Source organism: Amblyomma maculatum, chromosome 8, assembly GCF_055883805.1.
Source record: "Amblyomma maculatum isolate TAMU_Amacu chromosome 8, ASM5588380v1, whole genome shotgun sequence".
Taxonomy (NCBI): Eukaryota; Metazoa; Arthropoda; class Arachnida; order Ixodida; family Ixodidae; genus Amblyomma; species Amblyomma maculatum.
In genome coordinates this window covers 38,478,963-38,623,141 of record NC_139351.1, presented here as the reverse complement: position 1 = coordinate 38,623,141, position 144,179 = coordinate 38,478,963, and the positions used below count along the sequence as shown (strand labels likewise).

The 144,179-nt window shown below is 45.5% G+C and overlaps 1 protein-coding gene and 1 long non-coding RNA gene across 2 annotated transcripts; both read right to left on the bottom strand.

Annotated features, from left to right (window-relative positions):
- Positions 1-58,832: 58,832 nt before the first annotated feature.
- Positions 58,833-116,511, bottom strand: LOC146181016 (uncharacterized). The gene is made up of 3 exons (XR_014700403.1): positions 116,450-116,511; positions 69,742-69,905; positions 58,833-58,935 (listed from the first exon to the last, which is right to left on the bottom strand). It is a non-coding gene; the product is annotated as an uncharacterized LOC146181016 (long non-coding RNA).
- Positions 116,512-133,421: 16,910 nt separating this feature from the next.
- Positions 133,422-135,841, bottom strand: LOC146181015 (uncharacterized). Its single transcript, XM_084577840.1, has one exon. It carries the CDS (start codon positions 135,458-135,460, stop codon positions 134,114-134,116), a length of 1,347 nt encoding a protein of 448 aa, XP_084433966.1. The 5' UTR covers positions 135,461-135,841; the 3' UTR covers positions 133,422-134,113.
- Positions 135,842-144,179: the final 8,338 nt, after the last annotated feature.

Sequence of the window (144,179 nt, the reverse complement as noted above, 5' to 3'; positions counted from 1 at the left end):
ACTGTCTTTGTTACCTGGACGATGTTGTCGTGTTTTCAAAAGATTTTACGTCGCATTTGGACCGTCTCGAGCGTGTGCTAAAGTGTGTGACTGATGCCGGCCTGCAACTAAATTTGAAAAAGTGCTGCTTCGGGGCTCGCCAGCTCCCTTCGAAAGACGGTGTTCGTCCTGATCCTGCGAAACTCCGTGCAGTAGCTGAGTTTCCACGCCCAACTTCTCTAAAGGAGCTGCGTAGTTTTATCGGGCTGTGCTCGTATTTTCGTCGCTTCGTCCGCAATTTCGTTTCAATCATCTCGCCGCTGACTGTTCTCCTTGCCGGTGACGCCATTATTTCGTCTTGGACATCCGACTGTGATGAGGCCTTTTCGACACTTCGGCGCCTTCTAGTGTCGCCTCCAATTCTCCGCCATTTGGACCCTACGGCGCCTACCGAAATTCACACTGATGACAGCGGTGTAGGTCTCGGCGCTGTCCTTGCACAACGAAAGCCCGGCAACCCAGAGTACGTTGTTTCTTATGCCAGCCGTACCTTATCAAAGGCCTAAAAGAATTATTCTGTAACCGAAAAGGAGTGCTTGGCCATCATTTGGGCCATTGGGAAGTTCCGCCCATATCTCTACGGTCGTCCCTTTTCTGTTGTTACGGACCATCACGCACTCTGCTGGTTGTCCACCCTTAAAGACCCATCCGCCCGTTTTGCTCGTTGGGCCCTCCGCTTACAAGAGTACGACATTCAGGTCACCTACCGGTCTGGCAGTAAGTATTCTGATGCCGACGCCCTGTCTAGGTCACCTCTTCAATGTGGCTCTGACTCGACAGCTATCACCATAAGTGACTCATTTTCGCTAGAAATTGCCGACATGCCCAATGAACAAAGGCAAGACCCTTGGATCGCTTCTCTTCTCACGCTTTTATCTACACCTTCTCTGCGCCCAGCTTCACGAACGCTTCACCGCCAAGCTCGTCATTTTTCCATCCGCGACGGCATGCTTTACCGCCGAAATTACCTCTCCGACGGACGCAAGTGGCTCCTTGCCATTCCTCGGCATCTCCGTTCGGAAATATGCGCCGCTTTTCACGCCGATCCTCAGTGTGCCCACGCCGGAGTGTTGAAAACTTACACTCGTCTTCGCCTCCGCTATTACTGGCAAGGTATGTACCGCTTCGTGCGTCATTACGTTCGCTCATGCCAGGAATGCCGACGCCGCAGAAACCCTCCACACCACTCCACCGTTCCGATACAGCCCTTGCCCTGCCCCAGCCGACCATTCGATCGTGTTGGTATTGATCTTTACGGGCCACTACCAGTCACTCCAGCTGGTAACCGTCAGGTCATCGTGGCTGTTGACCACCTTACCCGCTACGCAGAAACATCTTCCTTACCTTCTGCGTCGGCGCCAGACGTTGCGTCTTTCGTCCTGCACCATCTCGTTCTGCGCCACGGTTCACCTAAAGAATTGGACCGTGGCCGTGTTTTTCTTTCCGAGACCATTGAAGCCCTTCTTCAGCAGTGCCGCATTGTCCACCGTTCTACCTCGGCCTACTATCCGCAGACAAATGGCATGACGGAACGTTTTAACCGCACCTTAAGTGACATGCTGGCCATGTATGTCGCGTCCGACCGCTCAAACTGGGACCGGCTTCTCCCATTCGTCACGTACGCTTATAAGACTGCCATACAAAGCACGACCGGCTTCTCCCCCTTTTTTCTTTTATACGGCCGTGAACCCACCTCAACTATGGACACGATACTTCCTTATCGCCCTGACACCTCCGAAGCGACCACCGTCTCTCAAGCAGCAGCATATGCAGAAGAATGTCGCCAGTTGGCCCGCTCATTTACAACCCAGAACCAAGGTCACCAGCAGTTCCTTCGCGCACCGTCTTGTCGCGCACCTTCATACAGCAGAGACTCCCTCGTGTGGCTTTGGGTTCCTGCCACCCCTTGCGGCCTCTCTACCAAACTTGCGTCCAAATACCATGGCCCATATCGGGTTATTTGCCAGACCTCTCCGCTGAACTACGTTGTAGAACCTGCTTGTACCGACACCGGATATGCGTCGCCGTGGGCGTGAAACAGTGCACGTTGACCGCCTCAAGCCTTGTTACGACCCACCTGTTGTGTCCACACCATGCGTCGGCAGGATGACTCTTTTTTTCTCCAGGGGATAATTGTAGTGTCACAGCAACGCTCGGTGATTGTCGACGATGACAAAGACGACGAGCGTATGTCGGAAGGCGCGTGCTAAAAAAAGAAGACGGCAGACAAAAGACGAAGACGCAAGAGACTGACGCGCTAGTTAAACAGTCGACCCGAACACCGACCTGAGCTTCAACGCACCCTTACATTACCGATAATAACCAATTGTTTCAAACTGCAAACTATGAATAGTTGTCCTCCAAACGCCTACCAAATAGCGAAGAAATTTTATGACATCCCATCGATATATATTCATGCTGTATGATTAATGAGTCGTTCTTTCATTCTAAGAAGGCGTATTGATAATAGTCTTGAATAGATATAAAAAAACTAATTCTTTCAACAGCAGTCAATACATTTATTATTGCTTTTCACCTACAAATTGAGATGTTTAGTCACAGAGTCAAACGCCGTAAAACCTTTATGAGAAAAGAAACCACATCAGCGCCATTAAAGGTGGTATACCTATCTAGGCGGCCACCCGACATATATAGAACTGCTTCAATGCAGCCTAACAACGTGCCGGTCTAGGCTGGATGCAGCGTGGCCCACTTGGCACCCAAAATTACTGGATATTTTTATTCCGCCTTCCATAGCGCAACCCTTCTTGGCAGCGCTTTCCAACTTTGTGATAGCTTGTTATCTCGTTAAGCTACATAAGCTATAGAATAGCCAGTGATACAATTTCTCGCTCACAACGCCGACGTCGGATTTTATGAGTAACAGAGTCTAAGGCACCCAAACTAAACATAATGTCCTAAGGCTCAGCTCTGCAACAGATGTCGCCACGCTAAAATTGATAAGCGTCGCGTTGTTAATAATCAGGCCTGTGACAAAACAACGCTGATTGTTGTATTGAAAAAAAGAATAGTGGATAAGTACCAAACTAAAATTTTCCAGTGCCTCCGAATTAGTATAATCATCAATGGAAGCTTTCCCGGCCCACCCATCTTGTACTTCAAACCGTCTGGCGCTATGGCATTGCTTAAGCATCGTTGCAATACTGTCGTGCTTCCTATTTCTAGTGAGCACGCAAATACACGCAATCAGAGTAATCACAAACTGCACGTGCCGACAAAACGAAGAGGCGCTCGATTAATCAGCAACCATTTTTAAGCCAATGTGACAAAACGACAAGGCGGATAAACATCGCTATAACTTTTGGAAAAACACTTTTAGCGAGCAAACATTATACTTAGGAAAAATCAATTTATGCTTTTCAGCGAAGAGCTCACTTCCAGTGATTGCTGCATACCTAACTCTGAAAAATCGTGTTTGCCTCTGTGTAAACACAATTTCCACAATTTGTAACATTAAAATAGAGCTCGCTTGTTTATTGGAAAAGCAATACTAGCACCATTATGACAGGAGCCGTCGTTGAGAACATGAATAGTTAACAGGAACGTGCGTCTTGCAGGTCTTTTTTGGTTGGTGACATGGTTTGCACCTGGCTTGGCAGGGGAATGCTTCTGAGACAGTCCTTTTACGTGCTAGCCTGATGTAGGATGAAGTTGGCAGTCGGCATGGCAGAACTCTGAATGGTCTGCAGTTTTTATGACGAGAAGACGCCTCAAACAGTGGAAATATTAATAGGGTTTCCTAACTTCACCAGAACATTTCATATAGAAATTGACAAAGTCCTTGGATGCCGAGCCCGACACTCCACTCCTACGCCACGCCGACACCGGTGTGTTGCATGATTAAAGTCGCAGCTCATAAACGTATCACTCGTTCAACTTCAGCAACATACATCGCCAGCTGGTCGTTGATGACAGGCGAGTTGATCAAGCAGTGATTTGTGCAGCGACGCTACATCCATGGCAAGACATTCGACATTTGAGGTCTGGCCACCAAGACGCCGTACTTTGCTAACAACAATGTATAGTTAACTTAATAGTGGCGAAGGGTGAAACGTGAGTGCTATACAGCTATGTCTCATGGGCTCGGAAGACTGCACAACGCACCATTAGTGATATTGCACTGTTTATTTACAGTTGTCTATTGTAAGGCGCATTTATTCCCGCAAGGGGTGGCCCAGTGATTAGTGCGCTTGACTACTGACCCTAGGATTTGGGAGCCAATCACGGTTGCTGCGGCCGCTTTTCACTGCAGGTGTAATGCAAACGCCTGTGTGCTGTGCAATATCAGAGCACGTTACACTACCCCAGGTGGTCTAAATTTGCGAAGCCCTCAACTACACGGTCGTTTTCAGACATTAAGATCCACAAATCGAAACCAACTGCACTTTAAGGTGTAGGGTATTACAAAGGATGTGCAAAAGCATACTTCATTTTCTAAATTTAACAAATGCTCTTTAAATGCGTTCAGAGTATCACATTGAAGTGTCTCTATAAAAATTTTATTGTACTTAAATCTACTTCTCACCTAAGGAACTAAATAGGCTATTTAAGGTTGAGTCGACGTTCCCTGGATAAACTCTTTAACCGGCACTGAAGAATTAAAAATTAAAATTAATAATTAAATTGGTTCACAGGAAGGGAAAGGCGAAGAATTCTAGACACTATATAAGTATCGCGCATTGTGGAATGTTTATTAGGACACATTTACAAAAATGCATCAAACGCGTCTGGTGTCTACTATCCGCACAAGCAAAATAGAGAAATCGTTTTTAAAAAATCCAGGTAAACGTCTTGATTCAATGCAGAAAGCATTTGAGCAAGAGCAGCGTTTTTGTACGCATAAGATTTTCAAACGTTAGCGTGCCCAGGTTTACGCACTCAACGTGAGAACATTGCGGCGTCCTTTCACGATAACGCTGCCAGCATTAGCCGACCAAGAACCCTTTGTGGTTTCTTGTTGGAATATCTATTTTACTTTTTTTATGATACGCGATGTGCTACTTTCTCTTGACATGGATAACCGGGCTTTGAAGACGAAGTTGAGGCTGTAATTTAGAGCTTCTTTAAGATAGAAGCACGATTCTTAGCAGTCAGAGCCGAATGGCCCATTATCTTCTGGTACATTCTGATCTGCACAATAAAAGGCATATTTTGTGATGACAACTAAAATATTTTTTAAGCTTCGCGATGTTTTTTTTTTCGTAGAAGACCAATATATGACAAATTATAATCAATTTGCGAATCTCTTACTGGCACCTATGACACGGTAGAAAAACGAGTGTTAATTTCCACTGGTTTATACTTCTCATTTTTTACCTAGCTGCTGCAACTTTGTCCGATTCTTTTCTACAGAGTGTTAACTCGAACAATCGCTAGGGCAGTCCGCTAACGAGAATAAATTTTATTGTAATATTTGGCTTGAAAACAATTTCATGTGTATATATACGAAAAATAAGTGAGAATAGCGCTATCGTTGTGAGCGGTGCAGAAGTGCAAGTTTATGCATAATTCTGTATTGCGCTAATACTGTATTTATTTCCAATTATTCTCAACAGGGATGCCATATGGCTAATTACGTTCTTGTTTGGACCAAGATGACGATATGAGATTTAAATGACATAGTCCATCGAATATATATTTTCGAACTTTAGACACAATAAGCTCACCATTTCGCCTATTTATCTCTATGGTTAATTGCCATTTTGCACAAATAACAAAGTAACAACGACCCGGAGGAGGCCGAGTGATGCGTTGGAGCCTAAAACCAATGCGGTGGCCTTAAGGTTGAAAGTCTGCCTGGCGTTCAGGAGGCTCCAAGTCCAACTGCCAGCAAACTATAACGTTTGCTTAATAAAACATCGCTGAGAAATGTAACTTACTTGAGCCCCACCTTCCTTCACAGTGTAGAACTGCGGAGTCAAGGAAAATGGCGAGCAAGAAAAATACTGCTTGCATCTCGCCACTGTCCGTGGGAAACAATTACCTACAAAATACGGTGTAGATTTAACCACGTCGCTTATTTGTACCCTGGGTCTTGAATGACGCATTGGTCGCCATTCAAGCAAGTAAGTTGAAATAAAATAAATATATGCCATGACTGTGCCAGGCTGCAGCACGGAGAATTTGAATCATATTCTATTTGTTGACAACAGAAATGCGCATGGAACTTTGCTCATCAGCCTTTCTAGGAATTTTTGTCATTTCAGTCGCCGTGGAATTGCCAGTGGCATTGAATTGTCGCTTAAACATTTTCCATGACATTGCGAGTTCTCGTTTTACGGTATTTCGTAGCTATAAAGGTACTCTCGCTTTCAAAAGTGTAAATTTGCCCCATAAATTGTCTTGCGTCCCTCTATATTTAGAGATCCCGGCACCAAACAAGAAACCGCACATACAACTGGAGCCTAGGCAGCCCGAAGGTGCTGTTAGAGCATATTTTTTTTCATAGAATTGGAACTAAAAATAAGTTACTCCAGATATGGTGTCAAGAGAAAACGTTTGTTATTCTGGAGTGGATTACTATATTGTTTAGGCGTTTTCTTCACTTCATAATATGTTAGATTTTTATTTCCTCGAAATTGTTTTTTCCTCGTAGGGAAAGCTTGAGCACGAGATAGCCCTCATGTGGCTCTCAATTGGTTTCGGTTCTATTGAGAAATCTGATTACAGTCTTTTATTAGCTGTTTGTTTCATCTCAGGAAATCCAGAACAAATGTCAAATTCAGAGACCAACAATTCGAAAAAAAAAAAATACCTCGCAATACCTCCGCAATGTGAGCTTCTTGCTGCGTGAAGGCTGACGTGCAAGAAGGATCTGCGAGGCTGTTTACTACCTCAATCAGTGTTCCACCGTTTTAACGGCGCCAACCTACAGATTACAGCTTCTGATAGCACAAATGGTTGTATAAGGACACCCAACAAGTACTACACGCTCCTCTTTAATCGACATTGATCAATAACAAATCTGTCTAATGATAAGTGGCTTTCAAAGCAACGAGCCGGCGGTTTTATTAGCAGAAAAAAGAAATGAGTTTTCGCTGCTTTCATGAAAACAGTCGGTATTAGTTTCGAATGTTTCAGGGCCCCAAAATTGTTCGCTGGAGAGATAGGTGCTCTTATGGTTCAGCTTATGTCGTGCTTCAACAAAACGTTGTCCAAATTGTTGCCCAGTTTTGCAAGCTCATAAAACCAAGATCTAAGCTCTTTCAGATGATTTCCTTTCTTCAACTTCGCCAAGTAGATCGCACGGGGCTCCAGCTGTTCACGAAGATGTAAAAAGCCTGACATGCTGGGTTAAGTATTTAAAACATTCAGCCACCTCCGAGAGGCTTTCAAATAGAAGAGCATCAGAAGTTATGTTTGAATGATTAAATTATGTTTTTTTAAATATGACACCGTGTATGAATTGACATATTCTTTATTTGATTTTAGCTCACGTTTAAATACACTCAACTTCTTAAAGCATTAACATTCTCTATCGATAAACATTCGATTATAACAGCTTTATTCATGGTCAAACATCAACACTTATCACTCTTATTACTGTCTTCAACGATTACAACTTCTTAACAACACATCTTTTAACTACTGCAGAGATTGTGTGGTGGTCGGTGAAACTGTTTGTGATAGAGCAAATGTTTTCTATTTTCACACTTCCCCCACGATTAGCAAACTTCCGAAACACTAATTGTAATGTAGTATTGCATCATGAGCACATGGGGTTGGAAGTTGTCCTAAGTCCCAAGAATTTTTCTCAGGCAACCAAATGTGGCTCCGAGGTTTAGAATGGGAGTACCAGGACTCGATCCCAACCGCGGAGGCAGCGTTTCGATAGAGCCAAAACACAAAGGCGTCTGTGTGCTGCACGATGTCATTATAGTATAATATACTTGGTTCACAGGAAAGGAAAGGCGCAGTATCGGTCGCGCTTGTTCTATGAACATCATAATCGCGCCGTAATAGCATGAAGGAAGGTAGGAGTGAAAGTGGAAAGAGAGAAAGAGGAGACAGTGTAGTGCTACGCAGTAACTCCGGCCACCTGGTGATCTTTAATATGTGCTGACATCGCACGGACGCTTCTCCGTTTCGCCTCCATCGAAACGCAGTATGTTAAGCCCTCTCCAGGTGATCGAAATTATCACAATTCCTCCACGATATCACCTTTTGCGCTCTTTCTTCTTTGACTCCACCTTTCCTCTCTTCTCTTGAGGTGCGGTTTAGATGTCCACGTGTGACAGATACATGCGCCTTTACGTTTCTCTAAACCAATTTAACAATTTATTATGACGACGACCGCAGGCTATATCTCATATTCTCTCACACATTTTAAACCTCGAACTGATTACAAATTTTTGTGCGTTAACGCAATGAACCGCTTAACACCGGGGCGAAGATCTGGTGACCAGCGTTTATGCAACAGGTTGGAACCCATGGTCCAGCATTGACTCTCAATCAATTTGTCTCATGCATCCGTTCAAAATTAAAAATTTACCAGCACACCGCCGAATAACCGAGAGAAATCAGCAAACGTGAGAAGTCACAAGACATGCTCTTCAAGCGCATTTTGCAGCCTGAGCTGGATCTCTTCTTCGGGGCATTCCTTGGGAAACAATTACTGCAGCAATAAAGCACCTTTAACGCTAGCCCGTACTGTCCCCCTTCCTCCTTAACTTGTGCCTCTTATCACTCCCGGACGAACTGAACCGTATACACAATCTGTCCCATAAGTTATACGCCAACGACATAACGTTGTGGGTAACATCATGAAATTACGCAGAAATAGAAGAAACTCTACAATTAGCAGTGGACACCAAAATAGGGTGTTTATCAGAGTCAAATGCTTTGTGCATATCAAGGAAGATTTCCACTGTAAATAATTTACGTTCAATGTTTTCTATGGGTCTTTCCTTCACATACAACGGAGCTAGCTCAGTTGAGTTATTTTTCTGAAATCCGTACTGGTACGGTGAAATTAACTTTAATTTATGTAGAAAGTCTGAAAGTCGGCAATAAATAACACGGTCTATAATTTTTGAAAAGGTAAAATGCAGAGATAGCGGTCGATAATTGTTGAAATATTTTTCAAATCTATTCAAATTTGTTGATATGCAGATCTACATAGGCTGTAGGTGATGCATGTAAAGTGTTTTTGCGCTAGCATTCAAACTGATGGCGTAATCGGCGATTAAGGCTCGAACTTCTCCTCACAGCATTAAGGTCTGCGGGGAAGCTCGGGGATGATGTCACGGACAGTAATATTTGTGATGCTCATTGTCTTCGCCCACGTCCTGCTCCGCCTTTTCTGACGGTGCTAGTCAACATTTCTAGGGCTTTGTTTTCGGCAGCCTTGTTTTTATTACTTCAAACCAAGTGCATCTATGCAGGAAACGTACCGGTACCGTCTATGACGTCTCATGCGTCCTCCACTCGTCGCTGTGCAGTGCGGTGAAGCCTGACAGCCGTCGTGGTTTTAATCTCTAATCGCGCCGTTGTTTCAAATGCTAGCGCCAAGATATTGCGCATGATTTAAGTGCTAGCTAAAATCATTCAACCGTTCGAAACTCATCGAAACCAAAACTAGTGCAGTTTCCCTTTAAAGAACCCCAGCTGGTCGAAACTTCCGCAGCTCTCCACTACGACGTCTCTAATAGCCTGAGTTGCTTTGAGACGTAAAACCCCCGAAACGAAACCAAACCAATTTATTGCTGCTAAAATCAGACGACCTCTAGTCTGGGAACTCGAGCACGCTAATATCCTTGAAAACTTCTCATAACCACGAATCGTAGTTTCCGAAGGCAAATAGCTCTGAAATATTTTCACGTAGCGATTTTAGAAACAGCGTGAAACAAAAGGATAAATCAGAGGACATGAAGCCAAGTACTCCTTGTAAATACGGCACAAACAAAATGCGATTATGAAAGGTGCTAGTTGCAGCGAGACTAAAGGTTAGGGAATAAACGTGGTTTAAGAACGTTGAATAGATGATAGAAAACAACAACAGTTGAGAAAAAAGAGCACGAGCGAAATACGATACTGTGGAGACAAGAGGAAAACAAAAGCAATTGTGCGCGGCAACTTTGGTGGCCAGGAATGAATTACACAAAAGGTTAGCGATCACGTCATTGAAAGGGATATAACTGCGTATCTGGAGGTAAGAAAAAGTTCATTTTTCACTGGTCTTCAAACAACACGCCATTTTTATTTAGATAGAAAGTTCAGGCCAGAATGTAGGTAATAGAAGCATTTACAATTATTCAATACATCGACAAAAGCGTCAGCACGTCTTATATCTCAATGTTCCCGAATAAAATATCTTCTCTAAAAGGTCATTTTTAACCTTTCTTTTTTTAATTTTCGAGCTGATTAGGTACCGTGTTAGACCACGACGTTATTCCTACACTTGCATTTACCTTTTAATCTACATTGCATATTTTGTTGCGCACTTTTTACCTTTAATGTCTGTGTCTGCATCAGATGTTTTTATTTCAAACTTTCGCTTTTATTTATTTCTATTTGTGATTCCGCCGTTTATACAGTTCTGTCACCTTATAGTTCCTCACTTCTGAGCTTATTCTTGTTGACATTACCATTATTCATTCCCCCTCCCCTCTTTACTCATAGCGCTCTTTGTAGTTCCCCTGTGTGGCATTTCTTTTTGTTGTACGTTATTAAAACCTTCTCAACTGGGAGCTTTCTTCCAATATGTATTAATAAACCGTCTGATCCTAATATATCACGTTTTGCCCAGTCACGCATTCTGCGTGCGCCAATGATATGTTGTTATATTCCAGTATTATTTGTCTTTGATTATACTTTGCGCTTTTTTTTTTCTTGAAGCAAGAAAGCCAGTGGCTAGCTGTTTATGCGCGATTCAGAAATGAGGTTGCTGCGTCGGGTTACAGCTTTATTTTCCAATTAGCTACTGATAGCATAAACAGAAGCCATCGTCAGTCTATACTGTGCGGTAATCTTACAGATTGTACGATACTTTGCCCAAGTATATACCACGAGGAAATCATTATATCTGGACGAATGTATGATAATTCCGTCTGCGATCTGTTAAACGATTACATTTTCTCATTCTGGCTGTTTGCTTTAATCGATCAACGATACTCCAGAAGGGAATGACCGGAACCCGAAAATGCACGGCACACCTTAAATAAATATCAGGCATTTGTTTATGAGGACAAGTTTCGCTTTCAGCCTCTCCGAGCACGAACGCACCGTCACGTCAAATACGCGAGAACGCCACACGACGCCCCTTATTGGGAAGACCGGTGGTTACGTCGACACAGAATCCAATTACGCATATAGGTAGTGTTCTGTCGTCTACTTGTGATCACACGTGCATGAAAATATCATCAAACAGCGCTTCAGTATAACTTATACTATTACTCCGACGTTATGTCAGCCGTTATCGTGGACGTTACTGACATTGTTGGGCAATATAATTTTGTTCCGCTAGCTAACGTGAGATGCGACGAAGATGGAAGCAGCAGCCACGTAACTTTGGTAGGATGACGTGCTGGTAATATGAACTGATAAGACATCCTGAACACCGTGCAGATGCTGCTCTCTCAGCCCTGTTTGACAGCGCTATCCGCAAAAGCATGAGCAATCAACTAAGGCAAAACGGCGAAAAAATGCCGAGATAATGAAGCATAGGGCATTGTGAGGATACAAGAGGTATCAGGTGTTGAGGGCTATTTGGAAAGGCATTATGGTGCCCGGATTTACTTTCGGAAATGCGGTTTTGCGCCTAAAAGCTAAGGTACAGTAGACATTAGAAATAAATCAGAGAGCTGTCGGAGGATTAGCACTGGGTGCCCAAACTCAGAGCAAAATATTATATCAGGAACCCCTGAGGATATTGAACAGTAATAGGTGGGCAGCTAAAATATTGTTACGAAGATGACGAAGCGGGCATTGGCGCGGGACGGAGCGCTCGCGCCAGGCCCGCTGGCCATTAAATCATATTTAATCGTCATGTCATCATGTCGTTCTGTTTATGTTGTGTAGCCGTGTTCCATCGCTTGTCATGCCACCTCGTAACATTTGGTTGGAGGTACGGTTCATCCCCATCCTCGCCTTGCCCCGTCGAAGCCAACCGTACGCCGGGTCTATCAGTCAAGAGCCCGTGGAGATCGCCGCACAGCTTTACCCCAGCCCTTTGTGCTCAGACCCGACCAGCCGCTCTCCCCAGCCCCGTCCACAGCCTTGACCACAACACATGACGACCAGAAAGAGCCTAAAACCGACCCGACCGACCCCACGACGAAGCGACCTCACGACTACCCGAACGAAGACAGCACCCCTGCCCAAGCCGTTCGGCGTGTCCATGAGCCTTGGCCTTCGGCAAACGGTGAAGATTGGACCTGATGTTCCGGGGCACGCATTCATCCCATCTTCGCAATCAATGTGGTGTCCAAAGTTTCATGTCCTAATCCTGTGTCTGTGTTCATCGTCGCTTCATGCAATGTATTTCTAGCAATCGATCGGGACGATTGCTCGGTGGACCCGGGTAGTGCTACGAAGATGACGAAGCGGGCAGTGGCGCGGGGCAGAGCGCTCGCTCCAGGCCCGCTGGCCATTAAAGCATATTTCATCGTCATGTCATCACGTCGTTCTGTTTTTGTTGTGTCGCCGTGTTCCATCGCTTGTCATGCCACCACCTAACAATATTTAAATACCTATATCTAAAGAGCATTGACTCACAATGGAGGAAAAGGAGTAGGCAACCAACAAGTATGCAAATTGCAAGGACGAAGAAATAAAGAGCTTTAAGCAACAGGTGAAAAACAAAAAAGATGAAATGTGGATAAATTGTATGGAAAAGAAATAGTGTGTGAAACTTTATCTAAAATGGAAAAGGCAGGTCAGGAAGGAAGCTTTCTTTGATAACTCATGAGGCAGTGCCCAACTTTTTGAAGCTAGATCAGGGTGCCTTAGAACACGTAGCTACAAAAAGAAATTTAGCCAAGAAAATGACACGTGCGCAGTAAGCGGTAACCCATAGAAACAACTGAACATCTGATATTCGAATGTGATAGTGTCCACCTAGAAGTCGATGCAGGCGCAGTCCTTCCTGAGGCCCTAGTGTTTAGAGATACTTGTGGCCAGGTGAATGAACCTGCGGTGAATGCTAGCAAAAAATGATTGGAAGTTTGGTGCCTTAGAAGCAGAAAAATAACATAATGTTAGTAATGTAGAAACAACAATTAAATAAATAGAATGTTGGTAAAGTTAACCGATGTAAAACAATAGTTAATATATAAGGAAAAAACGAGCATGATAGTAACTGCTACCACCCCGTTTCAAAGGGGACGCTCCTATATTCCATCCATTCCATAATTCCACCCAGGAGCGCGCTAGCTGCCTGCGGGGCAGGGGAAAACAAGCTGCTTTATATAATAAAAAAGCGCGAGATTTCCTCACAATACATGTAGTATATAGCTTGAGGGGCGAGGACAGATATATATTTCATACCATGCATCGTCACTTCCACTAACGTTTTCCTCAAGAAAATGTTTTTCCTTCAGTGACTGCTGCCAGAAACTAAACCAGAATATAACATAGCATTTTTTTTGCGCTGAATGCAATGCCTCAGATAATGTATTTAAGATGAGGAGTAGGTAATTCACATCTTCCTCAGTTGGCAAAAAAACGATGACGTGCTGAAGAAACTTCGTTTAATGCTATTCAAAAGGCAGAATTACGGAGCATGCAGCTAGGTTTGTTCGGAGTCAGACATTCTGAGGCACTATTTTCTGGATCGAGAAATTAAAAGGACAGCAGATAAATAACAAGGCAATGCAGCTGAACTATTTACAAAGATTTTTCTTCCGGCAATAGGTCGCTGTATATAACAAAGATTGACATACATTGAGAAGAATAAATAAGATTCGTCAAAGGAATTCTTTCGAATGTCTTAGGTTGCTTGACATTATTTTTTCAGTTTCGGAATATTTAGGCACACTAATAATGCGACGGAATCCTCAAAATCGGGCATTAATAGATAGATGTGAAGTGAAAATATGCAATCAATGCTGAGGATATTTTCCAGGGCATCGCGCAGCGCAGGGCATGCTTGGTAGTTTCAGAGCGTTTTTATTCGTTCGTATAAAATTGTGTCGCGTGTGAAGGTAGACTGGAGGCTAGAATTCTTTGCTACTCCATAAATACCACTACTCCACTTTTCCGATCTATCGATGCGGTTTATTACGAACTCATGTCTTTCCATTTTTAACTAATTGACAGGAAGCCACAAGTTAACCTGCAATAAATTATATGATATTCATTTCCATCTGCATCACGTACACTGTTTTCATCAATGTATGAGGCTGGTCCAGCCGCGGCCATTCTGGCGCATGTTGGGGGCCGCATACTTGATCTCTGGCTATTCACGTCGCCTCGCTCTAATTAAGGCATCTGACTCGCTATCCATCTACAAAGTTAAGTGCAGAGCTCGGCTTATTTTTCACAATGGACAACATAATTAATGCCAGATCAGTCATACTATCATCATAGACCGGCAAAAATCTCTGTTGTACCTCGCTGACCTCTATAATAACTGCGACGTCAGCTGTTGGTAAGCCAGAGATGTGGAACTGTGCAACGGAGGCGAGCACATGAGCCCTAATATATTCTAACCCCCTCCCACCGTCCACATTTGGCGTGCTGTTTCCACACACCATATCACTAATCGACCTCCACATCTTTTTCCTTCCTCCCGCTTGTTGTAAAAGGTCATCTTCACAGGGCCAGATGGTGTGACGTACTCTGCGCTTGCCAATCTAGGCCAAGAGGCTCGACAGGCTCTCTTGGAGACATACAACAGGTCATGGAGCGACGGCAAAGTTCCTAGTGAATGGGAGAGAAGTCGTATCATTCCACTTCTAAAACCCGGAAAATCACCGCTCGATATTAATTCATACCGCCCCATTGCGCTCTCCAGCTGCGTCGGCAAAGTAATGGAAAGAATGCTATTAACACGCATTGAGTGGTACTTGGAACGACACGAAAAATATCCAGATTTCATGTCTGGGTTTCGACGCGGCCGCTCCTCTATAGATAATGTCGTAGACCTGGTTACGTCAGTCAATGTCCAAAAGAATCTGAAAAGATTGACTGCGGCATTGTTTTAGACATTAAAGGTGCCTACGACGATGTAACGCATGAAGCCATCCTAGATGCACTGGAAACTGCTGATATCGGAGGACGAACTTATAGCTGGATACGCAGTTATTTGTCAGACAGGTCACTGTTCATTCAGACAGAGGACGGACGAACATCCTCACATAGAACCTCTCGCGGAGTTCCGCAGGGTGGGGTACTGAGCCCCACTCTATTCAATCTTGTGCTCATCGGCCTAGTCGACCTGCCTCAGTCAGCTCAGATCTCCTTATATGCGGATGATATTTGCATTTGGGCCTCAAGCGTGACTCGACCCCAAGTTTGTGCAAGACTACAAAAAGCGGCATCGATTGTGACGTCATATCTTCGTGTACAGGGTCTTACTATCTCAACAGAGAAGTGTTCTGTGGTGGCCTTCACACGAAAATCAATGTCACAATACGCAGTATACATAAATGGCAAAGCTATTCCTTATGAAAAGAGTCATCGCTTCCTTGGAATCGTCATTGATAGGAACCTCTCGTGGAGTCCACATATCAGTGGTATGAAGAAAGGACTGACGGCGATTGTCCATGTTCTCTCTTTTCTAGGAGGCAAGTCCTGGGGTGCGTCAGTGCACTCTATGCTGCAACTATACCGTTCACTTTTCCTGGGTTACATGCGGTACATGCTTTCCAATATTAAATAATATTAGGAAGACGAACATCGAGATCCTCCAAAGCGTGCAAGCTCAAGCTCTCCGCATCTGCCTTGGACTACCAAAATGCACCTCAACGGCAGCAACGGTTCTTCTCTCCCGCAAGCATCCCATAGCTACATATATTGCTGTTGAAACCATGAGGACACATATACGACAGCTCACCAGGGGTTTCCCGTCGCCACCTGGCAACTATCCCAACAATTAGACCACATACTGCATTTGCCAAAACCATAGCAGCTCATCGCACCTACCTTCCTTCACAGTTCACTCCAGCTTCAAGACCGAGTTTACCCATATGGAGCCTACATGAACCGAAAGTTTACCTATCTATTCCGGGAGTAAAAAAGAAAACGGGCGTACCATTGCTTGCCTTGAAGCAAATGACGTTAGGTCACCTGTATTCTATGCACAATAATCGTGAACACGTCTACACCGATAGCTCAGTTGCTTCAACAAGCTCCGTGGGGTCCGTAGTGATACCGTCGAGGTCCATCGTGCTGAGGATTAAGACGACGTACCCCACCTCTTCAACTGGTGCGGAACTGGCTGCCTTACGTGCAGCTATTGAATACATCGGCCAGGATCTAGGTGTCCGGTTCAATTTTACGGACTCGAAAGCAGCGCTTCAAGGCGTTCAAGCTGCGCTACGTCGTGGATCACATGAACAACTAACTGCAGAGATGCGCGTGCTATACCACGACGCTACATCAAAAGGTCATGATATAATTTTCCAGTGGCTACCTGGACATTGCGGTATTGACGGAAACCACCAGGCAGACCAAGCTGCCCGTTCTGCACACAACGACGGAACTACAGTGAACATTCCTATATCTAGAGTTGACGCAGCTTGTCGACTTCGTTCCTTAGCGGCGGAGCTAACGCTTTCAGCCTGGAACAAAGGAGAATTTTCCAATCGACGCCTCAGGGAACTAGACCCTGGGCTGCGCCTCCGTGCTCCCACTAACAAAGGGCGGCGCGAAACAACCCTGATGTGCCGTATGTGGCTCGGTGTTGCATTCACCAAAAAATACGCTTATGTGATGAAAATGGCGGATAGCCCTAACTGTGAAAGATGCGGCTGCGAAGAGACCACACAGCATCTCCTTTGCGAGTGCCCTGCTTTTTCAAGCGAAAGATATGCGCTGCGTTCGGCTCTGGATCATCTTGACAGCCGTCCTTTCACAGAGGAGAAAATCATCGCCCATGGCCACAGAAGGCGTCTAACGGCAAAGCCTTCAAAGCACTTAATGTGTTTTATGAGAGACACAAACTTGATTAAGAAACTGTGACGGTGCTCCTCGCCGCCTTACCTTTCCTATCATTCTCTTCTATCTTTCTCCTTTAAACTCCTCATTCCCCTTCCCCAGTGCAGGGTAGCAAATCGGAAGCTTTCCTGGTTAACCTCTCTGCCTTCTCTCTCTTTCTTTCTTTCTCTCTCTCAGAATAATTTCATAATATTTGTCGTCTCATTTATCATTCGCCTCCTAGTTAAGTTTAAGATGAGTTTTGGATAGGCTTTCGAACCGACTAAGCCTATAGCTCCGATTGTATGCCGTTTATTGTAAGTGTAGGCACCGAGCGAAAATTCCGAGCGATATTATGCCTTTCCTTTACACAAAATACAACGTATAATAACCTTTAACACTTTGCGCGTTCTGTTCCAGTCTCCTACTGCTGAAGCACCGAGCCAATCTTTGCAGGTTTATGTGAAACAGGCCCGTGGCGCGAATTATTCTGTTTAGGCAGAGTTAGAGCGCTCTACGTTCTTCTTTTTTTTATTTTTTCAGACAAAGTGATAAGCGCCGCTCTCGCATATCGTGCCGGAGTAGCGGCTGACTATTGCTGAGCAATAGGAGGGCTGATGAACCGGGAATAATATTCTTAATATCCTTTAAAGTAAAAATCCTGAGCATCGAACAAGCGAGCGAAGAGAGTTTTGTATTCCCTCTGGGCGTTTCAAAATATGTACGTATCCGCGGTAGCTACAACATCGTATAGGTACTCTTTCAACGCGTATTTTATTATTGAACAAAGGAAGATGTGAAAGCGTGAAAGGTCAGCCTGTATGGGGCTGACGAAGGATGATTATGCCTCATCCTGACAAAGCTTCTTTTACAACGAGTGGCATTGTGGCGCAGTGTGTTAGTGGTGCAGAACCCTTGGTGTCGTGATCCAGATGTCTTGGGAATATTTTTTCCCGTACTGTTAGGATTCGCCAATGTTTATAGTACTTTGCTGGCATCACGTTTGCCGAACCTCTACCGCTTCTCCACTTATACTGTCATATACAGCAATCAAATTTCGCTTAAGTGCGTACATATTCAATATTGGTGTCCGTAACCGCGCTGTCGAAGTGCATCCAGAGCGTTGCTCGGTACAGATGTCTTCGCGGCCATCTGTAAATGTTTTCTGCTTTTAGTGCTGCACTATTTCGCGAGGTCCAAGCAGGCGTTCAAGATGTGTGTGACAGATACTTTATTATCTTATTGATAGGGCATGTAAAATTTAGTATAACGTTCAGGTACGTAAAATTAGTAGGGTATGCAAAATGATAGTGATTAAGGCAATTATAACAAACAATGTTCAAAATAATAGTGCATAATGAGCAGTCGGCGAAAAGAATAGGATATAACTGAAATAACAAGAAAACAAATCGAATAAAACCTTGCTGCGCGCCATGGTTACCTGCATTGGCGCGCGCGCAACTGATGCTGCATGAGAATACGCCTGGATGGCGATTGAGCCTGGTCCTTCTAGTGTATAGGCCGAACAGGCGCGCCATATCTGGCGGGATCAGTTTGAACAGGACGAAGGACGCTGTAAACGCAAACATACTGCCTAGTATGTGTATATCCTAGAGCGTAACTATATTGCAGCTTAGAGCAAAAAAGAAAAAAATATATACTGATCAACAGCTAAATCGAATTAAACCGTACTGTCGCATGTCTAACTTGGTTCAACCTTTACCCCTCTAACTTTTTTAACGCTCGCGATCTTCTCAATCTATCTTTGCTGTCTGCGGTCTTAACCATAAAAAAACTGTGTACGCAGAGAGGGTACTTGGTTTAACAAATATCGCTACCGCGTAGCGCTGTCGCAACATTCAATCTTTTTTTTTCTAAACGATGCGACAAAACATGGGTAAATCTTCAAGTATGCGCGCACGCTTCGGTTTTTTCGAAGCCAGCCGAGTTCATCGATTTGTAAAGCCGAAGCTTTCCACGCCTTGCTGCAACACGGGATTTCCAATCAAGCGTATACGTGCGCAACGCAATACTAATCTTCTTATATACAGTAAAGGATCTGCATGTTCTAACACAACGCATGTATGCTTAACGTCGAGGTAGGTATTTATGGTCTATCCTTTTATTTTATAGAAAAGTGAACTTTACAGTCCATTATATGCTACTTTATTTAGAAAAGAGATATTGATTTTAAACAAACTTACTGTCGATGCTCCAGCACTCCCTAAGATATGGATATTAACACACCTTCAATTTCTCCCGAACGGCGCAGCTGGTATCACCAGAGTAGAGATTCTCTGTCTTCATTATTAGTGTTGGGTGCGAACTACGATGATGAGAAGTTAGGCGTTGAAAAATGAAAGCAGGAGGAAAAAATGGCTGCGGTTTAGCTTCAGTTAAACCTAGTGTGAAGCCATAACTGAACCATGGGGACGCAGAAGCGGCAGCGGTGGCTATCCGTGCTGCTCGTAACGTCGGTGGCTAAGCGTGTCTTTCTAGCTGCATCGTTCTTCTTTTCTTTTCGAGCCGTTCCGTACGTTGTTCCTCAGTTTTGTCAGCACGTCATTTCTTTTTTGTTTAGTTCCACCTTCTGAGCCTGGCTTCCTTCATAGATGCAGAACTTGACTCGGTATCTCCATCGGCCGTCCTAGAATCGCTGTCGGATACTAAGTGGCCCCTTTTAGCTGCGTCGTCCTTGGGACGTTCTTCTTTGGTCTCTTCTGCATGTCGCCTGCACCTGGTTTTATTTCAACTGCGGTCTCTGTCTTCCTTCAGCCGAGCCGGCTCGTTCATCTCTAGCCGTGGCTGCATGTCCAAACGCCTCTTTTATACATGGAAATAAGAAAAAAAAACTAAGGAGAGAGTGCCACGTCAAAGTCCATCTCCTGGTCGCGTTACTTGGAACCAAACAGGGACAGAAACCCACTACAAATGACAACAATCTCTTGAAGAACATCTTCAAATGCAGCTGTAAATTTTGGAACTACTGTGAAAAACCAAAACCAAAATAACATCTTTACGTACTTATTTTAGTGAATTTTGGCTTCTAAATTTCTTTAAAAGAACACAGCACAGTTATTGAGCAGTAATTATAGTGCAGCCCAGCGGAACCTTCCACAACGATATGGGCTTGAGTGCGGGAAAGTGGCGGTCCAGCGGTGTCTTCGTTGTATTGTCACACGGATGAAGGAAACGTATCCTCACGTCCTTTTCTTGCCCTTTGGAAGCGGCACACAACATTACCGCAGTTTCTAATGTGTCAGAGGTAGGTGCACGTCGTCGTGTTGGTTGCGGTAAACCTCGTATTCTACAGACCTTTTCGGATGGTGTCGCTTCAGTGTTTAGTTCCGTCGCGACAAGCGGCGACATGCACTGTTCGAACGGCGTCCGAACGCGTCGCTTTGGAAACTTTACTCGAAAGGAAAGCAAGCAAGCATTTATGTTCCTTTCTGGGCGGACGTGGTATACCGCACAGCCTTCCTCTGTTAGTTTTGAAGTTAAGAAGGCATTTAATACTGTACACCACGGCATTATCAGCGACAAAATGTATTGCTATGGGTTTGGTGATACCTTCCAAATGTTACTAAGGCATTATGTGTCTCAACAGATGTTTGGTTTGTGCTAGTTGGTAGCAGTTTCTTGAAGACATAGCGCAAAAAAGACGGGGACAACTAACACAGATGTAGGCAGGACAGGCGCTAACTGACAACGTTATTTTTGAGGAAAACCGCAGCACAATTTATGTCAAAACTCACGTGAAAATCAAGGGGCCTTGTACTACGACCAGATACACTTTAACAAAGGGCGGCCGACAATCTTGACCCGGAAAAACCATAAAAGAAACAAGGGGGACCGGAAAGCATTATCAACCGATCATATAAAACTCATTGTCAACTTAATACAACAGAGGGGGTGCGAACAACATCAGAGTCATGACTCCGTTTTTGCTTCGCACGTTTCATATGTCTTTAGTTTTTGACTCTGCTTTTGCTTAGCGGGGTTGGTCTGTGTTTAGTTCATGACTCTGCTTTTGCCTCGCACGTTTTTTTTTCTGGTTTTGACCTATGACTGCTTTTACTTTTTGGGCCCTTTTAGGCTCGCTCGTTGCTGTGGTTGGGTTCGGCACCGTCCCTTGGCCACGATGTTGTTCGCACCCCCTCTGTTGTATTAAGTTCACAATGAGTTTTATATAATCTGTTGATAATGCTTTCCGGCCTCCCTTGTTTCTTTTATGGTTTTTCCGGGTCAAGATTTTCGGCCGCCCTTTTTTAAAGTGTATCTGGTCGTAGTATAAGGCCCTTTGATTTTCACGTGAGTTTTGACATAAATTGTGCTGCGGTTTTCCTCGAAAATAACGTTGTCAGAGCCTGTCCTGTCTACATCTGTGCTAGTTGTCCCCGTCTTTTTTGCGCTATGTCTTCAAGGTAGATGTGTCTCAGCGATCCCAAATGGTGGAACTTGGACCTGTGCAAAGCATAATTATAGACTTACATAGTGGTGTTCTTCACGGATCCATCTTATCTCCTCTCTTATTTTTTCTCTATGTTAATGACCTTCCCAGTGTTATAACCATCATAGATGTATCCATATCCAGATGACACCCTCATCTCAGCTAATCCAGCATCGTATTCAGATATGTGGCGCAATAAACACAAGAGAAGATACATAACAGACGCGCACACTACCAACTGTAATAAGAATCTGAAAACACTTCCTCTTCACCACTCCTTCTCTTCTCTCTCTCCTCCTCTTGTGTTTGTTGCGCCACAGCACCAACTAGCCCCTCAAGCCGTTATCTTCAGCTAATGCAGATTTTTCGTGCTCATTCCGACAACTTGAAGAGGATGTCACTAAGTTATATGAATGGCTTCAATATATCTTGATTAAAATAAACCACTAAAAAACTCAACTGATATGCTTAACAATGCACACAAACTAATCCCGAAAACCCCAGCGACTGTTTTGCACAGCTCCAGCTGCACTGCATGTTCTTGCTACCCCATTACATGTGTTCCGTCCGTGAAATATCTTGGAATTTACATGGTCAGCAATTTATCCTGGAGCACACACATGGTGCACCTCAGTAGGAAGCATAGAGGCGTCGCATGCTTGATCTATGCTCTAAGGGCCTACCTGCCGTTTGCCATAAGACGTTTAATTGCAAAGTCTTTCAGATATTCTTTGCTGAGATATGGCATGTGCTGTTTCTTTAACTGCTCTACAACATGAAAAAATAGGATAAACTGTATTCTAAAGAATATGGCCAATGTGTCATCTATTCAGCACCCCATAAACTGAGAAGTGTATTCCTTTATTCAGGTCTGTCATCCTTTGACACTGTGTTCAAACAAATCACTGTACTTAGATATTTCTGGAACTCTCAATTTTGGTTGCAAAATGGCAAACCTATACCACTACGGAAAACCCCTCGATTTGTGCGTATACAGTGCGAACTCATTTTGGTATGTCTGTGAGGTCATATTATATACCATGTATATTCAATGAGCTGCCAGGTGACGTTTTCAACTTTAACACTCGCAGGCAGTTACAGGATGATATTGCCGAGCTTGACTATCTGTAGTTCATGCTGCTTTCTTCTACAAAACAAAATAGTGCTGTGATCTGGTAACAGAGGTTATTGCTGCTGCCGGACGGCGCCCTACAAGCCCAATTGTGGCTTTGGCGCGTCCACGTCCTGTATTGTTTTATTGAAGTGAATAAAGGAATATGATTATTATTATTAGTAGTAATGGCAGCCAGCAGTGAGTGCGCAGCCTACGCCGACGCTCGTATTTCAACAAGCAGTGTTCTCCATGCTGTTCTTGTTTGTGCCCCGAAGGCTGCTATCACCTTTATTTGGTGCGCGTGAATGGTGCGCGTGAATGCATTTTTAAGGCGTTTATTGACAGACTTGTGTTTCAAGAAAATATCGGTCAATGTCTTGCTTTGTTCCATTCTTAATGAAAAAGCCGAACATTCATGGCAGTGTAGGAGAAAATGTTTTCTTTCCTCACATGAAATAGGCTTCATTGGCTTGCGCGGCACAGAAAGGCCACGTTTTGTTACGTGGCTGCTCATGTAAAGACAGCAAAAAGGCACAAAGGATATGTTCTAGAATCTATTTTAGATTCCGAAGTTTTATTGTGGTTGTTAGTGAACGGTTGTTTTGTTGCATGCATATATTCCAGTTGGGTAATACTTGGGTTGCTGAGAATCTTACTTTCTAGGCATGATGTGTGCAAGCTGACTGCTATTTGTAGACTGATCATTCCACCAAGTACAATACGCTTTCATGTAATAGTTTATTGGTACAGAGGGCTGTCATTAATATTTGTGGAGACTCCCGCGCGTTGGTTTCAGTGTGGGCTCTCCTTCACTTGTATTCCTTGATTCTGTATGCACAAAGCTTTGCACAATTTATCGCGTAAATAACTATACGTACGAAAAAAGATGTGTTAATAGTACACGCTTTGTTATGTGTCTGGTTCATCTTTAAGCTTGGCTGTACTGCAGATGTGGCATGCTATAATTTGTGTTATACTGGAGCTTTATATTCCCCCTTGTTTCAAGACCTTCAGTTCCATTTACTGCACCATGTTGCTGCTTGATCACGTCCGAGAGCTGACATAAATTTGCTGTTGCTTCTCCCATACTCCATTCTGCCTTTGAGTTTTCTGTGGTGTGCAAGCACTAAAGCGCGTTTGTCACTCATCAGGCCAATGCATGCCCGAGGAATGAATGTTGATGTAACTAGTAGTGCAAAGCTGCTTATTTGTACATCAATCGCACAGAAAGGCAAGGCCAACGACGCAGAAGAATGAACGATGATTGGACAAGTCGGCTAAGAATAGACCCTGTTCAACATCAAGAGCTTCCTTAAATTGGCTGTCAAATTTTCTGCCAAAATAAATTTCCAGTACAGTTATGGGGTAAATTATTTTCCGACTTGGCCGAGCATCGTTCATTCTTCACCGTTGTTGGCCTTGTCTTTCGCGTTACGAGAAACAAAAATCAAAATCCGCACCAAACATACGTCGCTGGGACGTCATGTTTTTTGGTTTTTATTAGCATTAGTACTTAAAACTATTCTCAGGGGGCATCGCAGTGCAAACACACTCGTGCCTCACTCAGTAATTACACGTGGGGTCTATGCAAGTTTCGCTACCATGGAATCTACCTTGGTGTCGTCACGCTGCCAATGTCCTCAAGCCAAGTGCCGTGAAAGCCGTTCCCTCCTGCTTGTTTTGCTCTCCAAGTCGTTTCCTAATGTTTTGATGTTAATATGTTTTAGTGCGCGTGTCTGCCCTGGTGCGGGTATGCGGCTGTCTACAGTGGCGAGCATGGTACCATGACAATTCATCTTATTATTCCCTCTCTTATTTTTTATGACTGGCTTCAAGGGTATTGCCGCGCTATCCCTCCTTAGGTTTTTACTCCATGATTAATACAACCGCCTCACCTCCTCTCCAATCTATTGCGCATGCACAGCTGGCGAAACGACGGTGCCGACATGTCCGCCGCAGCTATAATATAGAGCTTTAGAATATGCAGACGTTGGGTCAGACATTTAAGGTCTATTCTGTTTATTATAGTGACGTAAGCATTACATTCGATTAAATGTTACTTCACCTAGAAAATAGATATTTTGTCTTAAACAAACTTTATGTCGATGCTCTGTGGCTGTGTACAATTTAGATATTAACATCCACCTTCGATTTCTCTCTTAACAGCGCAGCTGGCATTTCCAGAGTAGAGGTTCCCTGTTTCTTATTGTGTTGAGGGCAAAGTATGATCATAAAGAGTGAAGTTTTGAAAGTGACAAAGAGGAATAAACTTTAAATGCCAGCAGAAAACATTCGTAGCTCCTCCACCCTCGGCTTCACTCCTGAGGGGTAATATAGTGACAATCTGCCACGAATGCTGGCCGAAATGCGTTGCTCCTCAGCGTCACCCTCGGCTCAAGATTGGGCCAGGCATTTATGGTCCATCCTATTTTTTTAATGACGTAAACTTGACATTCGAATAAATGTATAATATCTAGAAAAGAGATATAGCGTCTTTAAAAAAACTACATGTCGATGCTCCAGCAATCCGTAAACTGTAAATATTAATACACTTTCAATTTCACTCGAACGGCGCTGCTCGCATCTCGATAGTAGAGGTTCCCCGTTTCTTCGTATTAATGGTGTAGGGGGCTAAGTGGGATGATGAAGAGTCATGCGTTGAATATAGAAAAGGAGAAGGAATAAACTTTTATTGCCAACAAAAATCGTTCGCAGCTAATCCACTCTCGGCTTTACGCCTGTGGGATAATTAGAGTGACGCATCCCCCCGAATGCTGACTGAGATGCGGGTCTCCAGTAGGCCCGCTGTAGCCAAATGGGCCTGGGGCAACCATCATAAACACTGCATCGGTCCCCGATGGGGCAAAATGGGGCATGTCCAGTTTGGGCTTGCCTCTGGTTTTGCTACGCGGGTTCCATAGTGGCGTTGCTCGGGATAACGCAGAGTACATTCCTACATCAAACCACAAGCATTCCTTGTCGGATATTTGAGAGCAATCCAAAATTATTGTGGGCTCTTTATGGGGACCCGCTCATAGGATAGAAATGAGGGCGCCCACATTAGATCTCTTTGGGGCCTACATCAGCCGTACTGAAGCAGGAAAACGGGCATGCCCCCATGCTGCCCCACTCGGCCCCTTGTAGGTTACTTGAGGGCAGATGGAATACAAATAAGAGCTCAATTTGGGCAAGCCCTCGTGAAACCCAAATGAAGCAGCCCTAAATAAACCGCTTTAGGTCCCATATCGGCCTCACTAGGGCTAGAAGGCGGCCGATGTGGGACCGCAGGCCCGCATGGCACTAAAATCGGTACCTTGTGGGGAATTTGAAGGCACCTGCAACAACAGATGGGCTAGGTTCAAAAACAACACCCAGCCCAATTGGGGCTGCCGCACAAAACTTCTTTAGGTTCCACATCGGACGTAATGCGGCTCGAAGGTTGCGCGCTGGTAGGCAGGCGGACCTGCATGATACCAAAACCGATTCCTTGAGTGGAATTTGAGGACATGTACAGCTAGAAGTAATACTAAAGGGAACACGGGAGCGCGTGGCCTTCGTGCTTTGAACATCGCTGCCAAAAACGCAACCCGAGAATGGGCGGCGCCAATGGTATGCTCGGGGAGATCAGCCGGCCAAGCTTACTTTCGATGCGTCTTTACTACTGATTCGTATCCCTTGTCGGCGACAGCGCATTTGAAAGCCTGAGGTCCACGCGCTATCGTGTTTCCTTTCATACTGCTTCTAGCTGTACAAGACAAAGTGGGCTCTAGGTTCAAAAACAACACAAAGTCCAACTGGGGCTGCCCACACGAAACCGCTTTAGGTCCCACAAAGGTTGTAATGGGGTAGGAAGGCGGCCATGGTTGCGTGAAACTTCAATCGGTCCGTTGTGGGGAATTCGAAATCACATTCAGCAACTGATGGGCTCTATGTTAAAAAAAAAAGAGCACCCAGCCGAATTAGGGCTGCCCACACAAAACAGCTTCAAGTCCCATATTTGCCTTGGCGGGCATAGAAACTAGAGCTTCCGTAGGTTCGTCACATTTGTTAAGAATTATATCTGACGGAACGTAAATGCGAGCTCAAGACACAAGAAACAGTGCTAGGCCAAAGGGGCTGCCGAATCAATGCCGCTGTGGGTCCCATATTGGCCGCAGTGGGCCGAAATACTCAGGCGTTTCCGCAAACTACTGTGCAAGCATTCTTTCCATCCTTTATGTGTATAAGATATTGCCCTAAATTACTACTATAGATGATTTGTATAACAGTTAGCATTTTAGCCGGTTTTTAAATAATACATGGCATTAGTTCTCGCGCTCATGCAAATTGCACTAAAATACTTAAACATACTGATCGCAAACTGTTGCTCCTTATGTTATTGCCGTGGACAGCGTGCTACTCTCTGCACAATATTACTGTTCAGAACAAAACTCCACAGCCTGAAAAAGATGAACATGAAGTCATGTAGGCTAGAATAATCATATGAATTATCGTGAAATTTAATATTTTAGCTGTTTAGAAAGGACGGGTAGGTATAAAATAATTGTTTAATTACAGTGGGAGAACTTGGACTAGGGTTTTCCATCAATTATCTGCGTCAGACCCCTATGAGAATAGTGTGGTCAAGCCCAAGTGCGGCCTACGCAATAGAACCCACATCGGTCTATCGGTCTTAGGTCATTATTTGAGGCGGTGAACAACTAGGGGTTCCCTGCGTCGGACCACTATAAGAATAATGTGGGCAAGCCCAAGTGCGGCCTACGCAATAGAACCCACATCGGTCCTATGTTATTATCTGATTGGCTGACCGAAAAAAAATAAACTTTCATCAAGAGCTGCTGCCCAAATCTGTCCAAAGTAGGACCATCGGGGGAAGAAGGTGGAATGTGCACTTTTGGCAATGCGGGAAAAATGTGGTCAGCCCCGCAAAGGCTCCCTGTACAGGTCCAAAGTGGGGCCCATCGGGGTTTTGTCGACAGCCCCCTTCAGTCCTACGTCGGCCCCCTTGCAGCACCCACATTGTTCACATCAAGGCTCTCCTGCATTTTCGACATCGGACCTACCAGGACCCCTGTTCATAGCCCACTTTGTGCTGCCTGGGTTATTTCTCGGTGACATCCTGACTGAACGCTGGGCCAGGCATTTATGGTCTATCCTGTTTTTTTATTGTGACGTAATATTTATATTCGAATAAATGTTTCTTTACCTAGAAAACATTTATTGACACCGCCGGGGTGGCGCAGTGGTTACGGCGCTCGGCTACTGTCTCCAAGGACGCGAGATCGAATCCGGGCCCCGGCGGCAGCTTTTCGATGCAGGTGAAAAGCAAGGCGCCCGCGTACTGTGCGATGTCAGTGCACAATAAAGAACCCCAGGTGGTCGAAATTTCTGGAGTCCTCCACTTCGGCATCTCTCATAGCCTGAGTTGCTTTGGGACGTTAAACCCCACAAACCAAACCAAACCATTTATTGCGCCTCAAACAAACTTGATATCGATGCTTCAGCAGTCCGTAAAATATAAATATTTACACCTTCAATCACTCGGGACGGCGCAGCTGGCATCTCCAGAGTAGAGGTTTGCCTCTTTCAACGCATCAATGGTGTTGGGGGCGAAGTAGGATGAAGAAGCGTCAGGCGTTAAAAATTTGAAAATGAGGAGGAATAAATATTTATTGCCAACATAAACCGTTCGCAGCTCCTCCTCCTCCTCGGCTTTATGCCTGAGGGGTAATTAGAGTGACGTTCTGCCTCGAATGCTGGCCGTGTTGCGTTGCTCTTTGGCATCACCCTTGGCTGGATATTGGGCTAGGCATTTATGGTCTACCCTGTTTTTACAGTGACTTAAACTGTACATAAAAATAAATTTGTCGTTACCTAGGAAAAAGATATTGCACATTTAGCAAACTTTATGCCGATGCTCCAACACTTTGTAAAATATAAATATTAACACACCTCTAATTTCTCTCGAATGGCGAAGCTGCTATCTCCATAGTAGAGGTTCCCTGTTTCTTCTCAATAATGGTGCTGGGCGCGAAGTTGGATGATGAAGAGTCAGGCGTTGAACATTTGAAAATGACGAGGAATAAACATTAATTGCCTGCAGAAATCGCTTCAGGCTCATCAGAACTCGGCTTCATGCCTGAGAGGTTATTATAGTGGCGCGCTGCCTCGAATGTTGGCCGAGATGCTTTGCTCTTTGGTGTCACCCTCGGCTGAACATTGGGCTATGCATTTATGGTCCATCTTGTTCTTCATAGTGACGTAAACTTTACAATCATATAAATGTTACTTTACCTAATAAAGCGATGTAGTGCCTTGAAACAACTCTATGCAGACGCTCCAGCAATCTGTAAAATATAAATATTTACACAGCTTCAATTTATCTCGAAGGGCGCAGCTGGAATCTCCACAGTAGAGGTATCTATTTCTTGTCAATAATGGCATCGGAGGTGAAGTTTGATGACGAAGACCTAGGCGTTGAAAAATCGACAATGAGGAGGAGTAAATATTTATTATCAACAGAAATTGTTCGCAGCTCCTCCCGCCTTGACTATATGCCTGAGGGGTAATTAGAATGAAGCTAATTAGACTCGAATGCTGGCCGAGATGGGTTATTCCTCACCGGCATTCGCGGCTGAACGTTGGGCCAGTAATCTATGGTCTATCCTGTTTTTATAGTGATGTAAGCTTTACATTCTATTGAATGTTTTGGTCGTCGACTGCCTCCTCAGCCATTTCATAGCTACGGGAACGAACATCAACGAGAATCAGGATACGAACATTATCTATCAGAAATCATTCAGCTGGTCAACGACCTGGTCGGTCCTGTCATGAGCAGGCCGTCCCCGGACGCTATGGTAGCCTGCAGCCGCATAGAGTTGCGGGAACAATAATCTTGCAGGATGGCCCATCTGATCCGGTAGCATACAAGGTTAAAACACCGGACTAAATCGCATGTTGACTCTGGTACCAGTTTACCGACAAACGTATTAGTTAGGAAACGGAAAAGTAAATATCGTACCAGCACATATCGCATGTGTCCCATTAAAACACAACGGTTGGAAAGCACGAACTGATCGTACATAACTGTCTAATCTTCGCGCGAGCATACCGAGGTCAAAGTGTACACGTGAAACAGACCAGTCCTCTGCTGTTTTGTTCCCAAGATGAGCTGTGGCCGTCGGAACCAGAAGTGCATTAGCTAGATGATATGCCTCAGCGCCACCAATTAGACTCTATCAGCTAATGCCGATAATGGGGGAAAATATATCGTGCCTGTTCAGCCCATTGGGAATGGCACGTAACAATACAACTGTAAGCCAGAGAGACAAAATAAAAAAAAATTGAATAGTCGCCACTAACAAAATGCGCGGACCGTGTTTTTGGCATCGCTCGCGCGATCATGGGCTGCCTTTTCCCGCCGGCAGCCTCCGCAGAACCTCACTTTTGTCCCCCAAGTGATTTTCATTTTTGCCCAGGAGGTTTAAAAGCACACGTACGAATTTGTTTTTCGCCAGCCCGATGTGGCCTGGTATCCAAACAGAAAGAGGCTGTACGAACAGATGTGTTCGAAAACAACAAAACGAAATGCTCTAAGCGGGAAACAACGTACCAATCATTCTCCGAGGTCTTCTGACATGTGGAAATTCCACAGCAGACTTGTATAAAATTGTCATAATTCGACATCATTCGGTAAAGTTGTTCTCAACACCATTTTTCTACATGCGGATCTCAAAGCTCACCCGTACTGTGGTCATCACTACCGCGACGCAGTCACTCATTTTTTGGACCTCCATGTAATTATCTGAAGGGACAAGTACCAAATGGGCTACGTTTGGATTGTTTCCAGTGCCAACACTATGTCAAAGCAGAAGATTGTTGATAAAGCTGGGTTCCTTGTCAAATGTCTGAAGTTCATGGTGTTTGTTCCTCAAAACAAAAATCTAAGTTAAACTGCGTTAGCTCCCGCAATATATTAAACACAGAGTAATTATAGAGGCTTTGGAGCCATTTGGAGCTTTTCAGACTGTGGTGCGCAAGAAGTAGCTATGTCCTGAGATGGAGCAGATGCAAAACAGCGAGCAGAAACATTTCGCTGATGCTCAAGGACGGAGTCACCAAGAGTGCCATCTCTGATATCTTTATTATCTTTGGAGTATAGACATAAGTTATAATTCCATGAAGATGTCCGGCAAGTCTACGGTGCGAAGGGTTGGGCAAGCGCAAAGCTAGTGCCGCACGCCTCGGTGCACTGAGTTCTTTTGGTTTGGAAATGCAGTGGGAATCTGCGTACTGAGATATGCTGCGAGGTTGCGCAACTTCCAAGGGACTATTGATGATGATGTGTTGTGGGAACTGAATATGGGATTGACGGATGTTGTGGATGATCTTGGTGAGCTGAGCCATGAGTTCCGAACAAATAGAAGAACGAAGTCGTCTCCGCCGAACAGCGATTGACTACCGGCCATGGTTGGTCTCCCGGGTTCAGTATCTGCCGTGTCAAGGCTACTTCACCCAGACCCGGCCCAGCGGGACCGCCCCGGACGTGCGGACCCGCTCCAGAACCGCTGTGTACTACCTCCGTAAAGTGGGAAGCTACAGCCGCTACTCTATCGATGATGCTATTCCTACTCTTTTATTCCTGCTATTTTTTTATGGTCTGCATGCGATTCATGTCTACCACGATGCCACGTAGCATAGACGGTGAAGGGCGACTTATATGCTTTGATCTCGTAATTTCGGATGTTCAGTGCAGAATTATGCGCTCTTACGCACAAGTAAAGCAGCAGGATAGAACGATATTTATCTGTCATTTTTTAACGACTAGTGCGCAAAGTTCAGTTGTGCTCCCAGGGTAAAGACTGAGCAGTGTTAAGTAAGCGTTATGGACCCACTACTGCTTTACTTGCTGATTTAGACTCTGAAGTGAGCCTTGTGGATTTTGGACAAGATAATGGCGACAATATCTATTTTACTCATTTACATTTTTTCTCCAGCGCGCGGCTTCACAGGATTTGTTTCGCTAGGCTGGTTAAGCACCGTTTTTGGTTACTGGACACGGCCGATATTGTTGAGGGATCACTGCATGGTGTCTCTCCAGCTAGAAAAGCACTGTCAGTGCATAATGCATCCTTTTTATAGGTGTGCAAAATGGATCACTGTCTCCTGTCAGTTTGAATCTTCCAGCGCTCTGTATCTACTTTTTGAAAGACACAGGGTCGCTGATGGGTGTCTCTGTTCTACACAAGTAGGACTTAATTAAACAAGAGACAAAAAAGTTGGCTTTTTACCCTTCATCAAAGACCGCTTTTTTGAAGAGACATCCACTTCTCGACGTAGGGCCTACGTTAATTGAGTTACATGAGTTAGAACAAATTGCTCCTGTGCCTATGCAGATGAAATCAATATTGCTAAAGTGGACCTTCAGCCATTTCCAAATGGGAGATATGGGGGAAGTTCAGTAAGGTCTAATTTAGGTAGGGTTTCAGAATAGTCATCTCGACAGGCAATTAGTCATAAAATGTAAACTGGCCTTATAAAATAAACATTGAAAATTCAATGAAGCAGTTTACTTTTACTAACACACCTGGAATCTCTGGTACCTTGACAATTGAAAGCTTTTAGGTAGTTGAGCGGGCCAAAATGGGAGATCAGATTAATCAGATTACACCGGCAGCTCAATGTTTTCCAAACTTGAAGATGAACAGAGTGCTGTACGGGAGGGACCTGCTATGACGCACGAGGACAAATCTTCTATTCATGATCGCCGGCTCACATATCCCCTGGGTTGAATGGTATTACTAGTGAGTTCTATAAAACATTTTCGCCTTGCCTTGCACATGTTTTGCGGAATGTTTCCCAAGCACTTTATTATGCTGTGTTTCTGACTCGCACTTGCTATTATGGGCATAGTGTATTGACACCAAAACGAAGACGCTAATCGCTTGATGTCTGTTGAAGGGTATCGTCAGCTTCCGTCTGCAAGAAGATCATATTGCTAAGGGTCTTCGTGGGCGCATGCAGCTGGCTGTCACAAGCATATGTATTGCCCAAGGCATGTAGCATTAGTGCGCTTAGTGTACAAACGCATATCCATATTTCACATTTGGTATTGGACACAGCATCCCATCAGACTGACCAGGTAGCCTTATTTCAGATTAACCAGGGAAAGCATTTTGCAAAGTTTGACATGATTCCTTGCTTATGAGTTTGCAACAGGCTAATATTGGTATTGCTCAAGCGCGTAAGGCTGTGACACAACGAGTCATAATCAAGGCTTATTGTTAACCAAGGGCCGAGTCGCTCATGGTTTACGGAGAGTGAGGTGGTAAACTTGCCCGCGACGCTTGCATCCCGAGCTGACATGCGACACCTAGGGGCCTTGGACGTTCATACGGCTTCGCTGGACAGAGGATATGTAATTATTTTGATGTTCTTTCAGGTAACTTAGATTAGTTCTGTATGCTGATGTGTGAAAGCACGAAATAACTTAGGCGAAAATTTAAAGAACAAAGATTAAGCGATCATCAAAATAAATATTGTATACTTTAGACCTCCATATTTAGGGCAAGACTTCACAGCGTTAGCGGCTCCTGTTCTTTTTCATCCTCTGCTGATCAAATTTCTTCTATGTGAAGCTTTTATTAACTCATCTCTAATACCTTATCTCTGTCTTTATTATCTTCAACGCCCCTGTCAGCAAAAACCCAAATGTTCAGTATAATATATCATATAACAAAGTATACTGAAAACGTCGCACTATCAAGCAGTAACAAGGCGTACCTGCCTGGCATGGAGTTAGCTCGTCTGATTCCCGTTCTGAGGAACCTTCGTTTGATTCACAAAATGTCTTTTTTTTTACGTAATCAATCCCCCGTTCATTCCGTACCTGGCCATGACATCTAACGCCGGGATACCATTATAAAGACAGCAGATGGGGGCTATAAACTAAATTATGTTTGCTAATAGCACCGCTGTCAAGCAGATATGTATTTCTTTCTAGAAAGAAGTATAAATGACAATCGAGTGGAGAGAATCTCACATACTCATGATGGAGCGAATGTGAGCTGCACCATAATGTAGCCCTAATCGCTGTCCAAACGAATGTCTTATTACATTTTTCTGTGGCCCGATAAACTTTTCGGGTAGCTAGGGACATTGTTCTCAAGTATTTGGCGCATTCAACGGTCTAAGAAGCGTTTATGTGGTTTTTCTTTTGACGTAAATATTTATATTACTCCATTCCTTTGAACAAACTTATAATTCTTATTAGAGAGACGATTGACAGTCACGGAGCTGTAGTTTTCCAGAATACTTATGCCTCTTCGTTAATGACTTCTTATACTTGCTGCAAACCTATATTGAATCTATGCATAATGTAATGTCGGCCTCCTCACCCAAAAAGAAGGCATCTGCATAGAAGCTTGCATAACACCGTTGCTCAGTGACCTGCATCTAGCTATGTACGATAAAAAGTAAAGATTGTCTCTGGGGTTCCAACGTCCGAAAGAGTTTCCGTTTTGTTGATGATTACTTGATTTCAATTGATTGTGACTTTGCAGTTTTTTTACATACAAATGGTTTCGATGTGTTTTGCTCTCACTGAAGTCCTTCAGCCACTTGTCATGGCTCATGAAGTAGCTGCCATTTACTGCGTCAAGGTCCTTCATTTGACTCTTTATTTCACTGCTCAACATATGTGGCGGGCCTTCAAACCTAGGGGAGGAAAGCCTTTACTACCGCACTGTTCCAGCTTCTCCCAACTTGTAAAACGAGGCATTGCTGCGTTCTGCTTTAACAATGCCCTCAAGAAATCTTGTGCACATATGATAACTCACAGTTTTTCAATCCAGGCTGATAGGCTCACTGCTTCTAGTTATCCCATTCATATTCTCGTCTCTGTAGCTGAGGGAATGTTAAAAAAGTTTAAATGTGGCACTACCTCTCCAACTAGTAAAACAAATGTGGAGGGCATTCCGTACCTTCATGCCATGTCTCACAACTTGAAAAGAATTGGCAAAAAGCGGAAGTGGACGTTTATTTTAGGCTCCCAGGGGATTTGGTAGCAAGTGCGCATGTGTACATTACCCGAAAAAGCATAACTGCTACCATCTCCATGAAGAAACTCCGAAACAAGTTTGTACTCTGCAAAAGGCAAGATTGTTTACTCCCTTCGTATTTCCTGTGGAAACTACTATGTTGGTGAAAATAGTCTTTGTCTTAAGCACATATTCTGGAGGCACTGCAATAACGTCGAAATGCTGCTCACAATACTGGGACTCATTGCCGAGATTGTGCTTGCCATGTGATGGACGCGTTTCGATGGAGGCGAAACGACGAGGCGTCCGTGTGCTGTGCGATGTCAGCGCACGTTAAAGATCCCCAGGTGGTCGAAATTACTCCGTAGCCCTCCACTACGGCTCCCCTTTCTCTCTATCGACCTTCACTCCCACCTTCATCCCTTCCTTTACGGTGCGGTTCAGGTGTCCACAGAGCAAGTGTGACAGATACTGCGCCTTTCCCTTCCTATAAACCAACCAACCTACCATGTGATGGACGAGAAGTGTAAAGTTGTAGCCTATCACAAAGATACGGTCACAAGAGAGATCACTGAGGCTTCAAACATTGCGAAGCTAGGTCCAGTGTGCGTTAGCTCTGCGTACATTGGCATATCAAAAAAAGAAATGAGTTTCTTGAATCATCGTAGAATTTATTGTCTTGCGAATGATCAGAGTTGTCATGTTTTCCTGTGTTTTTTTCCTTTATCGTTCTTCAGAAGTAGCCACATGTACTTAAGCAAAGGTGCTCTGAATAAAGCAATAAGTTGCTTCTCAGCAATTTGTCTTATCTCTTCCTCCATCGTATTTGCGCGGCTGCGCTGCTTTTTCCTAGAATGTACCCTTTAGCGAAGAAGTGTTTTAGATATACGGTATTCCCTAGATGATGCGCCGTATCACTCCCGACTACGGAGGTTGAAGGCGGACCTTCAAAACAGTCCAGTGTGCGCCGAAGGCTCCAAAGCGCTTACAAGGTCCGTCGATGCACACCAGCGGGGATGCCGTGAATCAATGCGCGCACCATCTACTACGATAAAAAAATTCAAGTTATGGCTTGTTCTTTATTTTCTTGCTTCTCGCTACAACATCGCTAGCAAATGGGCCCAAAAAAGCATTCGAAACAACCGGATGGCTGTAGTTAGCCAAACTGGTTTTTCTTCGTCAAAGTTGCTGTGGAGTCATGCACCTGATTTTTGATCTCAACGTCGATAACAACAGTGCTATCATCGGATAACCCATGACTAGGAATTTTACCTGCTCGCTTCAGTCCTTGTTTGGTCTTAGAGATTGGTCAGGTTTTTCATTTTCTCGGAGCAGCGCGCTTCTCTCAAGCATATACTCTGGAACATGTTTTCTTAAATATTCAATATATAACACACCATCGTCGTGGTCGCTCAGTTTCTAGGGCGCCCGACTGCAAACCCAAAGACGCTAGACCAAATTTCTGTCATGGCGGCCGTTTTTCATTGGTTACCGAAACGGAAGGTGACCTTGTACTGTGTGAATTGATTGCACCCTTTAGACTTTCAGGTGGTCTAAATTACCTTTCTCCTTTAGTAGGTCGTTTCATATTGTTACGGTGATGTATTTAATGTAGCGTGCGTTGCGATGCGCGAAACTCAGCGCAAAGCCTTCAGGGGCCATACAGTATCCACGCTCTCAGCGTCGTCTTCTAGAACACTTCGTCGACCACGCGCTTCTCGGTCGTCGTCTTCGTCTGTGAACGCACCACTTCATCGGTCACGCGCTTCCCGGTAACACCATCCCCCTCGGCAAAAGGCAACGTCCTAGTGCGTATTAGGCGTGCGATGTAGAGGAGGAATAATTTTTCTTGAGGCGGGCCACATGCACTAATTCGGAAGTGGGTGTAGCGGACGGGGACATTGGGCGGAGCGGTGTAATTGCATATGGTACGTCAGTAAATACACGATAAGGACCTGTGTAGTGGGGCAAACGTTTTTCACACAACCCCACACGTCGGGACGGGAGCCAGAGCAGTGCCTGAAATCCGGAAGGAGGACAATGAACATCACGGTAGCGAGCGGCATAGCGGCGTTTTTGTGCTTCTTAAGAGGCTGAGAGGTTGTGACGAGCAACCTGCCGGGCGGCATCGCCTTAGGCGATGTTATCGAGCGAAAAAGTTGTGACGGAACCAGAGGCGGGAAGCAAAATGTCGAAGCGCAGTAAGGGGTCTCTTCCAAAGAGAAGATGAACGGAGAGTACCCAGAAGTGTCATGGTGCGAACAGTTATATATAAGCGAATATGGCAAATGGCAGACTAATGTCCCAGTCGCGGTGAGTGTCGGGTGCATACATGGCCAGCATGTCGGTGAGTGTGCGGTTAAGACGTTCAGTAAGGCCGTGCGTCTAAGGGTGATACGCCGTGGTGAACTTGGGCCGAACGGAGCAAGGACGAAGTATTTCGTCAACCACTCGGGAAAGGAAACAGCGGCCACGGTCAGCAAGTAGGTGACGGGGATTACCTTGGTGAAGTATGACGTCGTGAAAAAGGAAGTCAGCAACGTCAGTGGCGCAGCTAGTTGGAATGGCGCGAGTGATCATGTACCGCGTGGCATAATCGGTGGCCACAGCGATCTATTTGCTTCCTGACAAGGACTACGTGAAGGGGCCTACTAGGTCAAGACCAACACGAGAAAATGGCTCCGTGGGGATAGCAATCGGCTGCAGGTGTCAAGGAGGCAGAACAGGGGGTTTCTTCCGGCGTTGACAGAGGTCGCAAGCGGCTACATAACGTTGTGCGGGGCGCTAGAGTCCAGGCCAGAAGAATCGCAGGCGCACGCGGTCATAGGTGCGTGAGAGGCCAAGATGACCAGCCGTAGGGCGTCATGTCGGAACGAAGGCTAGATTGATCTTTAGCGACAGTAAAACTGCTCTCTGGAATATCGGAAAAGGCAGGGTCTTGCAAGAAGCCGCCCGAATTATTTGTTCGAGAACAGCAGAGCGTAGGTGTTGGGGAACGACCAGCAAGTGCACAGCGCCATCAGGTCGCATGTTGCGGCTGTACAGCGTGTTCCCACGCAGGAAGAACAGGGCGAGGGAGGAGTCACAGTTGTCTGTGCGGAGGCGGTAGATAAGAGAACTGAAGGTAGGGTCCAAGCGCTCTTCGTCGGCTGTGTGGGAAAAGTCGAATATAGAAAAGACACAGGGGTCCAATTCATGGTCTGTAGGAGAAGGGGGATCGACGGGATAACGGGACAGACAGCCTACATCATGTTGAAGCCGAACGGATTTGTGTACAACCGAAAAGGTATACTCCTGCAAGCGCTGAGCCCAGCGGCTGAGGCGGCCAGCAAGATCCTTGAGGGAAGACAGCCAACATATGGCGTGGTGGTCGGTCATAGCAGTGAAGGTCCGGCCAAATAAGTGGGGTCGGAATTTTACAATGGCCCAGACGAGAGCCAGGCACTACCTTCCAGTAATAGAATAGCTCTGTTCCGCTGAAGACAGAAGATGCAATCACACAGTGCTGGCCGCGTTGTCGCTGTGCAAAAATGGCACCAATCCCGTGGCCACTGGCGTCAGTGCGGAATTCCTTCGAGAGATACGGGTTGAAATGAGTCAACACAGGAGGAATAATGAAATCAGCGATGAGGTTGGAGAATGCGGTAGCCTGCTCTGGTCCCTAAGTGAAAGGAATGCTTTCCTTCAGCAAATTGGTGAGAGGGGGAGCAACGGCGGCAAAGTTTGCGACGAACCGGCGAAAATAAGAGCACACTCCTATAAAACTCCGGACATCACGAGGTGAACGGGGAGATTAAAAAGGACTGACAGCGCGAAATTTTTGGGATCAGGTTGCACACCGGTGGCATTCACTAAATGGCCAAGCACGTAAAGTACGCGGCGGCCAAAACCGCACTTCCTTGAGTTCAGTTGGAGTCCGGCATGGCGGAAAAGTGCCAAGATGGAAGAAAGGCGACGGAGCTTCCTTTCAAATGAGGGCGCGAATATAATTACGTCATGCAAGCAACAGAGACAAGTCGTGCATTAGAAGCCGCGGAGTAAGGAGACCATCATGCGTTCAAACGTGGCCGGGGCGTTACGAAGTCCAAAAGGCATAACCTTAAATTGGTAAAGTTCATCGGGTGTGACGAGAACTATCTTCTCACGGTCTTGTTCGTCAACAGAGATTTGCCAGTATCCGCTACAATGGTCGATGGAGGAAAAGTAGCGGGCTCCATATGTAAACAATCCAAGGCATCATCTATTGGTGGAAGTGGGTAGACATCCTTCTTTATAATCTTGTTCAGATATCGATAGTCGACGCAAAAGCGCCGACTGTTGTCTTTCTAAAGAGCACGACAGGAGATGCCCAGGGGCTGTTCGAAGGTTCGGTAATATTATTTGCCAACATCTTGTCGACCTCCTTCTGGATGACTTGGCGCTCAGGAAGGGACACACGATAAGGCCTCCAATGTACAGGTCTTGTATCGCCGGTGTCAATGCGGTGAGTCACAACTGAAGTTTGGCCCAGAGAACCGGTGGCAAAGTCAAATATGTTGCTGAAGGACAACAAAAGGTTATGAAGGTCCTGAGTGTATTCTGGGCTGAGGTCGAAGGCTATTATCGCGGAAAAAGGGTCGGTAATGGTGGTGGGAATACCGGTGACTGAAGGGCTCTTGAAGGTGGGCCAGGTGTGAGTGCAGAAATGGGGCAGTCTGTGAGCGGGGACAAGGTAGCAAGGTATATTCCTTCTGGGACAACTTGGCGCGACAGAATGAAGTTCAGGATAGGGAGGTAGGTGCTATTCTGGGTAACGCGGATGATGAGGTGAGGAAGAACGACGTTTCGGTCGAGCAAGACCTAGGCGATGGGGCAAGCAACATAGTCACCGTCAGGCCCAGGCAGGAGAGGGGACAGAGGTAGGTAAACAGCAGAGTCAGGGGGCAGGCGAGAAAACTCAGTGGAGCAAAGGCTTAATTGATGATGAAGATAGACTCATGAAGGTAGATTGATGATGTTCAGAGCAGAGAGGTAGATCCAAACGAAGAAGGCCGTTGGAGCAGTCGATAAGGGCAAAGTGGTCCCTTAAAAAGTCAAGACCGGGAATCACGTTCTGAGGGCACTGATTAAGGACGGTGAACAAAACAGGAATGTGATGACCGGCAAGGGTGACTCGGGCAATGCATAGGCCAGTGACGGCCGTAGTACTGCCATCGGCAACACGAACGGTGGGCGAAGTGGCGGAGGTCGGTACTTTTTTGAGGTGGCGGCAAAAAGATGACCTCATGATCGAGACTTGGGCTCCAGTGTCAATGAGGGCAGAGACAGAGACAACATCCACGAGGTTACAGGGCGAAAAAATCGGTAACAGAGGATTTCCAGGTCGGGGTACTAATACAGCGTCATCTCCTGGAGCTGCATTAGCTAGTTTTCTAAGAAGTAGCCAGCGGAGGATGGCGAGGAACTACGACGAGGAAGTGGTGAACGGGAACGGCGGGCTGGTGGGGAAGGGGAGCGACTGGACGCAGAAGCGGCGAAGTGGTCGCGGTGCGGGGCCCTACATAACGAGGCGAGAGACGGCGGGGGCCGTAGTCGGAGTAACGGTCAACATAAATGAAAAGTCGATGTGGTAAATGCCAGTGGCAGCGGCAGGGGCGAGAGATATGGCCAATACGCGAGCACGTGAAACAGATTGGCGATCGTCAGGGGTACGTCACTAATCGGGATTGCGGTATCGGCAACGTGACGTGTAGGTGTTGCGGGGCGTAGCAGAAGCGATCATGAGAGGAACGGGGCTCGAACTTTGGTGTTCCACGGTGCGGCTACAGGTGACAACCAATTTGGCAACCTCTTGACGGATGACGGCTTGAATAAGAGATATAGTCGCTATGTTGCTTTCCAAGATGAGCGGGTTGGGTGCAGCAGGAGCGAGCGCTTCCAGTTCACGACGCACGATGCAAGTAACGTTTTGAGGGTTTTAAGGCTGCCTTAGTGTCGACAGATCCTTGCACGTGGAACTAGGGGCGGTGTTGGGGAGCCAGTCGAAGCGATGCGTAATGCATCGGTGTTCGGCCTGCCCGAAGCATCGGCAAACCTGTAGAACGGAGTCAACTGTAGAACAGTCCCGGCAGAGCAGAAGTTTAAAGGCATCGTCAGCTATGCCTTTGAGGATGTGTCCCACCTTATCAGCTTCCGTCATGTCTTTATCAATCCTTCGGCACAGGGCCAAAACGTCTTAAATGTAGGTGATATAAGGCAAGGTTGATGTCTGGACCCAAGTGGCGAGGTTCCTCTTGGCGGCGATCTGACGGCCAACAGGTTTTCCAGACAAGTCTCGGAGGTTTTCTTTGCTAACATCCTAGGAAGGAATATCTGCTTCGTGTGTAAGCGCATATACGTATGTACGAGATATGTAAAGGATAAAACAAATTGTAGCATCTGAGTCACTAATCGCAAATACAGGTCTAAAAAAAAGCACTGTTCAAAGTAAAACGTTCACATATAAATGCGCAAAAATAAAAAAAATACTATCGAAAGAAAGGTAAAAGAAAGCAAGCTGTGCGGAAGATAATTACTGCCAGAATAAGAGCAGAGCTTTTCATGGAAGGTTACTGCAGCAAATATCGCAGTTTCCTTAGTTGCAGTGGAACGCGGTTATGTCGACACGACCATTCCTGACAAAAATTGGCATTTATGTGTGGACTAATTCAAAGCGTGAATTTATTCTATGTGATTTTGATGAAATTTAAATCAGATTTTCCTAAGAGGACTGAGGAGCGTGATCACTACACAATATACGGTGAAACGACAAAAGACAGGTGATACGAATTAAGACGGGGGTGTGTAATGGAGGGAGGTGCTACGAAAACTACAAGAGATAACAGGTTGTTCTTGTTTATAATTCTGCTTGTTGCTGTTTTTTAATATGTGTATGGAATAGACATAAAACAACACTGGAAAGATCAACATTTAAAGCCGCGAGAAAGAGAGAAAATTTAGTATTTCTTAAAGGTCCCCAGAAAGGGGTCACCAAGAAGGGTAAACAACGCCATAACACTGATAGTTATTGAACCACCCATCATTCTCCCGCAAAAATTTTCAATCTAGCTTCTGCAAGACCAGAGATATCGGCGATTAAAAATGACCCTTTCAATTTTCCCTCTCAACTCGTACGCCGAAGGGAGCCATAGAAAAACAAAGAATAGAAGCAAGTTCAAAGCTCCGCCCAGACATACGTCACTTCGACGAACTTCCGGTTGCCGCGCGCTCGCTCGCTGGCGTACTCCGCTAACCCGTCCTCGCTTGCACACGCCTGAGGAGTTCGCCAGTTCGCGCAGCGACGGCTATTGTAACCGCGAACCCGTGGTTATCCTATGTTACACGGCGGACCAAACCATGGTTGCACCACTAACCGCGGTTACCGCAAACCGAGCTTGACGACCTCGGTTTGCGTCGTTAACCGTGGTTATGACGGCGTCTGTTGACGGAAGCTGCTCGTCGGGGCGCCCGATTGCGCGAAACGTACGAGCGGGTCTGCTTCACAAAGTTATTGATTTGCCGACTGTATCACTTTTAAAGATCGATGTATAGATTATGGTGCCGCCCGACGTCTTCGATTACGGCCGACAGCGCAGCGACTGCGTACTGAAGCCTTGTCGGGCCTACAGTATCGTTTGAACGGCTTGTTGCTGAGCAGAACGCCAAAAAATACGCGGCCTTAGCTATGAAAGTACACGAGTTTGCAAAGCTTGCAGCACGGGATGCCGCGAGCAGGCTGAGGTACGTTACACAATTACCGCGGGGGTGGAACGTGCGAGCGCGGCGAACGCCGCGCCGTGCGTGACCGTCCTAGTCGTCGCTAGGCCTATTGTTTCGCTTCGAAGCCGCGGCGGTCGACGCTTTGGAACATGATCAACGCTGTCGTAAATTGTCTACTTATGAAACTGCCTTATAGTGATTCCTATCCTGCCATAGTAAAATAATTATAGGATTAACTCTGCCGACGCATTACTTCCAGAGCTAGTACGAGCAGATCGGATCAGCCGAAATGCACCAGCGGCAGCTGGCTTGAGCAGCAACTAGCTTGTATCACGGCTATCGCTCTTACCAGCAATTTGCTGCTGGTCAGCGATCCTCACGAGGGCTTCATACTTGATATTCGGCTCAATATTCCAGACGCCAACAAATTTTAGCACGCTTTATTTCGGACATCGGTGCTAACGATCCGCCGTGTGGTTGGCGAACGGTATGCGGGAGGAGGGGCCACAGCGGCAATGTTTACGGCGGTCAAGGAGGTGCTGCCATCGTGCGGTGCTTGACCGTGCTGTTGACGCCTCGTCGGACGACACTCCGATACTCCTGAAACCACGTTATATAAATAAGATATTTGTAAATGCAGCTTCGTTCTGCCGATCCCTGCGCGCTTCGGTTGTTGCACTTAATGGGCAATGGCCAGCTAACCGATAAGGGCGGCGAGCTGTAACAGCCCGCACAGAGTTCGAGCAGCGCACGAGCAGACGACTTTCGCAGCTACCGGAAGTGTGTTCGTGACGTCATGGTTGCAGTGACCGCAGCGAATGGCAGCTTCTAGCAAGCCTTGCCAGTCAACCGACCCGTGATGTCACGGGATTAGGAAATAGTTCCATGCGACACCGCCAAGCGACATTCCCTCTGCCCGCGAATTTCAAAAAACGCTGTTTTTAAAAATTAATAATAAATCGCTGGCTTTGTTCCAAGGAGTTATACTTTGCGTTAATGCTCAAAAGGATGTGTTCTACACACTGAACACGTTTATGAGTGGTTTCTTGGGGGCCGTTTCTGTGGACCTTTAAGCTCTCATAGAGAAATTATCGTAATGAAACGTGCCTCTCTGTTTTGGATGGTTTCCAGGATGACTAAATTCGTTTAGATGAACTATTCAACAAATCATCGGGTACCTCCAGAAGGTGGCACAAAATTTTGTATTAGCTGACTCTGGGTAGAAAAAAAAGCAGCCTCATGTGGATAAAAAGAAAAAAAAACTGAGAAATCCACATGGGCGACAGCTTGAGGCAAGCTTTCGTAGTGGCAGATTTGTACTGAAATGTTGATAAAGCTATGGTTGAATCAAAATTTTGAAGCTGTGGCTAGCGAGCTAGGTCTACCGCTCAGCCCTTGCTCGTTTTGTTCTCTTTCAACAGAAAGGAGAGAAGCCAACAGTTGGCGAGGCCAAGGAAAGCGTTGGGGATGGTACTTTTATGTCTTTTTTTATTTTTACTTGGATAATCACAGAATTTAGTAATGTAATCTGTTTAGGGGAAAGATAATTAAACACAAAGTAGAAGAAAAAACAACGTGCCGATGGTGGGAACCGAACCCACGACCTCTGAATATCGCGTCCGGTGCTCTTCCAACTGAGCTACATCGACCGCTGTCCCCCCTGCTATTTGCTTGGGTATTTATGTTGTCTGTATACGAACCTTCAGAGTGTTCACCAGCGCCACCCTCAGCCATAGCGGCGGACGTGGAACGTCCTTTGTTACCGCCAGCGTCACGTAGAACGTGATCAAGAGCGAGGGCGAAAGCTGTGCTAGAACCCTCTTACGCTACCTATAGCTTCAAGACTGCCAGAACCGAGACCCCCGTAAGCTACAAGCAGATCAATTAAGGGAAAAGGAGGGTACTCGTTATAATAGATGAAGGAAAGAAGCCAACAGTTGGCGAGGCCAAGGAAAGCGTTGGGGATGGTACTTTTATGTCTTTTTTTATTTTTACTTGGATAATCACAGAAATTAGTAATGTAATCTGTTTAGGGGAAATATAATTAAACACAAAGTAGAAGAAAAAACAACGTGCCGATGGTGGGAACCGAACCCACGACCTCCGAATATCGCCTCCGGTGCTCTTCCAACTGAGCTACATCGACCGCTGTCCCCCCTGCTACTTGCTTGCGTATTTATGTTGTCTGTATACGAACCTTGAGAGTGTTCACCAGCGCCACCCTCAGCCATAGCGGCGGACGTGGAACGTCCTTTGTTACCGCCAGCATCACGTAGAACGTGATCAAGAGCGACGGCGAAAGCTGTGCTAGAACCGTCTTACGCTACTTATGGCTTCAAGACTGCCAGAACCGAGACCCCCGTAAGCTACAAGCAGATCAATCAAGGGAAAAGGAGGGTACTCGTTATAATACATGAAGGAAAGAAGCCAACAGTTGGCGAGGCCAAGGAAAGCGTTGGGGATGGTACTTTTATGTTTTTTTTATTTTTATTGGATAATCACAGAAATTAGTAATGTATTCTGTTTAGGGGAAAGATAATTAAACACAAAGTAGAAGAAAAAACAACGTGCCGATGGTGGGAACCGAACCCACGACCTCCGAATATCGCGTCCGGTGCTCTTCCAACTGAGCTACATCGACCGCTGTCCCCCCTGCTACTTGCTTGGGTATTTATGTTGTCTGTATACGAACCTTGAGAGTGTTCACCAGCGCCACCCTCAGCCATAGCGGTGGACGTGGAACGTCCTTTGTTACCGCCAGCGTCACGTAGAACGTGATCAAGAGCGAGGGCGAAAGCTGTGCTAGAACCCTCTTACGCTACCTATGGCTTCAAGACTGCCAGAACCGAGACCCCCGTAAGCTACAAGCAGATCAATTAAGAGAAAAGGAGGTTACTCGTTATAATACATGAAGGAAAGAAGCCAACATTTGGCGAGGCCAAGGACAGCGTTGGGGATGGTACTTTTATGTCTTTTTTATTTTTACTTGGATAATCACAAAAATTAGTAATGTAATCTGTTTAGGGGAAAGATAATTAAACACAAAGTAGAAGAAAAAACAACGTGCCGATGGTGGGAACCGAACCCACGACCTCCGAATATCGCCTCCGGTGCTCTTCCAACTGAGCTACATCGACCGCTGTCCCCCCTGCTACTTGCTTGGGTATTTATGTTGTCTGTATACGAACCTTGAGAGTGTTCACCAGCGCCACCCTCAGCCATAGCGGCGGACGTGGAACGTCCTTTGTTACCGCCAGCGTCACGTAGAACGTGATCAAGAGCGACGGCGAAAGCTGTGCTAGAACAGTCTTACGCTACTTATGGCTTCAAGACTGCCAGAACCGAGACCCCCGTAAGCTACAAGCAGATCAATCAAGGGAAAAGGAGGGTACTCGTTATAATACATGAAGGAAAGAAGCCAACAGTTGGCGAGGCCAAGGAAAGCGTTGGGGATGGTACTTTTATGTTTTTTTTTATTTTTATTGGATAATCACAGAAATTAGTAATGTATTCTGTTTAGGGGAAAGATAATTAAACACAAAGTAGAAGAAAAAACAACGTGCCGATGGTGGGAACCGAACCCACGACCTCCGAATATCGCGTCCGGTGCTCTTCCAACTGAGCTACATCGACCGCTGTCCCCCCTGCTACTTGCTTGGGTATTTATGTTGTCTGTATACGAACCTTGAGAGTGTTCACCAGCGCCACCCTCAGCCATAGCGGCGGACGTGGAACGTCCTTTTTTACCGCCAGCGTCACGTAGAACGTGATCAAGAGCGAGGGCGAAAGCTGTGCTAGAACCCTCTTACGCTACCTATGGCTTCAAGGCTGCCAGAACCGAGACCCCCGTAAGCTACAAGCAGATCAATTAAGGGAAAAGGAGGGTACTCGTTATAATACATGAAGGAAAGAAGCCAACAGTTGGCGAGGCCAAGGAAAGCGTTGGGGATGGTACTTTTATGTCTTTTTTTTATTTTTACTTGGATAATTTCAAAAAATAGTAATGTAATCTGTTTAGGGGAAAGATAATTAAACACAAAGTAGAAGAAAAATTAACGTGCCGATGGTGGGAACCGAACCCACGACCTCCGAATATCGCGTCCGGTGCTCTTCCAACTGAGCTACATCGACCGCTGTCCCCCCTGCTACTTGCTTGGGTATTTATGTTGTCTGTATACGAACCTTGAGAGTGTTCACCAGCGCCACCCTCAGCCATAGCGGCGGACGTGGAACGTCCTTTGTTACCGCCAGCGTCACGTAGAACGTGATCAAGAGCGAGGGCGAAAGCTGTGCTAGAACCCTCTTACGCTACCTATGGCTTCAAGACTGCCAGAACCGAGACCCCCGTAAGCTACAAGCGGATCAATTAAGGGAAAAGGAGGGTACTCGTTATTATACATGAAGGAAAGAAGCCAACAGCTGGCGAGGCCAAGGAAAGCGTTGGGGATGGTACTTTTATGTCTTTTTTTTATTTTTACTTGGATAATCACAGAAATTAGTAATGTAATCTGTTTAGGGGAAATATAATTAAACACAAAGTAGAAGAAAAAACAACGTGCCGATGGTGGGAACCGAACCCACGACCTCCGAATATCGCCTCCGGTGCTCTTCCAACTGAGCTACATCGACCGCTGTCCCCCCTGCTACTTGCTTGGGTATTTATGTTGTCTGTATACGAACCTTGAGAGTGTTCACCAGCGCCACCCTCAGCCATAGCGGCGGACGTGGAACGTCCTTTGTTACCGCCAGCGTCACGTAGAACGTGATCAAGAGCGACGGCGAAAGCTGTGCTAGAACCGTCTTACGCTACTTATGGCTTCAAGACTGCCAGAACCGAGACCCCCGTAAGCTACAAGCAGATCAATCAAGGGAAAAGGAGGGTACTCGTTATAATACATGAAGGAAAGAAGCCAACAGTTGGCGAGGCCAAGGAAAGCGTTGGGGATGGTACTTTTATGTTTTTTTTTTTATTTTTATTGGATAATCACAGAAATTAGTAATGTATTCTGTTTAGGGGAAAGATAATTAAACACAAAGTAGAAGAAAAAACAACGTGCCGATGGTGGGAACCGAACCCACGACCTCCGAATATCGCGTCCGGTGCTCTTCCAACTGAGCTACATCGACCGCTGTCCCCCCTGCTACTTGCTTGGGTATTTATGTTGTCTGTATACGAACCTTGAGAGTGTTCACCAGCGCCACCCTCAGCCATAGCGGTGGACGTGGAACGTCCTTTGTTACCGCCAGCGTCACGTATTTTAATACATGAAGGAAAGAAGCCAACATTTGGCGAGGCCAAGGACAGCGTTGGGGATGGTACTTTTATGTCTTTTTTATTTTTACTTGGATAATCACAAAAATTAGTAATGTAATCTGTTTAGGGGAAAGATAATTAAACACAAAGTAGAAGAAAAAACAACGTGCCGATGGTGGGAACCGAACCCACGACCTCCGAATATCGCCTCCGGTGCTCTTCCAACTGAGCTACATCGACCGCTGTCCCCCCTGCTACTTGCTTGGGTATTTATGTTGTCTGTATACGAACCTTGAGAGTGTTCACCAGCGCCACCCTCAGCCATAGCGGCGGACGTGGAACGTCCTTTGTTACCGCCAGCGTCACGTAGAACGTGATCAAGAGCGACGGCGAAAGCTGTGCTAGAACAGTCTTACGCTACTTATGGCTTCAAGACTGCCAGAACCGAGACCCCCGTAAGCTACAAGCAGATCAATCAAGGGAAAAGGAGGGTACTCGTTATAATACATGAAGGAAAGAAGCCAACAGTTGGCGAGGCCAAGGAAAGCGTTGGGGATGGTACTTTTATGTTTTTTTTTTATTTTTATTGGATAATCACAGAAATTAGTAATGTATTCTGTTTAGGGGAAAGATAATTAAACACAAAGTAGAAGAAAAAACAACGTGCCGATGGTGGGAACCGAACCCACGACCTCCGAATATCGCGTCCGGTGCTCTTCCAACTGAGCTACATCGACCGCTGTCCCCCCTGCTACTTGCTTGGGTATTTATGTTGTCTGTATACGAACCTTGAGAGTGTTCACCAGCGCCACCCTCAGCCATAGCGGCGGACGTGGAACGTGCTTTGTTACCGCCAGCGTCACGTAGAACGTGATCAAGAGCGAGGGCGAAAGCTGTGCTAGAACCCTCTTACGCTACCTATGGCTTCAAGACTGCCAGAACCGAGACCCCCGTAAGCTACAAGCAGATCAATTAAGGGAAAAGGAGGGTACTCGTTATAATACATGAAGGAAAGAAGCCAACAGTTGGCGAGGCCAAGGAAAGCGTTGGGGATGGTACTTTTATGTCTTTTTTTTATTTTTACTTGGATAATTTCAAAAAATAGTAATGTAATCTGTTTAGGGGAAAGATAATTAAACACAAAGTAGAAGAAAAATTAACGTGCCGATGGTGGGAACCGAACCCACGACCTCCGAATATCGCGTCCGGTGCTCTTCCAACTGAGCTACATCGACCGCTGTCCCCCCTGCTACTTGCTTGGGTATTTATGTTGTCTGTATACGAACCTTGAGAGTGTTCACCAGCGCCACCCTCAGCCATAGCGGCGGACGTGGAACGTCCTTTGTTACCGCCAGCGTCACGTAGAACGTGATCAAGAGCGAGGGCGAAAGCTGTGCTAGAACCCTCTTACGCTACCTATGGCTTCAAGACTGCCAGAACCGAGACCCCCGTAAGCTACAAGCAGATCAATTAAGGGAAAAGGAGGGTACTCGTTATTATACATGAAGGAAAGAAGCCAACAGCTGGCGAGGCCAAGGAAAGCGTTGGGGATGGTACTTTTATGTCTTTTTTTTATTTTTACTTGGATAATCACAGAAATTAGTAATGTAATCTGTTTAGGGGAAAGATAATTAAACACAAAGTAGAAGAAAAAACGTGCCGATGGTGGGTACCGAACCCACGACCTCCGAATATCGCGTCCGGTGTTCTTCCAACTGAGCTACATCGACCGCTGTCCCTCCTGCTACTTGCTTGGGTATTTATGTTGTCTGTATATGAACCTTGAGAGTGTTCACCAGCGCCACCCTCAGCCATAGCGGCGGACGTGGAACGTCCTTTGTTACCGCCAGCGTCACGTAGAACGTGATCAAGAGCGAGGGCGAAAGCTGTGCTAGAACCCTCTTACGCTACCTATGGCTTCAAGACTGCCAGAACCGAGACCCCCGTAAGCTACAAGCAGATCAATTAAGGGAAAAGGAGGGTGCTCGTTATAATACATGAAGGAAAGAAGCCAACAGTTGGCGAGGCCAAGGAAAGCGTTGGGGATGGTACTTTTTCTTCTTCTTTGTGTTTAATTATCTCCCTCCTTTTCCCTTAATTGATCGGCTTGTAGCTTACGGGGGTCCCGGTTCTGGCAGTCTTGAAGCCATAGGTAGCGTAAGAGGGTTCTAGCACAGCTTTCGCCCTCGCTCTTGATCACGTTCTACGTGACGCTGGCGGTAACAAAGGACGTTCCACGTCCGCCGCTATGGCTGAGGGTGGCGCTGGTGAACACTCTCAAGGTTCGTATGCAGACAACATTAATACCCAAGCAAGTAGCAGGGGGGGGACAGCGGTCGATGTAGCTCAGTTGGAAGAGCACCGGACGCGATATTCGGAGGTCGTGGGTTCGGTTGCCACCATCGGCACGCTGTTTTTTCTTCTACTTTGTGTTTAATTATCTTTCCCCTAAACAGATTACATTACTAATTTCTGTGATTATCCAAGTAAAAATAAAAAAAGACATAAAAGTACCATCCCCAACGCTTTCCTTGGCCTCGCCAACTGTTGGCTTCTTTCCTTCATGTATTATAACGAGTACCCTCCTTTTCCCTTAATTGATCTGCTTGTAGCTTACGGGGGTCTCGGTTCTGGCAGTCTTGAAGCCATAGGTAGCGTAAGAGGGTTCTAGCACAGCTTTCGCCCTCGCTCTTGATCACGTTCTACGTGACGCTGGCGGTAACAAAGGGCGTTCCACGTCCGCCGCTATGGCTGAGGGTGGCGCTGGTGAACACTCTCAAAGTTCGTATACAGACAACATAAATACCCAAGCAATTAGCAAGGGGGACAGCGGTCGATGTAGCTCAGTTGGAAGAGCACCGGACGCGATATTCGGAGGTCGTGGGTTCGGTTCCCACCATCGGCACGTTGTTTTTTCTTCTACTTTGTGTTTAATTATCTTTCCCCTAAACAGATTACATTACTAATTTCTGTGATTATCCAAGTAAAAATAAAAAAAAAGACATAAAAGTACCATCCCCAACGCTTTCCTTGGCCTCGCCAACTGTTGGCTTCTTTCCTTCATGTATTATAACGAGTACCCTCCTTTTCCCTTAATTGATCTGCTTGTCTCTTTCAACAGGGCTTTTGTAGTCACAGGTAAGGTCCCGTCGGTCTCTTTCGTTGTGGAGCCCTAAAATAATCTGGGCTTCTTCCAATATTTGCCGTCTTAACAATTACACCTATCATTGTGGACGTCATTTTTGTAAAGGAGAGCAGGCGCACTCTGTAGAACTCTGCGCGCGAGCATTTCATCAATACACCAATTATGCAGCATATTTGCATAACCTCCCGGCACTTTCATGAGCTGGCGCACTTCCAGTCAAGGGGGCATTTCAAGTACTAAATTGACTTAGGCTTTGATCTGTGCCATTAACTTGATTCATATTAGAGCTGATGTGCACGATCTTCATATGGCATTGACGGCATTGTTTTTTATCGTTTTCCTAAGAGAGTTTACACACGCATTTTGCTTCTATGATTTGCTTTTCGACTTTTCAACCTTTAAAAAAGAGTTCGAGTCAAGTTCTAGTTCAACATTTATTTCTTTCTATTTTGTAAAGTTTTTCGTTCGCGTGCCTTTGTACCGGCAGTAGTATCCAGTGGTAGTTATGAGAGGCGAAGAAGCCCCTTTGGCCGACAGCAGTCAGGAAATTCGTCAATGGTATGTCCAGCATGTCTTTCTTCAATGACTGTCCGCGGACTGTCCGTGCAACTAGGAATAAATCAAAAATTCGTAAATCGGCAGGTACCTACGTGTACTATCAGAGTATTATATATTTTAAGAATTGTGAACTCGTGCTAGCGAAGTCTGCCTGCTATAATAACCGAGACCGCACTTCGCTCTAATCCGATCCAGGGGAATCTGATACTATTTTGAAGGCCTTTACTTGGACAGTGTTCCCGCGTGCATATTGTAAGCACTTAGTTAAAAAAAATCTGTCAGTTACGAACAAGATTAGTCGCTAGCATTATAGAGTCGTGTAAATCTAGCAGGCTACCTGAAGTTTATATTGCTTGGTAGAAACAATCATTGGCCATTTATTTGGCTCGTAGCCGCAAAGTGTCGCAAGAAACCTTCGGTGACTAATGAATGCGACTTATCCTGACATGTTTTATTAGGTGCTATAACTAGCTGTAAGCTGGGCATACCGCTCATAATAATATGTTTTCAGAATTTTCTCAATTTTCAGTGCACAAGGACCTTAGCCTATGCCCACCGCCAAGGCAAGGTCTCGGCCATATGCGTATGCCCGCTCCGCCAACTCAGCCAAGCTTACCCCCGAAAACATATTTTAACTCGCCCGTCTGTATACCCGCCGGTTCGTTTCGCTACCTACTCTTAAAATGCAGTCCGTAGCCCTTAGTAGCAATCGGTTACCTAGACTTCATAATACATACACTCCAAACACTGATTCATTATAGATTCAGGAACTTAATATTATTTTTTGCCGATAATACGATCATTCTCTGTTTGTTGTACTTAGGCCTATGATTTTCTTTCCCATAATTGGTCGTTTAAATTAAATAGTTTAGATTGCCCTCATATTTTCTGCATTGTAAGGCAAATGAACTAGAATAATGCTGTTTGTTTACGAAGGCAGCTGTATTCAGCTCGGTTCATGTTTAGTTTGGTACATTAGGCCTATGATCCGAATACGTTGTCAATGTCAATATGAAGATCTATTCTCCTACTAATTTCAAAGCGTGAGGGACTATTGAGAACTAGGTGATCCATCCCATGGGAGGACCTTTGTATGCCGAGATATACAGGCTGATCTTAGTAAGGCTCCCTTATAGAGGGACTTTGTCATTCCTGGCAACTTACACAGCATATATTACGATCTCGTTTAAACGTCTGTCTCTGACAGGCGGCCACTAATCTGCGTATTATGTTACGTCACGTGGTCGCATGCTTCGTCAAAATGGCAGGCGCTGACGACAAGTGCTTCGCTACTAAGCAGGCATGATGACATTTCAATCCACACTTCGAGGATTCTTGGATCTCCAGTTCCCAGCGCTAGTCATAGGGCATGCAGGTATGTTAGTGCGGCTTGGTTAATGTGAGGCTTTAATCTGTGTTACTTGGGGAATCTTCGGAAGCATACACGATGGTCCGTACGAGGAACACTTCCCCTTACAAAAAGACAGAGAGCAAATATCTGTTTTTCGTATCACACGATCACGTAACTGCCTTCGTACATCCCAACTGAGCACAGGGATAAATATTGCAGAGCTGAGGTATCGCGCATAAAAGCCTGTTTATGCACACTTTAAAACAAGAATAACATTTTACTACTTGCTAGATTTCTTTCTTGACCGGTGGTCAATCACGTTCACTTTGAACGATGAATGGATCTTCGACACCTTCATATTATTATGAATATTTGTGTGCTTTTTTCACACCATTTCTAATGCATACAACTCTTACACTTAGACTTAGAAGTGCGTGTCGCAATATATGAAGGCTGAGTAAAGGGTTGGTTAGATTTAACGCGCTTCTCGATAGCCTTATTGGTTGTGTGAACGCGATCCATCGCAGCGTTTCTTTTAAGAATGCTTGTATGGTAAGGAAGATTTGAGACTTGGGGTTATCTCGATTTCTAGTAAATGCCGTGCATGCAAAGAAAAGGAGCAGATAATTTTCTTAATTTTAACAGTTTTTGGCATCCCTTTCCTAAATATTCGAAGTTTTAGGATTTCCCCAAGATTGCATGAATCCCGCTCTTTGTCGTAATGCATTACTAGAAAATGGTAATCAGGTTTTGTGAGAAAATATTCCACCGTTCTCATGTCATCTGTTAAATGACCACCAGCAGCTTTTTGCTCCTTTGGATTCCTTAAAGAGCATTCTTTACGTCTACTGTATTACCCAAACAATGACTAATTGCTGTTACTACTGCTAGTCTCATTATCATCCGAATCACTTTGCCTTGCGCATAGCACTAGCTAAATCTCCTGGCTTTAAGTGCATGCCCTTTACTCATTTTACTACAGATCTCTGGACAGTTAATAAGAGTAAAGAGCAAAGCGTAAACTGACGGGCTAGCTGCTTTTCCATTATGTATTTCAACAGCGCATTCTACACACTGAAAGAGAACCAGAAAGCACACACACGAGCGCTCGTGTGTGCGTTTTCTTGTCCTCTGTCCGCGTGTGGCATGCGCTGCTGAAATTCTACTTTCCTGGCCGCTGTCTCTTTCGTTTGTTTCCTTTTATTCCCGTAACCAACCTGTCCTGATTAGCTCAGTTGGTAGGGCTACTACCCTGGAAGACAGTGATGGCCGGTTCGATCCCCGAAACAATAGGATTATTGCTTTAACTTCAAAGTTCCTGCGAAAGTTTTATACCTTTTTTATAGCCTATTCCTGTGTGGCTGTCAGTGAGTAATTATTCCTTTATTATTCATTTATTTTCGTTCTCGCTTCCTTCTCACATTGTTAAGTTCTAGTAATCCCGACCTCCATCAGCTCACGCGCCAACCCGAAGAGGTAGACGAAGTGGAGACGGAGCCTTCTTGGCACTGCACTGTTGATTCCAACGCTACCCTCATCGCTTTGGTTTGCGGACGTTGCTTGCGGTCTTGGTGCTCCAATAAACACCTTACACTTGGTGGAGGTTCGGTCGTCGCCTCAGTCCTCCTCGCAAATTTCACCCTGGAACTTCGGAACCGCACGCTACCGCCTTCGGTCACAACCATGCAGGACGCTACCAGCCAACCATCGACGCCCATCCTTGCCACTCTTACCACCATCTTCTGTCCCGGTACACAACGCCCTCGTGACCACCTTTCTTCAGTGGTACCGACGACCACGACGTTGTCGACTGGCTGGCCTCTTTCGAGCGGGTCAGCACTTACAACCGCTGGGACAATTCCATAAAACTGAGCAACGTCCTCTTCTACCTCACGGACGTGGCGAATCTGTGGTTTCGAAACCACGAAGCCGATCTTCCGACGTGGTCTGTCTTCAAGAAGAACTTCGCGGATGTCTTCGGCCGTCCTGCGGTACGTAAACTCCGCGCCGAACAACGCCTCCATGCATGGCTTCAACTTCCCAAAGAAAAGTTTACTAGCTACATTGAGGACGTGGTTGACCTCTGCAAGCGGGTCAATCCGTTCATGCTCGAGCCCGAAAGAGTCACACATGTTCTAAAAGGTCTCACTGATGATGCGTACTACATGATGTCGGCCAGAGATCCTACTTCCGTATCCGACATTATAATACTGTGCCCGAGGTTTGACGAGCTACGAAAGCAACACGCTTCTACGCGGCGGGCTGCCGCACCTGCCGGCATTGCTGGCTTGGCACTGGCTACGCCGTCTGCGGAACAGTCTCGATTTATGCAGAATATCCAAGACTTCATCCGCGAAGAAGTTGCACGCCAGCTGTCCCTCCTCCATCCAGTTCAGCCGACCGTCTGTACTTCGCAATTAGGGCCGGCCAACGCGCCATCTATCTCGCCGGCTATCCGCCAAGTTATCGAAGAGAAAGTCGCCGAAGCGCTGCCTTCTAGTGTTCCCATCGCTCCTGTGCAAACACCACTCACTTACGCTCAAGTAACCGCTGGAACGTGCGGTCCGCTTCCAACATCGTCTTACCAGAACGGCCCTACATTTTATGCTCCACCTCGTTTCATGGCCCCTCAGTCTCCGATCGCTCGACCGCGACGCCGCATTACGAACCCATGGCGAACCGCCGACAATCGCCCAATTTGCTACGCTTGCGGGCTCCCGGGTCACGTCGCTCGCCTTTGCCGTCAGCGGCCGCTTCATCCTGAGAACACAGTCCGTCAGTACCACTACGATCCCGAGCCGCCCTTGAGCAACGTCTCTTCTGGATCGTCTCCACCTCGGGCTCAATACTCTACACGCCGTTCGCCTTCGCCTCGCCGACGTTCCATTTCGCCAATGCTCCGGCGACAGGGCCCTACGCTTCTCCCGCGAACGTTATTGAAGTGTTCGTAGAAGGTTTTCCCGTTCTTGCGCTGGTGGATGCAGGTGCTGCCGTTTCCGTAATTAGTGATGCCCTTCGCCGCAAAATTCGCAAGGTCATGGCGCAGCTTTCTGCCTTTTCGCTTCGTATGGCCAGTTCAGAGCGCATCACCCCTGTGGCAGCGTGCACGGTACGAGTTTGCATCAAAGACATTACGTACCTCGTCGAGATGGTGGTGCTTTAAGACTGCTCCCACGACATCATCCCCGGCTACGACTTTCTGTCAACTCACAGTGTTGTGATTGATTGTGCCCGTGCTGAAGTTGAGCTTTCCCCTGTGTGTAATGATTCCCTGTGTAACCCGCCTGTGCGCCCTGCTAAACTCCTTGTAGCTGCAGACATCGACATTCCTCCCTTTTCTTCTGTTCTCGTTCCCCTTATTTCGACATCTGCCCTCCCTAGTCCTGTTCTCTTTAAGCCCAAACTCGCCTCCGCCCACCATAACCGCCACCTTCTTCCTTTCGCCGTTCTAACGATTTCTGATGGCAGCAGTGTCATCTATGCTTCCAACCCTTTTCCCTGCCCAACGGCTGTTCTTCGCGGGGATTGCCTCGGCTACATTGAAGAGCTGGACCCTGATCGCACTTACATGTTCTCCGAACCTGGAGTTTTTCCTCACGTCGCTGCCCTGACGTCTTGTGCTGCTACGAGTGATGAGCTTCCTGTCGACGCCCTTCATCGAGCTATCGTGACCGACCTTCCGTCCGCCCAACGGGACCAAATAGTGGCCCTCCTTCAGCGCTTCAGTGCATCTTTTGACGTGTCACAGCCTTCCTTGGGCAGGGCCTTGACCGTTTCTCATGCAATCGACACTGGTCCTCATGCTCCATTGCGGCAGCGACCATATCGCGTGTCGCCCACTGAGCGCCGCGTCATTCGTGACAATGTCGCCGATATGCTTCAACGGGGCATCATACGACCATCTCATAGCCCTTGGGCTTCCCCTGTAGTGTTGGTGACGAAGAAAGATGGCACGATCCGCTTCTGTGTGGACTACCGGTGTCTGAATAAGATAACCGGTAAAGATGTTTACCCACTACCACGAATTGACGACGCGCTAGATTGTTTGCAAGGAGCGGAGTTCTTTTCGTCGCTAGATTTGCGCTCTGGCTATTGGCAAGTACCGATGGCTTCCGCTGACCGCCCGAAAACAGCCTTCATCACTCCCGATGGCTTGTATGAATTCAATGTGATGCCGTTCGGACTGTGCAACGCCCCCGCCACCTTCGAGAGAATGATGGATAACATTCTCAGTGGGCTCAAATGGGAAACGTGTCTGTTATCTAGATGACATTGTCGTTTTCCCGAAAGATTTCCCTTCTCACCTTCTCCGCCTTCAGCGTGTCCTTACGTGCCTTCTGAAGCCGGCCTACCGCTCAACTTGAATAAATGTCACTTTGCTGCTACCAAGCTCACAATACTTGGTCATGTCATATCCAAGGATGGCGTTCTACCGGATCCTACCAAACTTCGTGCCGTCGCAGACTTGCTCAAGCCCACAACCTTAAAATAACTTCGCAGTTTTGTCGGTCTAAGTTCGTATTTCCGCCGTTTTATCCGCAACTTCGCCAGTATCATCGCCCCTTTAGCGCAACTTATCGCCGGAGGCCCGAACCTCTCCTCTTGGTCACCAGCCTGCGATGCTGCGTTCAGTACACTACGCCGTCTACTGGTCTCTCCCCCTATACTCCGCCATTTTGACCCTGCCTGCTCGACCGAAATACACACTGATGCAAGCGGCGTAGGTCTGGGCGCTGTTCTTGCAGCAAATTTAAGAAGTATTTACTTCTTAAATTTGACCGCTTCCCTATTTAGGTTTATGAAGTTGCGATCTGTTACCGTGGTACGGTCACCCTAATGCATCGCTTTTAACCCCGCACATCCAGCAATATTCCAAGATTTGTAAAAAAATGTATATTTCTGTTTCCTATCTTCTGCATCATATTATGATAATGCCTTTTATGAACAAAACATCCATAACCCTTAGACCATTTCGATCTGCAAACTCAGCTAATATGCACCGCTGGTCTTCAAAAAGCCTACACCATGATTTCTCATGATCACGCCTAGAAGTATCCATCAGTAATGCAAAGTGTATTTTTGAATTTATGATTTACAATCTGATTGGTGTGATGAGCTTTTGGAGCATTTTAATCCTTTTGAATTTATTACCCTTTCATTTGAACGTCTTAGGAAGGCCAATTACAGTTTTTGCCACTTTGTTATTCATGTCAAACCATTTGCTTACTTTTCACGCCATATTTCTATATATCAGGATTTCCGCACCTTGTTGGAGTGGCGGGTTAACCAAGACTCTTATATGGACTTTCCTGCACAATAACACTGCATGCACATTGCTGTATCATATATCGCTAAGCCCTATGATATGCCATCAGATGTTGGAGAGCGTAAAAGTGTTAGCCGCAAGACCGGTAATTTATTTCATAGAAGCGAAAAATTTGAGGCCCTAATTATTTATCAGCGCACACTTGTAGTGAAGCGGATTGCCATTAATTTCGCCATCGCTGTGGATCATCTCATATCTTTTAGGGACCTCGCCTCTCCATCGTTCTAGTATAAAGAAAAATTGCTTCTTCCATGTTTAGAGATACACGTAACAACAAATAAAAAACGATGCCGAAATATTCTGCTTTAAATGTTAGGATTCACGGCTGTACCTAACTTTGGAAACCCACATTTCTAATTTGGCCAGATTCAGGTTTGTTAAAAACGCACGTTTGCCCAAAAATATGCTTAATTCTTGACAACCATTGCAAATTACTGCAAGCATTGAAATTCAGTTATTTAAAGAGCTGCTTTTTTATAATAGGATTCAAAAGCAATGATTATAATATTAAACTGGAGAGTTCAGCTCAGAATATAGCAATATAACATTTATCACCATGACACAAAAAAACAGTCAAAGTTTGAAACCAACACTTGGCGAAAGGTTCCAAACTCAAAGGCGTCTTTTTTTTTTTTTGTTCAAGAATTTCTTTGGTATCTACATTAATATTTAAGATGTTCTGAGCGATAAAAAAAGGTACTGAATTATTTTTGTCTATATACTCACCTTTGAACTGTTATTCGGCCGTTTGAGCACGTGACTTTTGTACAGTCTTTTGTGGTTGTTGTCGTGCCATTAGCATAGTCACGGTTTTCGTAATTGCATCCTGATGAAATAAGGGAGTTCCTTATAAATATGCGCTTCTAATGGTACAAGTCTAATCACCAGGTAACGTTTCGCCTGTGAGATGTTATAGAGTGCTGTTTTTTTTTCCACGTTTCTATTTCCACTCAGCTATAACCCGCAGTGTGAAAATATTTATCGGCTAACAAGTGTGTCAATAGAGACGCTTGAGCATTACGGCAGATAAAGTTAGGTAATATTAAACTATTTAATTATTTTGTTATCAAAACTTGCAATTACTTACTAACAAAGGCTGATTTGTTACATGTCCTCTGAAGAAATTATGTTTTTAAAGCGTTGTTTATGGAAGCAGTAGACAACATTCAGTCAATCCGACTGCTTTCCATGCATAATAAACGGAAGGCAAAAATTGAGGTATTGATAAAAAAACGATAAATTCAACAAAGGGGAAAGAGGGCATTTTTTCGGAGCATAAGGCAAGATATTAAATATCGATATAGAAAGCATTTCTGTATAAAGGCTGCATTAGACATACATTTTTTATGGTTTCTTGCCTCATTTCTCCGTTTCCAGTGCATCTTTTCAGCCGCATTACCAGTTGTTTCTACTCATGCTCCATAAATGTAGCCCAGCATTGTAAATGCTGACTGCCCACACTAATAAAAGCGTTTTTTTTTTTTTCGAAACAATGTCGGAAAGAACGGAGGCTTCCCATACCATTTGTTCATTCAGTTTCCTTTTCACATAAAATTTTCGCTCTAAGTAGTATTTTCATGGGCAGAAACAAGATTGACCGAATACTCTTATAACACATTCTCTAATATGTATCGAAAATTTCAACACTACTACGGAAGGTAAACAACATGTATGTGCCCCTCTTAAGTTTTCAGTTTGAGTTTAAAGCGATTTCTTTATACTCAAAAAGGTGCTCTACTAAGTGGCGCTCCAGGTGCGCAATGTAGAGCTAAGTACTAATAAAAGAACGCGTATATTTACTCGTGCGGGCATTCAACAGTCTTTTCCAAAAGTGCAAGGTATGTTGTGAGCACCACGCAGTCTAAAACAAAAAAGGTGGCAGAATCGCAACTTCAGGATTTCAAACTGGTGCAGCGATGAATGCGACATATGTACTCCTTTTTTTTCATCATTGTTTTAGCTTTAGGAACAAAAACGCCAACTATATTCAGCGCCCTTGAATGCGAAATTGCCCGATTTGTGGCCCCGCCGGGGTGGTGCACTGGTAAGTCGCCCGACTACTGTTACGGAGTTCCCGGATTCGAACCCGACCAAGGCGGCTGCGTTTCGATGGAGAATGAATGAAATAAAACTTTATTTCCACCGAAAAGGAGCCCCTCATCTCCCGCCCACGGCACGCAGGCCGGGGAGCGGGTCAGGAGGGCCCCGCAGGCTGAGGCCAGGTGAGGTTACAAGCACTCTTCACGGCCTCAGCCGCCAGGCGGGTCGCGTGCCGCTGAACGGTGGGATCTCCGCTCCCTCCCAGGCTTCTCTACTATCAATGTTAATTACGGCGCCTGGGGAATCAGCGCATTGCCATATTATATGCTCTAGCGTGCCTTTTTGTCCGCAATTTTTACATTTAGAATCTTCTTCCTCCCCGGTCTGTGTTAAGAAAGCCCAGACAGGGCAGATGTAGTTATTGGCTTGTAATCGCCTCCCGATGCGTGCTTCATTGTTAGTGAGAGACCGATCTGGGGGAGGGTATACTTTTCGATCTAATTTGTAAGATTCTGTGATCTCATTGTATGTGATAGCGCAATCTTTAATTCCCTTGCATTCGGGCTGTTCTACCGCTGCCCGGTGGTAGAGATCTCGGGCCAGCAGGTGCGCAGCTTCGTTGCCAGGGACAGACTCGTGTGCTGGTATCCATATGATGAATATGGTTCTAGTAATGGGATTTGTGAGAAGAATCTTTTTGGCCTCCTCTGAGATCCGTCCTTTTGCATAATTCCAGACAGCCGTTTTGCTGTCGCTGATTATAGTTTTGGCCTGTGTACCAGTGCATGCGAGCGCTATTGCGACCTCTTCAGCTGTACTAATGTCACGGGTACGTGTTGAGGCCGCAATTTTAGGTGCACCTTCTCCATTTACTACTGCCGAGACAGCTGCTCCGTGTCGTCCGCATGATGCGTCTACATAAGCAACTTCATCGACTGCTTTGCGTTTCATGCTTTTAGCGATGGCTTTGGCTCTGTGTTCTCTGCGTTCTTTCTTGTAGTCTGGGTGCATGTTTCGAGGTAAAGGTGTTACCAGTATGTGTTCCCTTATGTTGGGTGGGATAGATGTTTTCGTCTGTGGGCCTCTGTCTGATTGGAGTGCGACCCAGTCTAGGACGGCTCTGCCTGTCTCCGTCTGACTTAGTCTTTCTAGTTGAGAGATTCTGACAGCTTCAGTGAGCTCTTGCCATGTATTATGAATCTCCGTTATCTCCAGCTTCTCTGTTGATGTGGAGACAGGGAGGCCTAGTGCGCATTTGACGCATTTTCGAATTATGACGTCAATTTTTTCACGTTCTGTCTTTTTGAGATTGAGAAAAGGTGTGGCATAACATATGCGACTGATGATGTAGGCCTGCGTCATTTTGAGTAGACTACGTTCCTTGAGACCGTGTCCTCTGAGCGCTACTCTTCTGAATATGCCCGTAACTTGGGCTGCGTAGTTCTCCAATTTTTTGATGGTGTTTGTGTTCTGCCCTCTTGCTTGGAGGATCATTCCTAAGATTATAATTTCTTCTACTTGTGGAACCGGGTAGTATTCAACATTTATCTTTATGTCTGCTTTACTTTTCTTATATTTGGGGTTGTAGATGAATAGTTCTGACTTTTGCGGCGAGCAGGATAGACCGCGTTCCGCAGCGTACTCAACCACCTTATTTGCGGCAGCCTGGAGTTTGTTCTCTATTTCTGCGTCGCTACCTTTATTTATACAGATATTTATGTCATCTGCGTACATGCTAAACTTTAAGTCCGGTATTTGCTTTAGTTGTGCTGGTAGCCCCCTCATAGCAATGTTAAATAGAAAGGGAGACAAGACAGAGCCTTGTGGCGTCTCCTTGCTACCCAAGGTGATTGTGGGTGATTTAACGCTTTGAAAGCTCATGGTGACTTCTCTGTTAGTGAGAAAATCTTTGATATAGTTATAGGTTCTGATTCCAACCCCAAATTCTTAGAGACCTTCGAGCACTGCCTTATGCTTGACATTGTCGAAGGCTTTGGTTAGGTCAAGTCCGAGAATAGTCTTTGTATCTGAAGATTCATGTGTTATGATATCGTATCTAAGTCTGAGCATCACGTCCTGTGTGCTTAGCCCCGGCCTGAAGCCCACCATTTCGTGTGGCCAGAGGTTCTCTTGCTCCATGTATTTGGTAAGTCTCGTCTGAATAACGCGTTCCATTAGCTTTCCCACGCACGAGGTCAGTGATATGGGTCTTAGGTTTTCTAGTTTTGGCGGCTTCCCCGGTTTGGGTATGAGGACTATACTGGCATTTTTCCATGCCTGCGGTAGTTGTCCAGTCCCCCATACCTTATTCATGTATTCTGTCAGGGCTGTGATTGACTCGTCGTCTAGATTTCTGATAATAGTGTTCGTGATACCGTCAGGTCCTGGGGCTGATCTTGTCTTTAATCCAATAATCTCAGCTCGGACTTCAGCAATAGTGATGGGGGCGTCTAAGTCTAGGTTAGGTTTCCCCTCATATGCTGGTAACGTTTCGGTTTTCGTTTGTCCGATGTAGATTTCGATTAATTTGCTCATCAATTGTTCGTCCGAGCCTTCGAAGGCATGCTTAACTTTAGTTTGATTTACGTTGGCTTGTGCTTTAGATTTTTCCAGATCAAGCATGTGTCGTAGAATGTTCCATGTTTTCGAGGGGCTCATGCCTTGTTCCATTTCATCACATCTGCTGCACCAGTTTTGTTCATTTAGTTTGAGGGCGTATGTCTCCACCTCTTTATTATGTCGAGCTAGTGCTGTCCTAATATAACGGTTCCATCTTTGTGTTTTTAGGCTTTTCTCTAGGTCCTGTTTCTTGTTCCACATGTTTAGCAGTTTGCTATCGATACTCGGCGGTGCATCTTCGTCTTCTGAGTGACTGTTGCTTCCTCCACGTGTTTCTTTAGCGTTTGTGACCACTTATCGATATCGTCGATTTTATCAATTCCCTCGGTCTCTCGTATTTGCCTAAATCTTTCCCAATCCGTGATTTTGGGTTGTTTGGGTTTTCTAATTTTGATTCCTTTTCCTAATGTGAGTGCAATAATGAAGTGGTCACTACCTAGGTTTTGCTCGGTATTTTTCCAGTCCGCTGTACTTATATTCTTGGCGAAACGAAGTGGCGTCCGTGTGCTGTGCTATGTCAGCGCACGTTAAAGATCCACAGCTGGTCGAAATTATTGCGCAGCCCTCCACTACTGCTCCTCTTTCTCTCTTTCCACTTTCACTCCCGCCTTGCTCCCTGCCCTTACGGCGCGGTTCAGGTGTCTACAGAGTAAGTGTGACAGATATTGTGCTTTTCCCTTCCTGTGAGCTAATTATATTATTATTATTATTATTATTATTATTATTATTATTATTATTATTATTATTATTATTATTATTATTATTATTATTATCATTATTATTTGTGGCACCAGGTAATATAAACCGCGTCGAATATTTAAACTCATCTAAGTTTTGGAAAACAACATGAATGAAGGTCTACCCCTATATTTTCTCATTGGTTTTGGCAGAGAGGAGTGCAAGGGGGTGCATAATATCGCCTGCTCCATATCTTAACTAATGAAGGAGTCAGCCCTAAGGCGAACAGTGCGATATATATTTTTCTTGCTTCAACTATTCTGTATAGGGAACCGAAGCTCAAGTTTCGCCGCTAAGATGTCTCGATGTCAGCGCCGCCAAACGGCGGCGCTGCATCGAGGCACCTTATTCGCCGCGCAACGGCAGCGCCGCATTCCTGGCGTGGTGGCGAAATGTGAAACGATGGGACGTCGCCGGAGCAGACGCTCCGCTAGCTTCCTGCGCACGTGCGGCGAGCGAATTTCGCCTGGCGGTTAATTGGCGATACAAAAACGCTTTCGCCTATGCGAAACGGAAGTACTAAGTAGCATTGTGTCATAGGAAGCCACAATATTAGGGAAAGCACCAAAAAACGAAGCTGACGTGTGATACTTTGCAGGTTCCTTTAAAAGCATCTCTGCAAGACCTGTTTTCCAATCGCATGACAGCGTTCCGAGAAGTTTGGGGTTCTTTGTGGAAACAAAAAGAGCCAATTTCTCCTTCTTCGTAAACTCAATATTCTTGACAGTTGACAAAGATGGCTTGGAGAGGCATCAAAAGACTACAGTGGTTCAACACTGTGCATAAAAAGTGAAGAGGTTGGGGGGTTATCCTGCTCTTCGCTCCCGGCGTCTCTTGTTTTGCTGATTTTCTGTGCCCTCTCCCTGCTTTGTGAGTGCTCTGAAAGCAACCAAATCAATAAATGTGACGTCCGCGATCGACACTCATGTGTGAATGTGCCCAAGTGTCCACACCTACCTCTCTATATTTAAAACTACCAAGAAAATATCTAGTAATGAGGCCTTTTTTTTCGGGGCGGAGGGGAGGGGAACATGCCTTTCTGAGACGCTTTTACAGATTTCCGCAAATTGGCCAATACGTGAACCAATTATTATTATATCGAAGATATGTAGGAAGAGCAATACAAAAGCGATCCTAGTTTGGCTCGATTGACACTAATCGCCCGGAGCACCCCATTCCTGTTACAGGGTCATGAGTGCAAACCAAATATCATAAATGAAGCACACCCATTTAATAAGAACCGAAATAAAACACAGTAGTACAAGCTTGTATTTTTACCTGTCTCCCCAGCCAGCGAGCCAAATATGCCGCGTGCAGCGCACGGAGCATGCATGTACTTATGAGATTGCTAGCGTTTGTGCCTTTAAAGAAACACCTCCTTCGGACTATATTCTTATTCTTCTAGTGCAAGATTTGCGTTGGTAATGTCGTAATAATAAAAAAACGAAAACGCATTAAGATAGCATGCTACAGGCCAAAACGATGATCAACGAGCGAGCCCCTTCATTTTACGGTACTGATAATAATTTACCAGTTTTTAAACATATTATATACGACTATATAATTAATTAGCGGACGTACCTCGAGATGCACTTCCTTCTTTTTCGCTAACGTGGGTCGCATTAACAATCAATATTTACTCATCGTCGTCTGTCATCTGCTCTCCAATGCAGACGTCAATAAAAAGTTTCCCGCCTATATTTAGGTTTCCGCCATGGAAATACGCGGTAGGTTGCCCCTATCAAGACGGAATGCAGGTGGCATGTCGCGATGCGCTTGCGTGGGCGCGTCAGGGCGCGTGCTCGTGCAAGAGAAAGCGCGCGGCGCACACCGCGAAGTCAGCGAGCTGAGCCGGCGGCGTCCTAGTGTGTGCTTTTCTGTCATTGATGGCGCTGTTCATCAGGAGCCGCAGCGCCGCCCAGCGATGCTTTAGAAGCTTATAAGAGCCCTGAAACGTTGAAGTTGCATGAGTAATTTAGATCTCGACAAGAGACTGCACATCCCATCTTCTTTTATAGGCAAGGAAATCCTTGCCATTTGAACTGCCAAACCCGAAAACAACAGTCGAACCCGACCACGGCGGCTGCGTTTCGATGGAGGCGAAACGCAGCGCAGCGCACGTTAAAGATCCCCAGGTGGTCTAAAATACTCCGTAGCCCTCCACTATGGCTCCCCTTTCTCTCTTTCCACTTTCACTCCCACCCTCATCCCTTCCCTTAAGGCGCGGTTCAGGTGTCCACAGAGCAAGTGTGTCAGATACTGTGCCTTTCCCTTTTGTGAACCAATTATTTTCACAAACCATGAGGTCCAATACAAGCACTTTGGCTGCCAGCCTCGAATATTCTGTGGCGTGAGGGGAGAAGAGAGGGCGCTGTCGCCGGGCTCTGTAGGGCATATCTTGCTTACCCACCGCCAAGGCTTCCCCTCAGTGCGGTGGGGCTTGTAAACGGCTGTCAGGAGTTCGCGGGCACCCTCTCGGTGAGTCGATCGCGTGAATCACGGCTAGAAACTTGATCATAGCAGTTCGTCAGCAGCAAGCACAATCTCGAAAGGGGTCACAGCTCATTGTTGTCCCTTGAAGGGGCCGTGTCAGGTGATCTGGTCTTCGTTCCTCGTTCTGTCCACAGGCTGGATGTCTGCAGGCCGAAGGGTCTCAGGTAGGGCATTAGGGATATCTGCACAATATCCCCACTCCAGCAAGGCAAAGACACTACCGCCTCCAGAGCTGCACCAAGCCTCTAAACAATATACCTTAAACAAGTCTACAAGAATGACCGAGTAGTTTCTTCTCCAACATTCGAAAACATAGCTAATAAGCTACCCTGAATTGTGAAACATATGTGACTTTCTTCCCTGTACCCTGTTCAAGCGCTTACATTTAAACGCAGTCTTTGGATTCGCGGCCTGCCTTTTCGTGCTTTTTTCTCAAAATGACGCGGTATGGCTCCGTTCGGTGGCCGATAAGTTGCTCCCGTGTTCCTTTAGCACAACATTGCTTCTCGTCATTCCTTCGCTGGCAGGAGGCCTGAGAAGTCGCAGATTGTTATCGCCCGCCTCTTCAACCGCTATAGCACCCCCTCTACCTTCGTCAGCTGGGGTAGGCCATCCAATTTGGAGGGCGATGGAGAGGTTTCAAATGATCAGTCCACAGACCAACTCGGTGGCATGGAGGGCCTCTCGATATTGAAAGCGGCTCTCGCTGCGTCTACGTTAGCATATCATTCGCATAGAGCACGATCTTCAGGTTGAACTGAATGTTTTAACTGGCCTTAGAATTCGCAGGCTTCCGAAAGCATTAATGCGTGAACACATTCGTGCCATTCAGCCCTCCCCTTTTTGGCAGTTGAGGCTCTGAAAGGTTAGAAAAGAGGTAAGGCAACTGCTCTGACAAGGTCACCGGCACCGCCGCCTTTGTTAGCAGTACGCGAAACAAGCCCTCGATTGTGACGCGCGCGACAGGCAGACAAACACTCTCTTCCGGTGCCACCTGTATGAACCATATGTACTCGCTGGTGAAATCCCTAGAAGGAACAAGTACAGGAAACACCACATCCAATATGGCAGCAAAATCACACCGATCATGACGCTGGTTCCACTTTCCGGTCATTTCGCACGTGTATTACTCCAGCAGCGTCGAAGATGCGGGGTAAAAATCGACTTTCTCCGTTTTACCGCCACTCGCGATATGCCCGGCAGCGTTACAGCGGAAACAGATGGGCCGGCGGTTTCTTCTTATTAGCTTTACCGCGTTTCTTTTTTCTGTTTTATTCGTAAACATCGTTTCTCATGGCTGTGCCATTTTTGCTGTCCTCTTCGCTGATTTCCTTTCGCTGCACGCATGGCGGGTACTCAGTTCTCAATCCTCGATTGCCGCTTTATGAAAGCACTGCAGTGAGCTGCACTTCCCGCAAGCTGTTTCCTGACTTACTCCTGAGCTGAAACTCTCCTGCCGGCTCAGCGGCACATTCCTATCATCTCTTCAGGCCTGCTTGTACTCACAGCGGCATTTCCTTACTCAGTCTTGTAAAAATGTTCTAGGCATACTTCGTATACAACTTTGTCCGGGTCATTTTAGACCCCAGTTGCCTAAAGCCATCCGATCAAATTTGCCTTCAGAGTGTACGAAAACCCCAGAAAATGCAACAAGGCCATTTATGCTTTTCTGCACCATCGACAGAAAATATCGGCAGTCAGTTGATACTTCTTAAACAATGTTGCGCTTAGCCTTTGTAATCGTTCGATTCCTTTTTGGTAAACCGAGCAAGAAGGTCGGCCGCATCGCAAAAGTAAAACTGCCAGGAGGTGCTGGGGCCTGGTGAAACGAAGAATTTCGTTCTTACAAGGAACCTTTATGAAAACAACATTACAAAAACATTTCTTTTTAATGCAGCAATGCATTCAATGACTACGTTTGCAGCTCCCATTGTCCGTCACGGTTCGATCCACAAAAGCTGATCGACCTCGCCATAACGACTTGTTACTAACAAAGGATTTCTAGAAATCCTCCTGTGTTGTAATAAGTGTTGCTTCAAAATAATGTCTAGTAAATAGGTTCTAACTGTGAATAGTATTTTTAAACTTTGCTGAGACTGCCAGGTCAATAGGTTCTAACTTCGAATAGTCTTTTAAACTGCCAAGGTACAAGATTTTTAGTCTTAGCAAACTTATAGCCCAGTGTGAAGGATGAGCTAATAGTTCACTTTGGCGCTGTTAACGTGCACCGAAATTTTGTTTTATTGCGTTACTGCCGCCAGATGACGACACTTGCCCAAAAGGAGCCACATGCTCGCGAATGAACCATCATTTCGCCCTTAGCATACCCCACCCATAAACTGTCATCTGTGTTGCTAAGACGTTATAATCTCACATATTCACGCTCTTAATGGGCGGAACCGTTCAGGAGCGCCGCTGCAGATCGACCAATCAGATCACTTGAGGTCACGTGAGATAGCGACACTTGGATAACAACGCAAACTCGGAATACGGGCCTAGGTGCCGAATGACGGTGGCAGTGTATACATTCATGTCGACAAGAGGTGTTGCATAAAAAAAGGTGGTGATACAGGAGTTCATTTATTCTCTCAGGAGAATTGAAGAGAAGTAGCTTGCCATGATAAGCATTGTGTATAGCTCTTATTTGTTGATGCGGGTGACTACGTAGCGCTAGGAGATACCTGTCGTCGCACTGAGATTTATCTGTCGCGCTGGCGTTTTGAATAGTAATAAAACATCATCCTTGCTCAGTGTATTTCTCAAACAGTTATTAGAAAAACATGAAGGCCACTTATCATTTTATGCTAAATGCAAGTTATGTGCTCCGTAGCCATTTTATTTTGGAGTCGCACAAGCAATAAAATACAGCCGTAATCTATCACATTACTCGACAGACCATGCAATATAGATATGCATCCTGTTTCAGCTACCCTATATGAACATACTTCAATTGGTCAGGATTAGCCTGTCTTGTTCGGAATCATATTGTCTCGGTGAATGATTTCTCATTTTAAAACTGGAGCCCAATTTCATAAAGGCTTTTGACGCGCACTGCAAACGAGGTAAACGGGGGCTCTAGTACTAGTGCTCTTAAGCTACAACATACTATTCTAATTTTAGTCGAAATAATTTGAACTGATGAAATGCATGCATGTAAAACCTGTAATACCTGATTATAACTGCTTATCCAATAGAGGCTAGTCGATTCGGGGTTTAAATATTTCAAAAATATGCACCCCCCAATAAACGATACTGTGCTGAAACTAAAGGTCGCAGACTCAAAATCGCCGCTCACCCGAATAATTGAAGAGATCCTACAGCCTAACTTCTTTTCTTCTATGGTGAACTGTAAGGAAGCGGCATGAAACAGCTCATACACAGCGATATCAAGAAGGTTTCATGTAAATTCACACACTGTCCCTTTTGACGGATGCACTGAGTGAAGCGTAGCATATACACAATTCACCGTAGATGCCATTCTCTTCGTCTTATTAGGACTCGCGCGATCATTTTTGAAAATTTACTGACAGCCCTCCTCGTTGAAATTCTAAGCAAGAACAAAAATAGTGCAGCACCTGGAGGCTACAAATTTAGAAATGTTGTTGGAAGATTTTGTTTTGAGAAAGAGATAATTTACTTAAGCGCCTCAGTTAATGACCACATCAAGAACAAGGAAGCTTAGCAAACGAGCCTAATGATGAACAAAGTCGTTTCCAATAAAATAGGACGAGAATTAACATACCACCACTAGATTGTGTACGTCTCCTCCTTCCGTCACAGTGCAGTGTGGCGAACAGTACAAAAATGGCCACACAGAGAAGCAAGGTGCGCATAATGCAGTTCTTCGTAATACCTCGAATGCGATCTTGAGAGCGCCGAGTGTGAATTCGCTTCGCTTTTTATACCCTGGTAGAGTGCAATAAAAAAAAGAAAGGAAAACATAAAAAATTGACATTTCTAAACATTTTCTGGTGAATTTTTGCGATCTATGACGCTCTCTAGATATAAAGTTTGCAGCCTAACTTGACAGCGGTTAAAAGCTGAGCGCTAGCAAAAGCTCTCTTTTTTTTTTTTTAATCAGTGCGCGTCTTGTTGACTTAAAGCGATCGTTCTTTTGCGATAGCTATGCGCTCGACACTTCGAAGTAATGTATCCATAGTTGGCGTTTCACACCGCCACACAACCGCTTGTATTGTGAGCTGGAAAGGCGCACAACCTTTGTTGTAACTGAGGAAGTGATAACTCTGGCTAGATTCTCCATCGGAAAGTGTGCGGCGAGGAACGGTAGCGATAAGAAAGTCAAGCTTAGATGTCCACTAACAACAGCCCGGTTAAGAATGTTTATGCCGTTGCCTATGAAGTGGAAAATAATAATCGCGTTTCAAGCCTGTACTGCTCAAGGCTGCTCTTTCACCAAATCATTCCTTAATGCGCGAGCGTATTTATCTTCCCTAGTAAACTCAGGGTGCGCGGACGCGTAACTTGAAAATCAACGTGACATCTAAGTCACACCTGCTGCTGCTGATATAAATGTATTGTTCAGAGTTCACGTTTCATAAGCAAGTCACACTTTGTGCCTCAAACGCATGAAAAGCGGTAGTGTGCACTAAGTTGTTGCGCGGTCAGAAGCGCCTGGTCGTGTGTTCCTCATATACTGGGTCATGTTCTAGAACTCTAATGAGCCTTTCGGTTCCTCCTTTTAATGAAGTCCACGGAAATACATTTGTGTGTACATCTGTGTGTATATTTAATAATCACTGCAAATGTTTCGGGAAGTTGCCGCACGGGTTGCGGAAGTTCAACCCATACGTGTTAAGGTAAACGCACATTCTGTCCACTTCCCGTGATGCTTCGAAAGCGCATGTCTTATTTTTCTCCAAATAAACCGTTCTATAGGCATGTAAGCATGAGGGCTATATAGCTTCCCGGACTAGGAAAGCGCAGAGTTAAGCGAGAGAGTTAGGTGGGAATGGGAAAGTGAGATCAGTAGATACCGGGCATAATTTGCAGCTATTTTCAGAGGACATGGGCAGTTGCAGGTATAGCATGTCGCTTTTATTCTCACTGCAGCAGGCAGGATTTAGACAAACGCGGTAAATTTTTGGTACTGTTCAAACTATCTCAATCCACTGCGATTAGGTTAACGCTGTAATCCCAGTAAACTGCCCTGAAAACGTGAGTGCATATGATTTAAAAAAAAAAACGCTTGTGAAGACTGGCAATAAAATAGTGGCATAAAATATATGACTTTATAAGTATGCGTCCCCTTGAATAGGCGTCATTTATGGGCGGTGCAAAAATGTAAAATAATATGCAAAGAGCATAGACCCCTTCTATTATGAGAGAGCTGAAAGGCAGCTGGAGAAATCTCTCATATTCACTCGCCAAACATCAGCGGAGCTATAGTGATTAAAAGCTGCTCAATGCACGCTTAGAGCATTTTTTAGTTTGAGGGTGGCGAAATGCAGCATATATTTTGTTTCATCATTGAGATCGCATTGTTGTGAGCTGAGTTTATTAGACGTGTTAAAATTGAATTTTTGTTCGTGTTTTGAACGATGTAAGTTAATGTTTAGAAGAACTTCTTGCTGGGCGAGTTGGTGCATGCTATTGTAGAAACAAGTTGCGCAGAGAAGGACACACACAGGAAAAATAAACACAGGTAGGAAGAAAAAGCGCAAACTATCAACTAGTTTATTACTCGTTTAAGCCTGCATTTATAGGCAGTGTACACGCATGGCTGCAAAAAGATAGGTGGGGGAAGAATGAGAGGGCAAATCACAACCTGTGCGACAATCACCCAAAGCCGCTCAAAAAATTCCGTTCAAAAATGTGCAGGGAAACAGAAGTGTCGCTAACACAATTATAGCCTTTTTTTCTTGATAATGCTGCGAAACCTTCAAAACTGTATTTGTTGTTGTTTAACAGCCGCCGCCATACGGCCTTATCACTGATTCTGGATCGCGTATCAGTTCTGTATGCTTTGTTTGTTGGTGCTCGATGTCGCGAGTCACACCTTTATCAGTTTCGTTGTAGTGCAAGATGCACCGAGATCTGTCCCGAAGATTCCAGCCACTCTTTTGTCTTTCTACAATGTTCCAGCTGTTGCTGGTAGCTGTTTGCGACGTTATCTAGATTGTTCTGAGCAGCCTTTAAATTGAGCGTTGACGAGTGTGACGAGCATTCTTTGTCCGACGACCGACGAGCACGTTTGTTGCTATCGCCGCCGCCGAGTTGCTTAGTTATTTTGCGGGCGCAAGTCAGCCCCAATAAAAAGTTATTTTAAGTACCATCAAGCCTGTGTCTTCTTTTGGTGTCAACGGCCTTGTCACCGCTACGTGACAATATGATATGACGGGCTACTTTATCATTGCTCCTGCCTAGACTTGTGAACCAGTGTTAACAAGCATTAGAATTCTAGGCAGGAGCAATGATAAAGTAGCCCGTGAAATTCTAGAGGCGCGTCATTTCAAGAAAAAGGCGATAGTTGTGTTAGTGACACTTCTGTTTTCCCGGAACAATTTGGAAAGGAATTTTTTGAGCGGCTTTGGGTGATTCTGGCACAGGTTGTGATATGCCCTCTCATTTTCTCCGCACCTATCTTTTTGTAGACATGCGTGTACACTGCCTATAAATGCAGGCTTAAACGAGTAATAAACCAGTTCATAGTTTGCGCTCTTTCTGCCTACCTGTGTTTATTTTTCCTGTGTGTGTCCTTCTGTGCGCAACTTGTTTCTACAATAAGTTGTAGTATTTATAAAAATTATTACACATTAATCATTTTTGTATTGTCAGCATATCTAGCGGCATTTTAAACATATAAAGCTATGATATACCAATTTTTAAATCATGAATTGTTGAAGATAAATACCCTTTATTTCCTGTGCACAGATAAGTGAAATAGTCAACCGTGCATCCTCTTCTTGCCGTCCCGAGTTTATAGTAAGACATGAGAAATTTTATGATTAGTTACCGCGAGAGCGCTCCAAGGCTCGTTCTCCTCAAAACCCTGCTTTCACTTTGTCTGCGCCCACATTTTGACTGAAAGTGAATGAAAATGGCTCTGGCACGTCGTAATTGCAGGCTGCTGGAGCACGGACCGATTGACCAAATAGGTACGTCGAGTGCTCTTTTTATTATTAGCATAGTTTGGTAAGGGGCGGGGGGCTAAGTAAGGAAGTGGTTCCCAGGCTGACTCCCATGTATGCGTTCCCTTAATTGAGGTAAACAGACAGAGCAGTATTAGATAAAGGTAAGGCCAGTATATCAAAGCGTAAACGCTCTTGTCACATGCGTGGGTGTGAAATGGCGAGCATCAGCGTTCTATACACTTCACTCCGAAACTGCCAGGCAGTGCCTGCCGCCATCTACCTGTCTCTCTATCTCCTGACACTCATGTATCTTGCACTTAGCAAGATCAACTGTTGCCAGCAGAGATCAGGGCAGTCTGTTTCTGTTCGCTGCTGACGTAAGTTTTTTTTTTTTTTCAAATTCACTTATTTTATCACCTATTCGTATATAGCAATAACACTCGCATAAAATAGTAGCGTCCGTCCTGTGTACTTCTGAGTCGTCCTTGCCTTTACCTGCGCTATGTTTTCAAGACATTGCGACCAACTAGCCCAACCCAAGCACCGGTTGAATAAAAAAATACTCCCCTCATTTTTCACATCCTGTCAACACAGCATTGAAAAAAGGCTCTTGTATTCTAAAATGCTAGCAATGGCTTATTGGTCTGAAACTTTAATGGCGGTCCAACATAGCATACTACCTGAACCGGCAGTCGGCTTCACTCTCGTGTTAATATTTCCGCTAGAGTCAAATACCGCACATGCGTAATGTATGTGGCGATATCAACTCTTGTAGTTAGAAATAAAACTTCTGGACGGCCTGCAGGGGCAAAACAGTATCTAAAACTAGGATTTCATTTGAACCATTCCCTACGTTATCCATTCTTCAATTTTCTCGGAAAGGGTCGAAGTTGATGTGGCAGGATCAGTAGCCGCATCGATGAATTTGTTTCTTGTTGACTGCCTTATTCTATAGAGTAGCTTAAGCCGTCTTTATCGAATGGACCAGGATGTATTTGGACAGGGTGTATTAATGTATTTTCGGCTATGCAGCCTCGTTCCTACCACATAATATACTTATCTGCGACATTGTGCACCATCCCTGAAGGCGTTCACTCACTTCTTGATGTGGTTTTTATGAGCCCTTGAAGTTCGGCATGCGACGTGCTCGCTGAGCCGGGTATATGGAATCGTGAGAGTGAGCAAGAACTCTGCGTTAGAACCACAAGTAGCTTCCACAGTCTAATTATTATGTTAAACAGCCCAGACCGTGAAGTTCGGATTCATATTGCATGATAGTATGGCATTCATAACGAATACACTGAAATGACTATCAAGTATTTCACTGCCACCATTATTATGAGTCCAGATTAGGCATAGATACAATATTTTTTCTAGTGAGGATAAAATTTTCCTGATGAGCTTTTTCTGTTGTTCACACTTTGGATGGGAAGGAAGTGCAAATCATCCTGCTGAGTGCAATATACATGCCTATTAGACAGCCTTGCACAGTATCTATCCGGAGAAGTCTACTACAGTGACTCTCATAGGCTAAGTTGTTTTGAGACACCATACCTTTCTTAACCAAACGACCACGGTTGAGTATATAATACTGTCATAGAGGAGCAGAGATAAATTAGTGCTTGGACAGAGCTGTGCGTGGTGAAAGAAGTGGACGCGTGTTGCTGAACAGGACGAATATCTGGCTTTCAACGTCTGCCGCGACCCCGTCCTGTGGGAAGACATAATTCACCCTGTAACGTCTTAGTAGAAGTGCGAAGTACGTCCTCATTAACAAAGGATAAAGCCGAGCCCCATCGGAGTCGAGGTCTTGCTGGCCTACCACCTGAAGCGCCGGAGATGTCTCTCTACGGAGAAGCCATACCTAGGCTTACACCCAGCAGTTACTGGTCGCATTATCGAGAGCCCCGCTCCTTCGCGGGAGCAGCTGGTGATGACGTGGACGAATGGCTCACCCACTACTAACGAGTGAGCCTCTATGACAAGTGGGACAATAATGATTAACTGGTTAACTCTGTTTTCACGCTAACAGATACGGCCCTCATAAGTTTTGAGAATTATGAGGATACCTTGACATCATGTCCTCTCTTCGTTGAAGAACTAACAAAGTGCTTAGGAGATTCCTCGGCGAAAAAGAAGAGGGCGCAGCAGACATTGGCTTATCGTGCTCAATTTCCCAGTGAGATGTGTACACAGTATATTGAGGCAGTACTGAATCTCCACAAGGTCGCCTTGGCACCTATGTCCCACGTCGAGAAAGTAGGACATCTGATCATGGGCTTCGCTGAGGTTATCTATACGTATGAGTAAGGAAAACCTGAACGCCGTCGCCGATGTAGTACGGCATTACCGATCATTTGAGATCTTGAATACAGACCGAATAACACCAAAGGTTGGTCGCTTGGACACAGTGACAACATTTGCTGAAACAGACGCAGCTTCCGAACCCACTCATCTTTGTTTCCACTATCCGCCGGATAGTTCGACAAGAATTGTCTCGTTCCCATCCATTCCCTTGTGATGACACGTTCATTTCTAGGCAGCCATCGGGAGAGCCTTTTACCATCGACACCGCGGATTTTGGTACGCATCGCACGTCTCTTTATTCTCGACACACAACACTCCGAGGTCGCACCATAACTAAAGTTACTATGAGCAGCCGCCGCCCATTCACGAAAAAACGGACGGCGTGATGCATTTGCAATAGATCCCGGCCCCGATCAACCCTACCAGACACGGATCTTTCATCGCTCGGACGAAGAATACCAGGCACGGACCGCTGACCGCGCACCTGTGGTTTCCTTTCGCTGCGGTAATCCAGGCCATATCGCAGGATTCTGCCACCGCCGTCGACCTTATAGATATGGGCACCAATGCTTCTAGTTCGACCGGCTTAACAGTATGAATTTACCTCGAATGCATACTCATCTCCTTCAACAGAACATCGGAACACCACCCCTCGTAATTCGTCCCCAGCGTCGCTTCGGAGTGTCAATTGTCCTCCCGGACTTCGCACGCGGCGGATCTCTGTCTCCTCCTCGCCGGTCCTCGTCATCTCGCCCGGAAAACTAACCAGCGCGACTGATCGAGGTGAGGCCACTGGAACTTTGCTGTATTCCGATATTCCTCGTCCTTTCTCAATCCTTCTGAGCAAAGTTTATGCGGTACAGTTACTGCATATCTACATTAGCTCTTCTTGATACTGGTGCAGCTGTTTCTGTGGTTAGTATGAGGTTTAAATGCCTGCTCGGACGCAAAGTGATGTTCAAATGCGATGAAATCTCAAGGTCCTGTGGCGTGAGTGACGAGCCGTTGCGTTCTTTGAGAGTGCGTACCTTGAAGTTTGATTGGGTGGAGCCGTTTATCAAGTACAACTTGTCATTATCCTTACTTCTACCAATTACGTCATTTGAGGAAAAGACTTAGTGAAGCTCTGCGGAGAAGCGGTCGACTGCACAAGTGGTGAGCTTTATTTTAACCGTATGAATGTGCCCAGCCTGATAGAGGCTGCATGTGACGCCAGATTGGTGTTTTGTATATCCCTAGATACTATACTGCCATGGCTGGCTGCAGTGTGTGATCTGGTGTTCGATGCTCTTGGAAAAGATGAAACGTTTGAAACGCTTGTGGAACGAGTGCATTCGACCAGCTTAAAATGCAATGTTATAGTGCTGCGCTCTGTGGTATATCTGGGTAACTGCAGTGCGGGATTGTGGACATTTAATTAACCATCTCAACCCGTCTTCTTGCCAAGACGCTTAAAACATGTTTATGTGGACCCGATATGCCTCCACCGGTGGCGTCGGTCGCGGCTGCCCGGCTGAACCCGTTAAAGCGTCAAGCGCGGACCGCACAGTTCTTTGCATGATCAACAAAACGCTCAGTCTCACTCAACACCGCTCACTTGCAGACATTCTTCTGCAGTATTCGGCTGTCTTCGATTTCGGCTCGCCCCGTGGACCACCTTCTATTCCCAGGTCTCGTACCCGCCACATTATTGTTATCGGTTTGTCTCGCTGGATTCATCAAAAGCCTTATCGTGTGTCGCTTCCGGAGCGCTAAGTAATCCTCGAGCCAGTCTCAGAGATGCTTGAGAGTAAGGTCATTCAAGAGTTGTCCAGCCCTTGGTCTGCTCCTGTGACTCTTTTCTGTAAGAAAGACGACACGTGAGGATTTTGCATGGACTATCGCCCTTTAAATGCCATCACCAAAAAGGATGCATACAATTTGCCTCGCATTGACGACGCCATAGACTGGCTCTCTGGCGCTGCTTATTTTTCCTGTGTACATCTGCAATGAGGTTATCGGAAAATTCTGGTGCATCCGGCAGAGAAAGAAAAAAAAAGGCTTTTCAACGCCGGATGTACTTTTTGAATTCAATGTGATGCCATTTGGACTCAGGACGAAGAGCCGCATCTTATTGGCTTCGGAAAAGAATTTCCCAGTTAATACCGGGAAAAGTCGTGAAGCAGATCAACTGACGACTTCGACCATCTGTGAATTCGTGCCGCATAAACCACCCAGAACTCGGAGTAATGTTGAGGCGTGTCGATGAGCGTCAGTAACTGTGTACCCATTTTTTTACTCGCCTACACTAGTTAATTGACCAACGGGTGGGCAAAGCTGTGTCTTTCAAGATGTGCAAAACGGTGGAGCATGTTCGCGCTTTTAAACGACCATCTGGTCTCCTCCTCGGCACCCCTGAGCGATTAAGTCTCGCGGGCAATGCTGTGTGACCGATCTTTAACAATAATCATATTTGTTCACGAGCCCGTCTTAACTGTACCCGTGCCGGAAGCTTGGAGGGAGAGGAGAATGCGCCGAGGACGTCTCTTTAGGGCGTTACGTGAATGCTGCGCACGTGACTAAACCGAACTGACTAGGCATTGTATAAAACGTAGATTCTTCATCTAGAGACATGTGCACAAGGGATCTTTTTAAGCAGGTGGAAGGTTGCCCGTATCGATACTCATCATATAAATAAACCTGCCAAGGTCTCTATACATTTCAGTCCATCTCTGCTTCGGCAACCACCACCATATGTATGTCTGAGCACCTGAAGCCGACGTCTTAATACGCACCTGGCTGCCTTGTGATCACTGTATAATAATATGTTAGCGCATTGCAATGCTTCTGTTTTCGCATTTTTTGGTGGTTAGGCCTATAATTTATGGCCTTGGTTAGTCTATTTACCATATGGAGTGCTCTAACAAATCTCTACTGATTCAACACTTCATTGTGGCTCCGCTCGCCAGCTACAATAGTTCTTTGGTATTTAATCTGCAAATGTTCTACCATGACCTTACTTTGGTATGATTCGATGCGGGACCGCGCTTTTGTGCGGTCACGCCAATTTCCACAGAGTGAAGGGTTGTAGGCAGCCGCGGCAAAGCTTCAAACATTACTAAACTGCTCACCAACGAACATAATAAGCACGCGGTTCTACCGCCGGCCTCGGCTTGCCCCTGTCGCGGTCGGAAGGCGACAAGTGCAACGGGCGCGAGCAGCGCGAGGATAGAAATCGGGCGCAGCCCCTGTTGCATGCTCACTGACGGCGCCGCGGCGGCGTCCACCTGTCCCGCGCCGCAGCATTTCGTCGCTAGAGGAGCAGTGCGTGTTGTTGTCGTGACGCCAAACCTGACGCTAGTGTTCCGTGTACCCACGGTGGATACCCTTATGCAGACCGACATACTTGGTGTGAACGATTATTGCCTAAATTTAAGCGTGGAATGATAGCTTGTTCGTATTTCCGTCATAATTGCAGACAGGGAAATACGCCCACCGAAGTCGTAATTCGAACGGCATAAGCCAGGCTGCACGTTGGCACCTAAAGACTGCTAGCTAGAAGACGACGCAAGCGCGCATACAAACTGAGTAGGTTTCAACTCTACGCCACAAGCTGGCGACTCTGCTCGAAAGCGAGGCTAATACGCTGAATGCATGGCTCAAACGGAGGGTAAACTGGCACGGGCTGGGGGCTTACTTATATGGTTGAAGTGCACCCTGCCTAATTTTACTCTTATATTGCACTACTGTTCTACTGCTACCTTCCTTCGCCATGTCGAACCACTATGGGAGACGGGAGCTTTGTCGAACCGCGTGCGTGGCATTTTTCTTTCATCTCTGCCATTGCATACTAGTAAAATGAACGAAAATCATTTCAGCAAAACATGACTTGCGTTTTTCCTATTGACAATTTCGGCGCTTCAGTTCCACTGTCCTATCGTGTCGCCCGTAATTCCTTGATGTCCGATGTCCTAATTTCGTCTTCTGGGTTGTCTTTATTTCACCTTCACAGCATTCCGATGTTTTAATTCTAGGGTCCTAGGATGCCCTCTGCAATTTCTTTTCTGTGGAAAAAAATGTAGGTTCCGTGCTCGCTTTGACTGGCCCTTCGTCAGGGATTGTTTGAAGCGCAGAGAGAGTTCTTCGGAATTTCGCAGCTTGCCGAAATATACACGCACCAAGCGATAACACCTTTGGCCGTCTATATATTTATTTATTTAGCTATTTAAAATACATGCAGCACCCGAAGGCATTACTGAAGGCGAGGAAATACATATTGTTGTCATGTGGATGATGTATAAATAGGAAGACGTGGAAAGGAACAAAATCATAGAAAGAATGAAAAAAAATATATAATGAATGAAATAGCAAATTAATGAAAATACCGCGCAAGCTGTACACGATGACAACACAGCCTGAAACTGCATTTACGGTGGTATTCAGAAATTTCGTGCACATGTTGGTTCCATTCGCTGAGGATGTGTGGAAAAAATAAACACTTAAAGGCTCATGTCTGGCAAATAAATTTCCATATTTTGAGCTATATATATATATATATATATCGCACTTTTTCGATAAAAAGGAGGTATCAGATGTTAAGTTTATCTATGTATTCCAAGTATGCCGAAATACATTCTGTAGAACATATTTAACCTCACGTTCATCTTCATTAAAAAATGTTTTTGGGGAGTTAGTAAAATTGTACACGAAATGGTTGTAGCGCAAAATAGACAACCAGACAGACAGGGTTACGACACACAACTAAAGCTCTTGGGTTGTGTATTATTACCCTGTGTGTGTGTGTGTGTGTGTGTGTGTGTGTGTGTGTGTGTGTGTGTGTGTGTGTGTGTGTGTGTGTGTGTGTGTGTGTGTGTGTGTGTGTGTGTGTGTGTGTGTGTGTGTGTGTGTGTGTGTGTGTGTGTGTGTGTGTGTGTGTGTGTGTGTGTGTGTGTGTGTGTGTGTGTGTGTGTGTGTGTGTGTGTGTAGTCTTTTTTTATGCTAGAACTTTTCAATAGTTTTCTGCTCCTCTAAAGCCTTTCCAATGTAACCCATCTATATGTATGTAGCCTTAAACGTCAAATAACGATTATTGCAGACAAATCGAGTCGCACAGTCTTACACTCGTTACAATCATGTGAGAAAGGTTAGTATCGGGGTGACGAGCCATGCAGGCATAGTCCAAAATATATTCTAGATAGTGAAGTATTTCTCAAATTTCGGGAGGCGCTTTTCCGAAATTGCATTTGTTGAATATTAGCATTTCGCAATCTCTTGCTGATACATGTTTTCTACTTGTTTAGTCCAGGAAAGTTCAGACGAAAAATAACTCACAAGATATTTCTAATCGCACGTTCGCGATGGTTGTACAGCGGCTAATAAATCATAAACGGGGATGGCTTGCGTTTATGTGCAAGGAAGACAAATTTAAGATAAGTGTAGCTAAGAGCCATTTGCCGCTTAATACACCAGTGCTATATGCATTCCATATCTTGTGAAGATAATCATAGTCAGGGGAGCACATAATGCAGACATAAATCACGCGATCTTCAGTATACAGGCGTACTTTGCATGATAGATCACCAATAATATCAATAATATAAACCAGAAGTAGTAATGACCCTAAAACAGTTTCTCGAGGAACTCACTTCAATGTATTCACATTGAGAGCAATTTACTGCAATATGTCACTTGCGATCATGTATATAGCACTCAGTCCATTTATATAGTAAAGGGTGAAGACACAGAAAGCATTAATTTGTAAGATAAAACATGGCAAAATGAATAAAACGTTTTCTTAAAAACCAAATATATGCTGCCAATCTTTACAAAATATGCTAATAATATAAGATTGCTAATGTATATCGATAGCCTTTTGAATTAACTATTTTGAGTCATGTGAAAAAAGAACTGGCCAATTTTGAAAAAAGATATTTTCCACAGCGACTCACGCACAATAAAATCGGAAAGAATCCGCTACTCAAGACGTTTTAACGCGATCTTCTCACGCAGCTCACGACAAGGGTTGCTCTCACCAGCGAATAATGGAAACACATATCCAGGCAAGTTCCTCGTCTTTAACTGTAATAAATTCAAAAGCTTTGAAATATATCTTGGGTGAAATACACGGGTTAAAAAAGCACCGATCGCGATCCCGAAGATTTCAATGATAATATAAAAAAAAAGTACTGTACGCACATTCTCAACTTGATTTATAAATGTCAGCTCAGCTGTGAAAATGTTATAGTTCACTCCTCGATTGTGCTGTTAATGAATAAAATGTTCACTGAATGCAATATGAATATTTGTTTTGCAGAGAAGAAGATGGCCTGGCTGTGGCGTTAGGACATTTCGTTACCAATGCTTTTTTTTTTTTGTGCTCTCAAATTTTCTTTCCACAACTGCTTTTCTCTGACTTGACTGAAGAGTAGACAAGCAATTTTGTCACAGATTGATTAATGTTTCAGGCACTAAAGTATTGTTGGCAAGTGTAGGGCCGCGCCCAAGGATAATCACTTGACGGCGCGTTTGACTGTCTGCTTCTGGTATTGTAAAAGCTGTTCCCCTTCTACAAGCGTGCCGCGGGTGGGGAGAGCCGACCGGACCGTCGGTGCCGGATTTGCGGGACCGTTTTAGCCGGAAGGTCATTCATGGGAACATGCGTAGCGGAACGTGCTGCTGGGTGCTCGCATGTATGGCACCCTTCGTACTGGCCGGTAGAGAGCACCCAAATGACCCTTCGGCCCTTTTTTTTTACACTGCGACTTTGAGCAGTGCGAAAGGAATTTTATTCTGTCTGCAGATGCGACAAAAGAGCCCCCGGAGAAGCATTCAGGAGTTGACTCGGGTATTGTGCTCAGAGCGGGCAAGCCAGAAGCTCCCCTTTATTCCGGCGCCAGGCTTGCAGAATGGCGGCTGGTTGATCTTGTCCTTTCCATGTCATTGCTCGTTGTGGTAAACACGGGTGGCGCGGGGCAGTGCACTGTGGAAAGGATTCAGCCAGCAGCGGCAGCGTGGATGAGGCGACGGTGTGCGGGAGACAAATGGGAAGAAAGTCTCACGAGAGGAGAGGGTTCGACACCCTCACAGGGGAAAGAGTTTTGCTGTGCTTTGTAATTTGTATTGCTAGTGGGGCCCTGGGTTAGAGGCTAAGGCCAACCCATGGGGCTGTGCCCGTATAGCATATTTCCTATTGGACAGTTGATGTGTGGGGCTGGCCTCTAAAAATGACCGCCCCTATTTCTTTGCTTTGTGAAGGTGTAAAATGAGACGCGATCCAAGAGTGTTCAATCCGGTCTGAGCTGAGGCTCCATGCGTAGGCATGTAACGCGGCTGTTCTGCTTAGGCTCTAACCAGTTAGGTTGAAGAGTAAAGTAGCGTAAAGTGTTCTTTTTGTAAATTCATTTCATGTTCCAGTTTTACTCTGTAGATATATGTCATGCTGTAAATATATGCTCTACCATCATCACCTTCAAGTACGCCTCCTGGTCTTCTCTACGCCAAACTACATAACAGGAAGGGTTTAAAGAACCTTCCGAAAAGGAACGAACGGCATAAATTCTACTACAAGTATATTGGCTTTTTACATATAAATCTATTCTGTGACCTTTGAAATAATGTTACAAATTCCCGAAATCTGTGCATTTTCTGACATATATGAGCTGTCTCTGCAAAGGTCCTCGCTTTCATAATCGGCGCTCGAAGAATGCATCACAAAAATAGCGCATATTCCCGACGTTCATTGCGTACACAGGACATTAATCTGTGTGAAAAGTGCTGTTTGGCGTTGTTTTTTTTTTCGGTTTTGGGTTAATGCGGAACCTTGTTTTTACAACAAAGACATAGTTTTTGGAAATTGCACGCTAGAATCTAACAGCGTCTGATCGAAAAATTTCTCTGCGCGTGTTTCTCGTCTTAGTTTGGCCTCGCAACCTATCCAACCATGCCTACTGTCACGGGTGAAACCGTGCGCATCAACAGCCGGTTCGGAAGTCCCTCTTCGTCTATTAAAGAGGTGCAACATCGACGCCACCAAACTATGCTGGTGACAAAAGTCTTACAATGCAAGAGGTGTTACCGCCTCTTTAGGCGAAGAGTCATCCCCAATCTAAAAGCAAAAAAGAAAAGGTGAAACGTGATGGCGGAAAATGCAAAAACAAAGCAGTATAAAGGTGAACGCAAACTTACACCTATCGTGATTGGTAAGATTTCAGTCGGCCGATACGCACGATGTCAGACTAAGCAGCACTAGGCGATGAGCGGAGCTTAATTCAGGAAAGACTACGCAAAAAAACGGCATTAACTCTGCCAAACACCCTGTCGGGTTCAAAATGGGGATGGAGAAGCTCTTCGGAGCGACCACGCTGGCGATTAGCCGTCTACACCCAGCCTTTCTCATTTTGATAGTGTTCGGCTGCCCGGTAACGGAGGTTGTATCGCTGCGGCTGTTCGGATTGTTGCTGCCAAAAGTAAAGCCTGGCCAGCCAACGGATTTCCTTAGGAAGGTGAGGAGATTTTGTGCAGCCGTAACGAAGGCCTATGCTCTATTCGGTAGGAGCAAAGCATCAAACGTCTTCACTTCATGTACATGAACAAGGTGGAAAATCGCGTAGCCGGTAGTTTCTTTTACTGCGGTATTATATTTGCTAACGTGATGTAAGGAAGGACAGCATGTCATGCGTTCGACGTTGATGTACATGGAGATTATATCGGTTACTGTATTGTTTAGGTATACCTTGGGTACGTTTATCTGGCGATGATAGGGTGTAGTCCTATGAAGAGTCGCACTGCTTAGCTGCATTATTTCGTCACTAGCTGCGCACTAAATGCGGTTCCACGATCAGTGATAACAGCTGGAGTGGCATGACAAAGCAAAATATTTTTTGTAAACTGAGGTATTTCAGCTGTAGTGCCTTGCTGGATGGTTTCTCTTCGCAATAATGCTATATATAATCGCTGGAAACAAAAATCTACCTGTGCCCGGGGAGTGATGTAGGAAACGGCCCCAATAAGTCGACACCACTATGCTGACAAGGAGCTTTCAGTGAATAAATAGGTCGACTGAAATAGGCAGGTTTAAGACGGACATCGTTTAGCACTGGCAATCACGACAGGATATAGCATACGGTCTCCCTTTGGATCGCAACCTCGGGTCCGTAATACTTCTGAAAAAATTAGGGCCGGCTTTTGAGTGAAAGCAATGTCTTGACGTTGGTAGATCATGATAACTGGAGGAGAATTCGGCCCGAACAACTACAGGAGGAGGAGGAGGAAGGTAAGGAGGAAAGACAGGGAGGTTAACCAGTAAAAGCAACCGGTTTGCTACCCTGCACTGGGGGAAGGGGATGAGTGGATATAAAATTTGTGAGAGAGGGATAGTTGAAGTTAATACAGTCACATAAAAGGCATGCCACATCACATCACGTTACATTCATCTCATAGCAAACTCATAGTCTTTAGACTAGGCCTTTGCTTCTCATAAAGCGGAGCAGCGCCTGGGAGGCCTTCACCGCAGACGATCGCCGTGGCGAGGGAACTAAAATCTTAGTTTCACTCAATGGGTGTCCATCTAGATGTTCCAGCGAACGGCACAGGCACTGCCTTTCCTCGTTGTATATCGGACACTAACAAAGAATGTGGCCTATAGACTTTTCGCATCCACAGTTTGTACATGTAGGGCTGTTTGCCATGCCTATCATAAACGAATACGAGTTTTTGAATGCTACACCAATACACAGGCGGCACAGCAAAGTTTCTTCGCGTCGGACTGGCCAGGTGGAAGGCGGAGCTTCAGGTCAGGGTCCAGGGATTTTAAGCGGCATTTCGCAAACTGGCTAGCATTCCACAAGGAGAGTGTGTGTTCCCGCGCAAGTGCACGAAGCCTGCCCGCTGCGTCTGCCCTGGAAAAGGGAATCAACACACAATCGCCGTCTTGGTGGGCTGTTCGTGCGACTTCGTCCGCCCGAAGATTGCCCGCTATGCGGCTGTGTCCTGGAAGCCACTGGAAGATGATGTCATGTCCTCTATTAATCGCACAGTGATGAATTTCTCATATTTCCGCAACGAGATGTTCATGAGCTCCACGGCAAAGAGCCGCTTTTAATGCTTGCAGGGCTGCTTTTGAATCTGTGAAAATAGTCCACCGTTGGGGGCTCTGCTGACTGATATGCCTAATTGCGACACGAAGAGCGGTTAGCTCGTTAGCTGTTGAAGAAGTGTGGTGAATTATCCTAAGTTTTATTTATATATTAATTGAGGGTATGTCCATGGAGCCTGAAGAACTCACAGCATTCACTGAACCATCGGTGTAGATGTGCAAACGATTTGCATGGTACTCATGGAAGTATTCAAGAGTGATTTGTTTCAGTTCTGTCGTTGATAGTTCGATCTTCTTCCTGATGCCGGGTATTGAAAGAAGCACGTGTAGTTTATGCAGGCTCCATAGTGGAGAGGATGGTGTAGATGCGGGTGTAAACTGGGACGGCAGTATAGCGCGATGCGCATCAACGGTCTCTGTAAACGTAGTACGCGGCCTGGTAATAGGAAGACTGGCCAAATGATGACAGGGAACCCGAGAGATGTGTCGGAAATGCGCCCTCAGGGAGTCAACTGTTAGGTAGGTAGATATGGGATGGTCCTGTGCAATTAACAACATAACAGTTATCCAAGTCTATGCACCGACCACTACTGCTGAAGAAGCTGACGTTGAGAGATTTTATGCGGACCTACAATGCCTTTTAGACCGCACCCCATCATCAGACGTCGTTTTTCTCATAGGAGACTGGAATGCTAAGGTAGGGAGTGAAGAAATATCCGGAATTACAGGCAAGTTCGGTCTTGGTGAGCCAAATGAAGCTGGGCAGAGGCTAGTAGAGTTTTGTCAAGAAAACAACCTGACCATAACGAATACTCATTTTCAACAGCACAAGAGGCGCCTGTACACATGGACTTCACCGGACGGTCTGTACAGGAATCAGATCGTTTATAATATTTGCCGGCAGAGATGGAAAAGCGCTATACAAGCAGTAAAAACAAGGCCTGGGGCCGATTGTGGCACCGATCATCAGCTTCTTGTTGCCAAGATTAAGCTTCGATTGAGGAAAACGCAGAAAACTAGAAGGCCTTTCAGGTATAATCTGGATCAAGTTCCTTTAGAATATGCTGTGCAAGTGAGGAATCAATTTCAAGAATTAGATCTAGAAGACAAAGAGCCCGAAGAGATGTGGACTGATGTTCGTGATATAATACAAGAAGTTGCTACTAAGGTAGTTCCAAAGCAAAAGAAATGCAAGAAAGCAAACTGGTTATCTGAAGAGGCTTTGCAAATAGCTGAGGAAAGGAGGATGGCAAAAGTTATGTGGGAAAGAGAAAGATACAAGGTTCTCAATGCGGATTCTCAGAAAATAGCAAGGAGAGATAAGAATGCCTTCCTGAACATACAGTGCCAAGCAGTTGAGGACGACAACCAACTAAGGAACACAAGAGCTCTGTATAAGACAATCAAAGATATCAAAGGAAGCTTCTGTGCTAAGCTGGGCGTGATAAAGGACAAACGAGGCAAGGACCTCACTGAAGCCGCAGAGATAAAGAAGAAGTGGCAGGAATACACAGAAGAACTGTACAAGAAGGACCCGAATGTGCAAACCCAACATAAGACGGTTGTGATCACTGATCTCGAGCCGGGCATCCTGAAGAGTGAAGTTGAATGGGCCTTAGCCAGCCTTGCTAAGAAGAAAGCTAGCGGAATTGATGGCATTCCAGCTGAGTTGCTTCAAAACCTTAACCATGACGCTGTTAACATTCTGCATACATTATGTCAGAAGATTTGGACAACCCTGCAGTGGCCACAGGACTGGAGGAGGTCAGTTTACATCCCCATTCCAAAGAAAGGCAGTGCCAAAGATTGTTCCAACTACCGCACGATCGCGCTTATTTCGCATGCTAGCAAGGAGATGTTGAAAATCCTCCAAGGTAGGCTGCAGCAGTATGTGGATCGAGAGCTTCCGGACGTGCAAGCTGGGTTTCGCAAGGGCAAAGGAACTAGAGACCAAGTTGCCAACCTTCGCTGGATCATGGAAAAAGCAAAAGAGTTCCAAAAACCCATCTACTTCTGCTTTATTGATTATGCGAAAGCGTTTGACTGCGTAGATCACAGCAGATTGTGGCAAGCTCTCCAAGAGATGGGAGTTCCAATTCACTTCATCTGTCTCCTCAGGAACCTGTATGAAAGGCAAGAGGCCACAGTCAGAACTGGGCATGGTCTTACTGATTGGTTTCCGATTGAGAAAGGAGTGAGGCAAGGCTGCATACTGTCGCCCTGCCTATTTAACCTATATGCGGAGTGCATCATGAGGAAGGCCGGTCTGGACGAGTCTTCAGCTGGAGTGAAGATTGCTGGAAAACGTATCAACAACCTTAGATATGCGGATGATACCACTTTAATGGCAGAAAGTGAAGCGGAACTCAAGAGACTTCTGATGCGCGTGCAAGAAGAGAGTGAGAAGTTTGGGCTTAAACTGAACATTAAAAAGACAAAGATCATGGCGTCTTGCACTATCAAGTCCTGGAGCATCAAGGGACAAGAAGTGGAAGCTGTGACAGATTTTCTCTTCTTGGGCTCCAAGATTACCTCGGAAGGAGACTGCAGCCATGAAATTAGGAGACGCCTGCTTCTGGGAAAGAGAGCAATGGTTAGCCTTGACCGCCTAGTAAAGAGCAGAGACATTAGTCTGCCAACCAAGATCCGTATAACTCGTGCTATGGTCTTTCCGGTTGTGATGTATGGATGCGAGAGTTGGACTGTGAAAAAGGCTGACCGCCGAACAATTGACGCGTTTGAATTGTGGTGCTGGGGAAGACTCTTGAGAGTTCCTTGGACTGCCAGAAGATCAAATCAGTCAATATTGTCGACCATAAACCCTGACTGCTCATTGGAGGGTCAAATTCTAAAGTTAAAGCTCAGCTACTTTGGTCATCTGATGAGAAGAGAGGAGTCGCTGGAGAAAGATTTGATGTTGGGAAAGGTTGAGGGTTGCCGGAGAAGGGGTAGGCAGCGAACGCGATGGTTAGATGGCATCCTCGAGGCACTGCAGATGAAGTTATGTGATGATAGGAAGATAGTTAGAGACCGGAAAGCGTGGCGTGACATGGTCAATAGGGTCACAAAGAGTCGGACACGACTGAACGACTGAACTGAACTGACTGTGCAATTAAAATGGTAGCAGCCATAGAGGCACATTTCGGCAACCCCAGGCAGGTTCGCAGAGCTTGAGCTTGAGCTTGAAAGCTCTGTAGAATTCTTAAGTTGGTTTTCTTGATATATCCAAGTGCAGGTAAGCTGTACCGAATAAATTCCATAAATAATGCACGGTATAGTTGGAGCATCGACCGCACGGACGCTCCCCGTGACTTTCCCCCAATAAAGGCAAGTACGTGAGTAATTGCTGTCAGTCTCTTTTTCATGAATGAAATATGGGGAGTCCACGAAAGATTTCGGTCGATAATAACTCCCAGAAAATGATGGCTGCTTTCGTAGGCTATTGTTTTTCCATCAATGCGTACGGTGTAAGGTGACATGTTCTTGCGTGTAAATGCAACTAGCGAACATTTTTCAGTTTATATTTGTAGACCACGCAGGTGGAGGTAGGTCGCAACTGTACTTGCCGCCTTTTGAAGCCTCGCTCGAACCTGTGGGCGCGTAACTCCTGATGCCCAGATACAGATGTCTGCATATATTGAAAGTTGCGCCGATTGTGGTATTAAGTCAAGTCCGACAAGAGTAAGATTGAAAAGCGTTGGGCTTAGTACTTCGCCCTGTGGGATTCCACGGGAAGTGAAATGAGAAGATGTTGGGCCATCCTCAGTCTGCATAAAGTGAGATCTGTTGGATAAATAACTGCGTATCTAGCAAAAAACACGACCGCCAAGCTCGGCAGCTTCCAGAGTGTCCAAAATGACCTCGTGAGTGACTTTGTAATATGGAACAACGCCGTGGGTAAGCGCTTCAAAATATTTGGTGTTGTACAGATGATACCAGGTCCACCACGTTGTCAATCGAAGAGCGTCCATGCCGAAACAACCACAGGCACCACTGATACGTGAATGGCCTTATAGGCTCCGGTGGCTTGTTTGTAAAGGATTGTTGCGTTGAATAAGTGATACCAGTGAACGCAAAAAATGAGGAGGTGCTTGCGACGCACGGTCATCAAGGTATACAATGCGCGGAAAAGTTCAGGTTCGCCGCGCTGTAGTTAAACAACTGTTGACATTTTTACAGCTCCAAGGAATGATTTGCCGTCGAGATCGACACTAAGCGAAATGGATAGTATTAAGCCTGCAACATACAGTCAGCATCAAAGTGCTTCTGGCCCCCATTTGTATGCGACAATATATTGGAACCTTTGGAGCGTCAAGCCCCACCTAGCAAGGCATCCGAAGAGTTCAGGGGGGATCGCCAACCATCACAAGTGTCATTGTTGTTTGTTTTCGGATGTGTAGTGGGAAACCCAGGCTTCGCTGGCTCTTAGTACATATTTGCAACTATTGGGGAAAGGGGAAAGAGATAATATACTCGTGAGTTTCTTTGAAGCATTCGACATAACGACTTCGAGGATCGCCTGGCGTGGAACCCTGTAGGCTCAGTCGGCGGTAAAGCAGTTGCGACTGAGGGGACGCGGCTTTCATCAAAAATAAATATAGGGCCGCGGTTTCTGAAGTCACCAAATGGCCACCTGTCGTGTAGCCTGCCAGGTCGGTCGTAAGATGCAGTGGTCCTGAAGAACCGCGTGTGTGGTTCAGGTTCTTGCAAAAAGGCGGGTCGTGGTAGCCACAGAAGATCCCAATATTTCAGTGCAGCAAAGAACAAGAGGGACAGAGGCAGTGGTAATGCTGGCGGCACTACTATCTCCCTAGCGCAACGTGGATCATCTGAAACGGCGGCAGAACTGCCTCCAGGCTTACAGTGTGAAGTTGTTCCAACACTTCTAGACCATGTGGCGCACTAGATCCTGGTGTGCATGGTCGTTCATTCCAAGTGCCAGGCCACTATTGTCAGTGGGTAAGATTTTAAGAGTGGGGTCATATTAAATGGCTCATAGCTGCGGCAACTGGACCATGCTGATAATTTCGCGAACACAGACGGTCATGACGGTGGGTGGACGGGGAGCGAGACCAGCAAACAGCTGTTCCTTTCCACCATATACTAAGTAATGCACCTTTTTGGTTTCGGCCTTGATCATATCAGCGCTCCGAAAAGTATGTCATGTCCTCTACAAATATATGGAGGCTGTTGGCTGCTGTAACACACTCTGATTTATTTATTCAAGCTTTTCTTTTCGTTACGGACTGCCGTTTTCCCGAAGGAACTCAGTGCGAAGTTCCTGCCAAGTTACGATGTCGACTGATGGTTCTCAAGCCTTTCCTTTACAGACTGTTTAAATACGAAGTATACATTCCCCAACTTAAGCTGGTGATTCTACTTGTTATGGTTAGAGATGCGTTCATACTGATCATTCACTCTTTGACGTCCTCAAAGGAGTCACCATAGAAATATCTTGGCGTTCGTGGCGTGTTAACGACGAATGGGATACTTGCAGCATCATTTAGGCCATTGGTTGGAGTAGCCATTGCGACGGGAATGTCATCATCGTGAGGGCTCAGTTGTCGAGCGAACTGGGTTAAATACCTTGCTCGCCGCGGCTGGTCCGAGGGAGGTGGGAGTGCGTGTGCCTTCATTCTGCTCACTTTCGTCTGGGGCAAAAGGGATAGATGTACCGGTCACCAGTTCATCTCGGAAGCAAATCACGAAACAGAAGACAAGGTTTTGAAAACATTTCATTTGCCACTAAATATAACACTCAGGACAAATAGCACGCTTAATCTACGTGAAAGTCGAAACAGTGCACTTTGTATTACTTGGAACAATCGTCGTTCATAGCGATCACGTCTGCCAGAATCGTGGATTTGAATATCTGAGTTGAAGAATGTCTTGACTAGCATTTTAAAGGTTCTATATGTTCTGATGGTTTTCCATTATTGTCAGGAAATACACCGCAGGTAAAGAACGTCATTGGGTTCATTTTCATGCAGCCTCATTCAGTTTGTTCATTTCGGCCCATTTGGATAGCGATAGTAAGTCCTCATAAATTGCTTCGAGAACACCGCACTACCTGCGGGATTGAATACAGCTGACTCGTTTCCTGGAAAAAAATATTATTTTCGTGCTTCACCTTGCACGAACATGCCTCAAATAAAATACTGTATACACAAGCGTAGCCCGTGACGTCAGTGGATATGCGGCGGCACTGGCGAAAGCAGTGACACTCGCGGTGCAGGCCAAAACCCTGGCAGTCTGCCTTCGATGCGCGGCACGTGCTGTGTTTTCGAGAATAATTCTCGATATTCCTGAAATATGTGGTGTAGTTAGTTGTCCCACGAGGCACGAAGAAGAAAATGGCTTCTGTTTTCAAATGTTTCTTTTTGTCGGATAAAGATGAGCGAAGGGCAGCGGCGTTTAGCGTGACAAGTAGAGTTATTGTCTTCGAGGCTAACGTGCATGCGCTCCACTTCTGCATTGATACTTGATCAATTCGTTTGCAATTGTCAATTTTTATGCTTGCTTTTCGCCCATGTGGCGAATAGCGCAATAACAATCACTAGCACTTAGTGCATGTTCTGTTGTATGCCCTCATTTCATATGGAGTTTAGACGCGATACCATGTGCGTGTGATCTTATTTCGAACGCACGGAAACCGCTCTGTGAGATCCCGTTCCCCTGCAGTACTGCCAGAGCATATGTTCGTGAAGGAAAGGCCAAAAAAGCTGCTTCCAAGATGACTGCAGTTACATGAGTGTTCACTTCAGCGCGCTATTGCTGAAATAGGCCCGGACTTGTAAAGTAGCACACTTTTCTTTGTTTTCAATTTCACGAGTTTCAACGACTGACCCTTTATCGCCGGTCCTAGAAGACTAGTAAGCATCGCTATGATCTCGAGAAAATCACGCGGCGAACTATTTTCCAGATTGTCTAAATTTTCATATTGAAGGTCGTTATAAGCCTGACGAATGAATTAAACATCCACATGAATGTTTAACAACACTCTCGTAACAGAAGATAAGTATATATGATATATGTATATGGAGCTTAGTGTGCCAAAGTGGAATCGGCTATGAAGGGTGAAAATACGCAGAATAAAATGACAGGAATTGAAATAAAAATTTGGAGTGTAATAAACAGCTCAGGAGGTAGCCTATATTTCGTTGCAAGTGATCGTGGAGAATTAACGTGGCATTTGCGCTCATGTACCTCTCCTATAGAGGAAAGAGAACAAAATGAGAACATTCTTACGGGCCTTCATGTAAATAATGTTGACTTGTGAATAAACTTGCCTAGCCACTCAAACGCCTCTTTCACCGAGCAGGGTAAAACAAGCTGGCAGCACACTATAACGAATGTTACAATTACAGAACTAAAATATTGAGTTCTTATTCAATGAAAATCTATTACTGAACTTGCCGGTACATTGGGCTGGAAATATGATTTTTAGTTTACTACAGTTGCCGGTAATACTAGTCTCTAGAGTGAAGGTTCTTGGAGCAGCAGACTTCCGATCAAAAGTCTCGTCATTTAAAAAACACATTTCGTGTCATTCATATACTATATCGTCATCCTCCCTGCATGCGCTAGCGCTTTGCCCGGGAGTTGGACAGTGTAGACTAGGAAGCTCAGTGTAAGTTGATGTTTTTTTTCTACATTGCGCTTTCTCGTTTTTCATTTATCTTAAGTCGGCCACTGTAGCCACGCTCCTGAGACAACGGAGAAGGAAGCCAATGCACCCTTTAACAACGTAATTCCAGTAGTAGTCGGCCGAAAAATCGATGAACTACTCTCCGGGCAGATATCAAATTATTTCTACGCGCAAGACAAGCTTGTGGTTCAGAATATTTGTAAGCGCGACTTGGTTTGAAGGCAGCGGCCTTTGGCGCAGTGTAGGCACGCTGCGTGTTTTGCATACACCCCATGTCGCTGCTGATCCAGCGCCACCTTTCTTTCAAAAAGACGATGCGAGCCCATATTGTTACACGTCGATTCCCGCTGCAACAGTGCAGCCGACAGTGATACTTTTCGTTATTCTATAACACACCTGTTTTCAACTGTTTCATAAATGTTAAGGCAGTACATCAGGATTATTATCATATGGCTGATATTTCCAGCGGTGATAGTTATCTCCCAATAAACTTCATTGTGGCCCTTTGGAAATACTAGCTTCTCCCTATCTGTAGTAAGCCTCTGATACGCTTTCTGGGTCAATTAAATGGCGCTTTAGTTTTCTCCGCATCAATTTCTACACCTGCCATTCTGTTTCCCCATCAGAGTCACTGATAATACAACTGCAGTTTCACCACTTAGCTGCCATACCAGGCAATGTAGTCCGCACATCGCCAGAGACTAAGGTATTTTTTTCATAATTCTTATACACAATTGTTCCCAAGCAAGGCACCTGACTATACTTCTTACGTTAGTGGGGAGGTGGCTGTTCAGCTTATCGCGTTTCCATGCCTGAAACAGAATGCTCCTAGCAGTCAATTCCAAGAAGGCATATAATTTATAACTTGCTTCTGAAATGAAACTGTTCAGCCGAAAGTGGATTGGAAATGCCTCCACAGTAGCTACATATATACAGGGTGAAAAGCTAACTTTAGCAAAGGATATGAAAACGAAACAACCGTTTGCATTGGGAGCATGCGTTAGCTTTTGACCTAGCCAATACGGCAGAACGAAGATAAAAACAATATGCGGGCTCTATATTCCAGTGTGTGCTTTAGCAAATACGCTTGTTAATGTACATACATTCCTATTATGCATGTAACTGTTCGATCAAATTCCGAAATCTTTCTTGATAACTTTGTGTACCCATAGTGAATGAAATATGATGACACTATAATTTGTAATCCATTTAATACAGACCTTTAACCCCAACGGTATTTCGCAAACTTATAGGAGGGTAATATTCCTGACCTTTACATGCAGCTGCAGAAAGCAGAATGAAATAAAACTAAAATTTACAGCTTATTAAGAAAACGGAGATTGATATTTAGAAACAGTTCAAGTAACGTGATTTAAAAAAGTTTTATTTCATTCTGAAGGAAACCATCTTTTCGCTAGACGTTTTGAGAACAAAAACGTTTCCCAGACTTCTTTTTGTGTTTCTCTCAAATACTACTTGAAATGTTTCTCTTTTGCTCATCATTGCTTGTTCTCTGAGGGGCTGGGCAGCTCTGCCTACAGAGCATACTGCTATACCAATAAAAACAAAAACCTTTTCACAAATTACACTTAGCATCACTGAAAAGTTTTTCGAAGAGCCGCTAGTTCTGAATTGGGACCCAGTAATTATATCACAACCTGACAAGTATTGTACTTTACACTTACATTCTTAATGTGCTGTTTTGCACGACAGAAGAAACTTCATGTAGCCGTTGTGAGGCTCCGCAGCCCCTTTAGGTGTTTTAAACCGCGCGCGCGTCTTTCTATTTGTATTGTGTTTGCACGGGCAGCGCGAGTGCGCATGAGCAAGCAGATAATCTTGGGGGGAGTGATGTTAGCGGCGACAGACGAGGGTAGATAAGCGCGTCAGAAGCGAGGCGAGGGGCTTTTTTGGCCCCGGCGGAAAGGCCGGCGCGGGACAACCGGCGAGCGTCATGGGCCAACAGGGTGTGCACGGACGACCGAAAGAAGATCGCCGACGCGAAGATGCAAGCAGTGCCTGCAGAAACAGCCTAGGCGTATTCCTGTGATTTGTGCCGCGAGAAGCAATCTTTCTTGTGTCGCCGTTAGCGCTTTGGCCCCATTGCTCGTTTTATTCGCTCTGCAGTGTGCTTGATTTAGCCGTGGTAAGACACTGACATTCTTCCCGCTTTCCGTTGGTGTTCAGTTGTCGCGCACATGAACAGCCTGATCTCAGCGCTGCAGCGCCTTATGTTTCTCTGTTTTGCTTTTTTGTTTATCCGGAATAAATCGGTGTTTTTATGAGACTGGATTTGTCACTCGTCGGGCGAGACCATGGCTCGCGGACCCGTTTCTTGAAAGCGAGGCCTTCACCGTTGATTCAGCTTTTTTCTGGCCACTTACTTGAAGAAATGTCTCCCAAAAAGGCGGGAAACAACGCAACTTAAGGCACTTTCTGTGTTAATTTAAGTGCTCCAGTTGGCAGACTTCTTACACTCAACTATGATCCTTCTTGCCTATCTTGAGGCTTCAGTTGTGCTTGCACTACTCGCAAAGAGCATTACTTCTCTCTTGTAGGTTTCCTCAATGACGTTTCCAGCATAACTTTACTTCCCTTATCAAAGTCTTAATCGTTATAACTATTAGGGGCAAGAAAATGAAGAAATAATTTAAAAGCCCTTAAACACGCAGGAACACAGAAATAGTTTGTAGTAATTATTATCTCCCTTCTAAAAGCATTTTACAAATCCAGACATTTTCCTACCAAAGAATGTATCTTCCGCTCGGTTTGGACAACTTATAATTGCATATCAAAACGAATGCAGCATAGTCATCGAAGGGCATCAAATGCACCTCTAGCGTAGATATGGAATTGTCTTGATCGCATATAACCCTGTGATGATGGTGATCGCGCGTGCGAGTACGCGGATTGCTCGTGGAAAATACGCGAAGTGCGGCCGCTTGCGGCGAGAGCCAGTGCGCGTGAGTTTGTTCAAGCCAGGGGAGCGCGATGGACGTTCCAGAGCGTCGCTGGGTGGTTGACTTCAGCGTTGTAGGCCTGGCGTCAGAGTCCGGCTCGACAGCACCTGCCGGGCACATCGTCCGGGGTCTGGTACCGCACAGCGCTTGCCATCCTATGGACAACTCCCGGAGGCAGCTCGACTGCACTATCGCGCCTGACCGCCACACGTCTACCACTGCACTACACGGACGTGACCCGCTACAATACCTGGGTGTGACCCGCCGCAGTATCCCAGAGCACTCGCAGTACCCTGATCTAACCGACGGCAGTACGAGCACTGGGACGCCTAGACGTTGCCCGCCGAAGAACCAGGTACTTGGGTGCCTGGTGTTAACAGGGCCAGCGTCATACCACGGCTGCTGGTCTCTGGGAACCAAATCCAGGGCCTGGTTACTGCACAGCGTGGCAGGAAAGGGAACTTCTACCGTTGGCCGGCCAGCACCTGAACCGGACTGCAGGGCACCGTCGGGGTCGCCTGCTCCGGTAACGACTCAACCAGAGACTAAACCACATCAGGACGATTTTTCTGGACATGCCCCTTAGACCTAGGCTAGGCTGTGTGCACGTGGTGGTGTTTTAATGGTCAAGAAAAGAAAAGCGTGTGTGTGTCCTTGAGCCTGATCTCGTACCTGTCCAGAGCTCCTGAATCGACCTGGACCCACTAACATTATCATACACTGACATGGCATTCTAGATAAGCATACCGAGCATTTGAATCGGTTTGGTTGGTCATAGCAGTTTTGGTGATAATTGTGATAATATGAGGGGATACTAAAAATAGAAAATGTTGTCAAGTGAGAATATTTTATGACTAACAAATTTTAATAGGTGCCGTTATTACGAAGACAGCCTGAACTCAACCATGGACGAAATAATTGCACCAACGTATTATTGAGCTACTGTTTTAATCCTAATTCCTATAAATATTACGCCAAAGTTTCAGTCAATGCATATTCACGCCGCTCTCTACTTTACGATGTTACTGTCAGCCTTCCAGTGCAAGGATGACCTTAAAGTTATAACAACGAACGACGTCAAGAGGGAACACATGCTCTTTGAAAGTTTACTTCACTTTTTATTAGATCATATGTTGCAAGGCCAGGAATAGGCACAATTTCATATAGGAGTCACTCTGCAATACCATAGCCAGGTAACACAAAGTGGGCTATGAAGGTGAGGCCCCGGTGCGTCCGATGTAGGCAAAGCAGGACAGCCCCGGTGGGCTCAATGTGGGTGCTGCAAGAGGGGCCGACGTAGGCCTGAAGAGGGCTGTCGACAAAGCCCCTATGAGCCCCACAAGGAACCGATGCAGGCAGCCTTTGCGGGGCTACCCACATTTTTCCATCATTGCCAAAAGGGCACATCCCACCAACTCCCCCGATGGTCCTACTTTGGACAGATCCGGGCAGCCGCTCTGGATGAACATTTTTTTGGATGGGAAAAACAGCGCAAGAGGACGAAGGACAAAGTAACAAGAGCACACAGACGAGCGCTTCGAAAATACACTTCGAACAACTTGCCCAACTCAGCGTCCTACTGATGAACGTTTATTTTTTATTTCGGTTAGCCCCTCAGATAAAGACATAGGACCGATGCGGGTTCTATAACACAAGCCGCACTTGGGCTTGCCCACCTTAAGGCGGGGACACACGTCCGAAAAGCGAGTGCGATCCGCTCCGGCGCGCCGCGTCCGGACGAGTCCGATCCGGCAAACCGGCGCTCGCCGCCCGCGTCCAACCTGGCAGATGTCTCCGGCAGTCCGCATGCGAAGCCTGGCGAAGCGACGCTCCGGCGGGTGGCTGCAGCCAATGCGAGCGCGAACAGCGGCGACGTCACGGTGACGTAGGGGGCTGTGCGGTGGAGCGCCTCTCGGCTCCACGCATAGAGAAAGAGATTGCTCCACCGTCGATGTGCTGCCGAGCAGACGACGCATACGCGCCAGCCGCTGAAAAACCCTTCAGTATTGTTTCTTCGTGTACATAAAAAGTCATTAAATATAGGTCTGTCAACTACTAGTAAATTGTGAAGATCGCCGGCCAATACTGAAGTGCTGCTGCGAGTGATAACTGCGACATAAGCGAGTTTATGCGCACAACCACTGCTGCTGCCCGGTCGATCGCCAAAAGTCTGCTCGCACCGCTGCCAAATGCGCCGCTCAAATCGAGCTTATGTTCATTCTATTATAAGATGTCTTTCTCAGTACGCTGGGGATGAAATTCGAACCTTTATTACAGTGTTGGCCCGTTCCGAAGCGCGGTCCGCTGCCTCTTCGGTACGACACCGGCTAGGCCTAGCGACGACTAGGGCAAGCGCGAATCGGTGGAGTTTGTCGCCCAGCGTGTCCGCGGGTGGCATCGTTGCCGAAAGCTTCGTGCGTGTGCAGGCATGCTGTTGCACGAGTACAGTAGACAATCCTTCTGATAACATCGCTGTTTTGTTATTTCTTGTACGAGCGTGAATTCATGTAATTGTTTATCAAGCCAAGCAGTCTTCGGTCTCCGCTGCGCGGTGACACCGGCTGTGGGCGGAGCTTGTGAGAGCTCGCTTGCCGGACGCATGGCGCTCCATGTGTCTCGGCTGGCACTGCGGCGGCAGTTCGCATGCGGCGTTCGCTGCGGCATGCCGATCAAGCTTTCGCACATGTGTCTCCTGCTTTATTCTCATTGGAGTCCGACGCAGGTAATTGATGGGAAGCCCTAGTCGAAGTTCTCCCAATCAATATATATGCACATAAGTAAATATTTTATACATTCCTGCCCTTTGCAAACAGCACTAATATTCAATTACAATAATTCATAACATTAATCTAGACTAAATGATGTTATGTACATCTTGTTCAGGCTATGCAGATGTGTGTTCTGAACAACAATATTGTTATGAGAGTTGCATGCTGTCCACAGCAACCGCACAAAGAGCAACAGTTAGCAATCAGCATGTTTTAGTATTTTTAGCGCAATATGCATGAGCGCGAGAACTAAAGCCATTTAATATCTCTAACGACTAAAAATGGTAACAACTGTTATACAAATCATCTATAATGGTAATATAGGGCAACATCTAATACAAACAAAGGTTGGAAAGAATGATTGCACAATTGCACGCATGCCTTCTAGCCCCATTACAGCCGATTTGGGACCTACAGCGGTTTTGTGTGGGCAGCCCTAACTGGGCTGGCTGTTGTTTTTGAACTTCAAGTCCACTTGGTTTTGCACGTGCCTTCAAATTCCCCACAAGAGACCGATTTTGGTATCATGTGGGCCCGCCCGCCTTCCAGCCCCATTACGGCCCATGTGGGGCCTAAAGTGGTTTAGCTAAGGCTACCTCATTTGGGCTTCACGATGGCTTGCCCTAATTGAGCTCTTATTGATATTTCACGTGCCCTCAAGTAACTTGCAAGGGGCCGATTGGGGCAGCATGTGTGCACGTCCGTTTTTTTTGCCCCACAACGGCCGATGTAGGTCCCACAAAGACTTAATGGGGGCTGCCTCATTTCGTATCTATGAGGGCTTTCCCATAAAAAGCCGACCTTTAGGTTGGATTGCCCTTAAATATTAGACAAAGGACCCTTGTGGTCTGGATGCAGAAATGTGCTCTGCATTAGCTCGAGCAACGCCGCTATGGGACCCAAGCAGCAGGAACAGGGGCAAACCCAAATGGGGCTTGCCCACTTTTGCCCCATGGGGGACCGATGCAGGTTTAAAGACGGTTGCCCCAGCCCCACTTGCCTATATCGGACCTACTAGGGCTCCACATTCTGTGCTACTTGGGTAGTTATGAGTGATTAGCTGCTGAGGATGCATCTTTAAACATATCCCGGAAGAAAATACAAAGCATGACAAATATTCTTGCGAGAAAAAGCATAACGATGGGCATTAAAACACAGATGTACAAAATAATTGTGCATAATAACTTCCGTTGCTAACAGCAGATTACAATATCTAGCGAAGGGCTAGAAGGTGTATTGAAATATGTATAAGTAGAGCAGGAATGTGCCACAGATCCTGATGACAAGTTTTTAAACAAACACATAAGAATTAGCTGAAGCGAATATGGATGGGAGTTTACTTGCATCCCTAAGGAGGAAAGTATATAATGGGGTAATGAAGCAGTAGCAGGTCTAAGACACATAAATGTAGGCTATCGTAAAATAGTTGTGTGCATTTCAGGACTGCCTGCAGAGGTACTGTTCACAAAATGTTAGGCGTATGTGTTGAGTTAGAATTAGAACAGCAATGATGAGAGGAAAATTGAGTTATGAAAGTTACAATAACTGCATTGAGAGTTATTATAATGCGAAGGCATACATTAAATTACCTATTCTGGATAAGTAGGCTCGAGCTCGTTTCTATGAATGTTTGGACAAAGATGAGCGTCACAGTAAATGTGGAAAATGTAGAGTGTTCTCGTTACTGGCATTGAAACCAATACGTTCAAACCACCGCGACTTGCGGTAGGGAACCTCTATTGCATAAGGGGACAAATATACAATAAAGCTGCAAACTGAATTTCAGAGACCTGGTCATCATGAAAATAATTCTCCGCACGAAAAAGTGAATTTTGCCGGTCCAAACATTGGAATACAAAAGGCAATTATCAAGAACTTATACAACATGACGAATTCCAGCTACCACCAGAATAGGATCCATCAGCGAACAATAATAATGAGTTCGCTGTAGCAGCGAATATGAAAACAAAAACTAGAAGCTGACTGCCTACTACGAAAGTTTGTTGAAGCAACTGAGATCATTTGTGTTGCTGCAAAATAAAGCCCCAAAACAGTAGTTATTTGAGGTTTTAAAAGAAAGCAAATCATGACACGGGACCCAGGACTCTCTTGTCCAACTTCAAATAATAAATAAATGTACAAAGAAAAAATAAAGCATAACGACCTATTATTTACAAGATTCCTTTCGTAAAAAAAAAGTCTAATCTTTGCACTGGCATGTTCTAAGGGTTCAATAGCATGCAGGTCGCGTAACTATAATTGGCACTATGCCCTAACGAGCGATCGGATAGACTTCCCCAATGAATTCTGTAAGATACAGAAGGTACTCTGTACATTCAGGGACCTTGTTTCTTTTACTGTTACTGCTATCATAGACATGCGCAAGCTTTCAGCGTTAGAGGGCGCTGTGCAAAATGAGTCTGCAAATTAGAAGCGGCAAGCTCTTACATGGTGCGTGGCCTATTAAGGGAAATTCAACTACTTCATCGTTGGACCCTGATGTTGCGGCCTGGAAGTTAGCCGTCGACGCAAGGAAGAACGAGCGGTGCAATGTCACGGCTTATTATTTCTTCATTTCATATCTCAGTTTCCTGTATCCTTTAATCCAGATGCCGGCTTTTGTACAATGTTGGATATGATTGGACTCCAAATATGTTTGCAGAAGATAAAATCACGTATACAATTTCTCGTGCATTATAAAACGCGTGGAAATGATACTGGCATCGAAGGTCGTTTTGCCGACTCCTTACTGGCAATGTTATCACCCTATTATAGCTATATCTGTGCTAAACTGATGACAATTTTGATCACAAAGCATTGCTGATCTAAACTTTGCGTTGTCTCTACATGAGCCAATGCCATTTTGTTTAATGAATTCTTTTAAAAGTTGCTCCATGTCTCATTTTAGTACGAAATACCCAGCTTTTATAACTGTTTCACACTTTTTTCATGTTTCATGCTTCATACAGAAACGAGCCAATCAGTGTGGCTAGAATACGACAAATACATTTTTGCTTCCAACAAACCGCCATCATTGGTAGTATCTATCGCTCACCTTCCTAGCGCTTTTGTCGTTAACTAGACGACATCCCCCAAAATTTGAATCGTGAAAACATGAACATTCTCATCTTAGGTGACGTTAATATCTATATAACCGACATTTCTTATAGCTCCTGTTCCTTATACACAAAGTGCTTGCTCGTCCACGGGTTGGAGTCATTATTAGAGTCACCTACGCGCGTAGCTCATCAAGGCTCAAGCACATTAATTGCTCATTTATTATCAAATATTATTACGCCTCAGATCTCAGAAGTTATCAACTTTGACATCACGGACCCCATTTTTCTGTTATTTGAATGCCCCAATAAGGCGACCCCCAGAACACGCCATAAGCAATCATTTAACAGAAGCGGGTTTGTTGAGACAGTAACTGAGACTAACTGGGATAACATACTACAAGAAACATGCGCCAATACCACGTTCAGTAAATTTTTCATGAAGCGCAAAGAAATAATAGCTCATGTTCATCAATATGTCCCATCACTTATTGGTATTCAGTTCCGCGGAAATCATGGGTCGCCAGCAGCCTTATAAACTGTATGAAGAAAAAAAAAATAACCTTCTCAAAAATGTTAACAAAGCCATTCAACTTTCAGCGAAAATATCGCTTTCAAAAATACTCGGATATTCTCTCCGCAGCACTTAAACGCTGTAAACAAGAATACTATCAAAATGAGATACTTAGAAATGAAATTGACACTCATAGAATTTGGAAACAATTAAACAATTTTCGAACCTAGCTGAAAATAAAATAAGTATAATGAAAGTTTCTGATAGTGATAGTACTTGAACCAATCAATCCAACATTGTCAATGTATTTAATTCCTTTTCTTCGAGCGGTGGTTTCTTGCCTCCAAGCAGCTTCTGTGGCCCTAGTCGATGCTCTCTTTTGTTCTACTTACTTCCTTCTTCACCAGACGAAGTCTTTCCCATATTTTCTTTCCAAAAAGTACTACTGCTGGAATCGAAGGAATTCCGCCTTTCAGTTGGTCTTGAGCTGTCAAATGTTCTTAGTCGCATATTTATTGTAGTATTTAGGACTGCTGTTTTCCCGCTGAAGTTAAAAAGGGTAAGGTGATACCAATCTTCAAAAAAGGCAACAGAGAATACGTAACTAATTGCCGTCCAATTACTATATTACTCTTCATTAGTAAAATAATTGAAAAGCTAATCGTTCATCGCATAATCAACTATCTCCTTAAAGTCATACTGTTAGCCGATGAGCAATTTGGATTCCGTACTTATTATTCCACAGAGATAGCTTTAATCGAATTCACAGATATAATTAAACAATGTATATAAAATGGCATTTTTGCCGGTGTTGTTTTCTTTGATTTCACAAATGCATTTAACACAATTTACCCAAACAATATTATACACTAAATTAGAATCCCTTGGCATCTGTGGACCTGCTTTAGCTCTTTTACATAGTTATCTTACTAACCATACACACGTTGTCCACTTGCAAGCAACGCTCTCGGACCCTGTAACTATACATTTTGGTGTGCCACTAGGTTCTATTGTAGGTGCACTTCTTTTCCTCATTTACATCAATGACTTGTTTTGTCCCTAATACTATATTAATACTTTACGCGGATGATGCAACGATTTTACTCATGATAGTAATCTCACACGCCTCATAAGCAAATTAAGGATTGACGCCAAATATTGTTTTATGGTGCCAAATTAACATGCTACAACTTAATCCGACAAAAACCACCTTCATGATATTCTGCTCTCATCAAAAAATTATCACGAGCCCACATATTTTTCTGGGAGATCGTATTATCCCGGCCTCCGCACCTGCTACATTTCTCGGCATCACGCTCGATTGTAATCTAAAGTTTAATTTACACACCAAATGTGTCCGTAAAAAAATTTTCATTTGAAACAAGGGTGTTAATAAAAACTAGAAATTTTTTAATGCAATGTTTTCTTTTCCCTATAATATGCCTTCATTAACAGTCACCTCACTTATTGCATATCATCATGGGGTAATACCTATTCATGCCATTTATCATGCATTTCTTATCTTGAAAACCAAGCGCTTAGAATTACAGCTTTTAACCCATACACAGCCTCTTTTTTACCCCTTTTACTCTGGCCTAAACAGTCGTCCGTTGAGATGCCTCCTTATTCTTAGGTTAGGCCTTCTAATTTACCGTGCTCGCAAAAATAACTGTCAACTTCTCTGTTTCTCTGAATCTTTCCTCGCTAATAGTAAGAACACTCGATTCTCTGAACAAAGCAATATGCTGCTACCAAAAGTGAACTTAAATTACGGAAAACAAGCTACTTTGTTCCCTGCCATAAAATTTTGGAATTCAATTGGGTTCGGTCTTAAATTTACCTATGAAACACACGAAAGAAATCAGCTCCAGTTCTTGGATATGAGACTAGAAGGAAAAGCGGACCATGTGTGCTGGTCATTTCAACAGAGGCCTGAAAACCCCTTATTAAATTACAATTCAGCACATTCGAAGATAGCCAAGTGCGGCATAGCTGTGTCGTGTTTGGGTTCGGCTATCACAAAATCATGTGTCCACACTATCGACAGCAGTTTCAATCAGCAGGGTCGGAGAATAAGGTTAGCCGGCTTTCCGAAGGAAGGGATAATATTGGCCTGCAATAAAATCCTGAAAACGTTACAGTCATTTCGTAAGCGGGATCTATCGGGCACAATGAGTAAAAATGAAAAGAATTATGCGGTAATACCGTACGTTCACAAGCTATCCCAGTGGCCCAAACAGGTTGACAATAGATATGGGGCTAAATTGTTGTTTTCGGCTCCCAATAGGCTGGGAAAAATTTGTGATATGCTAGATAGAAGACGAAAAGAACAAAAACAAAAAAAACTAGCAAAGGATGTCAAGTAAAACATAAGCTGCGTTTTGCGTCATGCGCAAAAGGAGTAGTGTATGATATTCCCTTTACATGCGGGAAGAGGTATATAGGGCAAACAGGGAAATGCATCAATATACGCCTGCGCCAGCATAAAATGTCTTTGAAAGAAGTTCCCTCATCCAACTTAGCACTACATTACAGAGATTGTAATCTTAATGATTCCGATTCGCCGAAGGTGTTGAAAAAAGCATGCACTCTCATCCTTGATAAAGCTAAGATTATTTTTGCGAATCAAAACAAATTGACCAGGGAACTCAGTGAATCTTATCACATCCATAAAAATAGTGACACATGCGTTAGCACCCCATCACTAATCATCAATCATTATGAACTGTCATAGTTGGATCCTTAGCTGCATGTTCGTTGTTTTTTTTTTTTTGGTGGAAAGGGATAGCGCATGCGCTTGTGGTTGTCATGCGAGAATATTTCCTTGCATGTTTCATTAAACCTTCAGTTGTTAGTCCCAGTGCTTGTCTTGTCGCCTCCTCTTGTTCCTCGTAACCTGTCGCAGCGCCGGTAAAATATCACTAATGTCCCAATGAGCGAGCTTTCTCACTGTTTTTATGCCCCTTGCTATTGAGCATTGCAAATTTTACGCGAGTTGACATTATATGCATTTTGAGGCGAAATTCAATATTTAGCCTTGCTAGATCTTGAATTTACGCGTTAAATCTTTCCTGCGTCTATGAAAGGTTGTTTTAGACATTATATAAAAATGACCAATCTAAAAACGTACAAGGTTAAGAACAAGGGACACTGCACATAACATACCTCATGGTGAGAAAATACATCAAAATTCACTATTTACAATCCGGAAAAAATTGGCTTCTCTTGATGGTAATATTTTTACGGTAAATGGGTGTAATATTTACCAAATATACGGCAAGGAAGAAAAAAAGGAAAATTTATTTTACCCTATGGTATTTTTCAGCGGTTTGTAGGGCGTATTCAGAGGTGTCTCCTTGTTGCATCCCATGCGTCTTCCTTGTCGATCTGGTCCTTTTCTAACCAAGAGTCGGTTGCCCTCAGCCCAGGGTTTAGCTGTCCACTGCCGCCCATTGACCTCGCGGTACCAGACCTTCCTGGTCTTCGCAGCGTCGCTGGACAGCAGTCTCCCATTACTCCGCAATAAGATTTCATATTTTTGGTGCAACGTTTATATTTTGACATGCGCATTTGATATGATATAGTTTGGGATTTTCGTCGCACGGACATTTATCTGAGTATTTGGTAGGGGGCATTTGATTTAGATTGTGTAGAGTCTCTATATGATAGTTTCTACTGTTTTTAGAGAACTGTGCCGTAGGGGATATCGCATTTTTCTGCCTCTGTAGTTTTCTAGCGTTGCCAAGTATTCCTTAGGTGCTGGCGAAAGTTGCGTGGTCTTGTCGGATGCTGGGAAAGTAGTATATGTTGGGGTGTCCTGTCGGTCTCTTGATTCCCTGCCACCCCCATGTGTGCCGGTACCCTCATAATTTTATGTGTTGTCTTGCTGTTTTCTTCGTGGTTTTTAATTTTGTCGCTCGCTTGGAGGAGTATACGGAGCGCGTGATGACCTATCCTATCCTTCGTGTAATTTCGACAGGCTGTTTGAGAGTCCGTAAGTATCGTTAGCGACCATCCGGTTCGATAGCCCTATGCCACCACTCGAGTAAAGGCTACTTCCTCGGCCTCTGCTACCGTTCAGTGTCGCATAGACGCGCTGGTCACTTCGCGCAGAGTCGAATCGACCACCGTGGCCAGTGCAATTTCGGCGTCTCCTCTTCTCGAGAACGCGTCTGCATACACGGTCGTGTCTTGAGGTACTTATGTTTTCTAAATGAATTCGGCCCTTGCTTCTATTCTGCCTCGGTGGAGGTTTGGGTTCATGTTCATCGGGATTGGAGCTAGGGATTGTGAGGTTCGTCAGGGATCATTTCCATCCTCGCCATTTATCGCATCTGCTCGCGATATCCGAGTCTCTGTAACAGCGCTCTTTCGCTTGTTGTCTGCAGAAGGCTGAGTTTTTGTGACTCAAGTTGCGCCTCGCGTAGCTTCCCGAAGGTGTTTTGCCATCCAAGGGTCACGAGCATTTCTGTAACCGTGTTGCACGGTAGTCGGGGGGCTTTCTTATACGCTTTGCATAGCAGGGAATCCGCTTGTTGTATTTCACTCTTGTTGCGGCACTGGTCGGAAGGCTCTACATAATTCGGCTACTATGTTTCCAGGTTTCTGACTAGTTTTAGTGTTTCCTCTTCGAGCATGCCATGCCGCCTGTTGGTGAGGCGGGTGATCATACGTGCTACTTGTAGCGTTGATGCTTAGAGCAGGGTAAAAGTGTGAGTACTGCGTTGGTTAGATTGAACCCACATGCCCAATTATATTCTTATAGTTGTCTTTTCTGGTATGGGCATTCCTTCAAAGTAGATGTTTAGTTTCAGGTCTTCACTGGTTGGGACGACCCAGTGTTGTTTTCCTCAACAAACTCCAAGCGGTTCCGATTTCTCGGTCTACCATGAAGCCCTCTTTCTTCGAGATATTGCTGTACACAGGAAGCCGCTTCCTGTGGTATCTCTTCCCTCTCCCCGAGGGAACCTGTGTTCGTCCAGACTGTGATGTCCTCTGCAATCACGGCGTGCCTGATGCTTCGATATTCTCTAGTTTTCGTGCTAGACCTATCATAGCTATATTCAAGAGGATAAGTGAGATGACTGACCCTTGGGTTGCTCCTTTCTTTAGCGCTTGAATTTTGTTTGATCGAAGGCAGTTCTATCTGAAAGGAAAGCTTTGACGTATGTGTGGCTTCTGCGTCCGCAGTCCAGGCCGTCTAGACCTGTAATGATCGCTTCTTGACTGAAGTTATCGAATGCCCCCTTAATACAGATGGCCATCATGGCATTTTCATCCTTTTGGGGTACGCTGTGAAGTACATATTTTTTTATTTAGAGGAGCACATCCGGCATCGAGAGTTCCTCTCTGAAGCCAGACATGGTGTATGGCACACGGTCGTTATTGTTCATGTAATTTCGCAGCCTAAGCGTCACCACCCGCTCATGAAGCTGGCCAAGGCACGGCGTGAGTGACATGGGCCTGAGACTTTCAATTTGGTGCTTTCTGCAAGGTTTAGGTATCATAATGTCTTCTCCGTATTTCTGGTTTTCGTGAACCGTCTCTACCTCCCAGTGCTTGTTCAGAAAGGTTACGAGATCTTGTATGAGGTCGTCGATCAGATTGGGGATCAGGGCGTTGTCGACTCTGCCTACTCTTACTGACGTGTTTCTGGTCGTAATCCTTAAGGCCGTGTAAACTTCTACGATTATTCGGCGGTCTGGTCGATTGTTTCAGCTCCGCCACACGTTCCTTGGTATCCTGAGAGGTTGTGATTACTGAAAAATGTTTCTCGTGCCTTTTGTAAGAGGAGAGTGTCCGAGCCCTCTAAGGAGTGGAGCAACCTGTGGGTACCTTTGTTTGTTTTCAGATTTGATTTTAGTACAATCGATTAGAGCTTTTAGGAGATCCAGGCTCATGCCATGTCTAACGTCCCCTTAAGCGAGTCGCTGAATTGTTCTCAAAAGGATGTTGACTTCGTACGCTCTCACGACGACAATGTTCTAAAGGCATTTTCAATAGATATTAAGGATATGTACTTATCTTTTCCACACAAAGAACTGATGTACTGCATTGAAGCCACTATCGACACTCGGTGCCGTTAATTTTCAGAATGATGACGGGCTATCTGTAAGCGATGTTTTTCTTATTTTGGACTTTTATCTTAAGTCATCATTTTTCACTCTTAACCAGCATACCTACGTCCAAAAGCGAGGTACTTGCATTGGCTCCTGGGTCGCATCTATCCCACGTGAGGTTTTACTTGCCCAGCATGACCGAATGTTTAATGAAAGGACTCTTGAGATGAGCTTGCTAGTAAAATATTCCAGTACATCGACGATTAGCTCGTGGATGTAACAATAGTTTTTTACCACTCAGCGGTATCCCACGTTCTTTCCGTATTTGAACAATGCGTGCCTCTCACTTTGACGCATACAACCCTGAATGACCGGTCCATTCGATTTCTCGACCTTCGCCTTTTAGTTTCGGATGCGCACAACTGCTGGGCTTATCCTCTTCGAGGCAAAAAACCGATCCTTCCCTTTGCGCCTGCCAATACAAAACTTGCTAAACGAGCATAGTAAAACGTGATTTAAAAAGCACTTCAAAAGTCATATGACCACCTATTTCAGCATTAATTTAGCCAACAGAGCGAGCGCCCTTAAGGAACAGGCTATCATTTTCAAATTTTCGTCACTGGCTCCATTATCAAGAAGCATAAAAAACAAGACGTCCACGCAGCGTCCAGCAGCAAGCGTAAAATTGTTGCAATGCCCTGTATCGAAGATATCAGCCATCGTTTTAAGAAGGTCACACACCGCGCAGGCGATGACGTAATCTTCTCTGCTCGCACTAGATAATCCGCGCTCTGTCCAAAAGCGAACAATCATCCGGTCCCGCGTGGGTGCGGGAAGACACATTCTTTTTAATAGGTACCCTGTGAAACTGAAGTTGTCTACTATGTGCCAGTATTAGGCGGGAAGAGATATGTTGGGCAAAACAGAAGGTGTATTAACATAATGCTTAAATAACATGAAAACAGTATGGGCAATGTGGGAATCACCGGCAGCCTCGCAAAGCTGTGCAAGAAATGTGATCATATAAGGATAGCCCTCGTTAAAGCTGCGCTCCTGGCCTCAACCGGTGTGTCAAATGCAGATGACGAAATAGGCTGTCGAGATAAATTACAGAAGCACTCCTGATCCAACATATAAAAGCTCAATGCGTAAGGACGCCCATCTCCTTGTCAAAAAAAGAACTTGATTTCCTGGATGGCGCGGCAGTTTCATAATAACTTCCAAATGTCCATTCAAGGCTTTTCATTCACTGACCAATGTGTTTTGATCATCTTTAACCCCCTTATTTCTGGTTTTATTTTCTCTATTGTTATGATGCTTGATCAACCTTTTACAGTTATGTTTGCTTGTTTTTAATGTTTTATCCTTCTTACATGTCTTTCCATAACCTCGACCCTTTACACATTTCGGTCTTCTCGCTTTGAGCCTAATATTGCTTCCTGTTTCCTCATCTACTTTTGTATTCTTTACTTGAATACACTGGCCTCCGGCGTTCGCGCACTGTTCCACGTTATTCCTCTTTCCACGTTTTCTATTTAAACGTACTACTTCGAAATAAAATTTTTATTTAGCGCCCGTGTGTGTCTCTTTCTTAATGTATTCTGTTAATTGGGCTTCTCGTATACAGTCATACCACAGTATGTGACAAACGTTTGCTTTTTCCTAGGAGTTTCGGGCTTTCAATTTTGTGTGCTGCTGAAAAATAAAATCAATAACCCTTGTGAGACTGGCTACATAGATTATCACATACTTTAGGTTGCAGTAAATGATCTTTATTAGACTTAACAAATCTTGCTTGCACGAGCAGCCTTCTGCATTAGTATCCCAGAAGCTTTTTAAGGTATCGGAGTCGAACATTGAAGATTACTGACTCTCTTAGCACTCGGGACACCGGAGACAGTTCGCATATTGCATTTCGCTCCGAAAAAGAGGATGCAGTCTTGGAAGTCTCCGTCAATCAGGGACAAACCATAGGCTTCCAGGATAGCACAGTATGGTTTGACTGCGAATGAAATGAGCACAGAGTTTTGGTTACAATATTGGGGCATATCCCCGCTGCCGCTGTTTTTTCACCACGCATACACAGGTACGCACATGTTCAAAACATAAATGATTCGTATGACCCATATATTTTGTTTCTTTCAGTTTTAGTTTACAATAGCAAATAGACATATTAGCAGCGACACCAGGCAAACAATAAAGGGTCATTGAGTTCTTCCCATCTTTTAATAGGCTACACTGTGCACACGTGATGGCGTGTGCTTCTGCTTCTTATCCACGGAAATAATCAGCTGTCCTTATTCACTGTCGTGGTTTGCAAGTACGACAATGATCGTATAATGCCTACTTATAACCTGACAGCGCTGCACGACCTACGCTGGTTTAAATGCAGCAAGTTAAGTGAAGTTAATGGCCTTTTTTGAATATCTGCTGCATTCCAAAAAAGCGGCCTAAAGAAAGGCTCATTGACTGAAATTGAGATTTAAGTCCCTGGCCACGGCGATCGTCTGCGGTGAAGGCCTCCCAGGCACTGCTCCGCTTTATGAAAAGCACAGGCCTGATCGAAAGGCTATGAGTTTGCAGTTATGTTACGTGATATGATAGTGACGTGATGTGATGTGTCATGTCTGTGATGTGACTGTACTAACTTCACTCATCCCTCTCTCACAATTTTTGTATCCGCTCACCCCCTTCCCCCAGTGCAGGTTAGCAAACCGGTTTCTTTGACAGGTTACCCTCCCTGCCCTTTCCTCCTCATCTTCCTCCTCCTGCCCTTGTTTCTGCTTTCTCTTTTCAGCATCACATTCACAGTCATCATACAAACTTCTTTTCTCGGCTTGGTTTCATTGGTTGTTGCCTCCCTTTGTATATCTCATATCAAGCTCCAGATCGCTCCTACGTTTATTTCCTAACTAGCTTAACGATATACAATATTAGAAGTCTATGTAATCAGTACCGTAATAATATTATCACTGAACTCCAAACCACCTCCTTAAATCGGCAAAAGAGATGTGAAGGCATTAAGAAAGCGATCAATTTTGGAATAAAACGGATTTTCGTTTTATCTTCAGCTGAGGAAAAACTTAAAAAAAAAGAAGCTGAAAAATTTTTAAATACGATTTCAAGGCTTTACGACTGCTTTCTTTCAGTACTGCTTAGTTTTCTGCTTCGGAAACCACTACATCCTTCCTCGCTGAGAAGATATATATATATAGAGAGAGAGCAATTTTCTTCTCCTGTTGTGTTATTCGGTTTAACGCTCCAAATCTACATCGGGATGAGGGAATTCATAGTTGAGGGCAACTAACTTTCCACTAGAGGCTAATCTTTAACGTGCACCGAGTACCCACAGCATGCCAGCCACCTTTTCGCGCTTACAATGAAATGCGGCCGCCGCCGCCGGGATTCAGTCCAGGGAACACGATTTAGTAGTCGCCCGTCTATGCCACCGTCTCCAAAAAGACCGTCTTTCAGGCTGTGATACGAGAAGTTGTGCTGACTTCAGCTCACACGAATGTGCAAGGTTGAACAATGGTTTAATTTATTCTTTACCTCAGAAGTTTGGTCGAGCAGACTGACTTAACACTGCCTACGCTCGATGAGTGTGGCACAAAATCAAAAAGACATTTGCCCCCATAAGCTGCTTGATCTGCATGCAAGCCTTTACCGGGCAATATTGCTAGTTATATGGGTTTTCAGGAAGGCTATGATTTAATTATATCAGATATAGATTCGCTGTTCTTTGTAATGAACCTTACGGGACAAAATTCAAAATCCTAAACATAGCGAAGGAGTCTTACCACGTGGTACTTTGACAAGGAGAGAAGTGATATTTGAACGATTAGAGCGGTACGTTGTAGCAAGCAACGCGGCAGGATATTCTGTGTGTGAATCGGCCACTAGTGAATCAAACAAGTGGCATAGGAGTACTGTAAATTTGGTAAATTTGAGCGTGGGTTTCTCGATGTGACTCGTTTGACATGGTATCTACTGTCGTGTAAGTTATTGAGGCCAGACATCAAGAAAAGGAAGCAAATACGAAGCAGTCACGAACTCAAACAATTTGTAGATATTTTGCAGATAGAAAGAACAGCATGCACCCATGCCTACGTGAATTAGGGTATTGTGTCTTTTCTCCACCATCCGGAGCTACAATGCCAATATTGAAGCTGCTTCTACTCAAGCTTTTCGATATCTTCAAAGAGGTGCTTTGCTCAGTTTGACTTGCTCGCTAATTTGGATAACTTAGAAGAGATGCTGACAACTGAGTCGTTTTGGATGTTTTCTAAAATTTAGTTCGACTAGCAATATCTTTGATGAGATACTTATTAATTCCATTACATCGTCGCCAAATTCATAACAGCCCAGGTAGCACGAAATGGGTTTAGACGTGGGGGCCCGCGATGGGCCCGTGGGGGCAGCCCATATGGGCCCCATGCGGGATTTGCAATATGTAACCAGAGGGGCCCGCGTGGGCTGCCCAATTTTGCCGCGATTGGTGCCAATCTGTACCCGTGTGGGCATCCCAAATAGGGCTGCCCGCATTCAGCCCAGATATGGGCAGCATACCAGAATCATTAAAAGGTCCTACGTTTATGAAGCCATATAGTGCGGCCCAATGATCAAGGTTTTAATTTTTATTTCGATTAATCCCTCCAATACCTGAATTTTTCCGGCGCGGGCTTTGCGGAGGCCATTCCGTTTCGGGCTCACCCACGTGCTGCCCTCATGTGTTGAATCTGGTATTTTCGGGGCTGCTCAAGTTCCAATAATCAAGTGTGAAACATTGAGCACAATTGATTTATCTTGTATTCGACACTAAGTAAACATAAACGAAATTTATTCCCAATTCACAACAATTATGTCGGCTGGCCCACATCACCCCCCAAATGTTGGTCTGAATATTTATTTCGGTGGTGCATGTAGAATAATAATGGCGCAGGAAATATTTTGAGGTAGTTCAGTACATACACGTAAAGCGGAACAGTTACGGCTGCATATTGTCTGCCAATACTGCATAATTAACGTAGTTTTAGAGTAAAATTAGATAGTCTTTATTCATGGTATGGATATGCATACAATGGTTATGTGGAAAATGCAGGACATGCAATTAGCGGCAGGTATAAGGTGAATTACATAAATAAAATGGTGCCTGAAATATAGGGTGAAGACGTTTCGGAGCGGTAAGCCCAGCTACGGCCAATTTGGGGCCCACTGCGACCTTTCATGGGAAGCCTCAATTGGGCTTATTTTTACCGCATGGAGTACGAATATATGTTGCATTTGCCCGCAATTAACCAAAGACATATCCATGTGGGCGGCGTGGAGGCATTCCCGCTTTTCAGCGCGGATGCAAACCACGCGGGACGTATTCAGTTTTTGTGTGGGCAGCTCCATTTGGGGGCTAGCGCATCTACTATTCGCTTCAGGCCCACATTTGCATCAGACACGCCCTAAAGTTCCCCGCAAGAGACCGATGCCAGCAGAAGTGGGAAGAAGCACTTTCCTGCCCCGCTACAGGCCATGCAGAAATTACCTAGGTTTTTTGTAGGCAGCCCCATTTGGGGCAGCCAGGAATTTTCTGCATGAAGCCTACATTTCCGTTCGACCTTCCCTCGAGAACTCCTCAAGGGTCCCAAGTAGGCAATGCGCGGCCATACCCGTATTTATCCCTGCCGCGGCCCATGCGGAACTTATTGAGCTTTTGAGTGGGCAGCTCTAATTGGATTAGCCCAGGCTTTATGTACACAAAGCCCAAATTTTATTTGCATCGGCACTAAAATTCCCCGAGCGAGATCCTTGAGGGCCAGATGTGGGAATATGTACTAATTTAGCCCTTTCCAAGCCTATATGATGCCCAGATGGAAAACGCAGGGGCAAGCCCAAATTACGCTTGCCCGCTTGATACCTAAAGGGGGTCCTGATGGGTGTTATGGTGGTTGCCCAAGCCAAACTTGCCCACACGGGCCCCGGGTGGGCCACGTAATGTGTGCTACTTGGGACTGACCCGTCAAAACAGGCAAGAATTGAACAATGTGTTGCAGGTTGCTGATGAAAAGCGTAAATTGACTGAAACGCGCTGAAGCGATAAGATAATGGACTTATAGTACCTCAACACACCAGCATTATTGACAGCTTGTGGTAACAATGCCGATGACAAAAAATGATGACTCTCGGAGTACACTGAAGAAACTCCTTATTGGGCTCACTTGTACCCGCAAAAGAACTGAGCGCTCCGCTGCGGCGGTCATCGAAACAAGAATGCCAGTTTCACTTTTCTGCGCTCAATTTAAAAGCGACGAAGAACCATCTATATAAAACGGCAAACAGCATAACCTGGAACATTGTGGAAATACAAGCGCGTGGCTGGAATCCTTCGAGATACATCTCGAATCAGCTGCCGCAATAAAGGAACTGATAAAGCCGGGTCTCGCGACAATGATTATGAACAAGCAAAGGATACAGAACTCACTCTTACGCATGAATTATAATGATAAGGCCGCATGCCGGCGGCTGCCGAAAAATAAAAAAATAACTATTTGAATGGTTCGTGGCATTACTCCCCGCTTAAAAGCATCGTCTCGATGTTCCAAATTAAACACACATGAGCTAACATAAACATCACGAATTAAGCATGAAAAGCCTTTAGCGTCCGAAAATCGACTTAAGGCGCACAACATGCATAATTTTCCGGTGCACGCTTCGCCACTGATATGCTGTCGCGTCGTCGGGAATGACATCATAGTCCAGTTGTCCTACACGGTGAAGCACCTTGTGCGGGCCGAAGTATCGGCGTTAAAGCTTTGCACCTAGTTCGCGCCGGTGAATCGGGGTGCAAACCCATACTTAATTTACCGGCTTGTAATCTGCGTAATCATTAGGCGAGGCCGCAGCCTGAAGCTTTCAATAAACTTCAATGTTGCATATGATGCTCCTACCTTTGGTCCCTTCGAAGAAGACGATAGATATTGATCCAGAATCAAGCTGGAATGGTATTTGGCACTTGCTCATTCATAAAAATGGTCCGGTTGAGAAAGTAATTTGGCATGCTGTAAAACACCGAAGCTAATTTCTCGACGAACAAAACCGAATCCCTCAAATATACTTTGGCCCACTTTGGTCGACCACTCACATAGTAACTGATCATGCGTTGTGGGGCTTTTGCAGTTTGAGAGATTCCTCGAACTGCTTTGCTTGATGGAGCTTGCGTTTGCAAGAACTGGGCATCCTGGACAACAGGTGTGCGCAGAGGTTCCGACTCATTTTTATTATCATACTCCCCCGTTAACGCAACTCTGAAAAAAGAAGGCGACACCGAGTTCTCAGGGCCTGTAAAAGCAGATGCTTCGTAGAGCAGCAGCGCACGGGCCCTGATCTGCAACATTTAGTCTGTGACCTGGAAGGTGAGAAGCGTTCACGTCCTATAGTGTTAAGGCGTCAGTTGCATATTTTGCCCTACATGATATGTCCTCGTGTAGAAAAGCATCGCACAAGACATGTCTACACATTTTGCTGCACCGCAAAAACCGACACAATAAATTCTGCAGGTTTTCGACTATGAGCCGACAGCTGTGCAATTCAGCTTTGAAGTTCGTTGCGGAGAATCCAGGAGTACGATTGGCCGTCTTTAAGTGCGGCATTTCTCTTAACGTGACAACGTGCCCTGCCAGAGAATATTTCTCAGCCTGTTGTGCTAGTATATTCTTCTGTGAATGAACACATGATGGCCTCTCAAAAGCTGTGCGTGCTAGTGCTCTTCATATGCGTAAATGTTCTGTTAAGCAGAATTATTACTTTAGTTAGTGTCGCCATTAGCACGTTTGGCAGAAATGAATTGAATTCTGCTCTTTACCACAAATGTTTTCTTGGAAGTCATCAGGCGAGAATTCAAAGACGCTTACGTGCTTACTACTGTCATCTGCTCGCAAAGACATCTTTACCCTTAGAAATCGAGCCCTAAAAGTTTTATGCATACCTTCTTCCCCGGCCGGTTCCTTTATTTGTCTAGTATAAGCTGGAACTTTGCATTGTGGAATCTGCACCACAAAGCATTTATTCTTGGATGAAAAGAGTAATATATAAGGGTGATCTGTTTGGAAAAAAGTGCGAAAGAAAAAAATAGCAATTTATTTAAGTACCACTAATTTATTTCAGTATCGATATGCAACATGTGAATTTTAGATCATTATCCTCGCGAGCATATAGGTCAGTGCAATTACTATTCTGGCAATGCTGCCACTCCATCACGACATATTTTCAATGACAATCAGTGCATGCACTAGGAATTCATGGCAAATCGTGTTTTCCGTAACATACGCCATGCGCTAATCAGAAAATTATGTTGTAGCTGTGAGAGAGGTCTTTGGAAGATCTTTAAAAAAGGTATTCATGTATGCGACGTGCGGCACAATTATGCAGAGTAAATGATAACAATCCAGTTTTTGAGGGTGACACCTTCTATAATAAAACGAAAATTTATTGTTTAATATCGAGTGAACGTTTTTTGTCCAGCTACACCAGAATGAGACGTTTCTTGGCCCTAGCGATCCTTCATGAATGCAAAAACAAGCAGCAAGGTTTACTTTATTAATTCTCTAGACGTAAAGATAACAATGGTAAAATTAGAGGAACTATGGCGAACACCTAGTCATAGAAAGCCTAGTTTCGCAGTCATGATAGGCATACTCACAGTATTAATTAGCACTCATAGCTAAGCATTTGTACTAATTTCTAATCATTTGTAGTCATTATTTCGTCGTTTGACATATTGGTCATTTCGTAGTCCTTAGCAATTATGACGAGTCACGCCTAGTCATTGTAGTTATTACCACGCATCACAAAGCATTTTTATTCATTTCGAACCAGTTGCGTTCATTACAAGTCGTAGTTTGACATAGTTGACATTAGAAGTGATTTTCAGTCGTTGTTGCTCATCATTATTAATCATTAGCAATAGTTAATAACTATATCGATGTCTGTTGATAACTTTTATTCATTACCTATCGCTATCAATAGTTTTGATTTTTGAACTACCCATATCCGCTATTTGCGAGTGTCACATAAGCGCACTGATGCGACGCACAGATTTTGCTCCATGAGCTGAGAGAGGATTTCTCCTTACAAAATTGATAATCAATAGATGGGCTCCACCTTCTCCTATCCTGGGGGCAGCTGTGCGTATGCGTGCTTTTTCGATGTTTTTCTATCGAACGTAGCATTAGCACAATCCTTGTTTCTGTAATTCATCGCAGTGATCCAATTTTAATCTTCAGTTTTAGAGAACTCATTGGACAGGCATTGACAAAGCGCTCAGCTTGTGCATCATTAGGAACATAGAGAGTAGTCGCCAGTTGGATAACCATGATGTATTGTAACTAAGTTAGGGCTTAACATTCCGAGGTAGCATACGAGCTATGAGGGCTGGGGTAGTGGAGGGTTTTTGAATAATTAGGGCAACCTCTGCAGAATTCAGGAACAACTTCATTTCAGAACCAACTTGTTTTCCTGTAACGCATTTTTTACTTAAGTCATTATTGGGGCGAACATTGTGGGAAGACAATAACGACACTACCAGGGTAACAATGTTCGCTTGCGCAGCCATATCTTCTAGTACCTCATCACGTTGATGTACACGCCCGCTGGTTCAACGGAAAATCCAGCTATATAAAGACCCATCTCCAGCTTTTCATCACTTTCTGGCAGCATTTGCGGCTTCTACAGGCTTCGCTAAGTCCGTGCATTTGGTTCGCAGGTTAGTTGAACCAAACTCTTCTTGGTCTTGCTTGTTTGATATTGCCGCAGGTGCTGCCAGCTGCCTTTTGTAATTTTGTTGGTTGTCGCAATAGTTTGAAATGCGACGAATGTAGAGCTCGCAAGGAGTGTTGAGGAATTGGAGTTGTAACTTAAATGGAAACTAGATGACGTGGGGGGCCGAGATCACCACAAAGGTTTTTTCACAACTGAGAGCTTCGGAAGGTGACGACACTCCTTCTTTGCTCAGCACTGTTCAATTTGAAAATGAATTGGAATCAATGAAGGTCAGAGAGGCCGAGCTCGTGAATACCAACAAGTTGGTGGCAGAGGAAAATGAAAAGCTCCACAAAAGGGTTGGTGAACTCGAACAGTATTCAAGGATTAACAATGTGGAGATAAAAGGTGTTCCAGCAACTAAAGGCGAGGATGTCAAGAAAGTGCTTGAAACCATCGGTGATGTCATTGCGTGTCCTATCAACGCCGCTGACTTTGACATCGTCCATCGCGTTGCCACCAAAAACAAAAATTAGAAAACCATCAGTGTTCTCGCTTTGTGTGTCGGGAAAAGAAAAATGAACTCGTGCGCAAGGCACGGAGAGCTTGCCCACAAACAGACCAAATTGGCTTCCCGATTGATTCACCTAGCCCGATTTTTGTAAATGAACACCTTACCTTTGCCAACATGAAACAGTTTGCTAGAGCTAAGTTGCTGAAGAAAAAAAAGAAATGGCAGCATCTCTGGACTGACAACTGTCGCATACTTGCTCGTGAGACTGACGTGAGCACGGTCTTCCGCATAAGCGCAGAAACAGACCTTCAGGTCTTCCACTAGTTCATACACATTCATGGCTTCTGGCGGCGCTGAAATCTTAGACACCCGGCTATCTCCTGATAAGCTTCATCATATCTTGAAAAATAGTAGTCATTCTCTGATCCATTTCAGTGCACGCAGCCTCAGGCAGAACCTTGAATCTGTTTATAAGTTTATCATCTCACTTCAACACTCGTTCTCTTTCATCTGCGTTTTGGAGACCTGGTTTTCCACTTCTGATGGCAATCTATTTGGTTTTACATCTTATCTTCCAGAGCATTGTCATCGCTTGTCTACCAGCAACGGAGGCGCTGCAATTTTTATTTCCCCTGAAATTTCTTACCAGCGTAGATGTGATCTCACTCTGAGTGTACTGCAATGTGAATCTGTTTGGATAAAATCTAACCATTCTCTCTTTTTTGCACTGACTCACGAAAGTTGGTACGCAGCTTGATTTACCGCTCACCGTCTTCATCAATCAGAGTTTTTGTTAGCATTAGACACCGCGTTAAATAATCTATCTTTCGAAAACAAAAATGTTTTCATTCTCGGTGACATTAACCTTAATATTTTAGATACAGATAACCCTAATGTTGTTTCCTATACCGATTGCTTCAGTGGGTTCGGCTACGAATCTATCATCAGTGCTGCAACGAGGTGTACTTCCAGTGGATCCTCTTCTTTAATCGACCATGCCCTGACAAATATATCACCCTCTCCCCCCTCAGGGTTCATTGAACTTGACATTGCGGATCATTTTCCTATTTTCGTTAGACACAGTAAACCATCCCGTCCTCCACTGCAAATTTTCTACACTTCCAGATTCAACAGCTAAGATTTCGTTTAACGCTATCGGTAACACAGTCTGGTCTCCATGCCTCTTGTCCAGCAATCCAGAGGGAGCAATAGAGTGTTTTTGTCACCTTTTTTCCAACTGCATATCTAAGAGTACAACAATACTTAAATGTAAGATAATTAAAAATTTCGCCATATTTCATGGCTTACAAATAGTTTATTAAGTAGCATGCGTCGAAAAGAAAATCTGTACAGAAAAACGAAGAAACAGCCTTTTAAAGCTTCCCTGAAAGCCCGTTACAAAAAATACTCCATTGTTCTGATCAACTTACCTAAACACGCGAAAAGATCTTATTATGAACACGAACTATGTAAAAACGCTAACGACACTAGAAAGCAACGGAGACTCCTGAGCGAATTCTTCAATTTGCCCTGCGCTAACAATGCCCCTACTGAAATTAATCTCAATGGTACTGTCTACACTGAGCCATTTGACATCGCGAATGCTTTCAGTGACTTCTTTTCTGAGCCACATAACCGACTTCCACTTCCACCGGAGCTAGATTTGAAACGCACTAATCAATCTTTCTTTCTTTTTCCTGTCTGCTCTTGTGAAATCGGGTTGATTATTAATAACCTCAAGGACACTAGTGCTGGACTTGATAACATATCCTCACGGCACCTGAAACTTGTTGCTAATCTAGTTTATATACCACTTTGTCATATTATGAATCTCATCTTAGAGAATGGCGTTTTTCCTGGTTGTCTTAAGATAGCGAAAGTTATTCCGGTCTTCAAAAAAGATGACAGACAAACAACATCTAACTATCGTCCAATATCTATATTATCATCTCTTAGTAAGATAATTGAAAAATTTATGGTCAGCCGCTTAGGCAATTATCTAAATAAATATAATATTATTACCCCCGGTCAGTTTGGTTTTCGGTCCGGCAGTTCAACTAACTTTGCTCTTATCTCTTTGACTGAATTTATTAAGCATGGCATTGACATGGCGAATTTCTTGGTTCTGTGTTTTTAGATTTCACAAAAGCTTTTGATACGGTTAACCATTCAATTTTGCTACAAAAACTAGAATGTTATGGCATAGTAGGCCCTGTATCTCTCCTTCTGAAAAGCTACTTACAAGATCGCAAACAAATAATTAATAGTAATGCAACTACCTCTCTAGATAAAACCATTAACCAAGGTGTTCCGCAGGGATCTATTTTAGGACCTTTACTGTTCATATTATATATTAACGACCTTCCTACTTCTATTAGTCCAACTCACTGTGTTTTATACGCGGAGAATACTACCGTGTCATTATCTAGCAGGTTCATTGATGATCTTACTGTTGATTTGAATACCGTTTTGAGTAACATAACAAAATGGTGTCTTAATAACCACTTGGTTATTAACCCCACTGAAACAAAGTTTTTAATCTTCAAAAGTGGCCAGAAAATACTTCCTTGCACTCCTACGTTCCTACGTTACCCCTCTGCTCTTACATTATCCTATAGCTTCCGATAACACTAGCTTTCTGGGCGTTATTCTTGATTCTGCACTTAAATTATCAGCCCCCACCATCACTTATCTGAAAAAAATATCTATGTTTGGCATCCGAGCTCTCATTAAAGCACGCCCATATTTTCCTTTTTACATTCTCCTATCTCTGTATTATGCTTTCATTCACAGTCACCTCACTTACGGGATTGTCGTTTGGGGAAATACAACTGCCATTTATCCTCTGCACAGCATATACAAAATCAGGCCATCCGCATTATCACCTGCAGCACTTATTCCACTAGCGCTTGTCCCTTATTATATGAACATCATATCTTATCAGTCCCCCAGATTTTTCAGTATCACCTTGTAATCGTGTTCTTTAAGCTATTGAATGGCAGCTTGCATTTCCAATTTGTTGATCCGTTACTACTTTCGAACTATAAGTCTACACGATTTGCAGCGAATAACAATTTACTACTCCCGAACGTTCGTACTAATTATGGAAAAATGACACCTTTTGCAGCCATTTCATTTTGGAACTCATTGCCTTTAACACTGAAAACTTATATACCTTTGCCCACGTTTAAGAATAACTTGATGGAATATTTGTTGAATTACTGATGTTTCATATTTTTTATGTCTGATACCAGTGTTAGTGCCTTTGTTTTTGAGTAAAAATACCGATTTGCCATGTTTTGTATATTATAACCTTTCGTTAGCTTTGCTCTTACTATTTATTTTGTTGTAGTGATCTATCGAGGGTCCCGGTGCAGTCTTATGACTATGGGACCCTCGTCTGTATTTTTATGCATTTTGTAAATATGTTCAATCTAATAAACTTTCACTTTCACTTAAAAGAAATATGCGTGTTTGGAATACATCATTGTTTCTTCCGCGTTTAGCCCTTTTTTCTCTGCGGCGTGTAAGTTCAGATCCAAATAAATATGTAAAATTGTTATTTATATCTCCAGACGTGAAAAGATGTTGGAAGCGCTTAGAAACCAGGAATGATCAAAAACCAGTAAATACAAAAAAACTGTCACTAAACCATTCTTGTCCGAAACCATTTTCTTTTACATAATACGGAACGTATAATAAAGACGGAACAAATATTAAGTATCACGTGTACAACATGGCGGATAGTGACATGCCACTTTTTAGTTGAAGCTGATGTTCGGTTGATACAGGTTTGGACGGCACGTATCCGAACAGAATCATAACACGTAATGGTTCTACAGTCGGCAGAACATAAATATATCTCAGTCATTTTAGGATTCATCCTTATTCGCACTAGAAGGCTAATAGAAAGTTATAGAAAGCACCCATGCACTTTGAAATGTTCTGTCATATCATTAGGAGCGGTAGCTTTTATGACAGGCGCAAGGTACTAATGACACTGTTAGATACACAGCCATTTTGACACCGAAAGCTTTGTCGCAACCAATAACCAGAATTTCGTAATATACCTCAGCAGTACACTGCTGAAAACGAGCACCGTGCTGTGTTTCTTTTCAAGTCCACTTTAGCTTTTGCATTCCTCAGCAATGAACACACTCGTCTTTTTGCCAGTATTAATGGGGCCGTGAGGGTGGGAATCAAAGTATATGTTCCATTTATTTTATTCAGTGTACCACCTCATTGCCATAAAACACGCTTTTTTCTGCTAAGTTTAAACCGTGGGGGGTAACGCTTAATAAATCTGTATTATAAAATCCTGTTTCTTTTTCATACTGCACTAAGTATAACGACTAATGGTATAGGCTGAACTGTCATGAAATCGGACGGAGCTGATTCCGGAATTTCTTCTATGCCCAGTGGCCCTCGTGTCTTGGTAAAGAAAGCGGATCAGCGCTGACAACACATGCATTTATAATATACCAAGACAGCATGTGGTTTGTGATATTAAATGTCGCTCGGGAGAAATCAAGGCTCAAACTTAAAGAGAAATTCAGAAACTTTATCAGCTCTTTTTGGTATTTTTGCAAACCAGTGCATGCTTTCGCAGAAATAGATTCTGGTTGTCCTTGACCTCGCTTCACAATAGCACCCAGGCATTCTCTAACGCCAAATATTGTGGAGGCCAATAAGCAATACTGTATCATAAGACACTGTACCGTGGTTTCTACAGAGAGAAATCGCACTCCATACGGTTCCAGTCAAAGGTCTTATTTGTGCTTTGCAAAACGCCTTTAAGTACGCACCTTCTCAACAATACAAGTGTACTTCATCAATTGTCTCAACTGCTTGAAAATCAGACAAACTGCACCTCAAGGCTGGAGCAGTGCTTTTATTTCTGAGAAATGGTTTCCCGGTCAAAGTTTCAGCGTATAACTTAAAAAAAGAAACATTTTCCCAGCTACTGGTACCTGCATTTGTTTTGCCCGTTTTAATATGTTACTGTCCCGACCTCCACTGTGCATGACCCTGTACACATGATCAGGAAAAACGTCCCATAAATCATAACAGAATTTTTACATTTCCTATCGATAGGTTCTTCTGTGAAAAATATGTAGATAGAAAGCGAACACTCATAACCACCTTCCTGATATATGCAAAAATTTGGCTTACTGTGCTCTTTCCGAAAAGCTATTCTGGTAACGCTTGACCCAGCCTTCAGTGACATATTTTATGCGCGAATGGGTCAATTAGGTCACAAACAAAGAAACCTGTTAACGATTCGTCCCAGAGAAAGTGGCCTAGCCCAATTTGTCAACCATTTATCCTTTAAAACAGGTTTCCCCTGTTGCATCGTTTTCAGCCAGAAGACCAGGAAAAGACAGCTAAAATCAAGTGCAATATCTGCACATTAAATTGTTAACAAAGCCTGTATCATGTACCGCAGTTTATTTACAAATATCAGGTTTCAGACTATAGCCCTGGCAAAAGAGAAAATGGTTCCCTCTCGCAATAACATTTAGAGGGGAACACCTTGGTATTTGACTGAGGCTGACACCTTGGACAGATTCGCAAATTTAACCGTAGTCGCTGAACATCCTTAATGCCAGGAACCAATGCCCAGTTTACTCGAATTCGTGTCGATTATCAAAATACCGTAACACACTCGATAGCCTTTGTTATGCTCTCATAGTTAACAGGAAACTCTGCCACTTCATCTACAAGCCCGCAACTTGCTTTCTGTTGTTTGTAACCTATATCCTCGAACACGTTGTTTTGTGCTAGTTTTCACACAGTAATTCAGTGCATCTATAAAACAAAAAAGGCCTAGGGTGCAGCCCTGGCATACTGAACGCTGGATGTCTATGGGAGTCCTAAACTCTTGTTTACAATTATTCCTATTTTGCAGTTGTGTTGCGCCATGGACATTCTCTCCCTGACACCTGAACTGATATTCACATGACCCAGAATTAAAACCAAGTTCAGGCATGACGCGATCAAATACGTTTTGCATGTTTAACAGAAGGAAGACAACCGAACTGTCTGTGGCATCAAAACATTCATGTACACATTTTGCTCCCTGTATATTGCATGTATTGAAGTGAGCTTTGTTGCCCGAAGTTATATGGGAACTTACGTTTGAAGCCACTGCCAATTCCAACATGCCTGACAGTACATTCATAATTTTGTATTCCATATTTGTAAGAAATACAGGTATCTATGTTGTCACTTGTCTTAAAACTTTCTTTGTCTTCCGTTTTCAAAATAGGGAAGTGTGTGACACAGCAAAAAAGGAGGCAATGATTTAAAATAATGAGCCTCCATAAACAATGCTGTTATCAAAGCGAAATGTCTTTTTTTAATCTTTTATAGAACTCCGTATTTTACCAGTCTGGCCCAGCTACATTCCAAGATTAAAATTGTCAAAAATTGCCCCCTCTAATCTCTGTTTCAGTTCTTTATCCATTATTCGCATTGCTCTAAGAAATGTATTTCTAAATGTGTCCTTGCTGATGTCGTGTAATGCCAAAAGCTTCCTAGAGTAATTTAATAACGCCTGTATTATTTGCTCTTCGAGATCTGCTATAACTCTTCCCCATTCTAATTTGTCAATGCGATTTTGCTCTGTCCCTATATTTTCATTCCTCATGCTCGTTTCCTTGTTCCACCGAAAACTGCCTCCTCATAGCTCGCGTGCACCAGTGCCCGCGATAACGTTCTTGTTTATAATATCGAGCATTTACCTAACTGTAATTTTTCGTCAATGCACTGGCTATGTGCTTTACGTTCCTTGTCCATTAGTTTCTTCAGTAGTTCACTTTATCCCATTCGTAATTTCTTCTTGTCTCATGCAAGTAGCATTTTCGATTGCTTTCATTTTGATTGGCTGCTTGAGATACCTCCAACTGCTCCAATTATTTTCTCCAGCGTTTCCCTTTATCTTGACCACACTTTCTTTATAGCAGCAGCAAATCTGTAACATTTCAACATCTTATCGGTAAATTTCCACAAATACGAATTCAATGGATTTGCCCCCTTTTCGCTATTTCCGACCTACGCTTCACTAAAATGTCGCCAAGGTGGTCGTAAATAAGAAGAAATTTAGCCAGCTTGAGCAGCTGTTGTCCAGGAGTAGTAGGCGCTCGAAGACTACTTAGCGACTGCTGCTGATCGGACTGTTTATATTTCTCATCTAGCATACTTTGGTGTTTCGCACATAGTACATTCTTCTCGGGAAGGTGTGGCCATAATTCACCGATAACCCCAAAAACACCTTGAATATTTTTTCTGCCTATCATGAGGTGTCACCAATGTCCCGCTTCTTAATAATGCCTCGCTTTCTTGCAGCCAAATTTGATATCATTCTAATTTACTAGTGCTAAGAGTTTTGTCATCGTGTTCCAACGCATGTACTTTTGCTTATATACAAATATATTCAAAGTAATAATGTTTGTCATTACACATGCTTTTATCTTCACACGCTGCCAGCGGAGCAGAGAACTAAAGAATACACTTCCGACTAAGCGTTGTGTAAAATTAAACACTCAAGGAAACCATTCAATATGCACATATTGAAATGCGGGATATTATATTTCGATCAAAGTGATGTGGTTGGGTTTTGCTGGAGCATATTTTTGTTGCCACTAGCGAAATGCTAAGATGCATAGCAGACCAGTATGTCCGGCTTGAGCTGCATATCGAAAATGGTCTGTCCGGTATAAGCTCCATAGTGGACAGAGCCATCAGAATTTACATGCATTAGGGATATATTTTCAGTAGACCTGCATACCTGACATGGCCTGTCCGGTACAAGCTCCATATCCAACTGGTCTCTCTGGTTCCAGCATTATATTGGGTCAGTAAACACGTATCTAAACTTCATACAAAATTGGTTACATCGTTAAAAGATTGATATTGGTTAATACAGGAGCAGTAAAAACCGGTTAGGTGTGATACGGGATTTTCAGTAGGTACCTTGTATTTTCAGGCGGACATCTTTGTCTGTCAACATCTTTGGGCGACTGGCCATACACGTGTGCGCCACATGTTACGCGAACTTTATTATGAAAACAAGACCTAATATTGAGTTTGCCCTGGAATAAGGAGATCTGTGATGGCTACGGTTGCCCCTAAAACAAATTTGATGAGTTATCGGCTTTGGTGTGTATCAATTACTAGCAATCAAAGCTATAATAATTTACCCGCGGTTGTAGGAGTTTTAATGAGCGCACTTTAGAGCTAGAATTGAACAACACAGAAAAAAACGCTTAAAAGGCTTAAAAGTGCAATATTCTCGCAATCCTCACAGAAAGTGAATGGTGCAGATCGTAAATCTTATTCACTTGGAAAAAAAGAACGTACAGTTGAAAAATACCGAGACAGCAAGCTACACGCAGGGCGACGCAGGACGCTGCTATATGTATCACAGAAAATTAAGAGCAAAAAAGGCGCTAGGCTCACTTTTTTATTTTGTTGCTGTTGGAATTTATTTATTATTCAGGCTAGGAGAGTGTAGATGAAGGAGGGCAGACACCAGGACGTCTCTCCACTGTGTTTAATACCCGGCTGTCCACACGATTCTCAATATGCCAACATGGCGCTCAGTGTCTATCTCGCGCGCTCCCGCTTCCAATCCTCGTCTTCCTTCTGCTTGCTGATTCCAGCGCGAATCTGCAACTCGCTCCGCACCCTGCGGTGAGAGTAGCTCAAAGACAACCAACACTGCAGAACAAGATGGATTCGTAGGGGATGTGCAGGCACAACCTCTAATCACATACCGTAGCCTGCATTATTTTGAGCTAGACGCCCTACAACAGACTGTATTGATTTTTCGGCAGAGTGCATGACCACAGCACACAACTCAAAAACAATCTCTTGGTTCCTGTAGGAGTAAGTATGCACTGTACCGCCTCCCCTCCTAGTATCAGCTATAACCAAACTTGATCTGCGTCCAGGTGACGCCCTACTTTGTCAGAAATAGCAACTCAGCCCTCAGTTGCTGGAAGTTATTAGCTTAGCGTTTAGTTTCATACTCACATCCTTGACGTCAGCGCTGGCACAACTCGCACACAAACACAGCACAACACTGACACATAGTTTCCACCGTATTCTTTTCCTGCGCAGGAGCCTTTCTTTCTTCCTGTCTTTGTAAAACAAGAGCCGCCAAGTTTCCTGGCTGTTCGATGGCTTGTCGTCTTTCTTTACCAGCCTTTCGCACTGGACAAGCGCTTGCAGCATTGCACGACTAAATTATCGCGATTGTGTGAAAGCATCGCAGACGACCTGATCGGTTCTAGCTTTCGCAGCTTTCTTTGAGTCAACAGGGGTCGGCATGCCACCTGAAATCACTGTTGTGGCATCTTCCTTTCGCTTATACTTTACAGAAGCCGCACTAAAGTTCTTTTGCGGGAGGCTGAGCACTTTCATCATCCTCTGTTGACGGTTTCTGTAGGCCATGATTAAGGTCATTCTCGTTACATCCTATGAGCTCCTTGAAATTCTGGTACCTTCCAAGCCGATAAAGTTAATTACATTCAATGATCGCTCCATAGGTGTATCTTCAGGCGTCTGTTCGCAGTCTTCTTTCTTTGGCGGCCCGAAAACAATCTTGCTTGTAAACTGACCAAAATCCTCTGTCCGCCTTTGGATGCGTGTAATTGACTCGATGTTTTCATTACTCCTGGAGAACTCTACTTGGATTGGCCCTTTATTGTAATGCTCTTCTACCAAAGGTGTGTTCCACAGTACTGCAGCCGCTCTTAGGTCCCTCACGGTATCCCTTATGAGGGTGTTACTCCCGCAAGAATGCGCCACGAGGGGACTAGACGCTACAGTCGCCTTCTAGCCCCGACGTGCAGCCCTAGCAGACAGAGCTGTGACCCCCAACCCGCGGTGCGAGAAGTCGCTACTGCGGCGGGTTCGAGCCAGAGGGGACAGACACCGAGTTCGTACTCGAACAGTTTATTATGCTCGAGTACACGGCAAAGGAAAACACACTAAAGAACAACCGCCGTGTAGCGAGCGAAAGCCGCGTACGGGGGTGAAAAAGAACCACCTAAGGGAGAAGCACGCACGAGGAGGGAGAGGTACTGCTCACCTGCGTGCGGCTTCGTGCTCACGGCCCGCGGCAGTCAGTGCGCGCTGGACCGGCAGCAGAGGGTGAAGGCGGCGGTCTCCCGACGGGAATGCTGAACCGTGCGCGTGCACGCCCAACCGTCAAAAGACGCCGAGGGAGTTGCGACAGACGCGCATCTCACCTCGGCTCGGGGAGAGGATGTTTCCCCGGTATGTCGGTAGGAAAGAAGGAAACCCGTGCGGTGCCGCCGCGGGAGCCTGGGAGGATGGGAGGGTGGCCTGTGTGCCCTCTCCTCGCGGTCCTCCCCAAGAGCGCACGTAATCACGCGTGTTAACTACGCGCGGCCCTTTATAATGGGGGCAGGGGATTATGAATCCCCACATCCCCCCCTCCTTAAAACTGCCGTACGGCTAAAAGTAACCGCGTTCACCCAGAGATATACTGAGTGGGGCCGGCTAGACGCCGTTTAACTTTTAAAACCGTTTAAAGAAAAGCGCCAATATATAAAGAGTTGCAGACAGCTCACAGCCATGGGTGTCGGAGGGGGAGGCATGGCCGATGACCACAGGAGGCGACCATGGAGCAAGGGTGGAAGTGTCGATGACCGCGGTAACCACAGGTCCCGCTTCTTCGCCGTCAGTCAGCCAAGCACGGAAATATCGATGGCCGCCGGCGGGCCTCTCCATTCATCCTTGGTCAGCCAGGGCAGCTCGCCGGGGAACGGTTAGGAACTGCGTCTTCGCGTTGCGTAGCGTGCTGCAGGCCCCCCTCAGCGGGTCGTCCGCTCGCTCCCGGCCGGCCTCTTTTCCCTCCGTCGTTGACGCCGCCGGTGGCGAGGGCAGCGGGGTGCCAAACTGCTCCCGCTGGTGAAGCCACGGCCGCGAGCACCGAACGGCGCCGAGGCGGTCCCTTTGCTGCAGCTTTTGTCGTGCTAGACGCAGGGGCCCGTTCCACGAACTCCGGCTGGCTCGCTCCGTAGCCGACCGGAAACCGTTTGTCTTGGCCTGGTTGACGGTGACAGCAGGCCCTAGGTGTAGGAACGCGGCCACTCCTTGGACGGCTTGCCCTTCACTGCTGCAACGGTCGTCGTGGCCTCCGCCGGCTCCCCTCCTGGCTGGCTGCAAGACTGTCTTTTTCCTAGTTACATTTTTTTTTTTTTTACGTTTACGGTATTCCTCTCCTTTTTTTTTTTTTTAATCTAACCCCACTCAGTCTTTTCCAAAGAGAAAGCGCGTGCTTGCTCTGGAAGCAAAATGTACTGAATATCGACAGGACGTCTCGCCCGTGTTCAGCACGAGAAATTACTCCCTGCGCGTTGGTCAGAGTTACGTCTGCCGTGGGCGCAAGTTGTAACGAGGCGCGATGTTCAAACGACGACATCGGCCTCCCGGTACAGCTGCCTGCTGGCGAGGGAGTGCGTCCTCCTCGGGCCACTCATTCCCTCGGGGAGTCTACTCCAATTAGACTCAACTACACTCTGTCAACGTAGGGTTTGAGATCACAGACATGCACCGGTCCGCCGGTCGGTCTTAATTTCAAGTCCGCCAGCCTGTACACGAGCGAAGAGACCTTCTGCCAAACTCGGTACGGTCCTGACCATTTCGGCGCCAGAGAAGCGGAGAACTTCTTACTGGCGTCGCTCAGGACATGACTGCGCCTCAACACGAGATCACCCGGTTTGTAGTGAATTTCTCGGTGAGAGCGGTCATACTGCGCTTTCTGCTCTGCACGAGCAGTGCTCAAATTTCTTCGTGCTTTGTCCAAAGCCTCCGTCATCTTCGCGCGCAGCCCGGTCGCGTAGTCGGCGCGTACCGATCGAGCGTTCGGGTTGTTGCTACGAACCTGTAGAGTACGGTCTACGGGGTTCGACAGCTCCCTGCCGAGGTTGAGGGCGGCAGGTGTGTACCCAGTTGAGCGATTCACGGTTGATCTGAGAGCAAACCCAATCTCGGGGAGACGGGTATCCCAGTCACTGTGCGTCTCCGCAAATGCAACTAGCATGCGCTTGATGTTGCGGTTCACGCGTTCCGTGGGATTAAATTTTTAAATTGGTTCACAGGAAGGGAAAGGCGCGGTAACTGTCACACTTGCTCTGTGGACACCCGAACCGCGCCGTAAGGGAAGGGAGGAAGGTGGGAGTGAAAGTGGAAAGAGAGAAAGGGGAGCCGTAGTGGAGGGCTACGGAGTAATTTCGACCACCTGGGGATCTTTAACGTGCGCTGACATCGCACAGCACACGGACGCCACTTCGTTTCGCCTCCATCGAAACGCAGCCGTGGGATTCGCCTGGGCGTGGTACGTGGTTGTTTTCTTGTGCTTAATGCCGAGGGCAACACAGGAGTCCACGAACAGCTTAGCAGTGAAGTACGACGCATTGTCCGTTATCAACTGCTCGGGGTAGCCAAACCGTGTAAACACCTCAACCAGCTTCCCCATGATTACGCGTGCCGTCAGCTTTCTCAGTGGGAAAAGCTCCACCCATTTGCTGAAATGGTCTGTGACAACGAGCAGAAAGTGGTTCCCGCTCGGGGTCCTGGGATAGGGTCCCATGACGTCACAAGCCGCAATCTGCCAGGGAGCCTGGCTATTGATCGGCTGCATAAGCCCAGGTGTGCGTCCACCACGTGGCTTAACCCTTTGGCACACGTCGCACGAGCGGGTGTAGCGAATCACCTCCCGCTTCATGCCAGGCCAGGTAGCGAAGCGACACAACTTAAGAAAAGTCTTAGGGCCGCTCGCATGCCCAGCGATGCACGTGTCATGAAAGTAGCGTAACAACGCCTTTCTCAGCGTGCGTGGGATCACCACCTTGAAGGACTCGTGGGTATCCTTTTCGGAGGGAAAGTATCTCAGCAGGACGCCGTCAGAGTCAAGCAGATAGGAATCCATCGCGCTCACAGCATTACCAGCTGTGTTCGAGCGCCCCGCACGGGCAGCAATACCAGCTGCCTCCATGTGCGCCGCGGCCGCGCCGCCCGGCTCCCTGAGCCCGTCAAACACTTTCTGACAAAATGGATCCTCTCGCTGAGCCTCTAATAGCTCCCTTCTGCTGAACGCGCTCCCCACTGAACTGATGCAGTCCAAGTGGTTGACGCTTTCGCCCAGGGAAGGCGGGTCGGCCGCGCTTCCCTCGGAGCTATGACCGAGCGTAGCTGCAGTCGCGCTGCTCCGACTGAGGGGCGTCGCGGAGGGGGTAGCAGGGGTACTGCCCCCGCCGCCAACGGGTGCGCGCGAAAGCGCGTCGGCTACCACGTTGTTTTTACCTCTCCTGTAGCGAACGGTAAAGTCGTAACGCTGGAGAAGTAGCGCCCATCGCGCTAGGCGTCCGCACGGCTCGCCTAGGCGTCTCAGCCATGTGAGTGCCATGTGATCTGTCTCAATCACGAAAGCGACTCCATCGACGTAGTAGTCGAACTTCCGCAGAGCGAAGATAATCGCGAGACATTCCTTCTCTGTCACGGAATAATTCTTCTCTGCGGGAGTTAATGAGCGGCTGGCGAACGCCACCGGCCGCAGGCTACCTTCGTGCTCCTGAAGCAGAACTGCTCCTAAGCCCAAGTCACATGCATCCGTGTGGATCACAAATTCCCTGTTCAGGTCAGGCAGCCTCAGCTCTGTGGTTTCCGCGAGCGCATTAGTGAGGTCTCGCAGTGCAGCCTCTTGCTCGGGATCCCAATGCCACTTAACACCTTTCCTTAACAAAGTCGTCAAGGGGGCTTGCAGAGCGGCGCAATCTGGGATAAACTGGCGATAAAAGTTCACCATCCCCAGAAAGCGTCTCAGTCCGCCTACATCTGTCGGCGAGGGGAACTTCCGAATCGCCTGAAGTTTTTCCTCGCACGGCAGAAGGCGTCCATTGTCTAGCGTGAACCCTAACAAGGTTATTCGGGTCGCCGCTATCTGAGTCTTATTTGGGTTCAAAGTGATTCCCGCAGACCTCAGTCTTTCCAGTACGTCCCTGAGATGGCGTAAGTGCTCATCAAAGGTTGCCGAATACACCACAATGTCATCTAGGTAGGCAAGAGCGTAGTGCCACCTTGCATCACCTAGGACACGGTCCATAAGACGCTGGTACGTCGCCGGAGCTCCAACCAGGCCAAATGGCATTCGGGTAAACTGGAAAAGACCCCTGTGACAGGTGAATGCAGTCTTCGCTCTGTCACCGGGATCCATCTCCACCTGAAAGTATCCTCTACTGGCATCGAGCGTAGTAAAGTACTTCGCTCCGCCAACATTGGACACGATCGAGGGAATACTCGGAAGTGGATAGGCATCCTTCCGCGTCACCTCGTTCAGGCGGCGATAGTCCACACAAAGGCGGGTAGTTCCGTCCTTTTTGGGCACCAGCACCACTGGAAAACCCCAGGGGCTGTTTGAACGTTCCACGACGCCTGTATCGACAAGTTCATCCAGAGCGTCATCAAGCGCTTTCCTCTTAGCCAAGCTGACTGGCCGGGGATTGCACTTCCAAGGAACGGCGTCGCCTGTCTCAATTTTGTGCCTTACTAGTGTAGTACAGCCAGGCCGCTCAGTGAATACTGCATCGTACTCGTTCAAGAGCTGAGACAAGCGCGCTTTTTCCTCCCTTGACAAACTGCTCACGTTGTTCAGCAGAGGGTGGGGAGGCCTGCCTTCCTCCGCGGCGCAAAGTGCAACCGCAAAAGGGGCAGGGGGTCGCGCGGGAGGGGAGTCAGTCCCCTCCGCGCCTTTTCTCTCGGCGCGGTTGACCGGCGAATTTGTCTGCCAGGCCGAAGGCGTTTCGAGAAGCTTTTTCGGGCGCTTGTTGCGTACGTCTGCGCGCGTAGCATCTGATAGCAAGTGTACTTCTGATGCTTTTTGAGGTTGAACGAAAGGTTTCAGGGTGCCACATGCTCGCTCCCTATATCCTCCGTTGCAGACGTCAATAACAATGCCCGTCTTAGCGAGGAAGTCTCTACCAAGAATGATTGGGACCGACAGGCCGGGGAGGTGGGTGAGGCGCTGGCGCCTGACTCGTTTCTCCCATCGCACCACAAGCCGCGCGGCACCGCTCGCGTGCGCCGTGCCGCTGGCTAGTCGGAAGGCGAGGTTGCTCTCTCGCAATCGGATCCCACTCCGACGGAGATGTTCGCATACCTCGTCGCCAAACAACGAAGCGGACGCTCCTGTGTCTAGCAAAGCCATGAACTTACGCCGGACGACAGTAAGCTCAATAAGTGGCACTGGCGTGTCGTTGGGGGGACCAAAACGACAAGCCAACGGGGCCAGGAGTTCGTGTGACTCACTGAGCACCGCTGTTGACGCCGCCGGCTGTGCAGTCGTGCTCAGCGGCGGCTCCGCTCGTTTCCCGAAAGCGCGTACTCTCGGGCAGCGGGGCGCCTGCATTCCCTGGCGTAGTGCCCTGGGTGATTGCACCGGTAGCAGAGGGCAGTCGGCCGTTGTCGGGCGGGGCTGCTGTCGCCGCGCGCCGATTGACCGTACCTCTCTGCAGGGTTTACCGTTGCAGGTGCGCGTTGCGCTTGCGTCCTCGTGTCGGGATGCCGACTACGATTCTGCGTGTCTTGGCCGGGCGTAGCGTGTGCTGTACGCATGGCATAAGTGTACGGGTCGAGAGCTCGGTCAGACAGGTCCCAACCGTTTCTCGTTTGTCCGTCACTCAATGCAACCATTTCGGCTCCCCGGGAACGAGGTCGAAAAGTGCCTCCGTTCCAGGCGCATCGCGGCTCAAGTGCGTGCGACGCCGGCGGGGGTGGCCGATAGGTGCGCGAAGCGAGAATGTCCGCCTGTATGCGCTTGGCTGCCGAGGCGAGCTCGTCCAAATCTCTGAACTGAGCTCCTCGCAGGTAGGCTGCGAAGGTAGGGTGAGCTTGTCGCGTAACACGCTCTACCTTCTCACCGTTCGGAGCCGAGGGGTATGCGAGACGATACAACTCGTCCATCGCCCTCACGTACTCGAGCAAGGACTCGTCCGGATGCTGAGTACGTAGCTCCAGCTCGCGCCGCAGACGCCGTTGGTAATCTGCGGGCAAGAATTCCTCGCGAAACCGCGTTCGGAACTCATCCAGCGTGCTTGACCGGTGGCCAGTGAGGCGGAACCAGCGGGCAGCCTGATCGGTCAGTGAGACTGGCACAACGCGTCTCAGAATCTCGCCATCGGGTAGCCCTGTCGCCTGCTGGTAAGTCAGCATGCGGTCCAGGTACTCGTTGGCACTGACACGATCATGATAACCGCTATAACTGGGCAAAACCACCTCTAACCTCGGTCTCGCAGCTGGCGCGGATGTGTGCAGAGTCGTCTGCACGACACCCGTGAGGCTTTCTATGAGGCGCAAAGCGTCGCGCAGCATAGCCTCTTGGGGATTGGTCTGGCCAGAGAAATCTGGCTGAACGACCGGCTGGGATGTGCAGGGTAGCGGCCGCTCCGTGCACTCCATACCTCGCGGCATAGCGCTTGGCGAAAAGTGCCCTGCGTCGCCGCGCGTCTGAGTGAGTGCGTCGGGAGAAGCACAGCTCGGCTCAAACGATATGAGGTCACTGGGGCTAGCGTCGCTAGCGTCAGCCTCTGTAATTGGACCGGCTGTAGCAGATACAGCCGCGCCAACAGGTTGCCGTTGGGAAGCCATATCGGAAAGCATTAGCAGCGACTGAAAGTCAGGCATGCTCGCTTCCATGGCCTGTCTGTGTCGAAAACCCGATGCACAGACACTCGGTTTGTCACACCTCTGGCCCCACGTTCGGGCGCCAAGATATGGGGGTGTTACTCCCGCAAGAATGCGCCACGAGGGGACTAGACGCTACAGTCGCCTTCTAGCCCCGACGTGCAGCCCTAGCAGACAGAGCTGTGACCCCCAACCCGCGGTGCGAGAAGTCGCTACTGCGGCGGGTTCGAGCCAGAGGGGACAGACACCGAGTTCGTACTCGAACAGTTTATTATGCTCGAGTACACGGCAAAGGAAAACACACTAAAGAACAACCGCCGTGTAGCGAGCGAAAGCCGCGTACGGGGGTGAAAAAGAACCACCTAAGGGAGAAGCACGCACGAGGAGGGAGAGGTACTGCTCACCTGCGTGCGGCTTCGTGCTCACGGCCCGCGGCAGTCAGTGCGCGCTGGACCGGCAGCAGAGGGTGAAGGCGGCGGTCTCCCGACGGGAATGCTGAACCGTGCGCGTGCACGCCCAACCGTCAAAAGACGCCGAGGGAGTTGCGACAGACGCGCATCTCACCTCGGCTCGGGGAGAGGATGTTTCCCTGGTATGTCGGTAGGAAAGAAGGAAACCCGTGCGGTGCCGCCGCGGGAGCCTGGGAGGATGGGAGGGTGGCCTGTGTGCCCTCTCCTCGCGGTCCTCCCCAAGAGCGCACGTAATCACGCGTGTTAACTACGCGCGGCCCTTTATAATGGGGGCAGGGGATTATGAATCCCCACACCCTATGGGCACACTTATTCTGATCCATGACTGAACGATGTCTTGATGTAATCAGGTTCCTCCAATAATGCCTTTGGAGCTGACTCGGCAAAATGGATGTCTGGCATCGATGTGGCCGCGGTGGTAAATTGGATTTGTTTTTCTTTAAGCTCAGTCACAGAATCAACGGTTTAGTCCAAAGGTGATTAAGCTAAATTCTCCGGTAAAACGGCTCTCTTTGTAGACCGGGCTGTTGGCATCATGAGCAGGCGCCTGAAGGGTCTCGATGTGGTGACAGAGAAGCGTCATTGTCTGCGCGGCAGTTGTCTGAGACTCGATAGGTTTTATGCGCACAAAAAAGAAGACACAAAAGGACAAGGGAGACAGGACGGAGCGCAACTTTCATCTGTTTTATTCCGAAAATGTACACGACATTTATACCAAAAAAATTATCATTGCATAATCATCAGTGCCATGTGCGAGACCAGGAAAAGCACAAAGGAGGGTACAGGTCACTCACCTCTTATCTAATTTATCTAAAAAGACAAATTCTTTATCATACATTGTCACAGATGGTGCGCTTATACGTGAACTTCCGCTTTTTCTAATATGGTAGGCCTCAGCCAATTCTCGCGCAAGCGTGTCAGTGCTCCTGCACAAGATGCCGCTGCCTTGTAGCGTTGCATCACACAGTTTTTCTGCTTTCTGTTTTTGGTCATTATCTTTTCCACACTCACTGATGTGCACCGGCAGGTGCAACCCGGTACCGTTCCTCAAAGACAAATTGTGCTCCCTTAATTGGTCATTAACACATCGGCCCGACTGCCCAATGTACACCTTCCCACACTTCAACGGAATCCTGTACACCACCCCTTTTTCACACTTCACAAACTTATTAACATGTTTGATTTTGCAGTCTGAGTTACGGCTACTATCTTGCAAAACCAGACGACACAAAGAAGAGAGTTTCCTTGGGGGCCGAAAAAACCACGGGTACTTTAAACTTGTTAGCCACGCGTTTGAGGTTATGAGCCAGTTTATGCTGATACGGAATGACTACCGGTTTCACTTTCCTCTGTGCAACTGCAATCGTTGTCTATTTCTTATTCCTTTCTTGTTTAACCTTCTTGAGAAGAGCTTCAGCCACTGAACTCACTATTATCTGGGGAAAGCCTGCCTGTTTCAGCTTCGCTATCTGATCGTGAAAGCTTTCCTGCGCCATGTGACAACTGGACTTCCCTAGGGATGACTGCAGGCACATCAAAGCGATAGCACGTTTAACCGTTTTTGATTGCTTGGAATCAAAAGGCAACAGTTTCTTTTGTGCACGCGGTTGGTACTTCCAGCAAAAGCATCCGTCCTTAAGGGTTATATTCAAGTCTAAAAATTGCAAATGTCGTGTACATTTCCGGAATAAAACAGTTGAAAGTTGCGCTCCTTCCTGTCTCCCTTGTCTTTTTGTGCGCATAAAACCTATCTGAGTATGAACCTACTAGCCCCACAACGCATATTTCGGAGACTAGTGCAGCGACGGCGTCTTCTGCACAAGCGTCACTTATAAAAGCGTGCAGCTTCTCGTTCTGTACGCGCAAGCCGTCACTGAATACTTCTAGCCTCACTTGAATGAGCTTTAGCGCAAGAACATTTACTGCTTTTCAATTCAAAAGTTCTCTTGCCTGATGTAAAAGCCGGTTCAGAAATACTCGTTGGATATCGCGTTTCCTTCTGCTGCGGTCCATGGTGTCTCGATCTCTCAGTGTCGCCCTCTTCTCTCTGACCGGTGGTATTCGATAGCGGAGCTCCTGGTATCTTCGTGGAGGGTCATTAGCGTTCATTTCGCAATCTCCAGGAAGGGTCATTGGAGGAGCTCACATTACCCTCCCGGGTTTCGGCACCATAAATTGTAAAAGAAGGAGGGCAGACACCAGGACGCCTCTACACTGCGTTTAATACCTGGCTGTCCTCACGATTCTCAATATGCCAACATGGCGCTCAGTCTCTATTTCACGCACTCCCGCTTCCAGTCCTTGTCTTCCTTCTGCTTGCTGATTCCAGCGCGAATCTCCAACAGATAGCGATATCGGTAATGCACAAAGAAAGTACGAGCGAGTTTTTTATTTTCTTGATTTCATGACGCGGTGGGGAGTTTATATTGCAAACTGTCACTGATGGTTGAGGTGGCAATGACCCTTGAGCATAAGGCTTAAAAGCGACTGAGGACAGTGAGGAAGAATGGGTAAACAGGCACATGATTCCAACAAAAACAATGTGCTGTTAGCTCGACTGAAAACAGAACAGACGCAGTGCGCCGCTCGAGCACGCGTGTAGCTGTATTTTTGTCTGTGTGCGTGTGTGCGATTGTACGTGTCTGTGTGCGTGTATACTATTTTAACCTTGTGGTTAAGCCCGCAGTGTGCTTTAGAAAGTTGCTTTCAACGCTATCTCAATGACTATGGCAGTTTACTTTGACTTCAAGGCGCTGAGTTGGTCCCTGTAGCCACGGCTTCGATGTTATGAACAAGATTTTGAATGTCCATTGAATTCCTTGGAATAAAAGGTGCTCCAGCTAAGAGGAAAAAGAAGATTCGAATTCTTGTGCAAAAACGTCTGTGATATAGGGAACAATTTCAATATGACAGGCGAAAACCTGTGATCCAACCGCTATATAAAAATTGTTTACCTTCTTTTTAAAGCTTACCAATTTTTGTTTCCAGCCACGAAAGTGAGCTCTCTTGCACTCCTACTATATAGAACTTGTCGAGCAACAATAAATTTGCAGAAACCCCCATTTGAGCAGTGGTGCACAGTCTGTTAGAAAGGTTTGCGGAGATATTCATCAGTGATGGCTTTTTGAGGTAAAGTTTCTCAACTTACATAAGAGGCACAGTGCAAATCCTTATTGCAAACAGATTAATGTCTTATGATAGATAAACGTCTTATGATGAGCAACATTTTGTAAAAACACTATATCGGGAGGAGGTACCTTGAAACATTTTTCTAGCTCAGTCGCCTATTTTCTGTCAAAACCCAGCAAACTCCGAGATGATTCCCGCTACAAAAATTTCCAAAGAAATGTCCCAGTTTCTGAGCAGTGTAGATATTGCCAATCTTCTCTCCACCGTCTCTGGGGTCTATTCATTATCCTAATTTTGCTACCGTTACGTTTCGGCACCGTATTGCGGAATTGGCGACGTTGCTGAAACGGACCTAACGTCGTTCTCCAAGCGGCGGACAATTTGATGCTCTTAAAGACTGTGCAGACCGACTTCCCATGATAGCTGCGGCTGGCCTGCATAGGCCTGCAAGGAGATGTTGGTTAGAGATGCGTCTTCACATCTCTGCTTATGTGCGTCTGTGCGTAAGTGAAAGCCCGGACTGCATGCAACTAGGGCACTTTCTCAGTTGAATGCACATTTTGCGCCCGGAAAGCAGACCTTTACGATGTGATATGCGTGGGCTAGCAAAAAAAAAAAAACCCGAGCCATACGTCGTGAAGAAAAGCCAAAATCTGCGGATTCGGAGGTGCATGTTACCGTCCACCTCTTACCTTGCGCACAAAGGACATTGCTTGCGAGAACTCTGGCAGCGGCATTCAACAGAGGAATATCGGTATGCACATCCTATTATTCCCGCCTTTAACCCATAACCGATTTTTGCAAGCAAATGTGTTATAACACTTCTTGGTCTAACGAAAATTCAGAAAGAGCGTACATTGCGGCCTAACCTCGAATGTATCCGTTCGTATACAGTTTCTGCCTGGTAAGACTGTCAGGTTCGAAAAAGAACAGACGCCAAATGTCAGTACACTTGTTTTTCCGAGTCGCGATTATTTCACTCGTGGCCTCACTCACGCGTTCCTGAAGCCAACTCACGCTCTAAAGCATCTTTGCACTTCCTTGTATGTGGCGTACCCCTTTTTCACTCCTTTGTATTGCTTAACTTGCACCAACCATGCAGCTCCGATTACTTCTGTTTCGTTTTATAAGTGGCCAAGCTATCTCGCGAATAAAAATTTTCGCCTGTTGTTGAAAGCTGATGAAGAAGTAGTTGGTCTTCCCTACTAAATAGGAACACAATCAATCTGGAACATTTAGCACGATCCGCAGGAGATGATCGCCACATAGATATTTCAAAAAGGGAGTAATTGCTCATTGCATCCACCCAAGCGCAGCCATACGGCTATAAAGGAAAGCTATACAGCTTTCTCAGAAACTTCGTAGTTAAAAAAAAATTCGTCCTGATCCGGGAATCGAACCCGGCACCACCGCCTTAAAGACTGACCAACACCATTCCCACTTCGAGTTATAGATCAATTCGCTCTCGGCCTACCATCTGATCTGCTGACCGTCCTGGTTAGCTCAGTGGGTAGAGCGACTGCCCCGGAAAGGCGGTGGTGCCGGGTTCGATTCCCGGATCAGGACGAATTTTTCTTTAACTACGAAGTTTCTGAGAAAGCTGTGTAGCTTTCCTTTGTAGCCGTATGGCTGCGCTTGGGTGGATGCAATGAGTAATTACTCCCTTATTACAAATCTACTCCACCTTGGGGGATTCCCCTAAATATTTGACCAATAGATATGTCAATAAAAATTGCTAAAGGTCTGCTTTACTTGTCTTACACGTATAGTAATATATATTCTGAATATAAATTAATTTAGTAGCTCCCGAATAAAATAGAAAGCGAAATTTTTGATCAAGCCAAGGAGCGTAAAAAGTGTATGAACTTGCCAAAATGTTTCACACAGATAGTAAAATACAATCAGTATAAATATATGAGCGCTTTCTATTCACAAAACTTCAAATTTTTTACGGGCATTATATCTGCTCAGCACTTAGGCTAGCTATAGTCCTGCAAGAGGCTCTTAGTCATAACATCTCTCTCCCAGCTGTTGCATAATGCTCGCAAACCCGAAAAGTAGTTTTGATCTTGCCAAGAAGGGACCATCGGAAAGCACCTAAAGGTCGTAGCAAAGACGAGGCGACGTCTGACATGACCCGAAAGGCGTGTAATCTTGCATCGCGCGAAAACGGCCAGAGCAGCAAGCGGAAGACAGTTGAAATGCGTGCTCTCAGCAGTTGTCTCGACGAAGAATTTCTTCGGCCGTAGCGAGCGCCGCGGCTATGCTCTCCGAATCACATAGGTAAACGGGCCCCGATGGTTGGTTGGTTGGTTCATAGGAAGGGAAAGGCGCAGTATCTGTCACACTTGCTCTGTGGACACCTGAACCGCGCCGTAAGGGAAGGGATGAAGGTGGGAGTGAAAGTGGATAGAGAGAAAGGGGGGCCGTAGTGGAGGGCTACGGAGTAATTTAGACCACCTGGGGATCTTTAACGTGCGCTGACATCGCACAGCACACGGACGCCACTTCGTTTCGCCTCCATCGAAACGCAGCCGCCGAGGCCGGGATTCGATCCCGGGAACTCCGGCACAGTAGTCGGGCCTCTTACCACTGCACCACCCCGGCGGGGCAAACGGGCCCCGAAGAAGCACATTTTTGACATAGTGATCTTGACTAACCAAACTCGGAGCACTAGAAAGAGAGTCGCCGCCCTCAGCCATTACGAGCAGGTTTTCGGGGGCTGTGTACCCGGCTCAGCGCGTAAGTTAAGAACAGCGGTGAGCTGATAGACATTTACCGCTTAAATGTGTGAAGTGACAGAAAACACAGCACCTAGGCCTGAATGCTCAGTCGACAGGCTTTCCGTTGTATTGTTGTTCTATCCCATCGCAATGCATAAATTAGACTGAAAACTTGTTCTCACTTGCAACACAGAGCCGCTGTACTGGGCGAGAAAGTGTGCGCTCATATTTTGGTTCATACGAGCAACTGCGTACGTGACCTTATTGCAGGAATAACTTGCGTACGACACGTAGCTTACGAAGCTCGCAGTGGTCAGCGCGATAAAATAGCTGTTTAACGCATATGCTGTGGCAGTTTTGGGAAGCCGAATGCAGTGGCTGTCATGTCCAGCGCGCTTGATTGTGGGCTCATTCATGTTCCCGAATATAAGTAGTCGTTCTGGTATTCATAGAAGATCATACGCTCAACACACGGTACGTGAGTACGTAACGTGGCAGGGCTTTATTGTGGGCTCATTCATGTTCCCGAATATAATAAGTCGTTCTGGTATTCATAGAAGATCATACGCTCAACACACGGTACGTGAGTACGTAACGTGGCAGTGCTTTATTGTGGTCTCATTCATGTTCCCGAATATAAGTAGTCGTTCTGGTATTCATAGAAGATCATACGCTCAACACACGGTATGTGAGTACGTAACGTGGCAGGGCTTTATTGTGGGCTCATTCATGTTCCCGAATATAAGTAGTCGTTCTGGTATTCATAGAAGATCATACGCTCAACACATGGTACGTGAGTACGTAACGTGGCAGGGCTTTATTGTGGGCTCATTCGTGTTCCCGAATATAAGTAGTCGTTCTGGTATGCATAGAAGATCATACGCTCAACACACGGTACGTGAGTACGTAACGTGGCAGGGCTTTATTGTGGGCTCATTCATGTTCCCGAATATAAGTAGTCGTTCTGGTATGCATAGAAGATCATACGCTCAACACACGGTACGTGAGTACGTAACGTGGCAGGGCTTTATTGTGGGCTCATTCATGTTCATGAATATAAGTAGTCGTTCTGGTATTCATAGAAGATCATACTCTCAACACACGGTACGTGAGTACGTAACGTGGCAGGGCTTTATTGTGGGCTCATTCATGTTCCCGAATAAAAGTAGTCGTTCTGGTATTCATAGAAGATCATACGCTCAACACAGGGTACGTGAGTACGTAACGTGGCAGGGCTTTATTGTGGGCTCATTCATGTTCATGAATATAAGTAGTCGTTCTGGTATTCATAGAAGATCATACTCTCAACACACGGTACGTGAGTACGTAACGTGGCAGGGCTTTATTGTGGGCTCATTCATGTTCCCGAATATAAGTAGTCGTTCTGGTATGCATAGAAGATCATACTCTCAACACACGGTACGTGAGTACGTAACGTGGCAGGGCTTTATTGTGGGCTCATTCATGTTCCCGAATAAAAGTAGTCGTTCTGGTATTCATAGAAGATCATACGCTCAACACACGGTACGTGAGTACGTAACGTGGCAGGGCTTTATTGTGGGCTCATTCATGTTCATGAATATAAGTAGTCGTTCTGGTATTCATAGAAGATCATACTCTCAACACACGGTACGTGAGTACGTAACGTGGCAGGGCTTTATTGTGGGCTCATTCATGTTCCCGAATATAAGTAGTCGTTCTGGTATGCATAGAAGATCATACTCTCAACACACGGTACGTGAGTACGTAACGTGGCAGGGCTTTATTGTGGGCTCATTCATGTTCCCGAATAAAAGTAGTCGTTCTGGTATTCATAGAAGATCATACGCTCAACACACGGTACGTGAGTACGTAACGTGGCAGGGCTTTATTGTGGGCTCATTCATGTTCATGAATATAAGTAGTCGTTCTGGTATTCATAGAAGATCATACTCTCAACACACGGTACGTGAGTACGTAACGTGGCAGGGCTTTATTGTGGGCTCATTCATGTTCCCGAATATAAGTAGTCGTTCTGGTATGCATAGAAGATCATACGCTCAACACACGGTACGTGAGTACGTAACGTGGCAGGGCTTTATTGTGGGCTCATTCATGTTCATGAATATAAGTAGTCGTTCTGGTATTCATAGAAGATCATACTCTCAACACACGGTACGTGAGTACGTAACGTGGCAGGGCTTTATTGTGGGCTCATTCATGTTCCCGAATATAAGTAGTCGTTCTGGTATTCATAGAAGATCATACGCTCAACACACGGTATGTGAGTACGTAACGTGGCAGGGCTTTATTGTGGGCTCATTCATGTTCCCGAATATAAGTAGTCGTTCTGGTATTCATAGCAGATCATACGCTCAACACACGGTACGTGAGTACGTAACGTGGCAGGGCTTTATTGTGGGCTCATTC

Bases quoted from the DNA above. Each gene is read 5' to 3' on its own strand.
- LOC146181015 (XM_084577840.1), bottom strand. From the start codon at position 135,460: ATGGAAGCGAGCATGCCTGACTTTCAGTCGCTGCTAATGCTTTCCGAT.